The following is a 144179-nucleotide window of genomic DNA, read 5'->3' on the forward strand; positions in this document are numbered from 1 at the left end:
AAGGAATTTAGGAGAACTCCTTTGTTTCTATGTTTTTTTTTTAATAATTTAAGGAGGATTGTATATAGCTCTTTTAAAGTCTGGCAGAATTCTGTTCTGAATACTTGTCAGCCTAGATATTTTTTCACTTAATATTTTTTAAGATTTTGAAATTATAATACAAATACAACATTTCTCCCTCCCCTTTCTTCTCTCTAAATCCCCCATATGCCCCTCCTGGCTCGCATTCAAATTCATGCCTCCTTTTCATTGTTATTTCATACATATATGCACATTGCATATGTATATATATATTCTTAAATATAATTTATTCTGTCCATTTAGTGTTACTTGTATGCATGTTTTCAGGACTGACCATTTGGTATTGGATAATCAATTGGTGTGCTCTTCCCAGGGGAAGACTGTTTCTCCCACTTCCAGCATTTCTTAATTGCCTGCAGTGCTTTGTATAGAGTTGTGACCACAACCCACGTTGACATTTCCTTTGGTGTTGGCTTTGGTCAGCTTAGATTTGAGCAGTCATGCTGCTGAGACTTCATGGCTATAGCTTCTGGCATTGCTAGGAGATGCAGTCTCACAGAAAACCCCATGATCTTCTGGGTCTTACAATCTTTCTGCCCTCTCCTACAATGTTCCCTGAACCTTGGGGGTAGGAGTGTTTTGAAGATGTAATCATTTGGACTGTGTTCCACAACTCTATATTTTGATTGGTTGTGGCTTTCTGTGGTTTTCCATCTATTGTACATAGAAATTGCCTTCATGAGGAATGAAGACTCTATATATCTATAGGCACAAGAATAAATGTTTATAGGTTGTTCACTAGGAATTATGCTGGTTTAGTAAATTAGTAGTTGTAGATTACCCTCTCATAACCATGATTTACATCACTGGTACTAAGTAGTTAACTAGGTTTCTTCCTTCCTTCCCTTTTTGCTTTTGTTTTGACTTTGTGAGACAGGGTTTCTCTGTAGTTCTGGCTGTCCTGGAATTTGCTGTATAGATCAAGCTGGCCTCGAAATCACAGAGATCTGCCTGTCTCTGCCTCCTGAGTGCTGGGATTAAAGGTGTGTGCAACTACCACCCGACAAGACAAGCTAGGTTTCTAATACCAAGCATGTTTTTCCTCTTGTTGAGCAGGTCATGAATCCAAATAGAGATCTATGAATGCATGCCACTATTGGACCCTTAGGGCTCTCATGGCATGTGTGTCATTCTTTTGATCTCCTTTGTTCTGAATCTATTTAGGTTACTGATCTCATCTTGGTTTAATGTCGGTGGTTTTGGTAAACCTAGAAACTTGTCCATTTGTTTTAGATTTTTTTCATCTCAATGGAGTACAGGTTTTGAAAGTACTTCTTTACAATATTCTCAATTTCTTTGCTGTCTGTTGCATTTCCCTGCTCATTTCTGGTCTTATAATTTTGGTCATACCTCTCCTTATTTTGGTTATCTAGATCAAAGGTCTGCTGATCTTCTTTATCTTCTCCAAGAATCCACTCTTAGATTATATGCTCTTTTGTATTGTTTTGTTTCTATCTCATTAATTTCTGCTCTGATGTTGTTATTTCTTGTTATCTACTGAATTAGGGTTTGACTTGTTCTCATCTCTCAAAGTTCTTATGTAGTAGCATTGTCATTTATTTGTGTTTTTTCCTGATTATTTATGATAGAATTGAAAATTTCCCTATTAATAATACTAATAATGTATTCCACATGTTTTCTTTCTTTTTTCGAGACAGGGTTTCTCTGCAGCTTTTGGTTCCTGTCCTGGAACTAGCTCTTGTAGACCAGGCTGGCCTCGAACTCATAGAGATCTGCCTGCCTCTGCCTCCCGAGTACTGGGATTAAAGGTGTGTGCCACCACCACCCCTAATAATGTATTCCAGATATATGGTAGTGTATCGTTTTTCTTTTTCACTTAATTCCAGAATTTTTCTTTCTTGATTTCTTCAATAACTAACTCATTTCTCATTCATTAATGTGCTGTTTAATCTCCTTGAACTTACCATGGATCCCTTTGCTGTTAGTTTGAAGCTTTATAGGATTGTGATCAGACAGAATCCATAGAAGGTTTCTTTTAAGTTTTATGACTTTATTAAGATTTGTTTTATTCTGGGTAGTGGTGGCACACACCTTTAATCCCAGTACTCAGAAGACAGAGCCAGGTGAATCTATGTGAGTTCGAGGCCAGCTTGATCTACAGAGCAAATTCCAGGACAGGCTCCAAAGCTACAGAGAAACCCTGTCTTGAAAAAAAAAAGATTTGCTTTATGTCCCCTATGTGTTTTATATTTTAGGGACACTTCCATGGGCTGCTAAGCAGGATGTAAATTTGGGATGTTTGGGTGGAATATTCTGCGAATATTTGTGAGGTATATAAGATGCATAAAATTATTTAAACTTGATGTTTCTCTGTTTATTTTCATCCCGATTGCCTCTCTATTGAAGAGCACACAACATCAAAATCACTAACTATTTTGTGGTTGATGTTAATCTGTGTCTTTATTTCAATGGTACACTTTTTGTGGAATTGAGTGCACCTGAGTTTGTTGTATATATGCTTAAGATTATAATACCTTGCTGATTAATTTTTCCTTTGCTCAGAATGAAGTGCCATTCTTTATGTATTCTGAATAATTTTAGTTTGAAGTGGATAATTACAACACACGCTTGTTTCCTGGTCTGCTTGGAACTATTTTTTTTCCATCTTTTCATTCTAAGATGCTTGTTCATTATTGAAGGCAAGATGATTGCTTTTCTATATAACAAAAAGATGAATATTGTTTTTAATCCACACATCTTAACTTTTCTCTTTTGATTAGAAATTTGGGGCCATTAGTATTTGAACTTACTGATGAAAGGTGTGTTTTAGTGGTTGCCTTTTTGGTTTTGTATGTTTTGTTTTCTTTTGTGGGGTTATTTGGATTTATTTTTTGTTCTCAGTAATACGTTATGTTTCAGAAAGTAAAGCTTCATTTGTCTTTTATCATTTCTTCATTTTGCTTAATCCTCTATTTGAGTTGAAATATTGTTTCCACTACAATCTGTAGAACCACAGGAAGTAGTTATAGAGTAAGGGACTAGGAGGTATAGGAAGATCTCCCTAGAAAAAGAGAATAGAATAAATACTTAGGGAGGGTGGAATGGCAAGATCAAGTGGCAAAGCAGATGGGAGAGGAGGACAAAAGATAGAATATGGGGAGAAACAGCTGAAATTCAGGGTCATTGGAGGACCTGATGGAACCCTAATACACTAGACGCTTCCTAAAATATATACATACATGAAAGCAATCTAAATGAAATCACCAAATAACGGAGGGGACAGAGACCCAACTGGACATCTCTTCCCATCAAATGAAGCTTTTAGTACTGGGTTTGGGTTACATTTAATTGAATTGTTGGCCAAAGGGGTTCCCATGTGTTGATGGAGGGAGGGCCTGCTTTTTGTCCCGGCTGCCTGGCTATCTTGTTTGCTTCCAATTTCCAGGAGGATCTATATATGTTTTTCTTTGGTTTCACCTTGTTATTTGGCTTCTCTAGGCTTGTGAACTATAGGCTTAATGTCCTTGGTGTATGGCTAGAGTCCACTAATGGGAGCATGTGATCAAACGGGACTCTGATTGTGGCTGACAATGGGAGCTGATTGAGAAGCCATTGATAAAGGCACTGAGACTTCTTTTTACGGCTTGTTCTGGCTTTTTGGGACCCTAGTCTATGCGGATGCACAGCTTCCTAGACCTGGATGTAGGGGGAGGGCTTCGGACTTCCCACAGGGCAGGGTTACCTGCCCTCTCTCAAGCAGGGAGGGGGAGGGAGGAGGGGGAGTGGGGGAGCACAAGGGTATTGGGAGGAGAGGAAGTGTAAATTTTTGAATGGAAAAATAAAAAATAAATAAAAAAGAATAAATACTTAGTATTTTCTATTTCCATCCATTTGCATGCAAAATTCAAGATGTCATTGTTTTTTTTAGCACTGAGTAGTACTTTAATGTGTATATGTTTCACACTTTATCCATTTTTCCATTGAGGGGCATCTAGGTTGTTTCCAGGTTCGAGCCATTACAAATAATGCTGCTAAGAACATAGTTGAACAAATGCTTTTGTAGTATGATTGGGCATCTCTTGGGTATATTCCCAAAAGTGGTATTGCTGGATCTTGAGGTAGGATGATTCCCAATTTCCTGAGAAACAGCCATACTGATTGGCAAAGTGGTTGCACAATTTTGCATTCCCACCAGCAATAGATGAGTGTTTTCCTTACTTCACATCCTCTCCAGCATACGTTATCATTGGTGTTTTTGATTTTAGCCATTCTGACAGGTGTAAGATGGTATCTCAAAGATGTTTTGATATGCATTTCCCTGATCGCTAAGGCTGTTGAGCATGACCTTAAATATCTTTTGGCCATTTGAACTTCTTCTCTTGAGAATTCTCTTTTCAGTTCAGTACCCCATTTTTAATTGGGTTATTTAGAATTTTAAAGTCTAGTTTCTTGAGTTCTTTATATATTTTGGAGATCAGACCTTTGTCTGATGTGGGGTTGGTGAAGACCTTCTCCCATTCAGTAGGTTGCCTTTTTGTCTTAATGACAGTGTCCCTTGCTTTACAGAAGCTTCTCAGTTTCAGGAGGTTCCATTTATTCATTGCTGCTCTTATTGTCTGTGCTATTGGGGTTGTACATAGGAAGTGGTCTCCTGTGCCCATGTGTTGCAGTCTACTTCCCACTTTCTCTTCTATCAGGTTCAGTGTGGAGGGAGGAGGGTTAATGGAGGAGCAGGGGGGGAACGGGAGGAGGAAAGGAAGTGGAAATATTTGAATGGAAAAATAAATTAGAAAAATTTAAAAAAGAATAAATACTTTGAATGCAATTAGTAATTATACTGGTTTAGTAAAGTGCCAACATTAAGCTTTCCTCCAAGAGTCGTGGCATCATTTCAGAAGCCTTCTTTACTTGACAAATATAGCTCTCACTCCTCATCAAAGAAGCTTCTTTTTTATATCAGATAAAGACCATCACAGAAAACCACCACTGGCCAAAATACACAGAATAACTGAGCATGAAGTGCCCAGCTCCAATGGATGCATCTGCAGCTCAAGTCCTGCAACTAAGACCCAGGGTACATTGCAGAGGAAGGGGCAGAAAGATTGTGATATACAGAGGACCTGGAAATATGCTATGAGATCTCGGAAAGGAACACACATGATAATGTAATAATAGGGCAGCCTACTCAAAGAATGGCAATGTTATCAGACACGTTAAATGAGACAAATGAGAAATCTCAAGGAGCTCCACTAGACAAAGAACTACAGGCTACTCATGACTGTTGAGAGAGGGATAACATTCTTTCCTGTGGATGAACTTCCTAATTGGTTAAATAATACCAAGTGGTCGTCTCTAAAATTGAGTACAAACAAGCAACACTGATTTAGCAGGTTATAGTTACACATTTATGCAAATATTAAGGAAAATTATTACATAACTAGCTAGGTGTGGTTTTTAGGTTTTCAATACAAGGTATAACAATCTTTCTGGTGAACAAGTGTTAAGTCCAATTAGATAACTGTTGGTTGCCTCCACTCTCTGTGTCATATTTATATCCTTGGGGATATCCTACTCTTCTGGTTACTGCATTGTCTCATAGGCAGAAAAGGTAGGTAGTATAATTGATTGCTTCCCTCTCTTGTCAGTTTCTTTAAGTCTTTTTTTAATTGCTACATTCTGTAAGTATAGGAATGCCTCTAAGATGCTCTGGTGGTTTGAATGCGAGTGACCCTCTCACAGGCTCATAATGTTTGAATATTTGGTTCCAATTGGTAGAACTGTTTGAGAAGAATTAGTAGGTATGAACTTGTTTTAATAAGTATATCACTGGGGGAAGGCTTTGGGGTTTCAAAACACCCATGCCATTTTCAGTGTAGCTCTCTCTGCCTCTTCCTAACAGATAAAGGTAACAGATAAGCTCTCAGCTGCTGTTCCAGATGTTCCCATTGTCAAGCCTTTTCTCCACCATAGTGGCAAGGTATTATGATAAAAAAAAAACTCTTACAGGCTAAGTGACTGGAACTTTTGCTGTACCTCACAGACATTGTTAATAATACATCTTAAGATTGTTTAAAACAGCTATACAGCAGCTTAAGATCCTTCAAGGAAATTCTATTTAATTCTTCCTTAATCAAATATATGATGGTATTCAGTAAGGTCTCCCGACACCTCTTCCAGTGACATATCTCTTCTCTATTTTATACTATAGTCAAAAAAATCCCTCTCAGGGAGTCACAGAAAAGAATCATAAATGACTGAAGAACACAAAGAGATATTCACTCTTACCCATTACAACTTGCATTCATTTTGTTCACATATATTATGCACTAAAAGTAATGAGAAATTTCTACGTGTACTGAGGTAGAATAGTCTACTTACTTCATCAAGTGTAAAGAACTCGAGGGCATAGCACAGTTTTTACTGTGAGCATGCTGTCGTTTAAGTTAAGAAAACAAAATACAAAGTAAAGACATATAGATCATATGCTTGTTTGCTTGTATATTTATAATTTTAGAAATAAACATAAGAAATTAGACATATAAGTTCTTACTATGAGGAGAACTACATGGTTGGGGGAAGAGAGATAAAGAGAAATATCTGTTTACATTCTGGTTTTCAGAACTTTGAATTGTGAATTTCTCACTTATAATTTAAGCTAAGTAATAAACATCGAATGACATGCAACGCATCTATGAAATGTCATCTCATCCTTGCAGAGTTCATAATTCCTCTGTGGTTGTAGTATTTCTCTACATCTTCACAGAAGTCCCATGAATTTCACCAGTCTTTGAAGATAAAACAACAGCATTCTGAACATCTTGCTCTTTGCCGAATTCTTGACCACTTCTCTTTTTTGTTCTGCATATAATATGTTCACAGTTGTTAAACTGTTCTTGTTTCCTGAGATTCAAAGGCATTGCAAGCAGGTGAGTCAGAGTTCCGCCCACCCCCCCTTGGAAGGGAGGTATTACCTAATCATACAGGAGCAAGAGAAAGGCAAAGGCTGTCATTGTAGCAGAATGCATTTGAATCATGGTCATAATTGGAAGTGTTTAGCAGAAAACTAATTGCTAATTGTTTAAAAAGAATGAGAGATTATGTGTGCCCACATACACTTCCATTTAGTGCTAGGAACCAGGAAGTTTTTGACAAAAATAATTGGCTTAGCATTTCATAAAACGAGCAAGTGTATATAGACAGGAAAGGAATATATTTAACAGCAAACACGTCATGTAAATTAACTCAAATGATTGACAAAATTAGTTCAAGCCTTAGTGTCTAAGGTCTCAGATCTCACTGATAAGAACATTAGATAGAAAGATTATCTCCGTTCTCTTTCACTCAGAGTACTATTGTGAAATGCTGAATGTTTGCTAAGGAAAGATGCTGTAGGGTTTACAGACTATAAAATGAGGAAAGAGATTGGTAGTGAAAGAGGAGGAATGCGGAACTGGTGTGATTTGTAGGTGGCTTTCAGACAGTGAGAGCAACTGAAAATTATATCTGTGAGTCACCATGCTTTTACACGTTGCAAATCTTGAACTGAGCTCCAAAGCCATATGATTCAGAAAGTTCTTTCATGTGTGAAACCTCAAAGTTACAACTTTTATGCTTGATGACAAATAACAATTCCAGATAGCAACATGAAACAAACTTTCCTTTTCTTACTCTATAGTAGGAGATACACGGTATATAGCTGGAAGCCACCATCCTAGCTGTAGATTCCAATAGATTTCTGAATTTCATGCATGCTATGCAATGTCCCCAGAAAATGTAAATGCACTGCATATCCCAATTCAAGCATTTTATTTTTTTAAGCATGTTGTGATTTGAATGAGAATTACTCCCCTAATATCATATATGAATGCTCAGTCACCAGGGAGTGGCACTACTTAGGATTATATGGTATGGCCTTATTGGAGTAGATACAGCATTGTTGGAGGAAGTGTGTCACTGGAGTTGGCCTTGATATTTCAGGAGCTCCAACCAAGCCAAAATGGCCCTTTCTTCCTGCTGCTTTCTGGTCCAGATGTAGTACTCTCAGCACCATGTCTGCCTATGTGCCACCATGCTCCCTCCCTTGATAATAAAGTCCTAAACCTTGAAACTGTAGGTAAGCCCCAATTAAAAGCTTTTTTTATAACAGTTGTCATGGTCATGGTTTGTCTTCACAGCAGCAGAACACTAACTAAGCCGAAGCATGAATGTGTGTATGTGCTATGCTTATGTACACATGTGGAGGTCAAAAGTCAATGTCAATAGAACCCATGTCCTCTTGTTTGTGTGGCAACCTGAGATAATTATCTAACCCCTTTCAGGGCATTTTTATACTGTACCTTTTTCCATATCTGATAATGAAGGTTTCTTCCATCTCCTTCCAGCTTACCTAAATTTTGTTCATTCTTTGAAGATGAAGTGAAACCTCCTCCATTCTAGGAACTCTTTCTATCCATCTATAATCTTTTTTCCTCTGGTCATGTCCAGTTTCTTTGTCTATATTAAGTACTTGTGATTTCTTTCCTGGGGGGCGGTGTATACAGAATTCTGGATTGGCTGACATAGTACAGTCCCCAAAATACAAAAGATGAAGTCAGTAGTCTATACCAACTAGAGGATATTCTTTGAAGTTAAGAAAAAGACTGGTATAAGCCAGGCAGTGGTGGCATATGCCTCTAATCCCAGCACTCTCGGGAGGCAGAGAGGCAGGCGGATCTCTGTGAGTTCCAGGCCAGCCTGGTCTACAAGACCTAGTTCCAGGACAGGCTCCAAAGCAACACAGAAACCCTGTCTCAAAAAACAAAAAAATAAGCAATAAAGGCTGGGATAAGTCCCCATCCAGCCTGGGAAAATGAGTACTTCAGATCAGCGGAAGCTGGTGACATGTTTGTAGGCCAGCAGGGCAGACTAACTTAAAGCTACTTCACTACAAAGGAGACTGGATGTAACTCCATACGAAGGCAGCATTAGGTACTGCATGGAAATAGGTCACTAATTTTAAATTCTTACCAAAATATAATTATCAGTTCCCAGGATTTCCAATACAAGACCACCTGAAGAGAAGCCATTGTTCAATTCCAGTTCAATGTGGGTGACAAAGTGAAATTTAGAAGTAAAATTGTCTTTGAAATTTCAGTCTTTATTAACTGTTCCCTTAAATTTTGCCTGTCAGGCTATATTGCTGTTTTTATTATACACCAGATTCTTTGTACAACTTGTGAGTTTTAGGTGTTTTGTTTCTATTATGTAAATAACATTATGAATAAGCTTAGTTATAAATGAGAGGTTTGTTAATTATTGGAGCTCACACTTTTCAAGACGTCCTGACTGCTAAGGTGCTAGGTGAGCTATTAGAAGGTTGATATGCTCTTACAGCTCCAGTCTCAGTAGTATAATTTTGCTGCTAAATGAATATATTAGATAGATAGCAACACTGCAGAGCTACCAGGACAATCTGCAGGGGACAATGCTACCTCCTCCTGATCACAGTACCCAGGTCACTTAGCAAGTTGTTGGGAAGCGTACTTCTTAAAGCCAGTGAATTTCTCTTAACTTTTCTGTATGAATATATCTCTCACATAAGGCATTTTTGTTGTGTTGGTAATGTTTCTTCTAATGAAATGTAGTTGGATTCTCCCTGTAATATTCTGTCTCAGGTTTAATAAAATTATTTGTGATCATTAAAGATGATAATAATGTAAGAGTAACTTTATAATGTATATTATACATACAGTATTGTTATAACAGTAATGCTATAGGAAGAAATCCATATGGACACACTGTTAATGAATTGCTCTGAGTTAACCTTCTATTTATTGTCTCTCCCTCTTTCTCTATTACACAGCAAGATGTCCCCATTCTCTCTCTGCGATGGGAGAAGAGGCTCCGGAGCAATGGAATGCCTGTAGCCTTGGAATATACCCGCTTCTCCCACGTCAGAGTGGTATCTTGCTTTGCTACAGAGAAAGAGGGGGGAGACAATAAGTAGAAAAACAAAAACACCATCAATGTCAAAAACAAGACTGGACACCTGACTAGAGAATCAATACTAAATTTTAAAATGATTGCCTGCCTTTGTTTTCCCTCTTTATATAATATACTGGCTAAAGATGACATGGAAGACAGATGTTTTCGACACTGATTCACTGATTGCATGGTCTCTATACAGATTACAGTTTAAGGACTCAATTATTGTTCTTTTCCTGTATGGAAAGTAGTTTAGACCTATTACAATATAAAAATATCCTGGCCAATTAGTGGCACTCTCTAGAAGTTTCAAGGAGATTCATGAAATGGGCCCAAAAATTCCAAATCCCCACCTTACAAAGTAGTCAGCTCTCTTTTCTGAGGTTATTGTGATCAGTCCAAAGTAATATACACTAAGATGAAACTTAGAACCAACTAATAAACTAATTGATTAAACAACTATTAAGCCATTGCCATGTTCCTAGTACTGTTCTCAGCACTGGGTATATATTAGTGACCAGAAAAAAAGGAACTTTGTCCCTACTCTATAGTCCTCACATTATAGAGTAGATAAATAGACAACAAGCAAACAAATGAGCAATAATGACAGAAGTGACAAAAACTATTACAAGTTACAAAATTTGGTAATGTGATAAAAATGGTTTGTGGTTCAGGAGTGCTATCAACTGAATGCTTGTATTCTTTTCAAAATTCCTTTATTGAGTCAATAAATTCTAATTTCATTGTGTTTAGAAATGAGGTATGTGTGCAGTAATTAGGGTTAGATGAAGGAACTCTGTTATGACAGGATTACTGTCCTTGGTAAAAAGAATATTAAAAGAGAATATTACATCTGTCCTTTCTCATAGATGAAGAAGAGTGAAGTCAAGGCCATCTACAAGTCACTGGAGAAATTGTCCTTAATCAAACAAACAGGTGTCCTGACCTTTATTTCCCAGCTCTAGAATTATAACAAAGATTCTTAGTGGTAAATTTGACTACACCTGGAATTTAACTATAACTCAAGCGGCTCAATTTACCTGTTAGGGATTTTTCTTAATTAAAGCACTCGAAATGGGAAGGTGCACCCTAAAAGCAGACCTTTTAAGGTGGAAAGATGCACTTTAAATCCTGCCACACCTTCTGAGGACAACCTATATAAAAGACAGGGAGAAAGAAAGCTTTTGCTTTTTGCCTGATTGCCTTCACTCTCTGTGGCACGTTCATTCCTTTGCTGGCATTAAAGCTTACTTCTTTGGCATTCTGGCATACACTGAAGACCAGCTGAGCCATTCAGCCCTGTAGACTGAGGAATTTCTGGGTTCTTGGGCCTTCCATTTGTCATCAGCTGCTGCTGTACTAAAGGAACCACAATCAGTAAGTCACTCTAATAAACTGTACATTCGTTCTTTCAGTTCTGTTCCTCTGGCAAACACTCATTAATAAAGTTTATATTTTCTCATTGCAGATTAAGCAGACTAATACAGATAAAATAGTCAAAGAAGGCATCTTCATGAAAGTGATGTTTGAGCTAGAGCCAAGTGTTTCTGAAGAAGAGTCATATGTATGTTATGGTAAGGAACATTCCAGGCATGGAAAACGAAAATATAGAGCTCGAGAAAAAGGGTCAAGACCATGATGGGGTTACTCCTACAAGCAGCTGGCCTGAGCCAGTGGGAGCTCACTGACTGTGGATTGATAACAGGGGAACCTGCATAGGACCAAACTAGGCCCTCTGAATAAGGATAGTAGTTCTATGGCTGGGGTAGTCTGTGGGACCACTGACAGTGGGACCAGGATTTATCCCTAGTGCTTAAAATGGATTTTGGAGCCCATTCTCTTCTAAGGGATACCTTGTTAAGCCTAGATATAGGAAGAGAGGAACTTGGCCCTGCCTCAAAATGATGTATTAGACTTTGTTGAGTCCCCATGACAACCCAAGGAGGAGTGGATGGGAGGTGGTGAGGAGAAAGGTGAGGGGAGTGGGAGGAGGAGAAGGAGTGGGAACGGGGATTGGTATGCCAAATGAGAAAAGATTGTTTTAAAAAAATAAATTAGTTAAATAAAAACATAGAACTCAATAGCAGTAATGTACTTGGTATATTAAAGAAAAAGCAAAGGCAATGTGAGCAAAGAGCAAGTAAGGAAATAAGTAGAACAAGAAGTTGGAGAGACAGGCACAGGTAAGATCAAACATGGTCTTGTAAGCAGTAGAATACATTTAGTAGAAAACAGTTGGGGCTAGGCTTGGTAGTACACACCATTAATCCTAGCACTCAGGAGTCAGAAGCAGGTAGATCTCTGTGCATCTGAGGCCAGCTCGTCTGTTCAGGCCAGACAAAGTAACACAGTGAGACACTGTCTCAGAAAACATATAAAAAGAAAGTAATTGGAAATGTTAAAGCAGAAAGCTAATATGGCATCATCCAAAATTTAATAAAATGACTTTGGTTTCTGTACGAAAGTGACATAAAACAGAAAGAAAAGACTAAGTACAGGATTATTTCAATAGCTCAAGTGATGATTAATAGCAGCAATAGAAGAGATTAATAAACTGACTGAGTTGTTTATGAAATGGCTGGTTTTAAATAAAGGTGGCTTATTAAATACCTAGATACAATCTAGCTTTATAATGTAAGAAACTGATAAAATGATGACAACTTCAATTGAGATTAATAAGATTGATGGAAGTACCATATTTTGGTTTCACTGAGTTTGAAATGTGTATTAAAACTCTAATCAACATTATCAAGTAGAAAATTGCATATGCAAATCTTAGAGTTCCATGGAGAGATAGTGTCTATTACCTGCCCTCTTTCTCCTTGTTCACATTGCTACCTATACCATCTACAGTTTCAAAGGAAAATTCTACGGTGTGGTCATCAGCTGTTCTCAGAGTTCAAAAAGGGTTTTAGCCTCAATTGAAGCTATAAGCAAATTGCCCTACCATCACTGTAAGAAATGACTTAGACAAAAAAAAAGAGGTTTGTTTTCCATGCTTGCTAGAACTAAAATTAAGTTCCTAAAGATATAATAACACTGAGTAGAATGTAGTGGCACATGTCTTTAATCTCTGTACTCAGGAGGCAGAGACAGGTGAATCTCTGAGTTCAAGGTCAACTCGGTCTACAGAGTATATTTCAGGACAGGCAAGGCTATGTAGAGAGAATCTGTCTCAAAAAAAAAAGGGAGAAGAGACATAGTACTGAGATTTCATGTACTTAGCAACATGAAAGCCTTTATTTCCCTTTTAGTTGAAGGGTAGACAATAATAGCAGTGTACTATAAACTCCAGTATGCAATTTTTAATATGCATGTAAAAAAGCAGGGGCTCATCCCAGTTATCACAAATAAGATGAGAGGTAAAAAATGGTGAGATGCGTACTACAGGCTCCTCACTTTGGAAAGGTAATGCCAGCTCATTTTCTGTGTAGCTCTGGAATATGGAGATATGTACAAACACAGGCAGAAGTTGGGGTAGAGAATGGTCAAATATGGTGAAGAAGAATACACTCATTTCTTTCTGTACAGAGGCTAGAACATTAGATTTGTTTTCTAAGGCTTACTGCAATCAGTGTTACTATATGACACAGTTCTTGTCAATTTGAAAGAAGGCTATAGATGCTGGAGATTCTGGAAAATCTGAAATGCATGCTTATTAAAAATGGACATATAGTTAAATTATATTTGTATTTTAATAAATAAAGCTTGCCTCAAGATCAGAGTGCAAAGCTAAGCTACGAGAGGCCAGGGAGTGATGACAAACACCTTTAATCCCAGGACTCAGGAAAGAGAGGCAGACAGATCTCTGTGAGGTCAAGGCTACCCTGGGCTACACAAGATCAATGCAGAAACAAATCCAGCTGGTGGTGAATCACACTTTTAACCCCAGTGTTTAGAAGTCACACACCTTTAATCCCAGCACTAGGGAGGTAGAGACAGGAATGATATGGCTGGGCAGAGAGAGGAATATAAAGGGGAAGAGACAGGAACTCACCAGAGTGCGGTGTCTGAGATTTTGTGGAGACACAGTGCAGTCTAGGCAGTCTGCGGATCGTCCCTTTGGTCTGAGCACTGGTAGAGGTAAAAGGTAGAGCTTACTGCTCTGCCTCTCTGATCTTCAGTTTTAACCCCTTTATCTAACTCTGGGTTTTGATTAATTAAGACCAGCTAGAATTCATGCTGCATGAACATGATGAATAAATAATTTTAAAAAGATAAATGAGTGACTTACATAACAAGCTCTATGCCTGCAAGAGCTACATGATGAGACCCTGTCTCAAACAAAGAAAACAAAAATAAATCAAGCAAAACAGATCAATGAGAGCCATCTCTTCTTCCTTTCTGCCTTAGATAAAGCTATTTTGGCTAAAGCAACAGTTACAATTGTGTTTGTGAGGAAGATACCAAGAGTATGTTAATGATTCTGAAATTCTTGAGTTATTCACTAACTACTAACTATTTTGAATAGGGAAGGAACACTTATTTGTTTAAGACACTATTCAGTGGATCTTATTTATGGCCAAATGCAATTCTAACAGATTCTCTTAGTTTAGGGAAAGAGTTCAATACAGGTCTATCTGAATATAGGTTTCATATTCTTGACCAGCATCCTGTATCAGTTATCATACTAGACAATATTCATAGAAATAATATACTTCTATAGAACTACAACAAAATTCTGCGGTGCAGGCATTTTGTGGTATAGAAATGTGAAAACTCAGATTGTAGATAAGACACAGAAAAGAATGTACTTTGCTGTATAGACAAACTGACAACAAGAAGATATATAGGAGAAAATTGAGGGGGAAAGTGTGTGTTGCTTCTGCTTCAATAATCTCCCTTTTGTCCTCAGGCCAAAATTCTCTCCTATGTTCTATCCACTTCTCAAAGGACTGTTTTTACTTGGCTTTCTTGAATCCAACATCTGAAATATCTCTTGGTGAAATAAAAGCCTGGAATACTCTCTAGAGAAGATGACTTCAGAGATGCAGGTACCAACAGCAATAGCCAAGGTAAAAGTAGGTGCTTTGTTGAAATCTCCTAGTAGAAGCCAAAATCTGTCATGCAGAGAATCCCCAGAACAAATCATGGAGAGTTATGGATACAACTAGTACAGGGTCTCTCTAAACATCTTCAGATTCATCCTGGGGATAAAAGTTTTAAAAGACCCTGCCTTACTCAACCTACATCCCTGTCAAATCATTGAACCTGGCCTTCCTTCATTTTCTTTTCTGACTGAGCTCCACATGATAAACCTCAAAATTACATCCACTCTCACTCTAGAATGCTGCTAGACCCATACTCCACATCCATGAATCCTACTCTAAGGCTTACTAGCAATCAAAGGCATGCAAATTGCCAATATGTTGAGATTCCACATTACTCTATTCAGAAGGATACTCATAAAGCAAACAAATAGCAACACATGCTGGTGAGAATGCAGACAAAGGGAACCTGTATACACGTCGGATGGAATGTATCCTAGTTCAGCTCTTATGAAAAGCAATATGGGGTTGAAAGGAAAGAATAAAGGGGAAAGAGGGGAAAAGGACTAATCATTTTTGGACACCATTTGCCTCTCATTTTTAGGGTTCTATTCCTTCAGGTTGTAACATCATCACGCCAAGCTTCATTTTTCAAAATGAGAATTATTTCTGAGTCAGATCATGACTTCAGCTGCAAAAAGTCATTAATTCTAAACTGTGAATTAGTAATTGAAAAGCAGAAATCCATGTCCTGAAGGAATATGAATTCTAATAAGAAAAAGGAAGAATACATTTGAAACGCAGGACATCACTTTAAAAGTGCGTCATCTGAAAAAAGAAGAATGCAAACCCTTGAGAGACAGGAAGAAAAGACCAAGAGAAGGGAGAGCGAAAGGGAGGTATAAGAGGAAGTGGGGAAGGGAGGGAGGGCATCAGGAGGTCTGTAGATATTTGTTTTTATTTGACATTTTAAAAGAGCAATTCAGCTTTGAAACGTTTTTTTCAGGTTTAAGAAATTTTAATCACGGTCTAGGTCTCAGAGAGTGAAAGGACTTGATTAGTTATATGGATTACCGGCAATTTTAAAAATGAGATGATAGCAAGATAGGGAAGAATTCAGAAGTCATTCCACCAGTGATAACATATAACATTTAGCGCCCCAGGGTATGCTAAAGTGATCTTTGTAAAAATTCTTTGATATATTGCATGCCTGGTTAATAAATTATCATTTTTATTATGTTAGAGAAAGTTGCAATTGTTTATAAGTCACAAACACTGACAAAAAAAGGTAGAATCAGACCAATGAAACTCTTTGCTCTCACTGGGCAGTGATGATGCGCACCTTTAATCCCAGTACTCGGGAGGCAGAAGCAGGTGGATCTCTGTGAGTTCGAGGTCAGCCTGGTCTACAAGAGCTAGTTCCAGGACAGGCGCCAAAGCTACAGAGAAACCCTGTCTTGAAAAACCAAAAAATAAAAAACAAACAAACAAACAAAAACCCTCTCCAAAGCCACAGAGAAACCCTGTCTCGAAAAACCAAAAAAAAACAAAAAACAAAAAACAAAAAAAAACAAAAACCCTTCTCTGCTCTCTGCCTCTAATCAATGGAGTATATATTCATTGTACATGGTACTTGATTCATAGGAATGTTTTCATAAAAGTATAGAATGCACTTTTGACATATTCCTTTCATATCCCCCATACCCTCCATTTTATCACCCCCAGTCAGCTTCACTTCTACTTTAATATAATGAGGCTATATGATTATGTACCTACTAATATAAGAGCTAATAACCACAAATGAGAGAAAACTATGTAATTGTCTTTATGAGTCTAACTTAATTCACTTAGCATGATTATCTCCAGTTGCACCATTTTCATGCAAGTGATAATCTTCATTTCTTTTTATGACTGACAATTCCATTGCTTATATATACATCACATTTTCAATATCCATTCCACAACTGAGGGACAACTAGGTTGGTCAAATGACTTGGCTACTATTAATAGTACTGCAAAAAAATATCAATGTGCGATTATCTCTGTGGTATGTTGCCTAGCAGTCTTCCTTCGAGAAAATACCCAGGAGTGAAATAGTTGGGTCATATGATAGATTTAGTTTTAGAGTTTTTTTCAGGAACCTCATATTGCTTTTCATAATGGCTGAGCTGTGTTACATTGCATCAGAAGTGTATACAGGTTTCTTTTGTCTGCATTCTCACCAGCATGCGTTGCTATTTGTTTTCTTTATGACTGTCATTCTGAATAGAGTGATACAGAATTTCAATATACTGGTAATTTGCACTTCTTTGATTTCTAGTAAGGTAGCACATGCTTTCATGTGTTTACTGTCAAATTGTACTTAACTCGACTTTATCTTTTGGGAACTATACATTTTATTAGCCAATTTACTGATTGGGTTGTTTTGTTTTTTTAGTCTCTTGTGTTATTTTTAATATTCTAAATGTCATTCCTCTGTCAATTGTAGAAATACCAAATATTTAACAATCTGTAATTTTTGTCTTTACATGATTATTTCTTTTTAATTTCATGAGAGCTCATATGACAAGTTTTAGCATTCTTTTTTGAGCAACTACAATTCTATTCAGAAAGAATTTACCTGTGCCTATATCTTGGAGTATATCCCCTAATTTTTCCTCTAACAGTTTCAGAGCCTTAATATAGTCTCTGATCAATTAGGAGTAATTTTTTGTTTAGAGTGAGACATAGAATTTGTCTTGAATCTTCTTGTGATTATATCCATGAGATATCTGTACCATTTGTTTAAGACTGTCTTTTTTCCAATGTATCTTTGGTGTCTTACAAAAACTCATATGGCTGTATCTCTGCTTGGCTTATATCTGGCTCCTGTTCTTTCTTACATTGACCTACATGTCTGTTGCTGTGCCAGTATTCTGTTTATAATGTCATTGGAATTGTGATAGGGATTGAATTGAATGTGTAGACTGTATTTGTCCTATATCCATTTTCATAATACTATTTCTTGCATTCTATAAATACAGATGATTTCTGTTTTCTAATTTCTTACTCTATTTCTTCACCTGGAAAATCTTTGACTAAGTTTATTATGGGATATTTTGTACAAAATTGTGTGTCAATTGTTTCCCTTATTTTTTCTTTAGCATGTTTGTTGTTGGTGTGTAGGAAAGCCACTGACCTTGCACATACATTTTTGAGCCTGCTACTTAGCTGGAAAAGTACTCATCAAATCTAAAAGTTTTCTAGTGAAGTCTTTACTGTTCCTTATGTATAGAAATGCCATCTTCTAATAAGCACACCTGAACATCTTTTCCTATTTGTATCTCTCTTATTTCCTCTATTGTCTTATTTTTCCAGCTAAGACTCCTAGTATTATCTTGAGTAAGAGTGGAGAACATGGACACCTTTTTCTTCTTCCTTATATCTAATACGTTTTGAATTTTTTTCTTTTCATTATATTCTAAAAACTTAAAAAATTAGAGTGCTTTGATAATCCATTTATTAATTAAAAATTTGTTGTTCAAACCTCGTAAAGCTTGTACATACTTTATTATTTCTCTCTCTCGTTTTATTCCATTTTGGTCATATCAGTATAAGAAATTGATGTAGGATTCCCCTCTATATGCTGTGAATATGTTTTATTACCATTGGTTAACAAAGAAGCTGATTTGGCATATGACAGGGCAGAATATAAAAAGGCAGGAAATCAAGCAGAGATAGAAGAAGAAAGAAGACATAGTCACAGATAAGCCATGTACCTGCCCAAGAAGCAGGAGGTAACAAACCACAAACCTCGTGGTAAAATATAAAATAACAGAAATGGATTACTTTAAGATGTAATATTTAATAAGAAGCCTGAGCTAATATGCCAAAGAGTATGTAAAGAATGTTAAGCTTCAGAATGGTTATTTCATAAGCAGATGCAGGAGCTAGTAAGCAGAACCTAGTGAGTAGAGAGAAACCAGTCCAGGGGGACCGGCTATAAGAAATTATCTAAATTTTCTTGTATTTGTTAAGAATTTCTTTGTTTCTCATTTTTCCTGTATTTGTCAAGAATATCCATGGGCTGCTGAGAAGAATGTACATTCTTCAGTACTTCAGTGGAGAGCTCTATAGCTCTCTTAGGTCCACTTGTTCCATGAGGTCATTCAACTCAGGCAATTCTGTTGGATTTGTTCAGGATAATATGTCTTTTGACGAGAGTAGGGTAAGAAAACCACCTACTATTATTGTTTGGGGTTATCTGTGCCCATACCCACCAGTAGTGTTAGTTTTATGAAATTGGATACACCATTGTTTGAATTATATGTTTAATATTGTATTATCCTCTTGATGGATTGAATCCTTAATTATCATTTCTTAGAGAATCAAGTATTTCCAAGTAATTAGGTTGTGCTGGTTAGTGTCATGCCAACTTAATACGAGTTAAAGTTATTTGAAAGACAAAAACCTCAATTTAAAAATTGACTCTATAAGATCAGGTTATAGGCAAGCCTGTAGGGCAGTGGTTCTCAACCTTTCTAATGCTATGATCTTTTGTTTATATTTTTGTTGTTGAAAAAAATTTATATCTCCTCCCTGCCTCCCATTTCCCTCCCCCTCCTCCCACTCTTCTCCCCCTCCCCCCACTCCTCTACCCCTCTCCCCACTCCTCTCCCCTCCCCCTACTCCATTCCCCCTCCCTCTCGAGTCTGAAGAGCAGTCCAGATTCCCTGCCCTGTGGGAAGTCCAAGGTCCTCCCCCCTCCACCCAGGTCTAGGAAGGTGAGCATCCAAACAGACTAGGCTCCCACAAAGCCAGTTCATGCAGTAGGATCGAAACCTAGTGCCATTGTCCTTGGCTTCTCATCAGCCTTCATTGTCCACCATGTTCAGAGAGTCCGGTTTTATCCCATGCTTATCCAGTCCCAGTTCAGCTGGCCTTGGTGAGCTCCCAATAGATCAGACCTCAATATCAGTCTGAACACACTGAACCTGATAGAAGAGAAAGTGGGAAGTACTCTACAATGTATGGGCACAGGAGATCACTTTCTACGTATATCCCCAGCAGCACAGACATTAAGGACAACATTGAATAAATGGGACCTCCTGAAACTGAGAAGCTTCTATAAAGCAAAGGACACTGTCACTAAGACAGAAAGGCAACCCACTGACTGGAAGAAGATCTTCACCAACCCTGCAACAGACAAAAGTCTGATCTCCAAAATATATAAAGAACTTAAGAAACTAGACTTTAAAATGCTAATTAACCCAATTAAAAAATGGGGCACTGAACTGAACAGAGAATTCTCAACAGAAGAAATTCAAATGGCCAAAAGACACTTAAGGTCATGCTCAACCTCCTTAGCAATCAGGGAAATGCAAATTAAAGCAACTTTGAGATACCATCTTACACCTGTCAGAATGGCTAAAATCAAAAACACCAATGCTGGAGAGGTTGTGGAGTAAGGGGTACACTCATCCATTGCTGGTGGGAATGCAAACTTGTGCAACCACTTTGGAAATCAGTGTGGCGATTTCTCAGGAAATTCGGGATCAATCTACCACTATGATCTTTTAATACAGTTTCTCATGTTGTGGGGACACCAAACAATAAAATTATATTATTTCTACTTTTTAACTGTTATTTTGTTACTCTTATGAATCATAATGTAAATGTCTGATATGCTGCCCCATAGAAGGGTCGTGAACCACTGGTTGAGAACCACAGCTGTAGGGCATTTCCTTAATTAGTGATTGATTGGGAGAGTCCAGTGCATTGGGGGCGGGGCCATGGATAGGTTGGTGGTCCAGGGGTATATAAGAAAGCATACTTAACAAGCCATGGGGAGCAAGTCAGTAAGCAGCACTCCTCCATAGCCTCTGCATCAGCTCCTGCCTCCAGGTTCATGGCCTGTATAGGTTCCTGTCATGACTTCCTTCAATGATGAACAGTGATATGGAAGTGTAAACCAAATAAACCCTTTCCTCCCCATGTTGCCTGGGTCATGGTATTTCATCACAGCCATAGTAACCCTAACTAGGACACAAATCTGTCGCAGTGGATGCTTAGATCAAGACAGGAACGTATTCAGGCCCCTGTCCCCGTAAGCAGTGTGGCAGCACACTAATCTATTACCCAAGATCATAGGCTCTGTGACTACTGTTATATCCTATGGGTTAGAAACTAGGTTTCACTTCTCTGGCATGTAGCATAAGGTACATGTGCTCTCATTCCCTATCTTGGTCACTTAGTACAGATCACGTCTTAAATAAGCCTGTTTCCTTATAGTGAAACATCTCTCTCTCCAAGAAACCTTTAAAGTAAATAACTCTTCTACCCCAGGTCTGAAACTCTTTAATTTAAACATTTACTCTAGATACTGGCATTTTTAAAGGATGGCTGAACTCAACAGCTCTCTCAAGCCCTACAACCTAACAATACCAAGTAATCTTGTTTATCACTGAAGATTAATATTTGTCTGAGGTGATTTTCTACGCATTAGAAGATGACCCTTACTGGCTTTCAGGATTCATTTGTTTAGAATTACTTTCCCCATCCTTTCACCATACTACGTTTATATCTAATGGTAAGGCATGTTTTTCAAAGGTAAGAAATGGATTCACCCTTTGGAAAAATCCAATCTGTACCTTTTTGTCTTGTTTTAATATTCATGTGCACATACACACACGCATGTAACACAAGGTTGATACAGGGACTGTCTCACCCTATTTATTTTTTAGCAAGATCTCTCAGAAAAACTCAGAGCTTGCTGATATAGCAAGTCCTACTAGTCTGCTTCCTCTAAGACTCCTCTGTTTGTTCCTTCTGCAGCTAGAAAAACAAATGGGTTCTCATACCAATGTAGTAACAATGTGGGTTCTGAGGATTTGAATTCGTGGTTGTTTATGCAGAAAGTACTATAATAGATGAGGCATCTTGACAGCCATATCTGTGTTAATTCACTGGGAGTTCAGCCCACTAATGTTAAAATTTGTTATTGTGTGGTATGTGATAATTCTCATTGTTTGGTTGATTTTGTAGTGTTTGGTGTTTTACTATTCTTCATTTGCTTAACTACTATTCTAGCATAGTTTATTCTTTCCTGTAACTATGTGCCAGTGTTTATCTTTTTCTTCTGTGTGTAGGATTCTTTCAGGTGGCTTCTGCAGTGCTGTCTTAGTAATCATGACTATCATGAATTCTTTTAACCTGCTTGTATCGTGGAGAATTTTACTTTCTCCCTCAGTCAGAACAGATACTTTTGCCTGAATGCAGTCTTCTGGGTTAGCATTGTTGCCGTTCAATGGGGTTGGTGAACATTATATCAAGATTTCTTGGCTGTTTGATTTTCTATGGAGAAACCAGTTATAATTTTGATATGTTTGCCTAGAAATGTGACTTGTTCCTTGTCTTTTGCAGCTTTAAACATAATCCTTTATTTTTCAGTAGTTTAACTATGATTATATAACTATTATTTAGTAGTTTCACTATGTCATGTGAAGATCCTTTTCTGGTCTTGTTTGTTTGGTGGTATAAATACTTTTTTTTTGTTTTGCTTGCATTTATTTATTTACTTATTTATTTATTGAGTCAGAGTCTCACTATGTATGTAGCTCAGCTATTTTGAAAGTTATTATGTAGACCACACTGGCCTTGAACTGCTTCTGCCTTCCAAGTGCTGGGTACTAAAGTCATAAATATTTCTCGAATATGGATGACCATCTCTTTCCTTATAGTAATTTTGAGAAATTTCATGTTATTATTTTATTGAGTGTACTATATATGCCTTTAGCCTAAAATTCTTCTTTTATCACCATTGCCTTTAGGAGTCTGGAAGTCCAGCCCCCTGACCACTATCCATGGTAATTCCGAGAATGCTTCTTGGGAGCAGGTATTGAAAGAGTTCTACAATAACTTCAAACAGTATCTGAGAGTCAATTTCTTTATTTCTTTAATTATAATTATCTTGTCCTAATTGTCTATAATTTCTTAGCTTTAATTTTCTTTCCCAATTTTAACATTCTTTATTATTTTCTTTACTATTCCTCTACATTCTTATTCTTCTATATTCTACATTTTTATTTTTTGTTATTATAAAATCTCAACCATACATACCTCCATTCATTAGCAACTTGTTAGTAATAAAAAAAGTTAAAAGTTACAAGGTCATATCTCAGGAATACAGGCATTCTTGGAAGATATGGAGCAAAACTTGTCAGCTAGTCTGCAGTCTCCTGCAGCTGGAGCTGTGAGGACGATCTGGCCATCTCGAAAAGGGGACACAACAGGTTACAAAGAAAGAAAACTAAACCACTGAGAGATCTAAGAAAAACGCAAAGAAGGTGCTTACTATTTACATTTCTTAAGTGTGAAGCCTTTTCTTATCACCTGGCTCACCGAACCTAAACAGAAACAGTCCACTGAATCTAAAATCTTTTATCGAAAACTGGTAAAAGTGTTAATTGCTATCTTGAGTCAGAGCAGGGAGGTGCTGATGAAGGAAGCTTAGGTCAACATAGATGCTTTGATCTCTTGAAGGACTGTGCTACAAGACAGACACCTTTAATATCATCCTAGTTCAAAATAAATCTTCTGTAGATCCTACAATATCATAAGTAAAATCTGTGAAAGTTCCATTTGTGATCTGTCCAGAAGGACACATATCTGTCCAAATTACTCTTGTCAGTAAGGAGAGAGAAGTAAGAGAGAACAGTATTCTAAGTTTCTCATCATAATGTGGAAAACAGACTGTAGAGAAAAGTCATCTTCCTGACTACCCAAAGATATATGTGTGCCCAGTAGATGGAATATTTTAACAAGACACACAAGCAGGGGGAAAACATCCAAAGTTATTTTTAGGGAAGAAATGAAGTGGCATATGAGAAGAAGTACAGATAGAGGCAACTGGTTTTCAGAGTCAGTGGTCCTATAAGTCTTTCTAGACAGGGTTTCTCCATCTGAGAATAATTTCTCTGGTGGGTTGACATCTGAATTATCAATCGCTATAAGTTTTAATTGCATCATGGCACACAATAGCTTGTGATAAATATTTCTGATATTTGCCTGTAAATTTTTTTATGATGCCTTGTAGATCTTTACTGTTGTGTTCCTATTTTATCATTACTTTCTCTTTTTCCATGTCCCAAAGTTCTGATTCATCAACCTTGTATCTCATCCCTGTTATTCTTTCTTTCACTTGATGATCAGTTCTATTGGTGATTCTTTTTACTGAGATGTTTTTTATTTAACTTCTGAACTTTTCATTTCTAGATTTGAAGTTTTCCAGTATTTCTGTCTTTACTGGGTTCTAATTGCATATCTTATAGAGAAATCTCATTCAGTTATTCATATGTATGCTCTTTGGATTTACATTGAACTTTATTTGCAACCCCTTTCACTTCATTCAATATTCTTATAATTACTATATTAAAGTATGGGGAATATCGTTGAATTAATTCCGATTGGAATCCATTACTTTGAAATGGATATTTTTCACAGGGGTCATATTGCCTTGTTTTTATGTTTTGTAATAAGATTCTTGTGTATCTGATGCTGTTTAATTGATGGGATTTTTTTTTTTACTGAAAGCTGTATGCTTTCAGTAAAAGTATTTGCAATGTTCAAGTGAGATCATAGGGTAAAAATTTTATCATCTAGACACATATCATCTCCTAAACCACAAGCATACATGCTCAGGACACAAACATATGACTCCTATTTGGATAAATTCCTGATACAAATTCTCTAAGATTACCAATAAAGTTCTCTGTTTTCTCTCTGCTTACAGGGTCTTCCACTCAATGTTCCATGCTGATTGCAATTTTTATTGTGCTCATCCAACTCTTCTCTGGTTACACAAAATTGCACCTAGGGAAATATGATGTTATTGTGTTTCCTGAGGACCTCAACAGGAGCTATGACAGAATGACTGCTTCAGGCTTACAGTAACATCAAAAACACTTTACATTATTCAGAACAAAGGGAAAGGAAGTGAGAATGTTGATTTCTCTTAATTACTTATCTCTTCAAATCATGAACAGGTATCTCTGTCACAAATCACCTAAGAATGTCATTTCTTTCTATATAATTGATCTTTAAGAGAAGTACCAGGTTCACAACAATATTCAGCAAAAAGTACACATAATCTTATAAATTTGGAGCTGATCTTTACATCTTAGAAATTAGTGACAATAGAATAGTTCCGAATTTTGGTTTTCTTTTGTCCCATACCAGGTGGATCTTCTGATATGAAACAGAGATTTTGAATTTCCCTTTAGCAAGTATGCTTGTGTTTAAAAAGGGAGAGAACCACACTCAAATTCCAAAGCCGGTTTTGATATTTAATTGAATTAGTACCACAAAAAGACCATTTGCTTTCTATGTTTGTAAAGAGCAAGAGAAACAACTATTTGGGAAGATTTAGGAAATTTTATCGGTTTGAAATGTGCTACATCATTAGGTCAATTTTTTTATTTTTTTTATTTTTTTAATTAATTAATTTACTTATTAAAGATTTCTGTCTCTTCCCCGCCACCACCTCCCATTTCTCCCCCTCTCCCCCAATCAAGTCCCCCTCCCTTGTCAGCCCAAAGAGCAATCAGGGTTCCCTACCCTGTGGGAAGTCCAAGGACCTCCCACCTCCATCCAAACTGCCTAGGCTGTTTTCCTTGAGACATATTTCTAGAGATATTTGTCTGTCTTCTCCAGATGTCTCATTTGTCCAGTAATCTTCACATTTCTTTCATCCTTTTAGAAGGACAAAACCAAAACCCTGTCTCAAACCTAACTTTGGGGAATTCCCTTACTGTCAGATTATACCTTTGTTAATATGGCAACAGCAAAAGCATTATCTTTTACTAATAAAGCTATTATTTTTTCATACCTGATCAAATGAAAGACATTTGTTAGCTTTAGAAGTTAGTTTAGATTTGAATGACCAATCTGTTTGATGAACTATCACCTCTCCTCATCAGGAAGGCTCTCCTGTTTGAATACAATCTTTATCGATCTTGATGGCATCCATAGCTTTTCTTATCTTGAGGAAATGAAAGCAAAACCTTTTCCTCGTTTCCATTCTGAGGTTAACACACCTATAAAATATATAGATTGATTTAAAATGGTGGTTTTGTTCTATTTTTCAATGTCTCTCCACAGCAGTTGTTCCTTTTTCATTAGCATTTATAAATTTGAAGTCAATAAAGCACTGTGTAATCTATCTCTAAGTATCTTTATTAACCCTTTCTGCTTGTCAAATATATCTTTTAAAGTGCAGTTAGATCTCTCTATAAATGTTTGTTCTGTAGGGTTGTGTGGTATACCTATAATATACTTTATGTTGTAATATGTGAAAAACAACATTTTACTAGAGACATATGCTGGAGCATTATCAACCTTAATTATAGAGGTATTCCTATAATAGTCCTGACTTCTAATAAATATACAATAACAGAATAAACTTTTTCAGAAATTAAAAAAGCAGACAATTGAAATCCTGAATATTTATCTATAGTATGGTTCAAATATTTTAATTTTCCAAACTCTGCAAAGTAAGACACATTCATTTGCCAAATTTCATTTCCTTAAGTACCTATTGAGTTACTTCCTGCAGGTAATGGAGTTTGATTATACAAAGAACAAGTAGGACATTTCCTTATAATTTCCTTGACTTGTATCCAAGTGATAAAAAAAAATCTTTCTTAAAGCTTTGGCTGTTAACATGGTGCTCTTTTGAAATCTGAGGCTTCTAGCATATTTACTACCAACAACAGATCAATTACATCATGGTCTTGTAATAGAGGGCCTGGTAGTCTTATATGGGATCTGATATGTGTTATATACAAGGGATGATTCCTTTTTCTGATTACTTGTTGTATTTACATAGTAACAAATTGAATTCTGAATCATCTGGAATTATTTCAGAAGTTTCAATATGTAAAACAACTCTTTCTGTTTTTTGGTTTTTTTTGGTTTTTCGAGACAGGGTTTCTCTGTGGTTTTGGAGCCTGTCCTGGAACTAGCTCTTGTAGACCAGGCTGGTCTCGAACTCACAAAGATCTGCCTGCCTCTGCCTCCCAAGTGCTGGGATTAAAGGCGTGCGCCACCACCGCCCAGCAAACAACTCTTTATGCATATTGAGTGTCAGTAATTATGTTAAGAGCTTCTGAAAACTCTAATAATACCATGAGAACAGAACATAATTCTAGTTTCTAAACTGCATCATAAGGATTTTGAGCCACTTTACTTATTTTTCCTGACTTATAAGCTGCCTTTCCTGATTTATTTGTATCAGTATAGAATGTTGGGGCTCCAGAAATTGGGATATTTTCATTATATGAGAAAGAATCCAACTAGCTCTTTTTATAAACTGATGTCACTTGTTTTGGGGATATTTGTTACTAATATTTCCCAGAAAATTACTGCAAGCTCTTTGTCTATTTTCACTTTCTTTTCGTAATAGGATAATTTCAGCATTAGTGAAAGGTACCACAATTTCTGCTTGGTCTGTTAAGTGGTGAAGTCTCAATTTTCCTTTCAGAATCAATCCAGAAACCTTTTCTACACAGGTATTTAATTTTTTACTGTTTGTATGGTAAAAAAAAATATTCTTCCCTCTTTATAAAACTCCCTATAGGAGAATGCATAGAAAGTAAAATAATCAAAATACAGTCAAGCTCTGGATCCAAATGATCCACATGTGCATCCTGTAATTTTTTGTCTACCAGAGCCAGTTCTCTCTCAGCCTCAGCTGATAATTTTCTTGGACTATTTAAGCCCTTATCACCTTGTAAGCTTTGAAATGAGTTACTTAGTTTTTGAGTTGTTAATCCAACTGTCAGCCATAGCCAGTTACTATCTTCCAGCAAATTTTGAAAATCATTGTGGTCATAATCGACTTTTCCTTATTTTCACTTTCTGTGGTTGAATGTTCTATAAACCTATCTTATATCCTAAATAATAGACTCTCCTCTTTGTGTTTTTTCAGCAGCAACTTACAATCCCCAAGGCAAAATCCTCTTTATTTCATCAAACATGTTTTGCCTAAAGTATCTATGTCTGAATCAGTCAATAAGATATCATCCATGTAATGGTAAATTATAGATTGAGGAAAATGTTTATTAATTAGTGCTAATATCTATTCTACAAACTATTGACATAAGGTGAGACTATTTAAAACTCCTTGTGGAAGAATTCTCCAATGGTATCTTTTAACATGCTGGAAATCATTGTAAAAAGGCACTGTGAAGGCAAATTTTTCTCTATCCTGTTCTTACAAAGGTATAGTAAAAGAACAGTCTTTTAATCAATCAGTATAACAAACCATCCTCTAGGTAATAAAGAAGACAAGGGAATTCCAGGTTGTAAAGAACCCATTGACTGAATGACGTTATTTATGGATCACACATCTGTTAACAATCTCTATTTTCCAGATTTTTTTTAGTGAAATATATAAGAGAATTCCAATGACTGGTTGATTTTTCAATATATTGAGCATTTAACTGATCCTGTACCAGAATTTTTAGTGCCTGCAGTTTTTCTGACATGCAAAGCCATTGTTTCACCCACAGATTTGTCAGTTTACCATCTTAAAGGTAGAGATGATGGTATCTTTGAAAGACCAATAGCTGCTGTGCCCTGCTTATGTACAACTTTAAAGTCTGTGACAATCCCTGATAATGCCCTTCAATATTTCTCTCAGGAGCATTCCTTATTTTATAATTTCTGAGATTTAAAGAATGTTAATCTGTGTTTTCCATTGCTGTGACAAATCACATCCCCATAAATTCATTGCTATGTTAGCAATATATAATTTTAATTTTCTTATCTATCTTTCTGGATCTATATACCTGTCCGATCCTGTACTTTGTCTCATATAAGATAAAATTCAAATTCCTAGAAGTTGAACATTTTCCTTCTGTAGAGGCCAACCTGGATGCCAAGATTTTTGACAAAATTATTGTCACATATCTTGTATCTTATCTACAAACTCTTAATTTCCATGGCATTTACGAATATTTTAACTTTAGTATTTGATGAGTTATAGAAATTTGCCAAAATAGTTGCTTTATGACTTCTCCTGAAAATCTTGTTTTATCTACTAATGCAGCTCGGGCATCCAGAGCAGTATGATTCTTAACAACAGGCATTAAATCTTTCCATTGCTCTATAGAGGGGCTTCCCCAATGTTAGCAGGGAATGTTTGAACCAAATTTGATACTGAAGCCTGCAAGATGCTCCACGGGGAGTTTCCTGATGGCAAAAGGTTTTCTTGCCTGTCCCTTGTTGATTTGCATTCATTAGTTCAAAAGCTAGCCTCTGCCACACCTTCTGCATACTCCAGATGGCCAGGGCTTTCTGATTGGATTATTTCTAGGATAAACATTGTTTCTAGGAATACCTTATCTACAATCCCTCTTCAGATGACTTTAACAATGAAATTTCAAGGATGACTTTTCAGATGACATTATGTCCTTCCCAGCTAGGTTATTTATCCCTTTATTTCCATTTTCTATCAAGCTAACCATAGTAGCACTATGCAGGGTCCTAGCACCCTGCATTGCTATGTTCCCCTATTCGTAACATGGGAAAGATCTCTCCTAAAGCATTTCCTGGGTATCTCATCAAATCTGCTGACTTCTCCATTTGTCAGTGGTGTCAGTGGCAAAGTCAAACCCCTCCTGCACTTTCCAAATGCAAGCATGCTCTTCAGTGTCCCAGCAAGTGGCAGCTGCCTACGGTGAATGCTCACACAGAGGCCCAGATGGCAACTGCAGCCGAGAAAGCTGGCGTGGCTCTTTCGTTCATTTGGTCATGTCACACACTGGAGCATCAAAATGCCGTTTTACCTTTGTCAGTCACAACAGCTGTGCTTTAAAATACTAGTCACCTGGCTGCTGGGGCTATAGCCTGAGGGGAAATTCTGTTCTCCCAGACAATGGCTCTGTTGTTGTCATTAAAGGTAGCTTTGACTAAATCTCTGTAGTTCTAATAAAACAGAAGATTCAAAGGCTAGGGTGAAAACCTCCAAGCTTGGAGAGTTAGAGTAGCAACTGGCTAACTTGTTCCCTTTGCTGACCTTCCCTGAAGCTTCTCCTCTTCCATACTACCCCAACTAAAAAACCTACACTATGTTCCTCCCACCTACTTCCTGTCAACTAGTTTCTAACCCTGCCTCTCTGAACCAGGGTTAATTTGATTTAATTAGGGCACATGCAACACATCTTTACATTGTTAGAAGCAGCAAAAATAAATGTAACATATATTTGCTGAGTTCAACAAATATTTCACACTTTCATATTTCTGTTTTGTTATCAAGTTTTAGATTTTTTTACATAATTTAGTGATTTTTTTTCTTATCTACCTTTAATCTCTACTACTCTGATTTTTCTTTATTTTGGGTGGGATGGTGCAATGAACTTTACCGATGGTATTCAAGAGACTAGTGCTCCCTAAGCCTCTCCCATTCTCCTGGGGGATCTGGAATGGGAACTGTGAGGGAGATGTTTAGTGTTGGGGGCTGAGTTGGGACAAGGACTCCTCAGCAGCCTAGACCCTCTTTCTTGCTATCATGTTCATGCTGGGGTGGGATGTCCAGGTCTTCTTACTCCTTGGATGTCATACACACCATAATGTGCACGCCCCAGTTGCTGTAGCCATATTCATTGTCATAGGAGGAAATTAGCTTTACAAAGTTTACAAAGTCGTCATTGAGAGCAATGCCAGGCTCAGCATCAAAGGTGTAAGAGTTTTGTGTCACCGTTAAAGTTACAAGGGACAACCTGGTCCTCAGTGTAACCCAGGATGTCCTTTAGTGGGTCTGTGGATGCCTGCTTCACCACCTTTGTAATGTCTTCATACTTAGCAGATTTCTTCAGATAGCAAGTCAGATGCTGGGCATACACATTGTGGGTAGGAACATGGAAGGCCATGCCAGTGAGCTGCCCATACAGCTTTGGGATGAACTTGCCCACAGCCTTGGCAGCACCAGTGGATGCAAGGGTGATATTCTGGGCATCCCCACAGCCGTCATGCCAGGGCATAGCAGAAGGACAATCCACAATCTTCAGGGTTGCAGTGATGAAATAGACTGTAGTCATATGTCCTTCCATAATGCCAAAGTTATCATGGATGACATTGACCGAGGTGGGGGCAGGGGCTAAGCAGTTGGTTGCTGACAATCTTGAGTGAGTTGTCTTACCTCTTATGATTTAAAATGTATCACAAACATGGGGCCATCAGAGGAAGAGGAAGGGGCAGAGATGATTACCTTTTTGGCCCCACCCTTCCAATGAGCCTGAGCCTTCTCCATGGTGAGAAAGAATAGTAACATCCATAACATATTTAGCATCAACATCACCCCCATTTGATCTTGGTAAGATATAGCTTCTGGAAGATAGTGATGGCCTTCCAATTGATGACATGTTTCCCATTCTCAGCCTTGACTATGCCGCTGAACTTGTAATGGGTAGATTCATACTGGGACATGAAGACCATGAAGTTGAGATCAACTAAAGGGTCATTGATAGCAGATTTAAAGGGAACCCCGGTAATCAGGCACCCAAAATGGTCCAATCTGTTCAGTCCGACCTTCACCATTATGTCTTGGTGAGGAATTTGGAAGTGCAAATTATATGCTGCTGTCTCCTGAATAGGGAGAAGCGAGAGTCAACTGTTGTTTTTTAACTGCTTGAGAGACAGTGAAAATTTCAATAGCAAATATAAAACTTCAGAAATATATTAAAGTTCTTTTTGCCAAAACATGGAAATTCTACTTTTCTAATTTCTTTTTACAATAATTTAAAAGAAAATATTTAGTATCTCATTTTCCAGTCACACTAAATCCATGGAGGGCTTGTACATTATGGCTTGAGATGTGTTTCAGTATCATGAACCTGAACGAATTGCTCAGGCAATTATTCAGAACTCCAAGGACTGACTTACAGATTGGATGCAGTTTCCCAAAGCGTAGCAATGATAACCTCTGAAGCTGACATATTTTTACAAATAATATTTGCAAGGATTGTTTTTCTGACCCATAATAACAACTCTATTATAAATTTAGAGGCAGAAAAATATTTTCTACTTATCTCGAAGAGGTTTCTCCTAACAACCAATTAAGAACCTGAACATTTCAAAAGTTAAATTATATAATTCTGCCAGCACTTGGTGTAAAAACAACTCACTAACATCAAAATATACAGCGTGGGAAAGAGAAGTCAAAGGTACATTACTTAGGCAGTGATTAGAAGCGTGCAGAACTTTCCTTCTTCAATCACCCGTACTTGACCCTTCACTTTAGCTTTGCATACTCTGCAGAGCCTTATTTCCGACTTTAACATCCCTTCTTTGCTTGCTTTGCTTCTAAGCAAAGGTTTGTTGTGTGTCATTTAAGGCTATAATTGGGCCTCATTCCTGTATATGAACTAGAATGCCACACATCCATGCAACTCCAATACAAATGATTTAACTCAGAAATGCATGGAAAGAGTCCAGATTCTTAATCAGAGTCGTGATGCCCACTTGTTCCTGACTGGATCTAAGAAATAATAGACAAATAAACAGTGGCTTTGGGAGATAAAGGTATTAGAACTTTTCAGTGAAATATCACTCATATTTTCTCATAGGCACCAAGGTGAAATTTAGAGTCATGTGGTCCTGAAGTTCAAAGTCTTAATCAATCCACAAATTGCAAACACAGTAGGGTTCATACTAACTTCTTCCAAGGGTAGACCTTAGATCTCCCAGGCCCCTGGGATGTCCGAGGTCTTTGTCCAAATCTGTATGTACTTGGTTTATTTGCAGGTGGTTGTGGAGTTTGAATTTTTCCTAAAGGAATGTTGAAAGAAGTAGCGTGTATAAGGGCAGAAAATGGAAAACCACCAAGACCGTAAATCAATGAGCATATCTTTGCCAATTAAATACTGAAATACTTCCCATTTGAGCAGTATATCAGCACTGCCTCAAGATCAACAAAATGAACTCCTTTGGATAGCCCATGACTCTGCTTAATTCCTGGCTTGATGGAGATTCTCATTGTCAAAAATTTTAATACCTTTCTTTGGATATGGTGTACAAAGACAAGAGCCAGTTGAACTTCACAGTGACTTCAAGTTATTTAATTCCTTCACAAGACTACAAATGTTACACAGAAGTATTCTTTAAGGGAGGGAGACTTTTTCCATGATGCTTAGGGGTCGCATTCTGAAAGCCCTGGTTCTTGCTCATGCACACATTTTTATAAATTTCAGGCAGGTATGATGTCACTTTTGGTCATAAGAGAGAAGTGTCTGGTACCTAGGCTAATCTAGGGACAAAAAAAGACATGGGGGCTTGTTGTTCTTCTCCTGTATGGACACCATATTTCTAAGAGTAGGCACAACAGGTAGAAAATCTTAGTAAGTTGTGTGTATCTCTAGAAGGCAGAAAAAGAAACACATAAATTACATCCTTGCACTTCCTCGAAGACTGGAAGAGCAGAGGCACAGTAGAAGTCTTCATTGTGACATGGCCTTATCTTCCTCAAACTCTGAAAGGGAATCCCTCCCTCTTTGAAAATTTGGTTTCTGTACTTTCAGATTACTTTAAACAACCAGGTAAAGAGCAAAAAGATTTGTATTTTCTTTCCTGATCTCTCTATTTTTCCTTTTCTTGTTTTATTACAGTGCCTAGGAAAACCAGTATCATGTAAAGGAGAGTAGTCAGGAGGGATATACTTTCCTTATTCCTAATCTTGCTGGAAAAACCTCTAGCTTTTCATCATGATTTTATTAGCTGCAAAAGTTTGTAGGTGTTCTTCATTTAATAAAGTAAGAAAGCTACCCTTTATTACTGTTTTTTTGTATTTATATGAGTGGGTGTGTAGACATTTCACATAACTCTTCTGCAACTATTGACATTATCAAATAACTGTGTTTTCTTAGGTCATTGATGGACTAAATTACATTAATTGATTTTTACATGTTGAGTCAGCCTTGTATACCTAGAATACAGCCCACGTGTACTTTATGTAACTTAATATTTCCTAAGGTACTTATTAGCAAAATTTCTATTGCACCATTTTTTTTCACCTCAAGTTTCTCCTGGGTAATTTTGTTGACTTAGTATAAAGTAGGAAGTAGTTTCTCTATTGGAAGAAACTACAATGAACTGACTCAACTACTTCCTTAAATCGTTGCTGGAATTCACCAGGACACCCATCTTCACCCATTGCTTTCTATTTAGAACAATTAAGGAATTTTAAATTTAAAAATTTAAGTAATTTGTATACTGATATAGGTTGGAAACACTATGGCTGTTGAGCTGTTCATATCACTCACTTATTATTATCCTTTTAATAGCTTTATGATCTATAATAATGATGTAGAAGTAATAGAATTGGTAATATAAAGAATTTACTGATAAATTTAGTTAGGAAACTTATACAGACCTGTTAGAGATAAGGGAAATTGAACACTTTATAATGGAAATGTTTATTCACCAGGACTGATTAGCCATAAGGCTCCATTCCTATGACAAATAAACAGGCCTCACTAACAACTAGCCATTAAGCCCTGATTCCCATTCCCAAGGACATACTTCTAATGGGCAACTCATAGGGGGAGGGGGCAGCATAGAGTCACAACTATTGTTAAATTCTGATATGCCATTGGGTTTCTTTTGCCCAAAGACCTCGATTTAAAATCATACTTAGATGGTCAGTGAGACTTTTATTTTATCCATGAAGCATTTTAAACTATATTTTAAAGTATTAAACGTTGTTTTTCTTTCACCTACTGATTTCTAGTTTGGGTCCACTGCAGTTAAAAAAAACAAACCATATAATATTAATTTGTCTATGTTTAATGATGTTTATTGTATGCTCCAGGATATCATATAATTTTTGTACATTAATGTTCAATGCACCTTTTTGTGATAAAAACAACTCAAATGTCCACAATAAATAAAATGAAAAAATCACATTATTCTCACACAATAGAATACAACTCAGAAATTATTTCAAAAATAAGATGCCAGTGGAAAGTCCAAGGTCCTCCCCCCTCCATTCAGGTCTAGGAAGGTGAACATCCAAACAGCCTAGGCTCCCACAAAGCCAGAACATACAGTAGGATCAAAAACCCAGTGCCATTGTCCTTGGCTTCTCATCAGCCCTCATTGTCTGCCATATTCTGAGAGTCCGGTTTTATCCCATGCTTTTTCAGTCACAGTCCAGCTGGCCTTGGAGCTCCCTTTAGATCAGCCCCACTGTCTCAGTGGGTGGGTGCGCCCCTCGCGGTCCTGACTTCCTTGCTCATGTTCTCCCTCCTTCTGCTCCTCATTGGGACCTTGGGAACTCATTCCGGTGCTCCAGTGCTCCAGTATGGGTTTCTGTTTCTATCTCCATCCATACCACAAGGCAGGGAACCCTGACTGCTCTTCGCACTGGAGAGGGAGGGGGAGAGGAGTGGGGAGAGGGGGAGAATAGTGGGAGGAGGGGGAGGGAAATGGGAGGCTGGGAGGAGGCAGAAATTTTTTTTTCAATCAAAAATAAAAAAGTAAAGGAGCAAATATTTAAAAATAAATAAATAAGATGCCAGTACATACAACAAGGAAGTTAGATCACATAGTACACACTATATGAATTGTATCTGTGCACAATTCATGCATAGACTCTTCACTAGATACAGAATTGAAATGATGGAGTGAGTCAGTTTCTCAATATGTAGTCCAAGCCAGCTTTCAACTTTCAATAAAGTCTAAGCTGGCCATGAACTTCAGTCTTCACTGATTTGCATTCCAAGCTTTAAAACTCTAGGTGTGTGTACCACTATGCGTGGCTCTTTTTCTTCCTTCATTAGAAAAAATACTACGACACTTTTTTCTAGTTTTCAGAGTTTCTAAAAGGTAGCCACTGTCACTCAATTTGCTGTTACTCGTTGGTTATTTCCATGATTATGTTTTTCTTAGTTAGAATTTCTATTTCTCTGAAAAGACACCATGACTATGACAACTCTTATAAAGGAAAACATTTAATTGGGGTGGCTTACAGTTTTCGAGGTTTAGTCCATTATCTTCAGGGTGGGAAGCAGAACAGTGTGCAGGCAGATGTGGTGCTAGAAAAAAAAAGCTGAGAGTTCTATATCATGATCTTCAGGGAGCAGAAGCAACTGTGTATCACACTGGACGTAGCTTGAGCATAGGAAACCTCAAAGCCCACCTCTACAGTGACATGCTTCCTCTAAGAAGGCCACACCTGCTTCAACAAGGTCATAATTCATAATAGTGCCACTCCCTTTGAGCATTCAAAAACCTAAGACTATGGGGACCATATTCATTCAAACTATCACAATTTTTTCTAAAATTTCCTACCTTGCTTGTTTTGAGTGTAAATATGCTGCGACTTGGCTGTTCCGGGTAGAGAGTCATATGATGCAAAGCTGACATTACATTTTCAGTCCCGCTGTCCCTATTTAGTGATTTTCTCTTTCTTCTTCTGTTGTTGCCTCTTTAATTATCCCCAGGGTCTAGTTATCTTCAGGGAGATCTAAACGTACAATATGTTGTTCAAAGTAGAGACTTAATTATATTTTTGAAGCTTCCCTTTTCTGTCTGAAAAATCAATTGTAAGTCCGGAGAGAATCTGAGAAAAACATCAGGAAAAGAATACAATAGTCTAGGAAACAAACGGCTTTGAATTTTTTGCCCTCTTCGTTTTGAGAAACAGTTTCATTCAGTGGCCCAGGCTGGTGTGGAACTCACTGCACAGTCTAGGCTGACCTTCATCTTGTGTCCTTTATGTCTCAATGCTGGGATGGTATGCATAACTCACCATGCCAAGTTAACAAATAGTTAAGCTTTGAAGTGAAGTGGGAACCAACAAAGACATAAACAAATAAAAATATTTGGGTTCAGCAGGATGGGTCACTGGGTAAAATTGCTTGTCATACACGCCTGATAATGTGAGTTCAATCACCCGAACCCACAGTCGGGGGAGAAAATCCATTTCTGAAAGTTGTTTTCTGACCTCCACATACAGGCTCTGGTATGCGCTCCACAATAGTAATAAGAAAAACAAAATTGTTAAAAAATAAAATATTTTAAAGATGTATTGGAGAGAAAGCAAATAAGACACATTATTGTATTGATGTTGATGGATGAGAGTATATTTAACTATTTTTTGCATAGTACCTCCTTAAATCCATATTTGTAACAACTTAAGTAAAAAATACATCCTTTTCTAAAATACGAAGGCTCTAAGATTCCATTTTTTGATTGGAGGCAGGATTATTCACAACAAATAAAAATGTATTTTGTTTGGCGACAGAGATGGCTCATTGGTTAAGAACAAGTACTGTTTGTGCAGAGGACCAGAGTTCGGTTCCCAAACCTACATTCAATATCTTGACACTATCGGTAATTCCAGCTCCAGGGTGTCTGATGCCTCTGGCCTTGCTCCATTTCCTCATACACATATACATAATTACAAAATAATTTTAAAAATTAGTCTTTTAAAATGCATCATGACATACCTATATCTCCCAGTCTCACATATGCAAACTAAGGACTTTCCAGTTATATGAAAATTACCAACATTAATTGACTGGGTTCCCTGGAATAGAGTCAGTTTTCATTAATCTCCACATAAACAACAGATCAAAGGATGGCTGTCGGCTGCTGCTACATCTATCAATTTGCAAAGGCTTAAATACTAACACTTTGTTGTGGTAAATTGTTGTAAAAGAAATTCAACGTGATAAAAAAAACTGATATTATAAAGGACTTATTAATAGATTTGCTTAGAAAAGATTAAGTCACACATGTAAAACTTAGCCTGAGTAGCCCTACTTACAAAACACCGCAAAGGTAAGTAGCATGTTCACCAGGCCTGAAAGAGATGAGTAAAACTTAAGATCCTAGAATGTGAATGTTTATTCACCAGGGCTCACCAGTCATTTGGCCCTAATTCCTATACCAAAGCTATACTTGTAAGGAGCAGCTAGAGTTGGAGCAGCATAGAGCGACAGTGATCACTGAGGTCCTGTCTGCCATTCAGTCTCTTATGTTCCTATCAGGAAAAACAAATGCTGTTACAGGGAGCCCACCAGAGAAGAAAACTCAGACACTGTTTATATCCAACTGAAAGTCTTTATTCCAGCCAGCTGGGACTACACACAGATATTCAGGACCCAAGTATAGCACTGCAATTTAGGGTAAGGGGGTTTTTAAAGGACAAACCATATCATGCTACCTGGCTCTGCAGTTGCGCTAGCAAGTAGTTTAACAAAAGGTAATTCGCTGGAAGGGGAGGTTTGCATAAGCGGGCAGTTTAACAGAAGCCAAGATAAATTAGCTGGAGCATCTTGAATTCAGGTTCCTAGAACAGAGTTAGGTAATTTTCCACATCAAGGAGATCAAATTCTAGTCAAACCTAAAACAGCTTTGACGGGAATGATGAAGGAACACGAAGATGAAAGAACCTCTGTACCATCCTGCTCCGGCACAATTTCGCCATGTAGAAAGGATGGCCCTCTGTAACAACTATTCATAAAGGAATAACACTGGTACACTTAAAAACAATGATGACAGTATCTTTGCTATGTAATTCTAGCTACCTAAGTGACAAGAATTGCAGTCTCCCGACTGTTTAAATTGTTATAAGTGTGAGCTTCGGCCAGGACAGAAAGAGATTTTAGCATGCCAGTGTTTGTGGGACACATAAGCCTAAGGTGTATGTAAGTCAATCAAACCTTCCATTCATTTCTGACTCTTATTTGAGCATCGTCACAGTCAGCCATGTACACTTTGGTTAAGAGTCTACAAAATATCTTCTAAGTGTGTAGAATCATTTCTCTCTAAGAAGGCATATTATTTCTAAAACAGGACAATAGGTAAATATGGTACCTAGATTTCCAGAAATTTTCCAGAAAGTCACTGAGCATGGACGAGTAAAACACATTATTCTGGTCTTTGTTTTCATCTCTGGCCTCTGACCTGCAGCATCCTGTGGCAACTGGAAACCAACTCTGTGGGTTGCTAACTAAGTAAACAAGTTGCTAGGCAACCTCACAATTTGAAATCAAGTGCAAAAGAACGACAAAGAATAATAAGAAGTTTCCAAGACAAAGGGAGAATAGGACATTTTTAAAGTCAAAGACATGAAAAATTGAGTCTCCCCTTAATTTGCAGCTGAGTCACCCTAAGTAAAATCATTTAATCTCCCCTTTAATGAACCGAGGCAAATCCAATCTAATCAGGAATTAGAATTATTTGCTACGTGTAGGAAGATCACTACACACCTCTGTTATTACCTTGTTTTCTGTTTTGTTTCCTTTCTGCTTTTTTTTTCAACCCAGGGACTCTCTTTTATTAGGCAATTACTTTGCCACTAGGCTATACTCCCATTCCATTGCTATTATCCTTACTCTCCATGATGCCCCTTCTCTTCTCCATTCGCCATGTGGAAACTCTAGTGAGAATGGGCTGTCTTACTCCATTCCGTTTCTCCTGCCTTTGTTTTCTGATCAAAGTTTCAGAGAGGATTGAACATGCTGGTCAGAAAGAGATAATGCTGTAAGGTACAGGGAGGAATGATTCTGTTCTATGAAGCTGTCTGCAAACTGCAAACCTGTCTCTCGTATCCCCATAGCCATCCCTACCAACCAAATCGCCATGCATGCACCTATCTCTTTTTGCCCAGTGGACAGGTGTGAGTCTTGTCTCGGTGCCTTCTCTAGCCACTTTTCTTGACATTCCAAAAATGTTTAGCACCCATAGAACTTCTCCTCTAGGATGTTACTACTCTGACATGGAGGCTTACGTTGAGAAAGCACCCAGATCTCTAGGATCCACAAAGGGTGTCTAGATTTATAATTTGCCTCCCCAGATCACTGAAATCCTTTTGTTTAAAACGCAGTTCCACCTCCCAGTTGCCATGAGAATCATCAAAATTACCAAATCCAGTGTTCCAATTTTGTAATAAGTACTTTAATGGATAGGATTCACTACCTCAAACATGCAGAGATCATCCCAAAGTCCCTTCAGTACCACTGTGAAGAAACCTGAAAACTGTTTTACAGGTGTTTCTGGTTCCAGAGTTTGTAGGTACTCATAACAACCACAGTTCTTTCATCTAAATAGTCCATTGCCAAAGAAAATTAAAGAGTAATTTTGATTCCTACTCCCCACGCTACCTCTCATTTTCCATAATGCTTATGTTCTTGGTCCTTTATTTAGTTGTGGGTTATCTTTGTGGCTCATCATTTGGCTTCAATTAAAAGTATACTTTTCTAGCTAGGTTCTAGAAATAAAAGCCAAATTAGATAACTTCTTGGTATCTATTCTGTGAGAATGATTACATTCTAGGAATTTCCGTACAATACTGAAGGGTGACATATCCTAGATACTAAAATTTGTTTACAAAGGTACTTACCTAATCCTAACTGCCTCAGGTTGCAAGGAAAATTAAGAAAAAGTAAGAGCATGATTTCCATGTAAATAAATAAAGAAATAGCCAAATAATTTTGATTCCATCCTCTGCCTTTCCACTCCCCTTACCCCTTGACAAAAGAGGTTCCTGCTAGTGCACAGCTTCCTGGGAGCATGGGAAACATTCCAGATGTGTTTTCTGAAGATATCTTCGGGATTCAGCTATTACTGCTTGAGAGACAAAAGCTTGAAGCTATCATCAAGAATAGACCTCCTGTTGCGCCGAAGCTTTCTTTGTCGATGCTGGTACCAGACTACGCCACCAAGAGCCAGAGCAACAACAAGAAGAATTACACTTATGGCGATCAAAACAGAAGACAGAATCTCAGCATCCTTTATGGGAATCTTCATGCCCAGCAGCTTCACATTGTCTTCTCCAATGTCTCTTAGGATCACTGCTGAAATGGAGGAAGAGGAAAGGGATACCTAGACATGAGATTACCTTTTACAGGCATCTTCTAGACAAACAAGTCCATGAAAATAGGACAGAAGACTTGCCCCCATTCCTCAAACCAGCTGATGAAGATAGATTTTAAATTTATAATCAGATAATTCATATAATTACAATATCACAGCTAGAAGCTCTTCTTGTCAATCAGTAATGAACAATGTTTTTTTGCCCATGGGGAGTCCTAAGAGTCACTGGAGAATACTTAAAATCTTATGCTATAGAAAAAAGAATTAGACTTGATCTGCATGGACCCAGAGAGTAGAACTAGAAGAAATAAGTGAAACTTCATGAGGACATTGAGTCAATCCAACTTATCAACATTCATTTTAGCCATTAGACTGTGACAGCTTGCCACGATGCTGTCTGGACTCCCACCTGTACAGATCATGTTAATAGCAATTTCAGCTAGATCTTTTCTGATGGTTGTTATAGTTACTGTTATATAAACATTTCACTGTCCTTAATTGATCTACATGACAAAGCTCAGAATTTCAAGTCACACATTCCAACCCTGTCATTCAGGCTTCAAACTACCTTTCTAGTCTTATCTGATATTTTTCAACCACAGTAACTCATCCTTTATTTCCTGTAAACATGGCGCCTCTATAGGTTCTGACTTTGTTCATGTATCTTACTTTGCCTGAATAATTTCCAACTTTTCTTTTTCTTTGTAACTCCAAGTCAAAAGTTACATATCTGCAATTCATTTGGACAATTAGGGGTTCACGTCTCTAGAACACAAACTGGCTGTGTTCTTCCGGAACCTATAGTTTATTTAGTCTGTGACCTAGGGCTAAATGACTGAATCCCTAGTGAATCTTTGTTTACTCTGAGAAAAATGTAGATAATGATGACCATTCCTAAGAAAGGGGATTATTATCAGATTTGAATGAGTTAATAATATGTATGAAATATTTAGCATGGCACCTGGTAAACAGCAAATATATAATAATTATAAGATAGCATTGCTATTTACCCCTTCTGTGCACAGCATCTAATATTACAATTATTGTTTCTGTGTCTCATTCCATTTTTAGGCACTGGAAAGTAGCGATTATGTCTTATTTGTTTTTGTGCCCCTGGTAAATGACACTTGTTTGATGAATGCATAATTGGAAGAATGAATGTTCTCAGAAAACTGAAAGAAGATGCAAAGTAATGAGTTCAAATAGAAACTGAAAAGCATTCTGGTTCTGAGTTTACATTCTGGCATTTAGTCTTCTTGTGACCCTGAACAAACTTTCAATTTAGAATATTAGTGAATTTTGTTAGACCTACAATTTTGACAGATTTTTCCTCAAGTGAGAGTTTATAAAAAATGCACATATAATATTTATGTATATGTATACAAACATGCACATATTATATACACATATGCACATGCATATGTATATATATGTAAAAATAATAAATGCATACACACATATATAAATCATATATAAATACATGTATGTGTATATACACACACTCACACACACTATATATATATATGTATGTATATATATATATATATATATATATATATATATATATATATATATTATAGGACTTTAGGTTACTTGAGTTGAAGGAAATGTGATCTGCACACTGCCCTTTCAACCTTACCTCACCTTCCTCTAACCTCTCCAGCACACATCCCAATCCATGGTTAACAGTTCATGAGACACTTAAGTAGATGACAGGGGCTTTACTAATGAGAAGCTGGTTTTCAGTAGAGCTGAAAAATCTCCAGAGTAAACTGATACTCTTTAGTGTCCCCTTTAGGTGGATTTTTTAGTCTTTTGTGACAGGATTTCACTATGAGTCTAGGTTTGTCTAGAACCAATGATTCTCCTGCTCCACTTCCCAAGTGTGGGCATATCAGGCATGATAGCACCCATGGGTCTAATAGTCTTTGTACCTCACACAACTTTCTGAATCTTTCCTGGTAAAAGGCACAAATGGAGTAAAGAATGAAAGAATAATTTTGACCTAGGCATCATAGGAAAAGAAGCTTTATTTTCTCAAAGGGAAGAAAACGAATGGTTCCCAAGCTACAATTCCTTGGTATTCTGTAGATGAAAAATAAAAGAATAAAAGTAGTTGTTAATGGGCATCTGGTATTTGTTCTCATCCCACATTGTCTGTGCAGGAATCCTTGTTTCGGCTACAACTCTTTCAGGTCCAACCTAGCAGGATTTGGAATTTTCTTCTCCCTCATAAAACATTTCGTGAGCTAAGGTTACAGCTTTCTATGTGACTATTTCTTCAATCCAGCTGTTATGGGGGAGACACGAGGTGAATAAACATGTCAAGGGTCACTAAATCCCAGTTCATTGGCTTCTGACATCTTACAGAAATCTTAAGTTGTTATATCATGGTGCCGAAGTTTAGTCATGCTAGAAGTCACACAAAGTTTAGTTTAGTAACACACACACACACACACACACACACACACACACACACGGCACGTAACTTCTCAGTATATATGCATCATCCTACATACCTTTTCCAATCTCTTTGGTAACGGTACTCATAGTACTTAAATGTTCTGTGGGAAAAGACAAGAGGTTAATCCTATTTTTCTTTGTGCCTATCGAGAGGATTTCTATGGCATATTCACATTACTTGAAACAATTTCTTTTTGGAATTTACTACTTTTTAAAGGTCTCCCTGATTGGATTTGATATCTGTTCTAAGAGTACAAGGGAATCCATGCCTGGTACTTAAAACCTAGTCAAAAACCCATAGCAGGGCAGATCATAGGTCCTGTGTGGTGGTGGTGGGGTTATGGACTACTGTTGTTTAGCAAATGAACATAGTATCAAGCCACCTCTTAAACAGTTCCATTTAGCCTTCTAGACATACGGTATTCTCAGCTTAAAGAAAAAAGACTTTTTCCTGTGAACAATAATGAAAGGAAAGGCCTATTGCTGTGCAGATGCTCAGCCCTGAAAAACACATTTGTACTATCCACGGAAAAGCTTGAGGAACACTGTGAAAGACATGTCATGAAGAATGGAAGCGCTGGAAGACATGGAGAGGGACTGCAAGAGATCATCTCCTGAGCAAGACAAAGTCTCTGCAAACACAAAGTCAAAGCAGGTGCGGCTCCCTGCAGCGGATCTGCACAAGAACGGCACTGTCAACAGTCAGGCACAGATGGAAAAGAAGCACAGGTCTCTAACCCTCATGGTTGGCCTTTGCTACAGATAAATTCAGGGAGAGTGAGGACCATTGCCTTCAGTTAAGTACCCACTGAGGATCTCACCAGGCTCCAACAAATAGTTCCAATTCAATGGTCATACAGATGGCTCTGATTAAACTGAATGTCAACAAACCAACCTAAAAGTCATGAATCTGAGAAAGGGACTGGTTGAGGGAGGATGGCAGGGAACGGGGTAGTTAAAGGGAGAGAGAGAGTAAGCCAAATACATTAACAGAATGTATGAAACTGTCAAATAAGGAATTTCATCAGTAAAAAAATCAATATTAAAATGTTAATTTAGTTTGGACTGGTCACAGGAAACAAGAGCAAGTGCACAGACCTAGGCAGCCAAAATATAACTTAGCCCTCTGCCTTTACGTCTGTGTTTCTTGTCCCTTTCTCTATTCCCATTGAATATTATGTTACTTCTCTTGCACCATTTCCCAGCCTCCCTGTAGAAAGCCCCTGCTCTTTGTCAAATGTGCTTCTCTACACATTCAATCCTGTCTCAAAATACTACTACTACTACTAATTCTCCCCTTCTTCAGTGAAGCAGAACTATTTTCTGAGGGCGTGCTATTCAAATATTGATTCTCCTGTTTTAGTAAAGACTGATTGCTTATGCGGATCACATTAACCAGAGAGAAAAAAAAAACATTTCTTGTTATTCTTAACCAGTAGTTCTCTTCCTCCATGGAAGTCTTTGATTATTAATATAGTCCTTCTTCATTTCTGTCCCAGGAATCAGACATTTTCATTCCAGTCACTTGTATCTACTCCAGTTTGAGCCCTCATGCTAAATCATGATCATATTGGATTGCTCATCCAGGCCGGCACCATTGCAGAAATCCCAGTGCTAACAAAAATCTCTTTTTAATGCTTATTGTTTTGCTAGCAAAAATCCTGCTGTTCTCCCATCAATAAACATTTTATTACTAAACCATTTGACTTCCGAGACCCACCAATTTCATTTATATCTTCTCTTCTACTAATGACAAGATTAAAATACACGGTCTATAACTTCAAACACTAACATAGGGAATCACAGTAACTTTCCTTGCCTTGTATTTTACCTAATATGCTGAATACCACCAGAAAAAAAATCATAAGAATACAGAGACTTGGATTCTCCCTGTCTAATTTTAACTAAGCCCTCAATGCTATAAAGCAATACTGACTTTATTTCTCACTCCAAAGAAGCTATCCTAACACTTCTCCCAATTTCCTCCAATAGCTCCCCCTCAGCAGATGACTATCAGCTGAGCCACAGAGAAATAAAGAGAACATGAGGCAGAAAATCTGCTTGTCAGGACCTTCTTTTAAACTTACATACTGATCCTCTTTTTTTTCTGTCTTCTCTCTTATCACAATAGAAAGATTATCTTCCTCCACTATTGTATTAATCCTTCATCTTAGATGTGGTTCATGTACCTCATAGCTTCATCAGAAACTTTATCCAAGAAACGGCCTTTTTAAAAATTGGAAATGACCTAGAGGTCCCTCAACAGAAGAATGGGTAAAGAAAATGTGGTACATTTATACAATGGAGTATTACTCATCTTTTTTAAAAAATGACATCATGAAATTTGAATGCAATCGAATGGAACTAGAAAAAAATCATCCTGAATAAGGTAACCTAGACCCAGGAAGACGAACACGTTAATATCCATTTATATGTGAATATTAGCTGATAAGTAAGTGATAACTAAGCAACAATGCACAGACCCACAGAGGGTAGGTATAAACAAAGAGATCTCATTAGGAAATGGAAGGTAGAATAGATTATTACAGATAGACAAGGATGGGGGGATCTAAAACAGAAGGATCAAGTAGATGGCAGTTATGGGAGGGGTAACAGCTAAAATTAAGTGACATTCGAGGGGCAATATAAAACTAATATAATAGGAACTTCCTAAAATACATATATTTAGGTGATCTAAACAGCCAAATAACAAGAAGGCAGAGTCCCAGCTGTCCATCTTTTGTCACCAAACAAAGCTTCCTGTAGCAGGATTGAGTACATCTAGTTAAGTTGTGGGCACAAGGGCCCCAATGGGAAAGCCTAAACAACTAAGGGTGTTGTCAAGACTATTGATTGTTCTCCACAAACATAGCAAGAACCCATTTCTGAAGACAACACCAACACAGCTCATTGCACATGGAGAAGTTAAGCTGGTGCCTACATAAAAGCCTCTACCTCTACGTTTTAGCATCTTTGGCACAGAAATGTACTCTGCATTCTCTCAAAAGAGAAACATAAACACCAAGTCCACCACAAACCTTCTGATCTACAATGGTGCCAAAACTTGAGGGAGTAACCAAACAACACGTGATTTGACTTAAGACCCCCTCCATGAGATGGAACCCATGCCCAGTACTCCCTGGGCGATCAAGAACCAAAGACTAGGTAGCCTAGTGACCTAGGGGAAAACTAAATAATACTGGTCTAAAAGAGGAAAATAAAACAACAAAAAGCAATAGTGATTAAATTACTCCTTATGATATTCTGCTATATTTATAGATCAGTGCCTTTTTCAACCACCACCAGAGAGGTTTCCTCCTATAGCATTTGGGAACAAATATAGAGAACCACAGCCAGAGAATGAAAGACCTTTGAAGACTAAGCCCTAAATGGGAAATCTCCATCAAATCCCTCCCTGCACGGAGCTCAGGGAACACTAAGTAAGCGGCAGCAGAAAGAGTCTAAGAGCCAAAAGGCATGGAGGACACCAACAGAACAAGACCTTCTAAATCAACATGAGCATAAGCTTATATGAATCTATAGCACCTTGATGGCGTGTGTCTTCTGGGCTGTGAAGGGACAGAAAAATGACAACTGGGTTCTGGGGGATTATACCAGAGTAATAAGTAAAAGCAACAGAAGCAATATTCTACTATTAAGATTTGGCAAAGAAAAACTTGTTAATGATATGAGAAATCATACATACTATCATTTTGTCTTTTTCCATTAAGAGCAAAGTTGTTTTCTGTACTCCAGTTGACTTAAGTTTGTTTGAATAGTCAAAGGCATCTTCACTCTCTATGTCTTTTGATAGAGTCAGTGACTGTTCATCTCAGAATACCTACTCTCATACCATTATTTTCCAAATCAGGATGATATATGAAAAAACTTTTAAAACATACATACTAGTAACATCACATGGACTGAGCTGGTTAAAATTAGGAAAATAAATGTATATATATATATATATATATATATATATATATATACATGCATGCAATAATAATTAATAGAAAAGGGGTTGTGACTTTGAAAAAGAGGAAAGAGGAATATATATAAGTGTTTGGAGGGAGAAAAGGGAAATACTATAATTATATTATAGGCTTAAAAATAAAAGCAAAGTAAAAATACGCATTGATCTAAGAAGGATTCTTGGAATGAAAATAGTGCTGGTCCCTGGACACAGTTCATGTAGAAGAAGAGTGAGACATTTACCATTTAACTTAGAGATAATTTTGAAGTGAGACATTTACCATTTAACTTAGACAGACAATTCTGAAGAACTGCCATTTACAGCCTTCAAAAAACCATGACTAGAGTATCCCATAGAATTATTTTCTTCTCTTTAGAAAAGGATTCACTACAATCCGGGGTTTGGATCTGTGAGCATGTCTGTGTGTGTGTGGGGGGGGGTGTCTGTTGTATATATGCTCACATGTGTTTGTGCAGGCATGCCAATGCCTTCAAAGGCTAGAGGCACTGGATGTCTTTCTTCCTACTTTCCACCTCTGTTTCATAGACAAGAATCTCCCGCTGAACCCAGAACTTGCTGTTTGGCTTAGCTGAGTAGCCAGTGAGATCCCAAGATTTTCCAGTCTTCATCCTGCCACACCCGGGTTCCAGGTATTTTGGTCATAGCCAGCTTCTTTTAAATAACTGCAAACAGATTCTCATGCTTGCTTGCAAACATTGTTGCCCACTCAGCTCTCTTCCAAGCCCCACAGATTTGTCTGTATCGACACTGACCACATCAAGAAAGCACTCACTAGTAATTTCCTTGAAATAGTACCTCTATTAGACTTTAAATGAATTTGTAAATAAATAAATATTTTTTTTTTTTTACCAAAGAGTGGTAAAGCTACACTAGCAAAGCACCCTCCCTTGCAAATGTAATAAACTCACATGGGAGGAAGAGAAATGCACCTTGGGAAAATACCTAATCAGGGGCCCTGCTCTATGATAAAACCTGGTTCTTCTGAGTCAGTAGGGGAAGTTCAAGTGGTTCCTTACTATTACCTGTTCTCTACCGACTAGACAAAAGATTAGAAAATAACACACTTGGGGGATTTTGGTCTTACCTCCATGAGACAAGACAGTAAAGATGGTCTCCATGCCAGCATGAACATGGTCAGTCACGTGGCAATGCATCAACCATGTCCCAGGGTTGCTGGCTACCATCTCCACAACCTCAAATGTCCCTGGGAAAAGATCTACAACATCTGCCCGGTAACTGTGTCCATTCTGTAATAAAGATGATGGCGAGAAGTGAAAATGAGGAACCAATTTACAGCTTATAGCAACTAAAAGTCTATGATGTCCTTTTTAGGTTCTTAAGACTCCAAAATGCCTGCGACAATGAGAAACATCAAAGGTCCATTTATTTATCTCTCCTAGAACTCAATCATGCAAACTAAAACAACACAGCACTGTTCTCCTACTTTTTCATAAAGTGCCACAGATGAAAGATGTTACCAGTCTTTTAGAGGGTTCAAATCTGGTTTCTCTGAAACTTTTAATAAGCTAAAATCTGGAGAGTCTGGATAAAGTTCTGATACCTTAGAAGGATCCACATGTTTTCTTTTGAGTGAATCCAGCTTCGTTTCTCCTTGCCAAGACCCCAATCAAAATACTTCTAAATCTCTAATCTACAACAATGTCTCCAATTCTGTGCTCTTTTCCTAAGATTAAAACTTTTCCACAACCATGTATTGTTCTATAGATCCTGAACTTAAAGTCTTGTTATGATGGATTCAAGACTTTCAGGGATTTTTAAGAATATTTGAAATTCCTTCTTCTTAAGATCCTTGCTCATCGAATCTAAACTCTTTGGCTCAGATACAGTAACACTGGTTCCTTCCATCTACTAACCTTTTAAGTGAGACATTCTCTTTCTTATCAGAAGGAAAAGCTAAATCCTACAAGAAGGGACTACCTTGGGGTATACAATTTATTAGAATCCCCTGCTAGATGCTCCATTCCATAAACCTTCATATTCCTTAACTATTACCTTATACCTTTTCATTGCCTTCTGCGAAGACTCTTAAGGCATCGTTTGAATCACCCCTGTGGGGTTCAATCATATTTCAGCTCACCTGATAAAGGAAACTCTCCGCATGGAAGTGTACCGTGTGAATGTCAGTATCTTGACCCATGGCTAGCATGTACCAGGCTACTTGTTCTCCTTGGTAGACGGTAAGACCCTTGAGATTAGCATAGAGTTTCCCATTGATGGCTGCAAAAGAAGAAAATGTCTCATATCTTTTCTTTTATTTACAGTTTGCCACTGTCTTCTGTGTATTTCCTGTCATTTCTGATGATAGTGATAGGCTACTAACTTGCTACATTACTCTATAGAATATATCTTCCACAACAATGATATCAGAGCTATCTCTAAGCAATTATTCTAATCATGTTATTTTGCAGTTAAAAAACTTAAGGGCTCCTCCTTTTCCCAAACAACAACAACTCCACGGCAATAAGTTCATTTAAAATATAGCTCCATATCAGCTTCCCAGGTCCACCTCCAACTACCCACACTATCGATTCCAGTTGGTGGATTTGTTCTCTTTCACTGCCATCCATTCGGTCTATACATGTCTGAATCCTTAGGCTTCTGAGTTTCCTTCTCATAAAAATTGCTTCCTTATTATTTCTCTTTAAAATTTCACCCCCTTAAGAAAACTTTTCTGATTTCCTAAGCTCCTCTATGTAACCTCAATTTCTTATATCACCTTCCCCCTTTGAACTCCTCCAATACTCCTCAGCATGATTCATTAGAACTCTCCAAAATCTGTCTTCTAGGTTTATTTATCTTTTAAGGTGTGAAAGCTTATGTTGCCAACTTGTCTCGGGTTACTAATAGCAGGAAATAAATTTATATACTCCAGTGCTATAGCTTCCTGGCACACTTGCAAAACCACAAACAGATAACTCGGACTACAATATACATTGTTTTATTTAACACGTTGTCTTCCAAAATCACATCCTATGCTACACTGAACGATTCATGGCTATAGTAACTCATATTGGTAGGATTTTACCCAAAACAATTTCCTCCCACATCTCATTTTCTCACAGATGAGAGGCAATTTCGACTCTACTCTTCAAGAGGGAAAATAATGGAAGAGAACAGCTACAGTATTTCTCTATGTCTACCAACACTAAATTGTGGATTTGGCTAAAAACAAGAACCAAATTGCTCAGCTCACCCACTTCTAGAGGTTTTATCTCTTTGATCATAGAAAAGGGTGCAAATTGGTTCACTAATTGGTTCTGGTAAGCTCCTGCTTCTCTTAATGCAGAGAAATTATGTTGTCCATTGATGTCAATGACAATTTAGAAAACCTATCCTTTGCAAGGAAAGCTATCAGCAATCATATTTATATGATGAAATTCAGTTTTCCAATTAGCATTTTCGGTAATAAGGCTCATATTTTATCTTAACCATTTATTTTTTTTCAGCTGGTTCAGAAATGTAGAAGAGAAGTTAGAATATTATTTACTTGTCCCTTGGATTACAACATTATTTTTCTCTGTATTTATAGCTCAGAACATGTTTAAAAATACCTGCTATTTAGCTAGCTAGGTAGAGTGACAGCTGAAGTTTGGAAAAATGGACACCTGCGTAGATAAAAGTGGGCATTAGCCAAATCCTGAATTGGGAGGACCTATCTTTGCCCTCATTTCCTCTTACTTCTAGTCCATTTTATTTCCGTGATTTGACAGAAACGAAAAAAGTTCACTTTGTAAAGTTGTGAATCATCCATTCTAGTGTGAATCACTCATCTTTCCATCAAGAGGAAATAGATAAAATCTGTAGGACAATGGGATACTACTTTTGAGTTCCATTAGAGTCATTACCAAAGCTGCACCTCACTCTCAGATCAAAGAAACCTTGGGCGAGAAGTGCTGGGGGAGATCACTTCAGACATTCCTCTGCACTTAAGCCCTCCCTCTCATTCGCGACTTTCTCTTTTGTGTGTGTGTGAAAAGCTACCAGATATCTAGAGCAAAGGAAGGCTTTGATGATACAATTCTCCCACCCCAAATCCATTCAAGAATCAAAAAGTTCTTGATGGTATGTAACAGCTCCATGTGCTATTCTCCGTGGCTAGCTTCTCCAACTACTCAATGCAAATTTAAATTTTATATTAAATTTAAATATTAAAGCATAGTAGTAAAACTGACAAGTTGTCCTTCATTTGTCTATATTGACAAAACCAATCCAGAATATAAAGTGATGATTAGATATCAAGCTTTTGAGAGAAAAACAAACTCAGAATTTGGAACAGAGGGCCACTTACGAAGATAATCTGTCTAGATAGACTAATTAATTATATAGGGGACCATAAATGTCCATCTTCACTTATCTAGTATTTTAAATTTGCTTGTATTATAATGATAACTTTACTGAGTTAGCTTCCTTCTTTCAGGGCACCTCATCTAACCTGGACCATGTATTTTTTTTTTTTACAAATATATGTATAGAAAAATAAGAAAAGTTTTTTCAAAGTCATTTCCATTCCACTGTCCAGCTTTCTCATCCTTTCCAGAATTATGCAGCCACAGATAGAGATGAGCCTAGCAAATCATCTCCTGAAAACAATGCAGACTACTTTGAAATAAGAGTAGCTTCGTTTCTACAGACCATGCATTTTATTGCTCTCCACAAAAGTCTCATCCTGTAGGTCAACACGCTTTGTCTCTTGTGATCCATAAATTGCGATATTCTCCTCCAGATACCAAGATTGGTTCTCATCAAAGATCAAAAACAACAAGGCAAATTCCCGGTCCATATCATTCCGGCCTCCATGGGGTCCCAAGATGCCCTTTCGGCAGATGACTAAGGGTCCCACCAGGCCACTATACATGTCCTGATGAAGGGAGAAAGGCATGAGGTTATTCCTGGATGGCAGTACTTTGTCGAGAGTGGAGTCACAAATAAGCTTACTCTAAGCCCGTTATCACCTTATCATAAACGCTTTGTATTCATTTCAGACAGAGTTGAGATGCGATGTGGAACTTGTGCTTTAGCTAGATTGAATTATTCATTAATTTTTAAATGTACCAACCTAACACCTTTTTAGACAGTTTCTTATGCCTGCAATACCCTTCTTCCAACACCCCCTGATCTATGGCACACTCTCATTTAGATTTCAAAGTCCAGATTACAGTTGGCTTCCTTTCAGACACCTTCTCTGTTTCCTTTTGCGCAACTGGACTTTGCAAGTAGGGACGATACCTTACATTTGCATCATCCAAAACTCCAAGAAAAATACCCATAGTAGAGTAGACATAACATATTGCTGAAGACTTGCAGGATTATCTGTCTAGATAAACTAAATTCATTCCCCAGGCAGAGGCAGCATGACTTTATTATAGTTATTCCAAGGCCATTTGAGCTAAATTTGCAACAGGCCCCTAATTTCCTGACAACTATCCGCATTTTAAAAAAAATATGAGAACATACTGCTTATAGGATCCACAAATCTGAGACAAAAAAGAAAATCCTCATGACAAGTATCTGGTGTCACAGACTACCTTCATCCCTCTTCCTATGAAAATAAGGCATGCATGTGAGTAAATTTCCTCAAACCCAGCTGTTTTTTGTTTGTTGGCTGGTTGATTGGTTGGCTGGTTGTTTTTTGTTTGTTTCTTTTAACCACACCTTTTGTTGTCATTTTGCCAGGTAGTTTGCCCATTTCTGGGATCCTTCTTCCAATATTCAATTTTTTTGTCTTTACCTTGATGGGCTCCACTGCAGAATAATAAATCCAGGAAACACAAGCAGAGTCACCGGGTCCAGGACCAGATCTTTCTGGGATGTTCCACTGGTAAGTAAGTACTTCACCTAAGAAGGGTAGTAAGAAACGTCTCATTGGTGCCAGTATGGCAGTTTCCTCTATTTCTAAAAGCTACAGTGGGTGAGCCTCAGCACCCTCCAGAGCCTCATCCATCATTCTCATGCCAAGCTCCATTTTATTTTGTTAGATTCTTTTTTCTCTCTGCTTGGGAAAAAAAAAACTTGTAGCCCTCCATGCACAGACATTCAGGCTTAATTCTATGATGATGCAGTCCTGCCGCTGTGGTCAGAGGCTATGATGTTGTATCATTTGGCTTCTTTGTTCATCTTGATTCTCTGCTTGCTGCCTCCTGAATGAAACTGTTTCCATAAGCTCTGCGCTCATCTCACCCCTTTCCTCAAGACTCTATGGAAGATTTCAGTTACATATTATGATTTTCGCCTAGGAAAATCTTAACAACTTCAAGTCAGACCTACCTTGTTACTAAACTCTCACCTCAAAATTGCAATTGAAATTGAATAGTAGATATCATTTTCATACTGTCCTAATAGCAGATAAAAATGGAAATTTTCCGTTGGGGGTTTACAGTTCAGTGGCAGAGCATCTTACTAGGCAGGAAGTCCTAGCTTCAATCTTCAGGACCAAAGACAACCTAAAATTGCTATAAATTTAATTCTCTCCTTGAAAAAGGTAAAACTTTTCTCCGAAGTGTGCCTTTGATGTTGTGAAATAGCATAGCTATTCTCCTAGTTGCCAAGACTCAAAACTTTAGTTTTCCTTGCCACTTTAAGACTCAACATCCAATGATTACCAAGTCTTATGATTCTATCTCTGCAATATACTTTAGATTTTTAAGAATTAGTTTATTTTAAATTCATATGTACAGGGACTATGCCCACATAGTGCTGATGGCCATTTAGACAGGAAAGCATCATGCCATCCTTTGGATCCATAGATGGTAGTAAGCTTTCTGGTGTGCATTTTGGGAACTGAATTCACATTGCTCTGGAAAAGGACCACTTGCTTTTAACCATTGACTCATATCTTTACTCCAGATGCTATCAAGATGCACAAATACCTGCCATCAGAGATTACATAGACAGTAACAACGGCTAAAAATGAGCAGACTATACAGGAAGCTCCAAGAAAGCAAATTTGATGAGTTATCACCTATGATAAGATGAGGTTTTCAATGTTTTTTTTAATTATCCATGTTTCTGTGAGTTACCCCTGAGTCATTACTGCTGCTTTAAGTACCCCAATAACTCACTAGTTTGTGAAGGTAGATTTGGGTACAGTGGTTTGATTGACCAGTTGTCATTGCTCTGTCTGTGATAAATAAACCTCTGTTCATATCTCTCCAGGAAAAGTGACCTCACTTCCAAGAAGTACCTCGGCCTCTAGCCTTGTCTTTTCCAACCAACTTCCTATTACTCTCATATAGACCTTCTATAACAATTTTATAGAGATATGATTTACACACCATACAATTAATTCATCTCTAACTACCCGAGTTTGATCATTGTGTGTATAGTATTATTGCATATAACCCATAGATATATTTAATTAAAATAGACAACAAATTACTGCACCCTAAAATAATACACTTTCACGTAGTTTTGTAACTGCTACCATGATCTATTGTAGAACAATTCATTACAGCCCAGAAATCACTATACCCTTGTCACCCCCTAAACTACTCACCACTCCAATGCAAACACAAACTTGTTTTCTCGTTCTGAACATTTCACATAAATTCAATCATACGATTTATTGTCTTTCTATTACTAGACTATTTCATTTTTATAATATTTTCATGGTCTACACATGCTGCCAAATACACTGTTGCTTTTTATTGCCAAAGTATATGACATTGTATGGCTATATTGCACTATGCATCCCCTCATCAGTTGATAGATATTTGAGTGTAATATGAATGACACTGACATTAAGGACTACGGTTGTAGCTCAGGGGCAAAACACTTTCCTAGCATGCTCGAGACCCTTGATTTCGTTCACAAAATCAGAAAATTGTCCCTATTAACTTTCATACAGTTTTTTTGTATGAAGCTATGTTTTCATTTCCCTTGGGTATATCACTTGAAATAGAATTATTAAATTATACAGTAATGCCAATCCTTAACAATTGGAAGAATTGGCAAACTGATTTGCAAAGCCGTGGAATCATCAAACATCACTATGTAGATTCTCCTTTCTCAATATTCTCAAAAATTACTTATCTTTATTCTTAATTTTGCTTTAGTGAAGGAGATAGGCTATCCTAATGAAATTCTGATATGTTGTTCTCTCATGGCTAATGATGTTGAGAATCTTCTCTGGCCTGTAGTGGTATTTTCAAGTACTTTTTGGGAGAAATGTTTGTTTAATTCATCTGCTCACTTTTTTCAATGAAATAGTAAAGAACTCTTACAATGTAACAAAACAAAAACAATCTGCCCAATTAAAATGAGCAAACCTTTGAACAGACACTTCACTAAATATGATATAAAAATATAAATAAGAACATAAAAGATTGTCAGCAGCAGCAGCTATCAGGAAAACAAAAACCAAAATCAAATATTGTAATGATCCTTTTTGTAGCTTAGTGGTAGAATTTTCCCGAACATGCACAAGGACCTGAGTTTGACTCCAACATCACTAAGTAAGCACAATATAATATCACTGGTCACATATAATTTAATAACTTTAAGTAATAGTCATGTTCACTAAAGCTGAAAAATACTAAGCCATATATCATCCTGGAATCCATCTCCTCTGGTATCAGACCAGTACATACTAAACAGCACTGATGAAAGCTGCTTGGCCCTAAGTATTGCAGTTTTTAAACATATATTCACAATCTCAGTGGTGCCCCAAGCGCTATTGAATTTTGTAGCTCCATATCTTGTAATTTTTGGTGACTCCAAATTTTTACCACATTCTTCTAGGCTCACCTGTTTTGTACCTCACTCCCCGTTACTCATTTTCTCTCAGACTTTCCATAATAATGGCATTGCCAAATGCTTGTCTAGCACATTGAAATTCTGAATTCTCAAAAAGAAACCTTTGTACATAGGAAGTGAAGGTCACAGACAGATGTTAATAACTTTCCAAATGCCACACATAGGACTGAAATGTGACCTTATACACCCTAACTCTAGAATTATGCTCTTACCATTTAGATTAGTAACTTTTCTTAACCCTGTGACAAAATATCTAATATAAACAACTTAAAGAAAGAAATATTTGTCTTGAGTCATGATTTCAGCACCTCCTGATCAGCAGGGAATAGTAGAGCAAGCAGCTCCCAATCTAGGGGTCAGGAAGTAGAGTAGAACACTAGTACATAGGATGCTGCTGCCTACATACAGAATAGGTGTTCCTGCCTAATTTTTCTGGAAATGCTATCACAAACATGCCCAGAAGGAAATTTCACAAATCACAACCAACACATCGGTTTAATTAAAGTGAAAATCAAAATTAACCTTCACATACCACTCTGAAGGCTTTTATCTCTTCTATTGCCATTACCAGTTCTAGTACCATACTGATATATATATATACCAGTCACTCCAGTCTCAGATGAGGAAGTTCTCTTTTTCTGATTTAAGATTACAACTTTCAAGAGAGTTCCCAATACCACTTCTTGTATATTGCCAGATTTAGGTTCATTGTCCTACCTGTATCTTTAACTTCTCCTCTACTCATCCCTCTTTCCAAATACACCATGCTCAGTTCTCTCCTTGCTTCTGTGATTTCCCCCCACACTGCGTCTTCTCCAATTTATGAATCTGGCTTCCTTTACAATTAAGTATTTTACAGTGCTGCCAACATTTACATCTAAATTTCCTCATTTCCTTTTCATTACTTAATCCTCTATCTGTTGTTGATCCAAACGTGTCCCTTCCAAAATATTATATATTGAAGTCTTAACCCCCATTAGCTCAGAATCTGACCTCATTTAGAAACATGGCCAAATTAGAAACAAGAGGAAATCGGTTTTAAATGAGGTTAGTAGGGCAGGCCTCGAATATTACCCAGTATCCAGCAGTTGAGAAACTGCTTCAATCAAATATAGGCAAGTCTATAGGGCATGTTCTTAATGATGATTGAAGGAGGCCCCAGATCTCTGTGGGTTGTACCACCCCTGGGCGAGTGGTCCTGGGTTCTATAAGAAAGCAAGCTGAGCAAGCCGTGACAAGCAAGTCAGTGAGCAACACCCCTCCACAGGCTCTACTTCAGTTTCTGCCTCCAGGTTCGTACCTTGAGTTTCTGCCCTAACTTCTTTTGCTGATATGATGTGATGTGGAACTGTAAGCTGAAATAAACCCTTTACTCCTCAAGTTTATCTGGTCATTGCCTTTATTAAAGCCATAGAAACCTAAAACAGAAACTGGTATCAGGTTCATGAGGCATTGCCGTGACAGAACTGATTATACTGCTTCGGAGAGGATTGTGGAAGGACATTGGAACTTTAATATAGGAAAGCCATTGAGAGCTCAAAGCTTAATGGGCATTTTGGAGTTTGAATGATAAAAATGCTGAAAGAGATGCAGATGATGAAAGACTGACTTGTGAAATGTCAGAAGGAAACAAAGACTCTGACCAGGGCAATTTGTGTGATGTTTTGTGTTAAGAATCCTTGGTTCCGGTCAGCTAGACCTGAAGACTCATAAATGATTAACAAGATACTAGCACTGCTGAAGTAAAACCTTTGCTTTACTGAGACAAGTGACGCTGGTTCCCTGGGGCTGAGAAATAAGCTGTGCTTAAGAAGAGACCAGCATCATTTAGGAGAAATCTTCTGGGAGTATTTCCTCAGGATCCAAACATAGCATCTGTGGTCCTGGGTGGTCAAGGCTGTATCTCCTGCTGGCAGCTAAAATGGGTAATGTGTAAGAGTCAGGTGGTACTGGCTTTGAAGACCTGAAGAGGTAATGGGAAGCAGCGAGGGCTGGCACTGTGTAACAGGGATGGGGGTCCCTGAAGAGAAAGCAGGAGAGGCCACTGGTAAAGATTCATCCTCAGTTGCAGTGGAGACTCCAAACTTTTGGAGATACCAGTACTATGGGATCATCACCAAGGACAATAGCAACTCTGGAGTGGAGCTAGCCCAAGGTTATCTATCAGACAAGCTGATTATGCTGCAAAAAGCAGATATGGATAAGGGGAACTGCACAGGCTTTGAAACCCAAAAGATTGTGATCCTGTCACAGACATCAAGGACCGAACTATTTACAGTGTTGTATTTTGGGTTAGTTTTGGTTTTATTGTGACTATGTCCTTGTTCTTCCCCATCGGAGTAAGAAAATATGTAACTTATATTTTATTTTATAAGAGTAATTTTATATTTTATAGTTGAGCAACTTTAGACTTTTACCCCTAGGTAGGCAGGTAGTCCTGGATGATATAACAAATCAAGCTGAACAAGCGATGATGAGCAAACCAGTAAGCAGTGTTACTCCATGGTTTCTGCATAAGCTCCTGCCTCCATATTCCTGCCCTGATTTTCCTCAGTGAGGGATTGTGACTTGAGAGATCTAAGATGAAATACACCTCTTTATTTCCAGGTTGCTCTTGGCCATGGTGTTTAAAGCAGCAATAGAAAACACAGAATGATGTGGGATTTCCTTCTGTATGCTTAAATACCATTAATGAATAAAGAAACTGCTTTGAACCTATAACAGGGCAGAGCTTAGGTAGACAGGGAAGACAGCACTGAATGCTGGGAGAAAGAAGGGCAAAGTATAGAGACTCCATGTAGCCCCACCTGAGACCAGACGCTGGAACTTTAGCTGTTAAGCCACAGTCATGTGGCAATACACAGATTAATGGAGATGGGTTAAATTAATATGTAAGAGTTAGCCAATAAAAAGCTAGCGCTAATAGTCTAAGCAGTGATTTAAATAATACAGTTTCTGTGTGATTATTTTGGGGCTAAGTGGCCAAAAACCAATAAACGAGCTGCCCCCTCCTCCAAAACAAAAAGCAAGGAAAAGATGCCTACCTACAATCCAAAAAAGACTGAGGTCTGAAAAAAATTCCTTCCCTCATAGCCATTAAAAAAAAAGCAATCTTTCCAGTACTTTAGTGTAGACCTCTAGTCTCTAGCAACTTGAGACAATAAATTGTCTGTTGTTCATATAATTCAGCTTGTGATATTTCCTTGGGCCACCCCTAAAAAATTAGTTCAACTTCTGTACTACAAATATTTATAAATAATTTGAATTCAGGTATGTCCAACTCATGGCCCACAGACTGGAAAGGTTAGCAAGAAGTAGAATCCTCCCCAAATATCTTTTGCCCAGAAAAAATTTAGGGTAGCTCAAAAGGAACGGTTTATCAGTGCTCAGGAACAGGATGTTTGATGTGGCAGTCTGCAAATGAGAATGGGTCCCATAGGCTCATATATTGAATACTTAGTCTCCTCTTGGTGGAACTACTGTTTAAGAAGATTAGGAGGTGTGGCCTTGTTGGAGGAGGTGATTCACTAGGAACTGACTTTGACGTTTTAAAAGTCTATGCTGTTCCCAGTTAGTGCTCTCTCTCTCTCTTAATATCTATCTATATATATATATATATATATATATATATATATATATATATATATATATGAGATAGCTGCCTCCTCTTGCAGATAAAGATACAAGCTCTTAACTACTGGTACCTCAGAACTGTGCCCGCCTCCCAGCACTGGAAAAGCAGAAGTAAGTAGCTCTCTGAGAGTTTGAAGACAAGTTGGTTTATATGCTGAGTTCCAGGCCAGCCATGGCTACATAGTGAGACTCTGTCTCTCTCATAGAAAATCAGAAAGAATACCTTGGAATACATCAAACTAAAGAAAAAAAAAACCTCTACATTAAAAACTTCGTAACACTAAAGGAAGAATTAAAGCAAGATGCTAGAAGATGAAAATGTCTCCCACAGTTACGGACTGAAAAAATATTATTGTGAAAAGGATTACAGTACTCAAGGCAACCTACAGATACAATGCTGTTCTTCACAAAACTAAAAAATATTCTTAAAATTCATGTGGAAGCACACACACAAAATACCAACAATAAATGCCATGTATAGCCAAAGCAATTTTGAGCAAAACGAATAATCCTTGGTTCTATGTCAAACTGCACAGGCTGAGTTAGAAAATAGAATAGATCTGACACAAAGCAGAAACACAAATCAGCAGAATAGAGAGCCCAGATACAAGCCCAAGTCATAATAGTTATCAGATACCAGACAATAATTTCAAAAACATACATTTTAGAAAAGTCTCTTCAAAAATATTGTAAGTTAAAACTGGATAACCATATGTAGAATGAAATTCTATCCCTATCATCTCACATACAATGAAATAAAACCTAACCCCAAATTAACCTAATACCTAAACCTAAACTGTTGACATTGTTAGTCAGAATAGTATGGGAAACATCTAAAGGCATAAGAATATTAAAGGGCTTTCTAGAAGTGGTTACAGCTGTTCAGTAAATAATACCAACTATTGACATTAAGATCTCATGAAATTCCAATGTGCAGCACAGAAAAGAAACAGTTAAATGAGTAAATGACAGGGTATAGAATGGAAGAATATCTCTACTAGTTTGATATCTGACAAGATTAATGTCTAGAATATAAAAAGTACTAAAAAAGGAATTAAACTGTAATAAATCAAACAATTCAATTATATAAATGAACTAATGAACAGTTCTCAACAAATGAAATATAAATAGCTAATAAACAAATATAAACTTCTCAAACTCACTAGTTATCTAAGAATTCCAAATTAAAACTACATTGAGATTCCATCTCATTCCAGTCCCCAAAGCAATCATTAAGTAAACAGAAAAAGAACCAAAGAACCAGGCAGTGGTGGCACACACTTTTAATCCCAGCACTAATCAGGCAAAGACAGGAGGATCTCTGTGATATCTAGGCCATCCTTGTGTATAGAGCGTGTTCTGGAACAGCTAGGGCCATTACACAGAGAAATCCAGTATTGAATAACAAAACAAAAAGAGAAGAAAAAGAAAGAAAACAGAAAAAGAAAGAATTCTTACATACTTCTGGTTAAAAAGTAAACTAGTCAAGCCCACTATGGAAATCAGTATGTGATGGAGGTGGGTCTTGTATTTATCTGTTGCTTTCATTAGTTAATTAATAAAGAAAACTGTTTGGCCCTAATAGGACAGAAAATTAGGTAGGAGGAGTAGACAGAACAGAATTCTGGGAGAAAGAAGCCAAGTCAGTGAGTCACCATGATTCTTCCACTCCAGAGAGCCGCAGGTTAAGATCTTCCCTGGTAAGCCACCTCGTGGGCTACACAGATTATTAGAAACAGGTTAGATCAATATGTAAGAGCTAGCCAATAAGAGGCTGGAACTAATGGGCCAGGCAGTGTTCAAAAGAATACAGTTTCTGTGTAATTATTTCAGGGCATAAGCTAGCCATGTGGGCGGTCGGGTGCCGGGGATGCAGCCCACTGCTCCTCAACACAACAAGTATGGGAGTTCTTCAAGAAAAATTCTTCTTGATATGTACTGAAACAATTCCAAGTCAACATATCACAAACATCCTAGCATATCAATCACATCTTTATTCTCAGTAGCTAAGTTATGAAACTAAATGTGTTCAACAGAGGATAAGATAATTTTATTTATAATTATAAACAAGGAATTCCTTTCCACCATAAAGAAGAATGAGCTTGTGCCATTTGCAAGAAAATGCATAAAACTGGAGACAATCATATTAATCAGTCCAAAAATGCAAATATATATTTTCATCCATTTTTCATTCTTAGATTTTTATGGAAATTCATAAAAATCATGTATATATGTATGACCTGAATGTGTAAATAAAACTGTTCTGGAGAACAAATGAGAAGGGTAGGACAAGAAAGAGGAGAGTAGGGGGATATGGGGGTCAAATAAGATCAATGTACAGTATATTCTTACTTGAAATTGTCTTTACAAAATATTGTGCTGTGCTGTATATAATATATACATACAACAAGAATTAGAAAAAAAACAATGAAAAACAAATTTAAAAAAAAGTTATAAAGACAACTAAAGGGCATCCTAAAATAAATGAAACAAATACCAAACTGATAAGATGCTATAGATACATTTATTGCTAGAGATACCAACATTAATCTGGAAGAAAGTTATTAAGAGAAAGTTCATGTATGGTTTGATTATCATCTAACACTTCATGTACTGATATTACTTCACATTGTATAGTAGTAAAATAGTACAGATTTGATTCAGTTACATTTAGAGATGTGGTTTGAGGGGAGCCTTTAGAGTTGAACACTGGAAAAAGAAACCTCTGGTTTCATGAGGAGACTCAACAAGAACATACACATACATTTTCTGTCTCATCCTGTGATGGCTTGTACAGTCTCAAAGTTCAAGGTCATTTCTGAATAAAGTTCCCAGACCTTATACTTGTAGAACTGTGAGCCAAACAAACTCCTTTTTTTTATAAAGTAGACTGTCTCTGATATTTCCTTATAGTAATCAAAATTTTATTATTTATTAGTTAGTACCCATAAACAACCTAACTAAAAACTGTAAGGAATTGGAAAAGTTACAATGTAAAACCATGTAGTTCACAAGGTATTTTTAACTGAAATACAGGAACTACTGTAAATGCAAAAGAAAAATAAACCTGCCTAGAAGTCCAATTCACCAGTTAATTCCCTCTATCTTTCATTGAGCTACACTCCCAGACCAAGAATGTAAGGTGTTCAAAGCAATAAAACCAGAAGACTAAAATAGAAGGACTGCAAAGCCTTTGTCCTTTCACTCACCAGGCTCGGCAGCCTGTGGCCAGCCAGTATTAGACTCTAGAACTCCATGGGCATGCACAGAATATGGTCGACTGGCATTATTCTTGAACACCACAGTTAAGATATCACCAACCTCTCCTCTGATAAGTGGACCTGATACATACAAAAAAAGTACAAGTTTCATTAGCAGGGAAGTAAAAAGGGAGACATCAAAGAACAAGGCATAACTGCAAGATCCATGTAACTGGGAATTAATCTTCCTAAGACTAAAAGACATGCTTGGGTTCATTTCAGATTCAGAAGTCCTAAAATTGGTATTGCTATGAACAGCATGAGGGTACCACAAAAGTACAAATGTGCTTCATATTATCCCCATTTTCCTCATCCTATTTTTCTCTATATAATAACCAAAAGCTCTAGAGAGTCTCTGAGTTTTGCGGGATCATTGACAGTAAGGACTGAAGTCTTGCCATGTATAGCCCATAGAATAACTGTACTCTGGTGTAGGAGTTCCTTCTGTTTGTGTGTTGCTTTCATTAGATAGTGAATAAAGAAACTGCCTTGGCCTAGTTGATAGGGAAGAACTTAGGTAGGCGGAGAAAACAGAACTGAATTCTGGGAGGAAGAAAGGCAGAGTGGGAGGGCTGCCATGGAGCCGCCAGGTCAGACATGCTAAATCTTTCCGGGTAAGCCACAACCTAGTGGTGATACATAGGTTAATAGAAATGGACTAAATCAAAATGTGAGAATTAGCCAGTAAGAGGCTAGAGCTAATGGGCCAAGCAGTAATTTAATTAATACAGTTTCTGTGTGGTTATTTGGGGTGTAAGTTAGCCAGGCGGCTGGGACAAACAAAGGGACCTTCTCTCCATCAACAGTACTCTCCTCAGAGGGCAGTGGGTCCTGTCTGGTCTAGGATGAAAATAAATAAACCCATTGTACAAAAGCAACATACAACCTTGATTAAATTGAGGTATGGGGGCAATTGTGGCTCTGTGTATTATTCTTGGTTTTACATGCTGGAGCTCCTAAATTCTCCTGCCTCTGGAGTGTTTTAAAATCTACTACCTTCAGAGGATCCATGTCTCAAAGGTACAGAAAATCAAAACATTCTGGTTCATGTTACAGCAGAATTCATGTTTCTACCACTCCCTTCCATGCTTATATTCATGGCCACTTTATATAATAGGGCCATGCTTTTACTATTCCACATGGAAAAGATGAGAATGAAGGATGAAAAAACCTCCCTGATATGATATAGATGTAATAGAAGCAACCCAGCCTCCTAGATGCCAGGATGTAAGTAGAATTCTCTTACCCAGGATTCCCAAGTGCTCCTCTGGTCCAGACCTCGGCTGAGGAATCCTGAAAGTACCATCAGTGTATTCCCTGAATACAGCTTTCTTATATTTGGAACCCAGGAGCCCATCCTTGTTGCTCAGGAAAACATGACCATAACTAGAAGAATTTAGAGACTGTTATTAGTACCTGACCTTCAACCTTTATTTTCAGTTATGGAGAAATTAATTTAGAACTATACTCATGTCAAATATGAAAAACGTAGATCTATCCATTATAATGTCAAATTGCATTACCATGATTGAAAATAGTACATTTCTGAAGCTACGTTTGTTATTTTTCATCAACCAGATAGATATTTGCAGTTTGATTCACTGAGCTAAGAATCAAAAAATTGTGACTTTGGTTCCAGCTGTAAGTGAATCTTAGATTGGGAATTATTTAACAGAAGGACAAGGCACAAAGTGTCAGTTGAGTATCCATAGTTGCTGTTGGAGATCAAAAGTTGGAAGACATGGGATCTTACAGTTTTCTGATTATAGGATTCTTAGCAGTTGACAGTGTTTATCATTTATTTTAACAGTGAAATTTCCAAATAGGTGAGTCTTGAGGTGTAATCACTAGGTCAGAATTGACAGATATGTAAAGACACTGTCACCCAAAAGAGGAGGCAGGACTTAGAGTTCAGTCCACTGTTTCTGCCCTTCCTTCTTTTCTAGCAATGACTTATAAGCTATGCATGATGGATGAAATCAAGGCTGACAGAAAAAAAAAATTCCTATTTCCTAACTCCCATAGAATTTTAGCATGAAGACTTCAACCTAAACTTATAGAGGTCAAGAATTGACAAAAGACAGGGAAGGCACCACAAACTAGAGGAAACTATTATTAGTAATTCTTTGTACCACAGTTTGTATTCTCATCTCCCTCTTTTTAGTAACAGAGTCACCTAGGCTTTAGTGGAACACATGGCTGTTTTCACAGATGTTACATTGTAGCCATGTGAATAAGTTTAAGAAATAGAACATGAGAAAAACTGATATATACAGCTTACAGGTCTATCCTCCCAAGCAATGCTGTTTTCTGGAACTTGAAAGCTGGGGATAGCCACCACTAAAATAACCATCTTGGTCCCAGAGATGGAAGGAGGAGATGCGGGCAGCACAGTTGCTCATAGGTAAATAACAGCTAAAATTGTAGCCTATTTAAACTACTCCGTTTTGGACTTTTTCTGTTTCCCAGTTTGGTCTGTACCTTAATAAATGACCTTGAGACATTCCATTGCTTGAGTAAATCCCTATGAACTTTAAATCCCATTGTAGGTAAGTTTTATCTAATTAGAAGGGAAGCAAGGCTAAGAGGGCAAGATGTAGCAAGGTCTTTTCTTCAGTTCATTGGCTAATGAACTGAAGCAAAGAGCTGGAATTCAAGATCCTTCAATTCTAGGCTAACTTCTTTTGTCAGAATATTTGGGTGGTTATAAAAATGCTTCCTACTTTCAGTTTCTGTTGTGATCTGGCTGCCCTCACTCCCCCTGACCAATAGCTAAACTTCCTTGTAATTGACAAGGATGTTTGTGTCCTTTCTGGCTGGTGGTTTTCCGCAGATGCTTCCCAGTCTGTTTAAAGGTATAAAAGGCTTTAGCTTGGGAAAAAAATAAAGGTTGATGTTCTTCCAACTGAAAATAAGTCTCCTGAAGTCTCAATCCCAGCACCCCCGCCAGTCTCGGCATCCAGGCTGTGCTGGTGCAGCAAGTTTTGGTATCTAAAGTTATGGTCTCTCCTTTTCTGAAGCCTTACCTGTCCTCCTCAGATGTGTTGTGCCATTCCAGTTCCCAGGTTCTGTCAGGGCAATAATCCCACTCCACCTCTTCTGCCATGATGTAATAGACTCTTGAAGCTTGGTAGTGTTGGCGTGGGCTATCTTGACGACTAGAACACTGGGAGACATTATAAACTGCCCTCATCCCTGCTTCTCTGTGGCTGCCTGCTTGGCAATAGATTTCAAATGTCCCTAAAAGATAATCAGAGAGTGAAATCTGAGTGAGAATACTCATCAGAAGCATGTGGGGAATGGGTTCCCTTTTCTTAGCTATACTTCAGAAGAAAGGTGGTCTATGAAAAAGCCCTTACATGAATTCAAGTGCATTACAAGTTTGTTGAGACTTATATTATGCACAGAAGAGGTCCAGTTCTGAAGCCACTGGGTTAAAAATTAAAGATTTCCAGGAGAATAAGGAACTCCTCCAGGGATGCCATATCCTTGGAAACCCCTCTTTTTTTAGATAAATTATAATCCTACTTGCTACTTATTAGCTATCTAAGCTTGTATGGGTTTCCAATTTCAGTTCTCTCTTCAGTAGATTGAGAATCATTTTGCATCCTTCATTTGGCTGTTTTACAAATAAAGATTGTCTGGCTGGCCAGACCACTTAGCAGGTCAAGGTATTTGCCCCAGGAGTCTGGAAATCTGAGCCCAATCCTTGAACCCACAGTGGAAGTAGAAAATCCACTTCCAAAAATTGTACTCTTATGTCCGTATGTGTGTCATACCATACATGCAATCACACTCATCATATATATCACATACAAATACATGGCCAACAGTAATTAATCCAGAAAGAAACATAGCATGTATCACTATGTTTGATAAATGTGCAGTAAGTGAAATAATAAGTAAACAGTAATCAATACAGATTAATAATTATTATTTAATATAAACATTGACTTTTTTCCTACGAAATGCCCCCAAAACTTAAAGACCTACTAACAAAAAGAAACAAACAAACCCTATGGATTTAAACATATATTTAAAACAAATTGTCTGATTACATGGAAGCTTACATGACAGATCTTTTTTCTTTCTTCTTTTTTTGAGACAGGATTTCCCTATGTAACCCCGCATAACCCAAGCTGTCCTGAAACTTGCTCTGTAGATCAAGCTGGCCTCAAACGCAGAGATCCACCTGCCTCTGCCTCCCACATGCTAAGATCAAAGGTGTGTGCCACCACTTCTGGTATTCGTAATAGATCTTTTAAAGGTGACATCTTAGGCTTTATACCATCTTTAGATATTTATCTTGGATAAGTGTGATATATGAACTATATCTAAATAGCTAAATGAACCTGTCTGTAGCCACAGGTTTCTGTGTGGAAGACTCTAACTCAGATTATGCTAATCAAATGGAGCTAACTATTTTAGTTTTGTTATTTTCATTGTTCCTACATTGCTGCCTACAAACTACCCTGCCACTATAAATATTTCATCAACTAGTAAGTCTCTTATGAATGGTCCCTAAACTATTGATCCAGGCCCATTTTCCACCCTCAATTATTTTGCCAACTAAATCTGTTTCTGACTGCTTCCTTGCATATTCCTACCTTGTATTTTTTTCACTCCTGCTGTTATTCCTTTCTGAAATATATGTTCTTCCAACTCTGAAACTCTACGAGTGCCTACTCCTTTGCAAGATCCAATTCATAGTTTATCTCCTTTAGAAACTTCTCCCTGATTGGTTGGGCCTAATTGCCACCATACTCTTGACCTTTCCATTACTATGTGTTCCATCATTAAGTGACACCATAAAACACTTAGATGTTCTGTATTTAAAATTAGTGCCTTACATTATTTTATAGACACCTTGAAAGCAGGAGTATTTTCATTTCTTTCTGTATCTTCTTGCCAAGGCTTTTATTTTTATCATCCTATGCACCCATTTGATCAATAAATCTTATCACCTCTTCCTTAAAAATCACTCTTTCACTCCATTCCTATGGGCTCGCTCTTGGTTCAAAACCCACTTAGCCCTTTCATTCAGCCCTCTCAGCCTTCCCTCCTAATCTATCTATATTCATTTGTGTCACCCGCTGACCCACAGAAGCACTCTTTTACAGTGACCCCATAGCCCACTTGTCTAGGACACAGACAGGGAAAGAGCAACCAAAGAATAAGACAGCCATCCAACAAAGACAGGACCAGATATTGACTCCAAGAAACAACTTGAACATCATAATTCTAGGTATTTCAATCCCAGTGCAAAACTGCAACATGAGGCTGGGTAGTGATGACGCACGCCTCTAATCCCAGTACTCGGGAGGCAGAGGCAGGCGGATCTCTGTGAGTTCGAGGCCAGCCTGGTCTACAGAGCGAGTGCCAGGACAGCTAGGGCTGCACAGACAAACCCTGTCTCAGAAAAAAAATTGTAACAGGAACAGCCAGGAAAATATGCCTTTACTAGAATCCAGTAACCTTACTGCAGAAGGCCCTGTAGAATGCAATATAGCTGAAGCACAAGACAAGGACTTCAAAATAGCAATTATGAAGATATTCAAGGACCTTAAAGAGAATATAAATGAATCATTTAATGAAGCCCATGGGGGGGCAGTTGAAGGAAATAATGAAAGGACTACAAGAAATGGTAGTGGAATTTAACAATATAGAATCCTTAAAGGAAACTCAAACTGAAATAAAACTGGAAATGGAAAATTTAGGATGAGAGTCAAAAACCTCAGAAGACTCATCAATAGATTATATGGCATGAAAGAGAGAATCTGTAACCTTCTATCATGTAAAATATCCCTTAGCCTACCACTCTGCAACACTTGCTTTCTTTCTCTAGCTCTCTCTTTTTAGACAGAGTCACCTCACATAGCCAAGGCTGGCCTTGAACTCAGTATGCAGCAGCAGCTGGGCTCAAATTTGGCATCTTTCTGTCTGCATCTCCACAGTTCTGGAAAGCCATGCATGCATCACCATGCTTGGCCTTACCGACCTTGCACTGACCTTGAACAAGCTATGTTGGCTCTTACTTTACATTGGTCCTTTTCATCACCATTTAGGCTTCAGCTTATGTGTCACATCTTTGAGAGTATTTCTTTTGGACACACTGCTCTAAAATAACATCATCATCATCATTTCATCATATTACTCCCTGCCTTTTCTTTTCTAACCTGTGTCAGTATCTGAATTTATTCATGTATATTAATAATATTCTAAGAGAAAACCTCCTATCTAGGACAGGGATGATGGTGCATGTCTTGAATCCCAGCACTTGTAAAGCAGAGACAATATAACCTGTCATATTTCAAAGCCAGCCTCGGATACACAACAAGTTTCAACACAGCTGTATATCAAGATCGTGTCTCAAAACACAAAAGTTCACATACAAAAAGATTGTTATATAACTCATTTGCTCTAGTATTACAATCTTACCAGTAAAAGGTTTTCAATTAATAGGGGTTAATGACTAAATGTACCAGCAAATGCAATGATTTATGCATGCTGCCCAAAAGCCAGGCCAGTAAGTTGGCTTAAAAGGTCTTGGCACTCGCCAGCAAAGCTGACAGCCTGAGTTTGTTTGTGGAGCTCACATGATAGAAGGAGAAAACCAACTCCATAAAGTTGTCATCTTACCTCCATGCAAGTGCTGTGCCATGAAAACCCCCCATAAATTAATTCATTAGATTAAAAAAATTGAAAAACAAAAGTTATGTGATGAGTCAGGACATAGTATTTTAAAAATAAAGCATGAGAGCTACTTGATGCTATGGAAACAAGTTATAAACCTTCTGGTCTGGGAGAGTCATATGCCGTTGCAAAAAATTTTCTCATAACAATCCTGTTTTTTTAACTCACTTCTTTTTCAACATTCTTCTGTTCCAGGTTCTTAACATCGAGCATCACAATCTTAACACTCCTAGTTATTGCTACAACTAAAATATCACCGCATTTATGAATATGTTTTACCATGCAATATCAAGTAAGGAAACAAACCACTGGAATCAACCTTCTCGAGTCAAGGTTTTACTTCTTGATGTCTACAGTGATCTTTATATCTCTGTCTCATTTCATTGCATGACAATAGCTACTCATCCTTGAAAGACCAGTCTGAAACTACAGCTATAAAACCTCCATCAGAATGTCTGCTTTCCTAGGAAACCTTCACTCTGTAAGTCAGGAAAACTTTGTTACGGTTACCTTCGTGCCATAGTACTTTGCAGAGAGTGTCATCATGAGCTTAGTAATGTCTACATACTTACCCCCTTTCCCACTATCTTTAAACTACCTGATTCATCCTCATAGCCCCAGTACATAAGGCAGGAAGTGCAAGAAAATAGATATTAAGTGAAAAAGTTTAATAGAAAATAGAAACTAAGGAGTGGGGACTTAAAAGAGGAAAAAGAGGGAAGAAGACGGAAAGAAAGTAGGACAAAAGCAAATGGAACAGAAATAAAGATAAACAGTAAATAAAAATAGACTGGTGAGACAGCTCAGTGTGCAGAATCACTTGTTGCCAAGTCCCTGATCTGAGCTGGATCTCTGGGATACACATGGTGGAAGAAAAGAATCAACTCCCACAAATTGTCTTCTGACCTCCACAGGCACATATGAGTGTAAACACACACACACACACAGAAAGAGAGAGAGAGAGAGAGAGAGAGAGAGAGAGAGAGAGAGAGAGAGAGAGAGAGAGAGAGAGGGAGACAGAGAGATAGAGAGACAGACAGACACACATATACACAGAGAGATACAGAGACATAGAGACACTGAAAGAGAAAGACAGAGAGTCAGAATCAATAGGTATATTTTTAAAATCACTAAAGAAAAAAGAATTGGAAAAAAAAGAAGAAAACCTCAAGAAATAGAAAGAAGCAAGGAAAATGAATAGGAAGAATGCAAAGAAAAACTAGAGCAAGACTCCAGCCAGGAAAGCAGGCAGGGTAACTGCAGATCTTCACCTCTGTCCTCTCCTCCAAATCTAACATGCCAGTCTCACGGCCAGCTCTGAGACAGACCACCTGTTATAGTCGCTCCTCACTCTCTGTCCTCATTCCCGGGAGATTAAACCGATCCTTGTGGAAAATCTTGCTTTCCTTCCATTTGTAGACCCTCCCTCAGGCCCCCACCCTTCTAGCTCATTTCTAAGTGTAAGATCCCAATACCTAGAAGCATTTTACCCAGAACCCCCAGGAGCCACAGCTAGCATAATCCCAAATAATTCCCTACCAGGCAATACACAGCCACTAGACCCTCCTAAGAACCAGAGGGGGCAAGAGAAACTAAGGAACAAACACCCACCCAACAAAGACAGGACCAGATAACGGCACCTAGAATTAGAATCACCCCAAACCAAGATGCTTAGAAGCCAGCATGAAGACATAATTACAGCCAGGACAAGATGTGCCCACTAGAGCACAGCAGCCCTACCACAGTAGGTCCTGAGAATTGCAACATATCTGAAGCGCAAGACAAGGACCTTCAAATAGCTTTTTTCAATATGATAGAGTTCCTTAAAGAGGAGATGAATAAATGCCTTAAGTAAATCTATGAAAACACATGCAAATATTGGAAAGAAATGGATAAAACAGTTCAAAATCTGGAAGGCAAAATAAAAATAATAAACAAAATCCAAATTGAGGAAATGAAAAATTTAGGAACTCATTCAGGAACCTCAGAGAAAAACCTCACCAACAGAATATAAGAGACGGAACAAAGAATTTTAGGCGTAAAGAAGATAAAAGAAATGCTTACTTTGTTCAAAGAAAATGTTAGATCTAAAAAAAAATTTAGACACAACATATTCTGGAAATCCATGGTACTATGAATGAACAAATCTAATAATAATAGGGATAGAGGAAGGAGAGAAAGCCCAGGTCAAAGACACAGAAAATATTTTCAACATTTCATAGAATTTCCTTAATGACAGAATCATAAGGACATACTTTAAAAATTTGTACTCTACCAAACTGGAAAATCAAAAAGAAGTGGAGAATTTTCTCAATATATTCCACTTATCAAAGTTAATTTAAGATCAGATAAGCAACTTTATTTTTTCTGGTTTTTCGAGACAGGGTTTCTCTGTTCCTTTGAAGCCTATCCTGGAACTAGCTCTAGCTCTTGCAGACTAGGCTGGTCTCAAACTCCACAGAAATTTGCCTGCCTCTGCCTCCCAAGTGCTGGGATTCAAGGCATGCACCACCACTGCCCAGCTCAGATAACCAATTTAAACAGGGCCAAATGGTTTTAGCACAGAATTCTACCAGACTTTCAAAGAAGAGTTAAGGCCAATACTTCCCAAATTATTCCAAAAATAACAATGGAAGGAAGATTTCCCTATTCGTTTTAGTAGACCACCATTACCCTAAAACCCAAATTACATAAAGAACCAACAAAGAAAGTTACAAATTAATTTCCCTTATGAACATCAGACTCAAATATCCACAATAAAAAACTTTAAAAACAAATCCAAGAACACATAAACACACACACACACACACACACACACACACACACACACACCTTGATCAAGTAAGTCTCATCCCCAAGATACAGGGATGGTTCAGCATACATAAACTGATAAATGTAATCCACCATATAAACAAGCTGAAAGAAAAAAAAGATCATCTCACTAGATTCATAAAAGGTCTTTAGCAAAATCCAACACTCTTTCATGATGAAAATTTCTGAAAGATTAGGGAAACAATACAGACACACCTCCCATAATAGAGGCAGTTTACTTCAAGTCCAGAGTGAACATCTACTTAAGTGGAGAGAAACTCAAAGCAATTCCACTAAAATCAGGAACAAGACCATGTTGTCTACTCTCTCCATACCGACTGAATATAGTACTTGAAGTCTTAGCTAGAGCAGTAAGACAACTGAAGGGAATCAAGAATACAAAAATTAAAATGGAAAAAGTCAAAGTATCTTTACCTGCAGACAATATAATAGTATACACAAGTGACCTGAAACTTCTACAGCTGATAATTCTTTTTTCAGATAAGTAGTGGGATACAAGATTAGGTCACAAAAAATGAGTAGCATCCCTATAAACAAATTACAAATTGAGAAAGAAAAAGAAAAATGCCTTTCACAAAACCTCAAAAAATATATAATATCTTAGAGTAAATCTAACAAAGAAAGTAAATGACTTGTATGATAAAAACTTAAAGACTTTGAAAGAAATTGAAGATGTCAGAAAATGGAAAGATCTCTCATGTTCATGGATAGGTAAGATTAGTATAGTAAAAACAGCATTGAACCAAAAGCAATCTACAGAGTGAATATAATCCCTATCAACATGCCAACACAATTCTTCACAGATCTTTGAAAAGACAATTTTCAGCTTCATATGGGAACACACACACACACACACACACACACACGAGTCAGAACAGCTAAAACAATACTAAAAAAAAAACTGATGGAGGTATCACCATTCCCAATTCGAAGTTGTACTACAGAGCTGTAGTCATAAAAACAGCATGGTGACTCACAAAAGCAGACATGTTAATTAATGGAATTGAATTGGTGGCCCTGACATAAATCCACACACCTATGAATACCTGATTTTGACTAAAAAGCCAGGAATATACAATAAAAAAAAGATAACATCTTCAAAAAATGCTACTGGTTAAAGTGGATTCCTGCATATAGAAGAGTAAAATAGATCCATATTTATCATTCTGCACAAAACTCAACTCCAAATGAATCAAAGAATCCAGTGTTAAACCAGATACTGTAAACCTGATAGAAGAGAGAGCAGAGAACAGCATTGAACTCATTGGCACAGGAAAAGACTTTCTGAAAAGAACACTATTAATGCAGGCACTATGATCAACAATAAATAAATGGGACCTCACTGTAAAGTTTCTGCAGGGTAAAGGACACCATCATTGGACAAAACGACAGCCTAGAGATGGAAAGAGATTTTTAACCAGATCCACATCTGATAGAGCTAATATCTAAAATACATGAATAACTCAAAAAAAACCACCTGTGTATCAAGCTATAACCCCTTTCAAGGATGGGGTACAGATCTAAACTGAGAATTCTAAATAGGGATAACTCAAATAACTGAGAAATACTTAAAGAATTGTGCAATATCCTTAGTCATCAGGGAAATGCACATTGAAATCACTTTTGAGATTTTTATCTTACACCCCTCAGAATGGCCAAGGTCAGTAAAAACAAATGAAGGCTCCCTCTGGCAATGATGTGGTGGAAGGGAAGCACTCACATACCGCTGAAGGGAAGGCAAACTTGCGTAGAAACTATGGAAATCAGTGTGGTGGGCTCTAGGAAGATAGAAATTGATCTCCCTCAAAACCCTGCTATGCCATTCTTGGGCATATGCCCAAAGATGCTTCATTGTACCACAAGATACTTGCTCAGCCATATCCATAGCTGTTCTCTTCATAAGAGCGAGAAACTGCAAGGAACCTAGATGTCACTCAATAAATGAATGGAAAAAGAAAATGTGGCAACATACTTGTGGAATATTACTCAGCCATTAATAAAATGAAGTCATGAAATTTGCAGCTAAATGGATGGAACTAGAAAAAAATCATCCTGAATAAGGTAACCCAGACCTAGAAAGACAAATATGGTATGTATTCACTTAAATGTAGATATTAGATATTAAGCCAATGACAACCAAGCCATAATGTGTAGAACCACAAAGACAGGTATAGAGTAAGTAACATACTAGTGGGCACAGATAAATCTCCCTAGAAAAAAAATAGAATAGATAATTATGGAAGGATGGGGAGGACTGGAACAGGGGGATCAAGAGAGGAAGTGTAGGAATGAGGGAGGGAATACAGGGAGAGACAGCTAAAATTAAGGGCATTGAGGGGCAATAAGGAAACCTAATACACTAAAAGCTTCCTAAAATATATGCATATATGAAAGTGATCTAAATAAAATTTCCAAGTAATAGGAGAAACGGAGACCCAATTGGACATCTCCTATCATTGAATGAAGCTTCCAGTACTGGTAATGAGTTACATCTAATTGAGTTGTTGGCTAACAGATCTTATGCAAACCCCAAACAACCCAGGCTGTTCCCAAGACTGCAGGTTGCTCTCCACAAACTGACAGCACATTTTGGTGCTCTGAATAAGGAATCATGAATGTGTTTAATCCACACATTTTGGTGTTCTGGGTGAGATATCTTTAATGTGTCAGTGAATCATTTCAGAGGGCTCAGTATGAGAGCTGGATAGCCTGAATTGATATGAGCGTGTGGGGGAAGATCCCTTGTTGGCGACGCATGGCATGTTGGGGATTTGAATTTTGAATGTCTCAGGTGCCAAAAGCAATATTAATCTATGAGTCTCCCAAAAGCTCCCAGCTCGTGTGTTTGCAGTGGGGCGTAGGGTCCCAAGGCAAAGGGAAATCTGGCCATCTCAGGTTGGAAGAACCTATCTGTCACTCTTGGCAGCAGTGGTCCATGACCAGAAGGCTTTTCTCCAACACTACATCTTTTATCTCCTTCTTCTCGTTCGTCAAGTCCTATTAAATGCTACTTCAACTTGCACTACCAGAGGTGGCTTTCTCTTAAGCAGACCAACGCCCAGCCTGCCTGTTCACTTTGTCTTCTGTTCTCACTCTGGAGAATCTCTTGGTTCCTCTATCTCATATCCAAGAACAATAGCTAGCAAATTTATTCTTTAAAAACTAGATTAAGATATTAAAACTGGCTTGTAAAGTTTTGTCGAGCAAACCAGACATAATACAATTCCTCTGGGGCCTCTTTGTTCCAGGCCCTATCTTAATCAGACAACTTAGCAGCCCGGCCACCTGCTGCTAGAACAGCAAGCAAGTCTCTGCCAGTTCTTCCCCTGAGGCTGCCTGGCCAGTCCATTCATAGCTAAAATGTCTGCTTTCACCTTGAAAACATTTTGGTTTTGTACTGTCTTTGCAGACAAAGGACGGTCATGGTCTTTGCTGATGATACCTATTTGAGAGCTTGAAAGGAAAGTTCCATTACCCGAGTGTCTAAAGTAAAACTTCCACACTGAGGCACAGTTGCCCTCCAGTACTCAGTGGGTTAATAAAGAAATCAGTAGAGACTCTTGAGGCCTCACAGACTCTGATACAAGGGCCTACAGTAAGTACATAAGTAAACAAATAAAATCCCTAACCTTAAGACACACTCAGAGTATTGTTGCACTATCAGACAAAAAAGGCACAGAGAACTTGCTGGTTTTGCTGGAAATAATAAAGAGATTGCTAGCAACGTATTTCTTTCATTGATTTCTGAACATACAAATTCTAACTAGACCTCTTTAAGTGTTTCAAATGTGAGAAGCAGGCTTTGCCTTTTCCTAGAGCCAACAGGCTTCCTACTGAAAGAAGTAAGCTCATAAGCAGGTTTCAATGGGAAAACGCGCTCAAAACTAGCATGCTGTTGTTATTGACTTAAAGATTGCTTTTTGCTACCTCTTTGCAGCCTGATAATGAAAACGATTTGCCTTTCCAATGACTCCTCTCAATATTCAGGCACCCATATCTCCTAGTATTAAAAAGGATAAATGTGTGTAAAGACAGAAGGCGTTTCAGTTTTGAAAATGGCTAAAAGAGTTGCATATCTCCATATGAAAAGGTAGACAGTTGACGCAAGTGGCAAGGGTCCGAGTAGGTGATTCAAAGTATGTGAAATACGAGACATAGAGGGTACATATTATATTAAAACGTCTGTGTTTAATTCATTGATATTAAACCTCTACTTAAATAAATGGGGTTTTCATAAGTTGTTACTGGCTACTAAAGCTTTATAAAAACATCATAAAATTTTCATAGACATGGTCTCAAAAATTTAAATTTCTTTCAGATATTTAATTAATATCATGTTTGTGTTAATACCTTTTCTGGTTTCTTTGTTGCTACAGCTCAGATACTGATCAGCTGCAGAAATTTGCAGCCTGTTTTTCTGGTATGGGGATCTCAAAAGAGATCAAAATAGACAATGGTCCTTCTGACAATTGAAAACTTTATCTCTTTTTGCCAATTTTGAAATGTTTATGTCCCTCTCAAGGTCATAAAAATGCCCTATAATCCCAAAGACAAGTCATAATTGAAAAGCTTATTTCTCCCTCAACAATTAAATATTTAAACAAAAAAATAGAGGGGGAGGGAATAAAGGAACTGACTTCTCGGGATCAACTTACCAAAGCAATGTACACTTTCAATTTTAAAAATTGTTTCTCCCAGTCTTTCCCCTGACACCCATACAAATTAACATCATAAAAAGCAGGAAGTTTTATCCAAACCCATGATTTTATAGAAATTCTCTCAAGGACCTAACTAACCTATGTTTGGGTACTATTCCCTTTATAATGTAGGGCTGAGGGTTCACATCTGTGCTTTCTCCTACAGGCCCTCTCTAGCTACAACAGGATTGGCAAAGTGACACCATAACCTAAACCAGAAGACAACAACCTGGTAACAAAAGAGGGACTCTTGCCTAACTTTTAACCACATAGAAATTGCATGCCGCTGCTATTCTTTCCCAGAGTTACTCTCATAACAACGTTTTTTTTCTCTCTCTCTCTCTCTCTCTCTCTCCTGGTTTAAATTCTGAAGCAAGCCTATGCATGCCTGGATTCCGGTTAATCTGGCTTGCCCGTGACATGGAAGATCTGCTTCAGAACAACTTAATTATTCCCTTGAACATATATGTACAAAAGATTCACTGAAATGATTGCTAAGGGCTGACTTAGCTGCCACAGTTGGAGCTACAACTGCGAAATTATCCTTAACTCAGTCCGTCCAAACTAAAGCAACTGCAAATTCCTATCTTCAAAATGAACATCTGGAAATGATGTTTTATACTAACTGGCTCAAACCCTTTAATTGTTTTTTCAGGATTAAATATCAAGATGCGGTCTTTTATAGATAAATCACTCTGTCTGCCTCTTTCTCGAAGTCCTAGTGTGTCTTTGTCTACTCTTCAAAAGGACTACCCTTACCAAAGTGATGCTGATTTAGGCTGCCTGCCCAGTACATCATCCCTTGGCCAGCTCTTCACCAGTGACTCCCTCCAGCAATGTGTTACTTCTTTAATAGAAAAAAAATGGAGAGACTGTGGGGATGCAACCTGATAAAAATAACTCTTAGATTCTAAGAGCCTGAAACTTCTGCTGGACCACATAGCCAGAGTTAATAATAAACCTTGAGTTCATGTAAGACATAAGACTGCTAGCCTACTGTGTACTTATCCTGTTTACTTAGCATGCCTTTAAGAGAACAATGTAACAACCAACCTTACTGGCCTTGAATTTGCCATGTATTCAGCTTTTACAACCTCCATTAATCCATAGTTATAATCTTCAATTATATACTCATCCATGTCCCTGACCTACAGGAATGCATGTGTTCTCGTAATCATTTGTTGAAAGAGCAAAAATCGAGTTTGAGAGCATTCTTTTAAAATGAATCTCTACAGTAAATGTTGAGCACAGCATTCAGATATTGCTTGATAAACAATGATGTTTATCGCACTGCTTGCTAGCTGGGTCAGTTGGAATCAGCGACTGAATTCCTTGTAAAATTCTGTTAAAGATTTCTGGAAAGGATCCTCATTCCTTCCCCGTGTGATACTTTCTGTGCAATTCAGAGCAAAGCCCTATTTGTTAGGGACAGACAGACACAGATGCAGGGACAGATTCACAGGACAGCATTCAAGCGGCACAGATTCACCCACATACAACAGAGAGACAGGACAGAAGACACGGGGAAGGTAAAAAAGAGACTTCTAATCTGGGCTTGTTCGGAGTTAAACGACACCGAGAGGAAATGCTTTGATTTTTTCCCCCTTGATGCAACACCGACAAATTATTGGTGACTCAGAGTTTACTATTAATGTCTTCAAACCGACCACACAAAGGAAATGAGAAAGAGAAGGAAAAGATAGAAATAACGAACAAAGAAAGAGCTCCATGACAAAGATAAAAACAGAGGAAAGAAACCCTAATCAGAGTCTGGGTGGGTGGGAAAAATAATATTATCTATGCTACTGAATAACTAACATCATTTTAATGGAACATAATATAGTCAGGCTTTAACCTTTTATCTGACACCTTTCCTGGTATTAAAAATCTAGTCTCAGTGTTTCAGTTTGAATGTCTGAGGCACATTATTCACAGTGCTATTTTTAAATCAAGATGGTATTTTCAATTAAAGGTAATATAAGCCTATTAAAATAATAAATACCTAAATGAAAAATACTGCAGTAAAGAAAAAATGATAGTGACAGCTATCACCTATAGGCCCACATATAAATTCCTTAAATAGTTTATTTATTTTTTAATATCTGATTTTGTGGCTTGGCTTTTTTTTTTCAAACCTAAGTATCGAAGACATAACATGCTGAATCTCCAACATGGAATCTTATGAGGAAGTCCTGTTATACTGCTCAGGGTATTGTAAAATTCCCTGGCTCAGGTCATACATGTTGCTATCTTCGCCTTCCGAAGTGCTTGCACTAAAGAGAAGACACGTGCCACTGTGCCTGGTTACAGTGAGGTGCATGAATCCTCTGCAAAGCTGAGCAAGCACAACTGTATATTCATTACTGCCAGTGGACACTAGTCTCCACAGAATTCTAAAGCCAGATTCTGATCTAGATTGGCCATTATATTGCTTGGATTTGGGAGAACTATTGACAATGGTTCCTCTCCTTCTTAATGACAAAGCAAGTGCCCAGGGGACAAATCGAAAGTTCAAATTCAAAATATCATCCACGGGTGAGAATTAATAGAACTTGATGGAAGACGAACCAGAAGAAAAGCCAAAACTTCATAGTCAATACTTCTAACCTGTGCAAGTCATGTATCCCTTTCAGGAAAGTGTTCGTTGCATCTATTAGCAAAATAAGTGAACCTAGGTGAATTAAAAGGAGCCTTACAGATTCCAGTATTCAATGACTTGACATTTCTTTGGCAGAGAAATTTTAAAAATATGTATGTGTAAAGAATGAAGGAAAGATTTTTGTTTTTGCTAGTAAAAAAATTCAAGAATCTTAGTCAATAGTCACATTTATACTTTTACACTTGAACACCTACCATTGTATTTCCCTTTAGACTTCCACCAATTTTTGGAGTATTTAAATCATACTTTGAGATGGGATATTGTCCAAGCTGGTCTCCAAATCCTGAGCTTAAGTGACCCCCCTGTCTCAGCCACTGAAGTTACTAGGACTATAAAGACATATCACTGTGTATAGCCAGAATGTTTACAGCTACCTTTATGGCCCATAACATGATAGCAAAAAAAAACCATTCACTTAAAATTAGAGTGAACCCTAGGAAAGTATATAGATGTGCTGGAGATGCTGGCTGATTTTTCAGAAAAGACATTGAATTTGGACTTTGGCTTTGGGATTAAAGCTCAAGAATATGATCTTTCTTATCCATAGCTTTCCTACCCCCATGCACTAAAAGCGCACCTGCTGCTTTCAACACTATTAACTGATGGGTGTAATTTGCTAAAAACTCTCTCCGGTCAAGAAAATGCTCTGGGTAGATGGGAAATAAGACATCTGAAGAGAATACAATTGTATTGTGCTTGGAAAGTTCACATCCATGAAGAAATTATTTAAATTGTTATAAAAATCATCTCTTTAAGGAATTGTGTTCCAAATATAAACAATTTATCCAGCTAAAATAAAAGTTACAAAAACAAAAATCAAAGTTCAGTAGAGACTGCAGTGATACATAAACACTCTTACAAATGCTCTTGCCACCTACTGGCTAGGAGAACACTCTGGACTGAAAATAACATGGTGCGTTCTAAAAAGCTTAAGCTTAATGGGATCTGAGAAAAACTGATATTTCAGTCAAACTTCTTCACACAAAAGTAGACAGGAATTACTGTTGAGAAGAAGGGAGAAAAAAGAGAGGAAGTACAGAGAAGAAAAGAAATGAGGAAGAAGGAAGCAAGGAAGAAAGGATGGAAGGGAGGGAGGGAGGGAGGGAGGGAGGGAGGGAGGGAGGGAGGGAGGAAGGAAAGAAGGAAGGAAGGAGGGAGGGAGGGAGGGAGGGAGGGAGGGAGGGAGGGAGGGAGGGAGAAAGGAAAGAAGGAAGGAAGGAGGGAGGGAGGAAGGAAGGAAGGAAGGAAGGAAGGAAGGAAGGAAGGAAGGAAGGAAGGAAGGAAGGAAGGAAGGAAGCAAAGTTGATTCTGTACAGATAAGGGACAAAGTGATTAACAAGTCGGTAAAAGATCCTTCCAAAGTTTTGATTTCTGATCTAAAATGAAGACAAGTGAAGTAGATTGCTCATGCCATGTTGTAGGTAGTAACAAAAAGCAGAGACTCGATTCCAGAACTTGAGATTTCCTGTCCCTCCTCTTCATACCCAAACAATGACTTCGTTTCACATTGTTTACACTTCTGTTTCTTATTAGAGCCCGAAAGAGTTCCTCAAATCTTAGTTATAGCTAAGGCATGTAGCTGAACAAACAAAGCTTTCTCTAGTCATTTGTCTTTATTACAAATACATTTGACTTAACACAGACAGACATACAGAGAGATAGACACACACACACAAACACATACACACACACAAATAGGAGAGCTCGCAGAAACTTTCACAGAATAGCAGAGTTGAAAACACACGAACATTCCATTGACTTCCTGAACATAAGTACTCTATTATAATCTGTCTCTATATAGCCAAAGAGCTGTGTGCCAAGAGCTGTCACATCAACGCTGCCCTGCAGCTGAGCAATGCCTGAACTGCCCTCCTCTTAGAACAGAGCTTTCTCAGCCTGCTAGTCACTCTGCAAATGAAGAAAACATCAAATAATCAGAACATGGACCATACATTGAAGAGATAAAAGTGTTTTGAAAATCTCCCAAGCCTCCTGAACACATCACCCTTTTCTTCCTACTACCCCTTCCTCTTTCCATGTCACCCCTTGTCACTCTTGACCCCCTACTTAACAATGCCCGTGCGTCTTGTGCCTGCTGCCGAAGCACTTACCAGGATTATCAGGCTGCATGAGAGCCATCACAAAGGCGTGGGGAAAGAGCATGGCTGCACTTTTCCTCATGCCCTGAAGCTGGATAGTGTTGCCCTCGAACATGACCCCATGTACATCAGTCTCTGTGCCCAGGCCAAGCAGGTGCCAGGCCACCGTATCACCCTTGCACATGTCCAGTCTGGGCAGGTTAGAGAAGAGAAACCCATTGATAGCTGGAAAACAAAAACACAGACAAAATAAAGAGATATGATCAGACTACTCAAATCATGGTCAGCAGCATAGCAGCCCTGTATTATGATTTCTCATAGCTTGAAATCCCTCAGTCTAGCTTTTCCCTTGTATAAAGATTATCAATGAAATGAGTATTTTTAGGAATTGGTTATGAGTATGGTTCGAGCTGCGTGTTTCCTTGGGACCCCAAAGTTATAGTCAAAGGCAACACCATTCCCCTTACCATGCATTCGATTGGAATCTTGGAAGCCCTCAACATCCTCTGAGAGCAGTCGGGTATCCAACATACCAGCTGCTTGATTGGCATCGCTGTACCAACTGTTGTTCTCATCAAACACGGTAAAGAGGAGAAAAAATTCTTTATCCATTCCTTTCTGTGGTCCCATTGGAAAGAAATAGAGGGAGGAATGACAATGGATTCAGCAGCTGAGTACTGCGTAGTTGTAGACCCAAGGCTTCCTGATTCTTTCTCATTTCTTTTTTGCAGATTCAGAGCCAGGCCCATATCTCATGCTCAGAGCTGCAGCTGTTGCTAGGCAGGTTTTCCTCGGGAAGACTTCAAATTGTCGAGGAGATAAGGTCAGAGTAAGGGAAGAAGACTAGAGGCAAACCATGTAGGAAAGGAAGCAGGGAAGAAACACAGGCTGTGGATTAAGGAATCATAGCACAGGATGTGACCAAAGATAGCTTGAAGTCACCTGCGGAGAGGATTGAGGAGACAGTTGCTAGGAAAGCACAGAAGGTCTATGAAGGGAAATTAGAAAACAGTTTAAAAAATTAGAAGTGCATTAACACCATTTATTATTGTTAAAGCTGATAATTACTGGGTGCATACTATATGCCAGACACTGCAGTAAGCATTTGATGTGTATTAATTGTATGACTTTTCCAAGAAATCAAAGATAGCTTCAGCTGTTAACCCTTTCTTTACAGATGAAGTTAAATTAAAGAGACTTTAAGTAACTAGCCCAACGTTACACAGAAATGATGGGATAGGCCAAAAATGCCAAACAAATATGAAAGCAAGTATATGGGTTACAAACAATTTTATGGGTCACTGAGGTAGGAGGGGGGAATAATAATTGGGATATATAGAAAAAGTAAGAATCAAAAGCTAAGAAAGATGTGCGTTTGCATATAAAATAGTAATATACTTAAGAACCGGTGTCACCACCTATTAATTTTTGATACAATTGCTTGGTTTATCTTTTCTCTATTCTTTTACCTCCAGGATCCAACCCCATTCTTGATACACACCCGGAAACACAGTTTTAGTTCTTTCCAGCCAATCTTCCTACCCCAGACCCCCCAGAAATACCTGCTTGCCATCTGCACCCAAGGCGCCAGCCTTGCAAACCAGCAAAGGGCCCACCAGGCCAGAATTTGTATCTCTTATGGGATCTGCAGCAGAGAAGTACATCCAGGTAAGGCAGGCAGGATCCTGAGCAGCTGGCCCAGCATGGGGAGGAACTGTCCACTTGTATGTAACTTTCTCAAAGGGCTTGGCTACCAAGCCAGGATGAGCTGTACCTGCAGGGAAACATGACTAGAGTAAGGACCAACAGCTCCAAAATTATAAACTACAATGACATTTTAAGGCAACAATGATGGCAGAACCATGCAATAAGGGAGACTGCAGTGCATGAGTGCAAACCCATGGCCTTTTTCATGTTAGACAAGAGAGCTCTACCACTGAACCACAGCCCGCCTTAAGGCTGTATTCTCTTAAATGGACACACAATACGTTCAAGCAATGCACAGAACTGCAGTTTTTTTATTTTTAGCATATTAGTAATCAAAGACATATAAATGGATGCATTTAAATTATTTTGACCTATCAAATTGGCAAATATTTTATAAATTTCAATCAGTGTAATGAAAATGGTCCAAATGGTATCTAGCTCTTTCTCTCACCTATAGAGTTTAAATGTAGACATAAATAACCCTTTTTGAAAATAATACTGGCAAAATGCAAAAACTTTAATATCCTTCATGAATAAAAATATTCGCAGTAATTACTGTAAAAATGTTAACAGAAAGCAATCAAATAAATGCAAATGAAAACAACGAGTTGCATTGATGTTACTTGTTAGACTCTTATTTCGAAAAAAAGTAAAAAGACGGTTCTGATGGAGGTGAGGCTGTAAAGAAAGCGACCTCTCAGTACTGTTGATGCAACTACAAGTTAATCAGACTGCAAATCTGTCCAGAGAACAATATGGAAGCAATTGACAAAAGTTTCAACACGCATGTCCTCTGACAAACTAATTTTACATCTTACAAGCAAGGAACTCAGGACCGCGAGGGGTGCACCCACACACTGAGACAATGGGAATCATCTATCAGGAACTCACCAAGGCCAGCTGGCCTGGGTCTGAAAAAGCCTGGGATAAAACCGAACTTGCTGAACATAGTGGACAATGAGGACTACTGAGAACTCAAGAACAATGGCACTGGGTTTTTGATCCTACTGCACGTACTGGCTTTGGGGGAGCCTAGGCAGTTAGGATGTTCACCTTACTAGACCTGGATGGAGGTGGGCGGTCCTTGGACTTCCCACAGGTCAGGGAACCCTGATTGCTCTTCGAGCTGATGAGGGAGGGGGACTTGATCGGGGGAGGGGAACAGAAATGGGAGGCAGTGGCGGGGAGGAGGCAGAAATCCTTAATAAATAAATAAATTAAAAAAAATACATCCTGAAGGAATAATCATTAAAATCGTACAAAATCCACTGGGATCAGGGCTTGTAGTAAAGGGATAAAATCTGATGTGCTGTGAATTTATCTGTTCTTATTCCCTTGTCATTTCTAATTCCTTAAATTTCAGAAACAGGAAAGTTTAAAGAATGGCATAATTGATGTGAAATAAAAGGAGGGTTGAGAAAAGAAAGAGAGGGGTTGTAGAAGAAGTGTCATATGGGTAAGTATGATAAGAACATATTGTATACATGTGATACTACCCTTATGAAAGTCAGTGTTTACAATAAAAACAAGAGTTTAAAAACGACACAATTATGAGCTTAGCATCTAGACTCAATGTCTATCAAATTTTGCCATCTTTAATTTGTCTACGTCTACTGAGGAGTATAGCTCAGTGGCAGAACATTTGCTTAGCATGTGTGTAGTCCTAAGTTTTATCCTCAGTGACCATAAGGGGGTAAAAGTCCTCTATTTGTGCATATTGTACATCTACATACATACATGCGGGCTTATATACTTAAAATAGATCAGTAAGAATCCCCTATGAAAGGGCTGGACAGATGACTCAACAGTTAAGAGCATATACTGCTCTTGCAGCAAACCTGAGTTTGGTTCCCAGGACTCATTCTGCTAGCTCACAACTCACACCAGCTTCAGGGGGAATGAACATCTCCAGCCTCCAAGGGCATCTGAATTTATGTGCATATACACAAACATACATATTCATAATTAAAAATAATAAAAATTGAACTTACTACCAGGGCCCCTGTAGCTACATCATGTACTATGTACCTAAATGGCTAACACTGCTCTTCCTAAATGCCTCCTCCAATTGCATCACCAATCCTAAGGCTGATTGCCAGGTCCAGCTACCTTCCCTCAGCCTGAATGTATCCCTTCCTCTGGTACTCACCAGATCCCAGCTCAATTCCCAGGAAAGATCCTCCAGTTATCAAAACTGACCTGGAGTCCCAAAGCCATGCCAACTCTCTAATTAGAACCTCTACTTTTGCTTTGAGGTCTTTAAACCCAGGACAAATCTACACTGCCAAAGGAAACTTCCTCAAGACTTCTTAACCAAGCACTGATTGAGGATGTAGTCCCAAATACCAGTTAAACAGAAGAAATCAATATTCCAATGCTAATATGACTTAACCTTCTCTAGAACATTGTAAAACCCTCTGCTGGAAAAAGAAAAGTATGTTGAACAAAAACAAAAGAAAAAATAAATTAACAAAGTAACGCCAGATGTGCAAATCCTAATGCAGAAATAATAACAAGCCACAAAAGAGCAAAATAAAGTGCTATCTCCAAAACACAAATCCCACAGCAATATCCCCTATTGAAAATAAATGGAGACACTTTCGGACAACAAAATCCAAAAGAATGATTGTCACATTGGCAAACAATCCAAAGAAGACAAAGGCAAAGAAGTACTTGAAATAATTAAGTCAATCCAGGACATGAAAATAAAGTTTACATTTGTAAGAAAAGACAAACTTAAAAGATTCTGAAAATGAAAAATTCAAAAAGTTAATTAAGAGTGTAGGTGGAAAGCCTCATGAACAAATTGTATCATTCCACAAACAGAATAAGGGATAGCAGACAAAGCAGAAGAACTGTATCATTTAGTAAAGGTCAATGGAAAAAAATTAATATATATAAATGGGACATGAAACAGCTTTGGGACACCATGACCTAGCCTTCAAATATGAGCACAGAAGGAGAAAAATACCACAGTGAAGGCATAGAAAGCATCTTTAGTAAAATCATAGAATAAAACTCCCAACCAAGAGAAAAAAATGTTCATACAGGCATAAAAGGTCCTAAGTGCAATGGCGAGACACATTATATCTAAAACATTAAAAATAGAGGATAAAGGAAAGTTATGGAAAGATACAAGAGAGGAAAGTCAAGTCACATTCAAAGGTAGGTTTATAAGAACAACAATTAATATTTAAAGAAAAACCTCTAAAGTCAGAAAGGCCTAGAAAGATGACTCCAAGACGTGAGAGGTCACAATTATCAATACAGACTATTATACCCCCAAAAAACTATTAAAATTATAAACCCTGCCTCTAAAAAGAAACCAAAAAAATTAAAGAAACTAAATTTCCATAATAAAAAACAAACTAAATGTGAACTATCCCTTTACACTGCTTGAATATATGTCACTGTGATTGGTTTAATAATAATAAAAAAGCTGGTTGGCCAATAGCTGGACAGGATAAGATTAGGCAGTAGAACCAGACTAAGGACACTGGGAAGAACAGTAGAGTCAAGGCAGTTGCCAGCTAGATATGGAGAAGGAACCGGAGGTGCAAGATGAAAGAGCAGCAATGCCACATGGCAGAGCATAAATGAATATAAATGTGCTAACTTACGTTTTAAGAGCTAGTTAGTAATAAGGTGGAGCTACCGATTAAGCATTTACAATTAATATTAAGTCTCTGCATTTACTTTGGAGCTGGAGGTCCTGACAAAAACTCTGCCTTCAACTACAGGAATTTATGACTAGAAAGCCAGCTCTTCAGAGGATACTAGAAGAATTATTTCAACTTGGAGAGAAGAATAAACACAACCAAGAGGTCACAAGAAACAAATAAGCAATGTCAGGACAAGCAACCAAAAGAGACTTAAGAAAATACTACCAAATTGACAAAATGACAGGAATTAACACACACATTCAATCATTCAATAATAACTGAAGGTTATTGCTATTGATTCTATAATAAAGATACAGACTAAAAAAAAAACGTTATTAGAATAGAGGATCCACATTTTTATTGCCTTCATAAAATGCACCTCACCTCAAAAGACAGACACCTCCTTAAGTAAAAGGGGTTAAAAAATCATGTTAAAAAATACATTCCAAGCAAATGAATGAAAAACAGGTAGATGTAGCTTTTTTTTTTTTTGGATTTTCGAGACAGGGTTTCTCTGTAGCTTTTGGTTCCTGTCCTAGAACTAGCTCTTGTAGACCAGGCTGGCCTCGAACTCACAGAGATCTGCCTGCCTCTGCCTCCCGAGTGCTGGGATTAAAGGCGTGTGCTACCACCGCCCAGCTAGATGTAACTATTCTTATATCTGAAAAAAAAATTAGTCAGAGACTTAAGGAGGATATTTTATGACCCTTAAAAAAACACGCTACCAACAGGTAATTACAATCATGGACATAAACACATCAAACATACTGGTACCTGATTTCATAAAGGAATCACTACCAGAACTAAAACCATGCATTCATCACAGTAGAGTGACAATGGTTGACATCAGCACCAGACTCTTACCAATGCACAGATCATCCAGAAATAAACTAAACAGAGATAAGTTGGAACTAAATTACATAAAAAACAAAAAAATCAAATGGATCTGACAGAAATCCACAAAAACATTCCACCTAGACATCAAAGAATAAGTGTTCTCAGCAGCCTATGGAATTTTCTCCATAATAGATGGCATACTAGGACTCAAAGCAAGACTCAACAAATATTAGAAAACTGAAACCACATCCTTCATTCTACCTAACCACAATAAAATAGAACTTGATATCAGCAGCCAAAGAAATGACAGGAAGTATAAAAATTCATAGAAACCAAACCACACACAACTGAATAATAATAACTGAGTCAAGGATGAAGTCAATTCATTACGAAAATTTTTTAGATTCCTGTAAAGTTTAGAGATATGGGCCAGAGGTTATGTGTACTTGCTGTTCTTCCAGAGGACCTGGGTTGGCTTCCTAAAACCCACATGGCAGCTCACAACTGCCCACAGCCATATATACATACATACACACCAGGCATGCACACGGTTTACACGCATATATACAGGTAAAACACTCAGACACACAAAATTAAAAATAGATGAATCTTTAAAAATAAACTTTAAAAAACTTCTTAAAATTGAATAAAAATAAAAAGACAAGATTTCAAATCTATGGGACACAATGAAGGCAATGCTAAGAGGAAAGTTTATATCTACCATGTAGGAAAACACTAATAAATGCATAAATTTATATATGCATATGACCTGGAATATTTAAATATTCTGCCAGAAATCTTCTGTACCTGATGAACACATTCAACAAATTAGTAGACTAGAAAACTAGTAACAGACAAAAACCACTATGTTATAGGAGGCTGTTAGTTCGTTCCTGGATGCTCAGCCCCAGATAATCACACAGAAATTACATTATTTGCAATACTGTTTGGCCAATAGCTTAAATGTATTGCTAGCTAGTTTGTACATCTAGAAATAACCCATTTCCATTATTTTAAATTTTACCATGAGGCTCATGGCCTACAGGCAAGGTTCCAGCTGTCAGCTGGCATCTTTCCCCTCCGGCAGCTACATGGCATCTCCCTGGCTCTGCCTACTCTCTCTCTCTCTCTCTCTCTCTCTCTCTCTATATATATATATATATATATATATATATATATATATATATATATATATATATATACATATATATATACATACATATATATATATCTTCCAGCCTGGCTATATTCTGTTAAGCCATTGGCCAAAAGCAGCTTCTTTATTAACCAATAAAAGCAATGCATATACAGAAGGACTTCCCACACCACCAGTAGACATCATATAAATAAAGAGAAATCATACCAAGAAAGAAATCAGGGAAATAATTTTTTCACAAATGCCTCAAAAAATAAGCAAAATATTTTGTAATAAATCTAACAAAGGATTTGAAAGACTTGTGCAATGAAACTTTAAGACACAGAAATAGAACATTGAATAAGATACCAGAAGATAGAAAGACCCCCCCATTATATATGGACTGACAGTATTAATACTGTGAAAATGGTCATCTTACCAAAAGCAGTATACAGATTCAATGAAACTGCCATCAGAATTCCAATACAATTCTTCACAGTAATTGAAAAACAATCTTAAATTTCATATGGAATCACAAATGACCTAGGTTACACAGTCCAGATTCACAAACACAATCGAAGACAATGAAAGGACAGCTAAAAGTATTACTAGCCCAGATTCCAAGTTGTGTTAGAGAGCTATAATAATTAAACAGCATAATAATGACAATAAAAGAGACATTTTTCAATGGAGTAGAACTGAGGAGCTCCAGATAAGCCCACACTCTGGCATCCATCTGACTTTTGAAAAAGTGCTAATTGATAAACATTGGAGAAAAGATAGCATCTTCAGCAGGTGGTGCTGGTCAAACTGGATAGTTACATGTAGAATGAAATGAGATCCTTATTTCTCACCCTATATAAAACTCAACTCCAAATGGATCTAGGACCTGAACAGAAGACCAGATAACCTGAATCTGACAGAAGTGAATGTGGCAAATAGCCTCGAACCCCTTGGCACAAGAAAGGACATTCTGAACAGGACACTGACGGCACAGACACTAAGACCAAAAATTCACGAACCTGAAAAGTTTCTGTACAGCAAATAATACCATCATTCAGGCAAAGTTTCAGCCTACAGAATTGGAAAAGATCTTTACCAGGTATTTATCTCATGGAAGACTATATATATATATATATATATATATATATATATATTCTGATCTGTTCATCAATCGAAACAGTCTAGTTAAAAATGAGGTACAGAACTAGGCTGTTCTCAAACAATGAAACCCAAATGGCTGAGAGACACTTAAAAATGTTCAACATCCTTAGCCATCAGGAAAATTAAAATTACCTGAGACTTTTTCTTACCCCAATCAGAATGACAAAAAATAAGAAAACAAATGACAACACATGCTGGTAAGGATGTAGAGAAGGGGAAACATTTATTTATTGTTGGTGGGAGTGTAAACTGGTACAGCTACTATGGAAATCAGTATAGAGATTCTTCAAAAACTATACAGAGAGCCTCCACATGATCCAGTTACACCACTCTTGGGGATATCCCTAAAGGATTCTATGTCCTACCACAGAGAAACCTGCACATCCATTTTCATAGCTAGAAAATAGAGACATATTAGATGTCCATCAACTGATGAATGGATAATGAAAAACAGTACATTCATATCATGTAATATTCAAACTGTTTAGAAAAAAATGAAATTTTCATGTAAACAGAGTGATAAATAATCCTTCTGAGTTAGGTAACCCAGGCCCAGAAAGACAATGTTTTCTGCCATTTGTGAATGTTAGCTTTGACTCTTTAGACATGTATGTTTCATTTGGAATACCCATAGAAGTGAGGAACTCAGCACGGTACCTTGGGATTGAGCAGGTTTCAAGAGAGGGGAAATAGAATACAGTAATATTAAAGGGGAATACTGATACAAGAAGTGTTAAATAGGAAAGAAAAGGACATGGCAGCACAGAGGATGGAGTAGAAACACAAACTAACACTAGAGACATTTTGAAAAAGTCATATGGGAAACCTATCTAAAATATATTCATGCACCATCAATAAAGAATTTAAATGGAGTTATCCCATAGCAGCAAAGCATGTCCACAGGTCAACAAATAAGTTCAATGACAGGAATGGGTTATCTATTTTGGAGATGTTGATAAGTAAAGTCCCACTGATCCCTAAATACTGAAGGCTCTTGCCAATGCTTTTTGTTACTCTCCAGAACTAGATAACAAAGCTCTGTTGCTGAATTCACCATACACTTGAGTCATAGATCATGGAGAAATCAAGCTGATATGCCTGGAAATTTCCCACCTACTGGTTAGCTGTCATAATGTTAGATGGTGATAAGAATGTCAGAGGAAGAGAAAAGGAACCAACCTCACCTAGCTGTGAACCCTAAGAACTACACCAATGGTCACCCTGGAAAGACATACCACTTGCACATTAGTGTTGTGGGAGTAATCAGCCATTTTGTGATTAGATTAGATTTAAGGCCTGCCCCACAAGTTGAAAGCTGTACCTAGAACTATTACTGGGGCCAGGATCCTGTAGATAGACAAGTTATAAGCCCTAAGGGAGAACCTATTACTATCTTTCTACAAAATTATCATAATATGAAACTCACTATTAATGATTGGTATATTTTTCTGTGAAGAGATTAGTGTATCTCTCAGCCTTCATCAGACAAACTTCTTTCTGCAGTAGATAGTGACTAACACAGTAACTCACAACTGCACAACTGATCAAAGTATAAAGAAAAAGAGACTGGATATTCCTCAGCCCGAAACAGAACATTGATATTTAAGGCTCAGAATTAATTATAGAAAAGGAGCAGAAATATTCTAAGAGGCAGAGGAGGAGCCTACAAGAAAACTCTTTTCTGAACACAGCAGCGTAGAGAGAGCATGTGATGTGAGAGTCCCCTCTGTGTGCTGTGATTACCATTAATGAATAAAGAAACTGCCTTGGCCTGTTGATAGGGCAGAACTTAAGAATTCTTAGAACTTAGGAGAAAGGACTGGATTGAATGCTGGGAGAAAGAAGGGCGGAGTCAGAGGAATGCCTTGGAGCCAGCAGAGACAGATGCTGGGAATTTTACCTGGTAAGCCACTGCCATATGGTGATACACAAATTAGTAGAAATAAGATAAATTAATATAAGAGTTAGCCAATAAGAAGCTAGAGCTAATGGGCCAAGCAGTGATTTAATTAATATGGTTTCCATGTGATTATTTCAGGTGTAAGCTAGCCTGGTGGCCAGGAAGAACAAGCAGCCCTTCCCCCAACAAGCATGTACGAAACCTTTATATTCTCAAGCCAAACAAAATTCCATCTTGGAGAATGGAGTTGAATACAAAGTTCTCCACCTAGCTAAGGAGCTATTGGCTTCGTGGGGAAGGAGATGCTATTTTCTTAAAGTATGCAGCCCTTGATGGGTTGAAGATCTTCCATTGAAGGCCCACATCCAAGAATATATGTGCAGCACAAACTGGAATTTTTTTTTCAGATACTAAGTTGAGTTGGTAAGGAAGTGGGGATAGATCTGGGAGTAATGGGTAGAGGGTGCATATTATCAAAATACATTTTATGACCCTCAAAGAGCTAATAAAAATGAGGACAAAAGAAATCTTAAAAATTTCCTAGCCGCGCAGTGGTGGCACACGCCTTTAATCCCAGCACTCAGGAGGCAGAGGCAGGCGGATCTCTGTGAGTTCGAGGCCAGCCTGGTCTACAAGAGCTAGTTCCAGGACAGGAACCAAAAAGCTACGGAGAAACCCTGTCTCGAAAATCCAAAAAAAAAATTCCTTTTGTGTTAACAGAACAGTATTATCACAGCTAAGAAATTTCCTAATATCATTCAAGGACAACTCTGTGTCCAAACTTCTTAAGTTTTCCCCAAAGTTTCCGTTTTGTTTCATTTTTACAAATTTTCTTGTGACAGAATTTTTGCTAGGTAGCACAGGTTAGCGTAGAACTAAGTAGTAGCCCAGGTTGGCTTCACCCTTCTTGGCAATCCTCTTCTGCTTCCCAACTGCTGTGATGATAACCATGAGCCACCACATCAAGCTTGCTGTGCTTTTCTGAGAGAGGGTCTTGTTTCATAGCTGGAAACATCCTGACAGCCTCTGAAGTACTGGTACTACGTGTTCATCCTCATAGCTGAATTTTGAATGTTTCTTCAAACTGTTCTTATATCAAGGATCAGTAGAAGTTTGCATTTGGTTTTTACCTATATAACTCTGTCCCCTTCTTCACAATATTGGCTTCGTAAAAGAACAAGTCCTGAATGCCTTATGGAGAGTTCTTTTACATTTGTTTACAACTTTGACATTTATGTGTCCAGTGCTTTTGACATGTTCATCTCAGAATGAGCACATGAAAATATCATCAGAGTAAATAGGAAGTTAGTTTCAGAGTAGTAATCTCAGTTGTAGGACTCTGTCATGAGATGTAACACCCTCCAAACAATAAAGCTAGGATATACACATTTATATGTTACTATTTAAATAACCACAATATTTACAACTACTAAAAAAGTTATATGCCTAAGCAATAGAAGATAAACAAACTATCAAAGAGTGTTACACGGTCATTAATATGTTATATTATGATTGTAGACAGATACAGTGTAGACAATAGTAGAATGAAAAACTGTTCAAATCATATCATCCCATTTCTTAAGTATACATTATAATTATAGAAAATATTAAAAGGCCTATAAAATGTTCGTGACAGTTTGCATATGAATGATGATTGCTTTTTAATTTTTTATACTTATGCTTTCCAAAAGTTCATGATGTGTACATTTTGTAACAAGAATATATTTAAGTATATTTTTACTTTGTTCCTGAGACTACAACTCTGACTTTGCCCATGTGGGACATAAATTCTATCTCTAAGCTATACATGTGCCTGAAAATACAAGACTGTATTGTCAGGAATCATTTCTAAAAATAACTTTTAAAAAGTTTTTTTTATTATTAATGGGGTGGTCTCTGCTTCACTGTTCCATCATTCATGCGTTCATATGACCACAGACTTTGCTCTTTCTCCTAATTCTTTGTTTATTTTTATATCTAGAGCCACATGCAGCCTACATTGTCAGAAACCCTTCTAGCTCACCATCATTGTACACGGTCCCCTCATAGTCTTTCTCATAAAAGACACCGTGGGGCTGCATGCTGAATGGCTTGGATGCACGGTTGTAGAAGACTACCTGGATGGTATCACCTACTTCAGCCCTTATCACTGGTCCTGGAAAAATAAGAAAATAGAGACCATGAGAATGAAAACAAAGATGAAGGGTGGAAACAAAAGAGTAGGACGAAAAAAACAATGTAATGGAATAAACACAAGATAGAGAATGTTTCCCTTTTAAAATAATCTATTTTAAGCATTATGGTATTTATAATAATAAAAGCACTATTAAATCTATTATCTCTGGTGATTCTCACATATTACTCTAAAGTATAATAGGAGGGCTTATTACCTCCATTTTACAGATGAAATCATTGCAGGGAAGAAGCGTTAGCCTATAAAAATTCAAATAGCAATTACAGAGCCAGAACTTAAGGTCATGGCTTTGTTCTACACTACAGTCAAATCCAATTTGATTAGTCCTGAATTTATTCTCTGTTCTCCCATATTTCCTAGGAGGTTCCATCTAAGGTCTGAGCTCACCAATATCTTAACCAAATTCTAAGCAAAGAGAATACAGACCTGAAAGTAGGTAGTGTAGGCCAAACTTCTGGACTTCTGTGTGCTTTGCTATTCATTATCGCTTCCAACCTGCCTGGGGTCACTTTCAAGAATATCAAACAATAGCCTGACTGTTTAAACTATTCCAAGGTTAAACCTTCTAGCTTGGTTTTCTAGCTCAATTTCCACACAGTTTTCATAACCGAACAGCTGGGTATATATACAGAAAACTGGCCAATAAAACTCCTTCACACACTCACCAATACCTCTCTTCTCTAGGGACGACATTTTCTCCTTACAGTTTCCAGTCCAACAAATGTAGCGCCCACTTTTCCTTTTCAATCCAGAATCAACTGCACACAAATGTCCCTGGAATATTATATTATTTCCAATTTTTTCCCCACCCAATCTCTTTGATTTCTTGGTTCCATGAAGTGATTAAATCACATCTGACCTTCATATACTGTATTAATTCTGTGCTTTGGACCATCTAGATAGACTCTCAATGATCATACAGCAAGTCTAGTTCTTTATTGATAATAATAACGAATATGTCTCTATGTAGTGATAGTATTCTTCTGGCTCTAGACTCTCAGGATTCTGGATAGTCCTACTACCTTTATATAGTTCCTCAAGAATACCTCTACAGAGGCAATTCACAGAGTATAATCTGTACCACAGTGGTAATAGAGGATGTTACCAAAATATTTTATTGCTGAAAGTTTGAGAAATGATATATAATTTTCATTTCCATCTTGAACATCTGTCATAATCAAAAATAATGTAATGTTGCAGAAGTCTCACGGAAAAAATTCTATTTGACTATGATTAAAACATATTGTTTTTTAAATGTACTCAAATATGGGACACATTTTACAAACATCTATTTCTTGGGACTCAACTTGGGAGATATTTTCCCACAGTCTTCACTTGTGTCACCACCAGGGTCATGCTCTAAGTTCTCCTCACTTCTTCTTGCCTCGGTTCATGAAGTCTTAGAGTTAAAGATTCCTCACCCAATATTCCAAGATGTGTTTCTTCCTCTTGATGTACCCTTTCCTGGAATGTCTCATCTTGGAAGGCTTCATATCGAACTTTCCAGTAAGTACCTCCGATTCGGCTAGAGCTCTTCTGGAAGTACTTATCTGGGCCACTGACATGTAAGAGGAGAAATGTTATATTATGAACTCAGTGAGTATCAAATAGACCCCCACCTCATCTTCCAGCACACAAACTTCTAGATCCTCTTGAACCACCTAGATAAATTCTGAGCCGTAAAGGCACCTTCTCTGGTGACAGCACCATTAAGTGGTATACAACTTCTGCTTGAACGTTTTCAAAGACAAAGACCTTATTTTCAGAGAAATTACTATAGTATATAATAATCGGACTTGTTATTTATAAGAAAGGTGAACTGTGACTGCTTCTAAGTTCCATATCCTGAGACTCGTTCAGTTCTCCAGAGTTACACAGACTGTATCTGTTCTTTTACTTTCCTTCATCTTTTTTTTTATGTTCACTTTTTCCCCTTTGGAGTCCACTGATTATCAAGAAAACCTAAGAAATGCAACAAAAGAGAAAGTCAATGTCCAAAGTCTAAGAGCCCAGGGCTGCTGAGAGCATAGGACATTTTACTGCCAGCTTTACACGGACTGCAGAAATTATGATCTTCACAGGGCATAGCTGCTGGCCTGTTGGGAACCCAGCCGAAAGGTGATAGTGGGGCAAAGAGGTGGCGCTAACTGCTGCAGCGCTGCATGATGACCGTATCACACAGGTTGGCTTCCTTCAGAGTCACTTTTTTCAGAGAGGGTAGTCATGAGAACAAAGCTGAAGGCAGCATGGCTGACCAAGAATCTACAAAGAAGACTTGGGTATTACTATTCATATGTTGTTAAACTTCCGCCACCACCTCCCACAATCAGCTAGCCAAACTTGGATATTCGTGGTCAACTCTGACTCTCTGACTAGTTTAGAAGAGTTCACTACGCCCTGTTTTTTTTTCTGTTTGCGTCACTGGAAGGCTGATATTCAGCACTGAGGCATATGAGAGGATATTCTGCTCCCCAGTTTCTGAGGATTCAGTAGAGTGTCTGAGGATTATCTCGGGCTTCCCAAAGTCCTGTACCAATAGTCTTCTACATCCAATTTTACTTGGCACCTCCTCTCCAGACAGTCTCCAGAAAGTGGGCACTGGATGGTTCCTGATAACTTTTATTCCTTTGGTAACTTCTGAGGTCACTATTTTTACATGATAAGTGGATTTTGTTTCAGAGCCGCAGCAGATGATCTAGGCTGGAACGCTGGTACCTTTCTCCTCAACACAGGTGGACTCTCTGGTGCTGCCCCAGGGGAATAGCCACGCACAGCAATATTGGCCATTTACTGCTCTCTTTAGGGAGCATGACCACTTGCTCCACAATTCCATGTCTGTATTTCTTGACATTTTTAAAGAGATCATCCACTAGCTCATTGGATCTTTTCTTCCTAGGAGGTCCAAAAGCTTGTTATCTGCTTCTGCCTGAACATCTAGCAAAGAACCCCTGTGGTCCTTATCTTGTCATGAATGAAGTCTCTGAAAATGTCACCCTATTATCACCTATTATCACCGGAACTTGTGCCTCTGGATGCCTAACCTTGGTTTGCCAGAAATATAGTCAAAATGTCCTTAGATCCTAAATGCTTTAAAAAAAAAAAAACCTCACTAACATAATCTCCAAGTCCTAGGCAGGCAGACAGGGGGAAGGAGCAGCAGAATCTAGCCTTCTCAGCACGAGAGACCCTCAAGAACTTCCCTATGCCCCCATGGATCCTGCCCTCATAAAGCCATCTTTACCCCACACATACTCCAAATTTCTCTAGACAAATGAAGGAACCGTCTCTTTATGGGATACATATTATTAGGAAATTGCCACATGTTCTTTAAGCTCATTGAAAAACTTGGCTCCGGAGGTGGGGTTTGCCCCTCCCGTTTCTGACCCAAGCAGGTTTTTCTTAAAAGTATCTTCCAAGACCACTTATCCAGGGACAAGTTGGTCTCCCAGCTTGTGAGAAAGTTCAATGAGAACAGCAAAACATGACAGGATTGAAAATACCATGCCCTTGAGAACAGAAGGAGAGCAAATTGTTAGAGTCAAAACGTCGTGTCCTTGAATGTAGCTAGGAGACAAATTATTCCCAAGTACCTTCCTAAAGCAAAAGATTCAGCTACTGCTTATCCTATGATATTAAAATATAACATGATATAAAAACTGGGAGCAACTAATTCAAGGTCTCGCTAAAGAGTCCTTGACCTGGGACCCTCTTTACTGGTCAGAGGCTCCATCTGACTGTTTTGGTTGCTAGGGTTTACCCAGTCAGTTTCTGTTGGATGGTATATATGTCTGATCTGATGCTCCACCATCTTTCTTCTGCTTATGGTTTGTTACTCTTTTATTCTTAGTTGTTGTGTGCTGAACAAGAGCCATTCATTCAAAACCAAATGCACAACTACCACGGACCATTCTCCAAATAGAGCACTCTCACTAGGCACATGTGAAACAATCTGGAAATCTGGTTGTTTGTTTGTTTGTTTGTTTGTTTTTAAAAAAGCAACTGCTACTTAAAGAAAGGAACGCTATCAAACTCTGTAGACAAAATCAGTATTTCTCTAATAGCCAAACCAGATAAAAGCACGAACACACACACACAAATATATATATATATATACATACATACATATACATATAGTATATAGTAATCTCATTGATAAGCATAGATGCCATATTTCTTAAAACATACAAATGAAATTCATGAATATACCAAATATGTCATTACCATGATCAACTTGACTTTATTCCAAGGATGCAGTGATGCTTCAATATATGCAAATTAACACATAAAAATCCCTAGTTTACCTATACACCAACAGTAAATATGCCAAAAAAGAAATCAGGAAAGCAATCCTATCCAAAATTGCCTCCAAAATTACTTTGAAATAAATGTAACCAAGAAAGAAAAACAACTTCTACAATGGAAACTTTTAAACACTCAACGAAGAAATTGAACAGGACGTTAGAAGATGGAAAGAAATCACATGTTCATGAACAGGAGGAATGAGTCCTAGGAAAATGGTTATGCTACCAAGGACAACTTAAAGATTCAATGGAGTGGTCATCAAAATTTTGTCACCTGCACAGATACAGAAAAAAAATCTTAAAATTCCTTTGAAAGTATGAATGATCCTAGATCCATCAAAGCAATGCTCAACACATACACACTCACACAATAATACTAGAGGTATTCACCATAACTGATTGCAAGTTACAATACAAGCCTATAGTAATAACAATAATTTCAAAACATGAATTTGAAAGCACAGGGACAGGTATGAGGGAGGATTTACAGGGAGGAAAAGGAAGGGAAATGATGTGATTATATTATAATTTCAAAAGGTAAAAACAAATTGAAAATAACCATCCAGTCATAAAAATAAACTGCAACAAATACTGGCATGTAGATAAATGGAGCAGAGTCAAAGACACTCATAGAAGCCCACCCACTCAGTTACAGCACCCTGAATTTTAACAAAGTTGTCACAACTACATGCTGTAGAAAAGACAGACTTTTCAACAAATAGTGCTAGCAAAATTGGAGGTTCACATGTAGAGGTTTGAAATTAGATTTCTATTTCTCACCCTGCACAAAAATCAACTCCAAACGGATCAAAGATCTTAATGGAAGACCTGAATTGCTGAACTGCTAGAGGGTAAAGAAAGGAAAATAATAAAGCTGGGTAGCCACAGATAATGGCTTTCTGAGGACCGGAGTAATTCAGAAAATAAGGCTGACACTGAGAAATGAAAACACATGAAATTAAACAGAAAAATTTGGTGCAGCAATAGAAACAGATAACCAAGTGAAGATAAACCCTGCATGATGGGAGAGAGTCTTTGCTAGCGGATGTTTGACAGAGAGTAATATCTATAATAAACTCCAAACTCCCATAAAACACTGAAATGTCAGGCAGCCCCATCAATAAGTGAGGTAATACGATGAAGAGACAAGTTCTTTTTTTAAAAAAATTATTTTGTATGTGTTGTGTTGTATGTGCATACAAGGCTTGCATATAAGTATATAAGCGCATTGCCCATATGTGTACATAAAAAGTCCAGAGGAGAAGAGTGTCTTCCTCTCTTGTTCTCTCACCTTACTGCCTTGAGATAGTATCTCGCTTGCCCCTTTACTAGGCTTGATGGCTTTTGGGATCCACTGTCTCTACTCCCCATTGTTGGGTTTTATAAGCATGGGTAGCTATGCCCAGCTTTTCATGAAGGTGACAGGGATTCAAACTCAAGTCCTCATGTTTTCAGAGCAAACCCTATTCCCAGTTGAGCCAACTACCCAAAACCTGAACAAACAATCCTTAAAAGACGAATACAAATGGCCAATATACACATATAAAAGATACGCTTGTCAATCATCTCAGAAATATAATTCAAAACTACACTGAGTTTCCATCTTACCTCTGGTAGTATATCAGTCACCAAGACAAGAAATAACAATAAATGTTGACTCGGGTGTGGACACAAGGAAATTTTTAAACACTGTAGGTTGGAATGTAAACCAGTCAAGTCAATATGGAAATCAGTATGGAGGATTCTCACAAAAAAAAAAAAAAGAAAAAGCAAGGAAGGAAGGAAGGAAGGAAGGAAGGAAGGAAGGAAGGAAGGAAGGAAGGAAGAAAACATCATCACATAGAAACAGATCTATCGTATAGCCCAGGCGCACCATGGCTGGGTATTTACACAAAGGACTATAAATCAGCATATCACAGAGATACTTGCTCATCAGTGTGTACTGAAGCATTATACACAATAGCTAAGCTATGGAACCTACTTAGGTGCCCAACAACACAGAAATTGATAAGAAAAATATGCTTTGTATAGAATTTTTACAGCCACAATACAGAATAAAATTATACTAATTGCAGAAAAATTTATTCAACCAGAGATAATGATATTAATCAAATTAAGCTACTTAAACAAAAACACATATATATTTTCTATCATCTGTGGTTCCTAGATTTTATAGTCACTTAAAATTACATGCATATATGTCAGAAAAGTAGATTCAGGAATAAATGGAATTAATTGTTCACAGAAATAAATGATAATAACAGGAAGAGGAAGTTTGAGAAGAGGGAGGTTGGGGAAGAACAAGGTTGGAGTCATGTACCTAACATTTTTCCTGTAAGGAAAAATCAAAACGCAAAATATAAAAGAAAGGCCACTGCTATTACTGACAATATGTTCTATAAATTTATACTGTGATTCCTTCTGATATTTATTTTCCAATAAACAAGCCAAAACATTCGGAATGACTTTCTAATTAGCAACTATTCAACGCCTTACTGCCTGAGGTGCCACAGGAAAAGGGAGTATCAGTCTAACAGGCAGCCAGATTCTACTTGTAGCGGCACCAACTACGGCTGCCTTGAGAAACAAAGATTACAACTGCTTGATTGTCTTGGCTCCTGGCGGTACCGTTCTAGCCAAGACTGTCTGAAGTAGTTCGTGCCAGACTTTTTGCAATCAGATGTCTTGATAAAACATTTCCACCTTATTCAAATGGGTAACCCTTTCTGTGGGGTGGGGCAGTACTATGACTGATCTAAACTACAGCCTAACTGACTGGGATTGTTGTAAAAATGAATAGTTGAGATTGACAAATCAAATTACTATGATTTGATCCAAATAACCCTTCTCAAACTAGAGAATCAGGCAGCCTAGGCTTACTCAGAAAGGCAGCTAGAAGACACTATACTGTGCTTTCTCGTCTATATTGTAGCATTGGCTCCAGTAAACCTTGCTCTCAAGTTGTCTTTTTACCTATTCTTTTCTTGTATGGTCTGAACTAACGTGAAGAGCTGGTAGCGGCAGTAGTCTAAACAAACAAGTTTCTATTCCTTGAGATAAACATTGATACCATAGGCCCCATGCTAACCCATGTACTGTCTGGTTGTTTGGTAGTTGAACAAGTTCTTGCCTTCAACAGTAACTTGATCTCAGATTAATGATTGACAGCTGAAGAATCTACACTGTACAGCTTGAATGCAATACCATCCAGTGCCGCCTGTGAGCACTGTACAGACACAGCATTGCCCAGGACCACCTTTACTTCCAATATTGCTTCTGATCTGTTACTGAGTCCCTGTAGACCATCTCAGCATGCGTTTCCTAGCCCCAGGCTTCCAAATACAAACTGTTGCTGCTTTCATTGCTGCTTGATAGCTGAAGAACTGGCAGGCTTGAAGGCAGTGCAGAAGTTGGTGCCGTATTTCTAGGCAGAGTTCCAAATAGAACTGCTTGCAAACAGTACCTAGTTTAGGAGCCCAGGGCCAGAATTCCCAATACAGAGCACTAGGAAATGCCATTTGAGAGCTGAAGAAATGGCATTTGTGGAGGCCTCACATCTGCACAGCGGCAGTACTCAAAGGCCTGAACCCACACAGCAGTGGCAATATAACAGCTGCAGAATATCTGCCAATTCCCATAGGTTCCTATAAATCAGCAAGGATTCTGCTTTCAGTGAGGAGATCCCCTATCCCTAAATGATCCAAACCATGCCCCATGTCCAGTTTCTGAACAACACTGACTCCGAAGCATCAGCAGGTGCCCCAGGCGCATCATGACTCCAGCATACATAGATTGACAGCCCAAGCTTTTGCAGAGAACAATGACAGCTGAAGAACTTAATGAATGGCTTGAAAGGAGCCAGTTTGGAAAGAAGACGGGGAGTGAAAGCAGAAAGACTGCAAGAGCAGGCTGAAAAGAGCCAGAAGAAAAACTCTTTAGTCCCTGGTTACCAATAGAGCTCCAACGAGCTCCTAAATCTTCAGGGTCAAGAGCTTCAGATTCCAGAGTAAGAAACATAAATTTCGCTGTTGCCAAAATCCAAGAATCCATATACTCTTGTGCAACTAAGTACCCCATTGTTAAATCCAGCATAAAGACTACAATATAAGAGGGCGATGCTTCTGTTGCTTCCCTCTGCCTGCTGCCATCACTTGCTGCTGTCAAACACTGGAGAAAAAAAAACACCAAAAGATGCTAGAGCCTAGCATTTGAAATTTTCTTGCCTGTCTGTGATTTCTACGCAAGTAGAGTAAAAGAATTCCAAGCCAGCTGCTGCAATTTACACTCCAGTCAACCCAGTCTAATCTCTACAATACTCCCTTATTTCTATTCTAAATTATCCTCAGGTATTCTGATGTGGGATTCCTCTCTGTATGCTATGAATATCTTATATGACCATTGGTTAATAAAGAAGCTGGGTTGGCCTATGTCAGGGCAGAATATAGGTAGGCGAAAAAACTAAACTGGATACAGAAAGAAAGGAGGCAGAGTCAAGCAGAAGTCATCTAGCTGCCCGAAGAAGAAGGATGCCGGTAAGCTACAGCCTTGTGGCGATACACAGATTAATAGAAATGGGTTCATTTAAGATGGAAGAGTTAGCTAGGCATACAACTGAGCCATACACCAAACAGTGTTGTAATTAGTATAGCTTTGTGTGATTATTTGGGTCTGGGTGGCCAGGAAATGAAAAGTAGTCTCCTATTATAATATCCTATCTTTTATTCTCATTTATCAAGAATATCTTTAGATGGATACACAAGTGCATGTTTTCAGGCCCCAGATGCATGTAGTCCTAGCTAGTACAGAACCTGAGATGGGATGATCACTCCAGCCCAGGAGTTAAAGGCTAGCCAGAGAAACATAATTAGAACCATCATTATTAAAATAAAATAAAAATCCTTCACTCTAACATGAAAAACCATGAAGTAGGTAAACCTAAATGGAGCTTTTAGATGGTGCTCCAGAAGGCCAGTGTCAGCTTTTAAGGTTTCCCTATATTCAATCCATTTCTTACCGAAAGAATGGTATCCAAGTATCTTCCCATGTCTTGCCCTAGTCATCTACCAAGTCCCACCTCTGGGAAAGAACCTGCCTTGCTGAATGACCCGATAAATTGGAAACTTAAGGTCTGGCAACTGAGTTGAGACCTAACCGTCTGCTCTAACAGTTGTAAATGTGGCTCAAAGGAAAGGAAACTGGATTAGTTCCTACAAAAGGATGGACGCGGATTCTCCACAAACAGTCTCTTTTTGTTCTGATATTTCTCAGGGTGTTTGTTTTTAAATATCCATGCTCAATTGTTTTCTTCAGAACAGAATAACAAAGAGAGGAGCGAGGGGTCAAATGATTGATAAAAATAAATAAAAGTCACATCATTTAAGGAGGAACTGGTCCCACTGGTCCCTGCTAAACATGGCCACATACTCAGCAGTAACAACCTCAAATCCTATTGAAATATTAATTGAGTATATGATGCAGCCTTGCAAAAGGCTTGCTACGTATTGCAAGCAAGAGAACCACAAGAAATTAAATGATAATGGCAATTCTATCTAGGCAATTGTGACCTTCCAAGTAAAGAGAGATTTCAAGAAGGCATATAACAAGTGTTTGGGCAGGAGTGCATATGGGATCCCTCTGTCTCTTACCTTCCTGGCTCTCGCAAACTCTTCCCAGTTCTACCATCACGCCCTCGTGGGCCATAGTCCCATTGAATCTCATGGGCCTCAATGAAGTATTGACGAACTTTGCCTGTGAGTTGCTCCACAGGTGAGTCCATGGAGCAAGAGTCGACCTTATAGAGAGCTTGCATGCCACCTGAAAAAAAGAAAAAAAAAACACATCTTTTCATTTCTACTGCTAAGGTTCACACTCAGAATGGACTTTTCCTTGTTTTATCTCCTCCAATCCTCTTCTAATTTCTTAACCTCTATCTCCAAATAAGGTACTTTTCCTGACACAAGAGCTTGGCAAAAGATCCATGGTGCAGCAACATCATAAAGACTCAAATCAGGAGACCCAAGTTTAAGCCAACTATGCATTGCTATCTATAAGGCTTTAGGCTTGCACACAACTTTTATAAATGAAGAGAAGAAGAAAGTCTGCCTCGGAGTGTTTCGAGTGATGTGGACATTGGGACTTTGGATTAGAAAAGCAGTTGAACTCATTAAGTGGAACTTAAGGGGTCATCCTAATAGGAACACGGAGGGCTGAGGTACTGAGAGTGATTTGAACTGTGGGGGCCTGGCTCAAGAGGTATCAGAGGAGAAGAATATTAGTATATGGTTGAGAGACTATTCCTGTGATATTCTGGCAAAACCGAAAATTGGTGAAGATGTAATTGAAAAAGGGGTTCATGTTCTAGCCCCAGAGAGCAACAGAACTTGGCAGCTTTGGACACATGGTTGTGGCTTTAGAGTCAAGGACAGAAGAAAGGGACTATGGAATCTTTCTCCATGACTAAGGAAAGTCACTGAGGTCAGGTGTGATTCAAGGATATCCTTGCATGGAGGCCTAGAGAGGCCATTGTGTGAAGCTGTGAAGATGAAGCCTGAATTGCCTTGGGAACTTCAAGATGCTGAAGATGCCAGAGTTGCGGGATACTTGCCAAGAAGAGCTGCTAACAGGGAGTGGTAAGAGCCTAAGAGAGACAAGTGTGTGGCAGTCATCAAAGCTGAAAGGAGCTGGAAATCTGAAGAACACTCGATATCGAACATGGAGATGCAGAATTTAAAGTTTGCCCAGCTAGATTTCAGTCTTGCTCTGGTCCAGTATTTCCTCACTATGCTCCCTTCCCCCGTTTTGGAATGGTAATATATATCCTGTGCCATTGTATGTTAGAAGCATGTGATCTGCTTTTTTTTCTTTTTATTTTCTAGGCAATTAAAGTTAAGAGATTACCAGAAGTCTCAGAAGAGTCTGCACATTGAACTTTCTCAGGGATAAAACTGTTACAGAATACAGGAACTTTTGAAGTTGTAATAAATGCATTTTGCATTATGATATAGTTATATGCCTATGGGGGGGGCAGGGAGTGGAGTGTGGTAGTCTGAATAAAAATGGACCCCACAGTCCTGTAGGAAAGTAGCACTATTAGGAAGTGTAGCCTTGTTGGAGCAGGTGTGACTTTGTTGGAGGGAGTGTGGGGCTCACTAATATTCAATCCGGGCTTTGTGTGACTGTCACTTCATGCTGCCTGCGGATAGAAATGTAGAACTCTTAGCTACCTCTACAGCACCATGTCTGCCTGCATGCCAACATGTTTCCTACCATGATGATAATGGACTAAACCAAACCTCTGAATTTATGCCAGGCCCCAATTAAATGTTTTCTTTTGTAAAAAGTCTCTGTGGTCATGATGTTTCTTCACAGCAATAAAACCCTAACTGAGACAGGAAGATTAAACCCAAAAATTGTTTCTAAATTTACCCAGCACATTAATGGCAGAGTCAAGAAAACTGACTTCATTCCAGTTATTTACATCAAGAAGCCTGGAAGACAGATGGCTCCAAGCTAGAAGCCCCACTTCCTACTGACCATTAACTACACTACATGTATTCCAAGGGTGAGAAATACTAGACCTTACTTTTCAAGTGGCTGTTCACTTCACAGCTAATTAACCAGGTTCCAGATTTCTGGGGCACCATCTCAGCAGTCACAAAGGTGGCTGGAAAAATGTGAGCAACATCAGTGCGGTGTCCACGGACGGTCAGTAGCTGTCCGTGGAAGAAAGCTGTGTGGACATCTATTTCATTGCCCATGCCAAACAGGTGCCAGGCTACATGCTTCTGCGCACACATGTTCAATTCTGGTAAGTTCCCAAAGACAAAGCCATTGATTGCTGCAAAAAAAATTTCAGAAATTAGGAAAATACAGATAAATGGGAAAAGCCTTACCATCTGACAAAAAGAATAGATAACGTTCAAATGAAATTTTAAAGAGCACACTGCACTGAACATATGCCTTATTTCATTAAAATTTTACAAACAGTTAAAAATAATCATTAGTCTAAATCAAAAAATTGAGAAAACCAAGACATAAAGAATTGAAGATACTTCTATGTAAGAACTACAGATCTATTAGGTAAATAAAATCAATATTCTAAATCCAGTGATCTGACAAAGTTCTGTGAGATGTTTTTTCCAAGCCATTCTTTTTTTTTCTAGCCAGTTTCCTTCTGAAATTTCCACAGTACACTGTTACATTACCTGACTATCATGGCCGTTGTAATCTATTTTTGTCAAACTCAAGATACATTTTAACTACCTAATCCTTCCTTTACATCTCTCCACTAAGATTTCAGCTCCTTTAAGGCTTTGAGTGTATCCCCATAACCAAAGTAGCAAATCATTTCCTTCACTAACAAAAACAAAGTCAGGCTATTTCTATTCCTAAAATCAGTTCTCTGTACATTTATTTATCTTCAATCAGTATAACTAGTTCCTTTAGAGACATTAGCCAGTTATCTATTGAATTCCAGATGTGCTCATCTCTGTGATTTCCCCAAATATGGGAAACTCAATGGCATAATTTTTGGAGAACTGCATTCATGCTCTCCCCTAATTTAAAAAAAAATAGATATAAGCCAAAAGTAGAATATAAGGAAGATACTTTGAAGGTAGTAGCTTTTCTCCAGAAAATAGATAATTCTGCCATCTTGCATCCTTTTAAAATCAAGGCAATATTAATTACTATATCAGTGGGCAACTCATTTAGGTGACTAAGCATATCATGTATGATTCAGAATCAATAATCCTGTCTATTCTACATTATGAGAAAGATATTCTTAATGGCAAGGGTACAGCCTGCATAACTGGAGAGATCAGATATGAGATATGAATTTGCCATTTTTGATCCATAATAATAGGATCCTCAATATCTTAAAGACAAAAGAAAATCCACATACCCCTGGTCTTTCCACCTACTCTTGGTCTTGGTGAGTATTAAAAGGACAACATATATGAATGAGCCCAACAAATACTAGGCCTAGCAGACACGCTACGTAAGATTCTCCATTGTCACAATGCAGCTACTTCCTCCTAGCTCACCATGCATCCTATTGCTTTCTTGAAAGTCTTCATCTTCTTTGTCCACTGAGGTGGGATCAGAACAGTAAGCAGCAATGTTGTCGTCGAGGTACCAGCTAAGGTTCTCATCTATCACGCTGAAGAGGAGGAAGAAATTATGGTCCACATCCTTCCTCTGAGGTGGGGAGTTACCATCCAGGGTCCCTGGGCAAACATAAGAAATTATCCTTCATAATACGTTACGAGGGGTTCTCATAAGAAAAAAATAAGAAAGGAGGGGAGAGGACCCTAGAGGTCTGTCAACAATAGAAAAGGGTTCTGAGCTCCTTTTCATTTCAAAGCTTGCCAGACGAACCTGTGACACAAAGGAAGAAAATACAGGTCCCAGAATAATTCCCTCCCAGCACCCTTATTGCTTAGTGCTTAAACCTAACCCAGTTCTTTTGATCCCTTGGTCTTCAGACCTGACTACTCTTTGGGAATAAGCCATTTCAAATCAAGCAGCTGCATCCTGGCGGCTGCATTTTCCATCTGATTCAACCTAAGCTCTTCTTAGTTACCTTACTCAAATGTGAGGTGGCTGCCAGCAACACTAACTTGAATTTTAAAAGTGAAATAGAAAATAACAGAAAAGTAGTTTGGTGAGTGGTTTTTTTTTTTTTTTTTTTTTTTTTTTGCAGAGGGGATGGTAGGGTTTGGACAGGGTTTCTCTGTAGCTTTGGAGCCTGTCCTGGAACTAGCTCTTTTTGACTAGGCTGGCCTCGAACTCAGAGATCCTCCTGCCTCTGTCTCTCAAGTGCTGGAATTAAAGGTGTGTAACACCACCACTTGGGTTAGTCAGTGTTTTTTAAAAGTAATGAAATAGACACAGCAGAAGAAAGAGAGTTTGACAGACTAATAAATGGGAACCACTCAGGTTGCTTCTCAATATGATCTTGATTTAACTATCTCATTGCATCTTATGGCTGGTTGTTTGGGTAAGTACCACTTTTACAGGTGATAAGGGGTCCAATGAGACCAGTTGCAATGTCTCGTGGAGCATCTACATGAGAATGGTAAATCCAAGTGAGGCATGCTGGATCTGCATCAGTGGGTGCATGGCCTTCTGGAATAGTCCAGTTGTATACATGGTAGCCTCCAGGGGGAACAGAATCATCAGCTTTCAGAGACCCAGAAGAACCATCTGGATATAGTGAGCCTGCAAAACAAAAATGTGCATGTCTACTACCAGGGTGAGCAAGATTGTAGCAGTTATAGAATGAAAGAGAAGGCATTAATCAGTGAGATCACTCATCAGGTATAGGAACTTATAGAGCAAGCTTGGTGGCCTGAGTTCAATCCCAAGGATCCATGTAAAGCCATAAGGAATAAACAAATTCCACAAAGTTGTTCTCAACATGCATACTGCAGCATTCACATGCTCCCCCTGACACATATATCATATACACATACACAATGATAATAAATTTTGTTGGGAAATCCAAAATATGTGGGATACTTAGGTTAAGTCTAAGGTTCAGTACTATGGTTTTCCAAACCTCAGCACTCACATGGCAAAAGAGAGAAGCAACTATAAGTTATGCACTACTTCTGGTATTAAAAAAATCTTTCTACACGCTCTTCCCTACACATTCCTGAGCCCTGGGAGAAGAGACACAACATAGATATTCCAATTAGGACATTCCTCAGTTCTTAATACTCTACATATTGATCAGTAGTGGGTCTCTGTATTAATAGCCATCTACTACAAAAAGAAGCTGCTTTGATGATTCTAGAGATATTTCCTGGGTCTAAGAGGGAAGATGCATGCATAAACCCACAGTTTATGGCAGGAACTGCATGCACACGACCTGCAAAAGATTGAGCCAAGCAAAATCCAAGCACAAAGCGGGGAGTGAATCAAGAAGTTTTCCCTTATTTGCTGCTGGATGTGGCCCTTGCGAGCCTATCCATGCACACACTGGCAGCACTAAGGGAGGGCTGAAAAAGAGTGCATAAAGTTGTGAAGAGGGAATAGTGCTACAAGGACAGGGAAGATACAGGAGGAGAGGGTTTGGGGGAGGGGGATCTGAATTTGATAATTTACTTTTAAATATTAAAATTAAGTAAAACTAATTAAAAGAGTTTTGAGATACATAGAAATCACTTGGAAAGAACTATAGGCAGAAAAAGTCATGTTTAACTTAAATGATGTGAAGGCAAAGACAAAAGCAGACCTTCTTTCCAAGCTCCCCTGGCAGTACAGTTAGTTCTAGTAACACTCAGGAGTTGGAGGGTCTCTAGTTAAAACACTAGCCTGGGGTATATAAGGAGACCCCACCTGAGAGTAAGGGAAGTCCTTGATTTCATGCCCTCACTTTGAAATACAAAGAGAGCACAGTCACACTTTAACGTAACGCCATGACCAGTGGGCTTATTTTCTCATTTTAGAGAATATAAAACAGTGAGTAATTTGATTTATTTACATTAAAAAAAATCTATCTCTTCTAACAAACATTGGTTGTTTGATGCTGGGTTTCACCAGACATCCCAAAGTACCTTGGAAACCAATTTCCTCCTGCCTCTGCCTCCTAAGTGCTGAAATCCTTGGTATGTATAACCATATTACTATTTACTACCTTATGATTTACAAAGTGTATTGCTACATATATCTTAAGAACACCATAATTTATTCCTTTTATTTGTGACATTAAACTTCCAGTAATCTTTCCCCATTCTTATCTTTTCTTTGCCCCACCCTCTGGTAATGGCTATTTTCATGTCAACTTCTATGATAACAACTACTTTAGATTCCAAAAAATAATCAAATCCTATAGTATTTATCTTCCTGTAGCTGATGTAGTTCACTCAATGTAGTGCCCTTCCAGGTTATTCTATGTTGTAATAAAACAAAATATTTATTTCTCTCTAAGAGTGAATACCATTCAGATACATACACATACACACACACATATGTATATATATATATGTGTGTGTGTGTGTGTGTGTGTGTGTGTGTGTGTGTGATTTTCATATTCAAGTATAATATATAATATATAACATTCATATTTATTTTTGCAACTCTGGGGATGGGACCCAGGGCCTTGCAAATTATGCCTCATATCTTCAGTTCTATATACCATTTTCTTTGTTCATTCATCTGTATATGGACATTTGGGATAAGTATATAATCTCGCTGTTGTGCATAGTGCTACAATAATCACGGGAATATATGTCTCTTTAACATGGTGCTATCATTTTCCTTTTGGACATACACCTAGTAATGGGATTCCTGGGCGGTAACATAGTTCTAATTTTAGGAGTTGAAGATTGGTACATGATAGCTATATTAATTTACCTTCCTATATACAGTAAAAAAGAGTTCCTTCCCTGTGCATCCTCATCCCAAACCAGAGCTACTGACTTTCATTTTCTCACTAACTACAATATCTATTTTAAGCCATTGTGCTTTGACAGTTAGAAGATGCCAAAGAATAAACTGGACATACTCTTTAAAATAACTCTTTAAAAATAACAGATCTTCTGGAAGATTCTGGAATCAGAATAGCACTCCATTACTTTCACAGAACTTTTCTTTCAAAAGTGTACTCAAATATTTAGTAGAAATGGAATCCCAAGAGTTCCTTGCAATAAAACAGGGAGTGTGTCATCATACTCCTCATGTAGAATCTCAAGCCCAGAGAACTGCAATGTCTTGTCCAAGTTACCCAGCGTATGTATCGGTACACAGCCATGTTCGCTCTAAGTAAAGTTTTGCTGTGGCAAAACAGTAAGTAAGAAAAAAAAACTATATTGGACTGGGCATGATAGCATCGAAGCACTCAGGAAACTTAGGAAGGAGAATCATGAGTTCTAAACCATCCTCAGCCACAGACCAACATTCTGTTCCAAAGACCAAGAAAATGGAGAGAAAGGTAATTCTTGTTTTAAAGTCCTCTATCTCAGGTGGCAGTAAAGGAAAAGTGATACTTTGTAGAAAAGGAAGAGAGGAAAGGTAGACTGCTTTACCTTCTGAGTCCTTCTCATAGAAAACTCCATGAGGGTGAATAGTATAAGGCCGACTTGCAAAGTTCTTCAGGTGGATTCGCATGACATCCCCCACCTCAGCCTGTAACAGTGGTCCTAGGAAGCCCAACCAGGCAGGCTTGGCTACTTCAACAGTGTATGTGCCGTCACTGTATTCCTTATAGACAGTCTTCTTGTAACTACTCCCTATCCTGTCTTTGCCAGACTTTAGGAAGCTGGAAGCCACTCTGAGAAAATGCAAGACAGAATTACAACTTTTCTACCATCTTCAAGCAACTGGAAGCTTCTTTCCTAGAGAATGCTGACAAAAGAAAAGAGGAATTGGATTGCACTTGTGAAAAAGCCATGTGAAGTAGAAAGTTGAGTCATATGAAAATGCTGGAATCTGACCAAATTTCAACACACAAAGAGTCACTTTTACATGGTGCGAACAAGAGTACATTGACAAGGAGACAAATGACTGCAGGATGACTTTTTTTAAGTGACAACTCCTCATTCATGCAACCCTTAGTGTTGTGCAGCTATAGAGAGAGCAGAATATCATAGCGGTTATGACCATAGGCTTTGGATATTTTGTATTAAATATCAGCTGCTCCATTTTCATAGTATTGGAACATTCAACAGGCTACCTTAGCTTCTAGGTACATTATTTCACCATCTTCCAAAAGAATATTATTGAAGGATCTGACTTTCAAAGTTGTTATAGTGACAGAAAATTATATTTATATGTCTGCGGTCTTAAAATGTGTGGTTAGCATGTACAACACCTTGGATTTGAATCTCAGAAGTGGAGGGGGAAAAAGTAATTGAAAACTTTAGGAATTTTTAGAGAAGTACCTGGGAAATTGCAGAAGCTCAATGTTATTACTCCAAATTATTAAGATGAGTGGCTAACGGTTGCTCTTTTAAAAAGAATTTCAATACAAGAGTTATGACGCCAAAGTTGAATGAATGGTTTGAGTCAAACAACAGCTTATGCTAGCCATAGATCTCAGTTGTAAAACACTTGCCTACAATATATTAGGTCCTAGGATTGATGCCTGCACTACAAACCAGAAAGAGAAAAGCCGAGTTGTGAGTACCGCAAGATGAAAACTGCTGAGCTTCGGAGAGATAAGATGAACCACCATTGTAAAAGATGCTTCCATACGTTCATTTGCTGTCTTTAACTTTTGCTGAAGCATCAACCAATATGTAAGATCAACCTTCCCATTGTTTGGGAGCTTGAGGCTGGACAAATGCCGTGAGTTCAAACATGGCAAGAGTTATGTAGTGAGCTCCAGAACAGCTTGTGGCATAGTAAAAGTAAGATCTTGTCTCAGAAAAAAAAATGAGAAAGAGAGAGGAGGGAAGGGAGATGAGAGAAAGAGAGAAGATAGAGGATGCAGGGAGTGAAAAATAGAAGAGAAAAGAAAAGAGAAAAAGAAAGTTTAATCCTGTGAGGGGTACAGTGGTAAAAACAGAATCTACTTTATAGAGATTAGAATCCTAGCACCTCCATCTACTGGCTATAGGATTTGGATTGGTTACTTGACTTCCATGAGCCTGTTTTCTCATCTATAAAATCAAGATTGCCGATAGTTAAATGTTGCTCTGTGGTAGAGTTCAAGATCATGGGTTCTATCCTCATACCACAATATTGACAATATTCATTCTTCCTAGGGGTTTTTCAGAATTGAATGATGTATTTGTAGGTGTCTAGTATGTCATCTCTCCTAAAGCTCTTGTCTATGAACTATGTGTTACTATTGTCTCCTTGCTTATAAGATGTTTTCACACATCTAGAATTCGGGTAGCTCAACCAGACTACAGAGCATGGTTCCACTTCACGTGTCTCAGAAATACTCCATACATTTAATTTTAAAACGATAAACCAAACAACTGTTAAGAGATGAGCATTATGAATCCCATTTTAAACAAAAAGGAATATGGACACTTATCTTCAGAAATCTAAAAATGCTGTAGTGTTTCATTGCTGAAAAGCAAACTTGGGATGGGATGTTGGGTCCCAACCCAACTTTCTTTCCATGAAAGCTGTTGTTGCATGTATGGTCCAAAGATATTGGAAGCTGGCTGTTATCATACCCTGAGAAAGTACCCTCAAAAGACTACCTATTGGCCTCAAGAATATCCTCTTTTATCTCTACTTCTAATAATACATAAGATAAAACCTACATGTCATCGTTCAGAGGCTGGTTTGTGATGACATTTCTTCCTTTGGGAGCATAGTCCCACGTCACATTTTCAATGGCCAGGTAGTAATCTCGAATGGCCCCATCAGTTGGTAGAAGCCACAAGGAGTTCATGAACAGTAAAATCCAGAGGAAATGGCCTGGAGTCATGGCCCACACTACTCGGAGAAACCAGGAATGGAATCTGCTGGTATGAAAAAAAAAAGATAAAAGAGGACAAAGAAATTTTGCATGTATCTGGGAAACTGTAGAGGCAAGGAACATATGAAATGGCTGAAAACAACAAAACTCAATTAACCCAGGTGGTTTTTTTTAACCTCACTAGACTCTTTTCAGTCCAACAAATATTCAGTGGCCTCGATACATAGGTTGTTAGAGAACAAAGTTAAAAATTCACCTATACTACTAATCATGCATTGCTTCCTTCAGAAGAGAAACCTCAATTCTGTTCTTTCAGCAGTATGGACGCGAGAATGTACTTTGACCCTTGAATCAGGAAACAGTCATCGGAATCATGATTAGACTATACTGACTGACTTGGTACCTTAATCAAGTCAGTAATTCTTCCTTTGCCTGTTTTCCCTTAAGCAAAAAGTGACTCATAGTTGCTACTTCCCATAATCAATAAATTATATTTAGAAACACATGAGAAATCATCAAAAGACATTTGCTGGAATATTCATAGACCCAAAATGAGAACTGCCAAAATGCCAATCAATATTAAAATGGCTGAGTAAATTGCATTTTACTTACACAATGGAACTCAGAATGGCAGTCATAATGAACAAGCTATGACTATGCACGGAACGATGGGCAGAGGTGGTAAATGCAACTCTAAAGAAAGAAACAAATCAAAAGAAGCATACATGCTACATGATTTTACCAGGTAAAGGGCAAATTACAGCAAACAAATCCTTGCTACAAGACGTAAGGGTGGAGGTGAAAAAAGAGCTCAGATCTTTACTACTTGCACACTGTCCAATGGTCCCTGAGTTCCATCTCTAACACTATAAAAAGAAATGAAGATAACGTTCACCCTTGAAGCAAACATCAGTGACTATGAAGGGAAGAGTCATGTTCTGTTTCTTTATATTCAATTTATATAAATGTGTTCAGTTTCTGACAATATTCTGAGCAATACAGAATTTATAGACATTTTCATATGTTTCATTTTGGGTGTTAAAAAGGGTAAAAAAGATAGAACAAAACTAAATGAAAACATCAGAGGGAAGTAGTTAGAACATCTTAGAGTCTCAGCTGGTTTCCAATGCTGTATATAAATTCATTTCACAGGTTCCATCCTGAGTCACTGCCATACCCAGACTTCCAGCTTCTTATTTCAATGTTTTAAGCAAGAAGGTTAGAATTCTTTTGAACCAGGGAGGGAGGCTCTAAGTCATACCAAATATAGATCAAAACCAGAAACATAAGCACACATTTGCACGCATGGCTTTACTTAAAATCACAAATGCACGTATTTACATCCACGTACAGTCATACTGTCAACATAGAGACAGCATCACCATCAGAACAACAACAACAATAATAAGCAAGTGTCTATTGTGTCAGTTGTGTGCTCATTCTAAACATTTAACATAAATGAAATACTTTATGCCTGACAACCACCCTATGAAGTGATGTCATTATTCCCCATGGTATAGTGGAGGAATTAGAGAACAGAGACGTAATATGTCCAAGGCCACCTTAGTTAACAAATGTTAGAGTTGGGATTTAATTCCAGGAAATATGACTCCACCACCTAGGATGCTGGCACAAAACAAACTTGCACACTCACTTGCATGCACACTGAAAGTGTGCATATCCTCACAGCCACAGCTATGTCTAGAAAAACTGCACGCAGTCTACAATATGCAATTTCATGTGGCTATGTTTACTTTAGAAAAAGAGAGATAATCATAATAATGAAACTATGTTTCACCAAGATATGACTAAACACAAAACACCATGTTGAGTGCCTTAAACAAACTGTTTCACTAAATATTCAACTCAAGCAAAAGTAATAGAGATTATTACCCCAAACTAGAAACCCAGTCTCTACTGGGTGTGGTAGTGCATGACTAATTTCAGCACTCAGGAGATTGAGGCAGGAGGATTACATGTTCGAGCCCAGCCTGCGCTACATACAGAGAAGAAACTCTGTAAACTTAATGAACTGTTTAATTAATTAACTCAAGCCTTAGTACCACAAAAAAAAATTAAAAAGATGGCTAGATTCACACATGGATAGAAAGGAATCAGATATTTATCCTAAGTAGGCCCAGAACTTACTCTGATTAAAATCAAACTTAAAGATTTTTAAAAAATAAACTCTCAGGCTCTTCAGTACATAGCAACTGTGTAAGAATTAATCACCAATCTCCATATTATGTTTGGCAGAAAGCCCTAGATGGAAAGACAGGCCTGTTTGGGGCATACTTCTGGCAGAAACCTGGCTGCCCCACTGATTGATGATAATATAACCTGATCATTATTTAACAGCTATGATCTTGCTTCCTCGTGGGTAAAGTGAATTTATTATCAGCCTTGGAAGAATAAATCCGAAATTTCACCTAAAAGAACCTTAGTAATATCAGTGTTTCGAAGACAGGAGATAGTTCCTACTATAAGCTTTTCCTTCCCTCTCCTGGCTAGCTTGCTAATATATCCTTGCAATATATCCTTCCTAAGACATTGCCTTTATTTACCACATTGGACTATAAAATCCTTGAGAGTAGATGGAAAGTAATACAGGTGTCTGTGTATCTACTGTCAGGTGAGGTACAGAAGGCCCATTGGTCACGCAACTACTAAAGTGAAAGAAAGAGGAATAGGCATGGGTGTTCCCACCTGTTTGCTCCAGTCTAGTTTCTAGCACTAGCTTGAACAGTGACTTCAAGCAAGTTTCTTTATCTTAATGAGCCCCAGTTTCTCATCTATAAAACAGGGAAAGACACAGAGCTAAACTATACAGTACTTACATTGTAGAAGTTACGGAAATGTTATAATCTAATGGAAAACACATATGCATAACTATGACAATTGTGGCATTTAAAAACTTCTCAAAGACTCGTTTCTCTCACATGATGCCAATACTCACATTTCCTGATGAAACAAGGTACCGTCACATGTACCTACATACAATACTACGCATGGACATACAGTTAGCCATCCCTTAGGACCCTCACACTGGAAGGAGAAGCCTTTGTTCAATGGACGCCTGATTGTAACCTGGACCTCGTTCACACTTCCTCCTCAAGGGTTACCATCAAGGCAGCTGTGCCTTCAGCTTATTTACCTAGAGAGAAAACAGTTCCAGGTAAGGGCTCCATGATTGCAGTCTCACCTGATAGTCTTGGAAATGTCTGGAGAGGCTTAGTGCAGACCATTAGCACAGAATTAATAAGCAGTCAAGTTTGAAAATGGTGACTAAGATCCCATAGTCTAGATAATATAGAACCTAGCAGTACCTATGTGCTCTTTGTATCTGCAGCCTTATTTCTCCTAGTCCTGTAAGATATGGATTGCTTTCCATGTTTTCTATACAGCGCAGAGGCTTTGGCGTCATACCTCTTAAACAAAGCCTGGGGTCACCATAGTCTTCATCTTTAATACTATTTGTTGCCTCAGAGTCGTGAAGATTAAATACATAATAACAATCTATACCTGTATATAGTGCAAATAAGTGCTGCTAATTATGAAAAAATAGTGGCTATTATCATTAAAACCGAGGAAGTAGATTTGAACATATAACCAACCACTATCACAAAGCTTTATCTGTTTTGATTTTGTTGTTGGTTTGTCTCCTTATTTTTCTTTCAGGTTCTGGGAATCAAACCCAAGTCATTTCACAAGCAAGGAAAGTACTCCCAGTCCAAACCTTATAATTTTTTGGATAATGACAGATATATATATATATATATATATATATATATATATATATATATATATATACATACATTGTTCACATCAGTAATACATTCAATGTACAGAAGCATTCTTACAGTGGTATAAAATGCACGCATTCCAAGCTGACAGGTTCTTCTCAGAAGAAACTTGATTTAATGTGAACTAGACCTTGGGCCAGTTATGGTGACACACACCTATAATTCTAGTACTCGTGGAGGTGATGGGTGAGGCAGGAAGATCAAGAGTTCAAAAGCCAGTCTGGGCTGTATGGTAAGTTCTAAGTTAACCTGCTGTCTCTAGCTCTGTTTCTCAGTCTCTGTGTCTGTCTGTCTGTCTGTCTGTCTGTCTGTCTGTCTGTCTGTCTGTCTCTCTCTCTCTCTCTCTCTCTCTCTCTCTCTCTCTGTGTGTGTGTGTGTGTGTGTGTATGGAAGCAGAATTTAGCATCAGATAAATTTAGTTGTGAGTACTATGTGTTTTGTGTTTAAATAAGATAAGTGGATATAGAATCTGGAACTTATCAAGCATCTTGTAAGGACTAGTTTCTCTTCCTTTAAATTACTGACTTCCTATCTTTCTGCCTTGAGACTGAGCTTGGCATCGCCGTTGTCATTTATGTTGTTTACTTTGGTTTTTATCATACACTTTAAGGGCAGAGGAAAGGAAGAACCCATAAACTTACTTGGACATTTCATGATAAATGTGGAAAGTATCCAAGCACCAATAAAAAGAGAGAGAGGAAGAGAGACAGAAAGAGAGAGAGAATCACTTCCCTATTCACTGTTTATTCATTATGTGACACTGGAAAGCTATGCAGCGTCCTGAGCCTAAGATCCTCGTTTCTTAAATAGTGAAAATCTATACCTTGGGCCTCTCAGTGGTTTCCTATGAAGACCAAATGAGATGAAAGACATGAAATCTCCGTGGAAACTTTTCATCAGGTCTGTGACATGGGTCTTGCTGCTGGGCCTGCAGAGAACAGCCAAACCTGTGTAGGAAAAGGAAAAGAAGAAATGAGATGAATAAGGTGAGCATGAGAGCTGGGTAAAAGCAAAGAGGAAGTCTCTTTAAGAAGAAAGTAAGAGCCACTCAGAGGAAAAAAAGCTAAGGGCACTTTCTGGGCTACTTGGAATTCAGTATAATTTAATTGATGTACACTGACATCTCGCTTCAACCAGAGTAGAAAGTGAAGCCTCTCCTTCCTCTCAGTTACCATGGTCCCCTGGCCTAGCCCTTAGCAACCATGGCAATTTGCATCAAGGTTTTCCCTAGAATTTGCAAGTTGCTTTTTTACTGTGATAATGCTTTCTTCTCTCCCTGTAGTCTTGTCTCAGTTAACTAGACTGGGTTTAAAAGGTTCAGCCTAAATTTTAAGAAGTCACTAAACTGCCTCCAGTCTCTCTGAGCAGCCTTCCTAAGATCCGCCTGTCAAGATTCTCCTTTTGGCTCCCTGATTTCTTAACGTTTTATCACTCTGTTGATAGAAACAAAATAGTGGCATTAATGACCCTCAATCAAATTCCATCTCTTGCCTATATGAGTTATAATTCAGCAAATTATTTTCACTTCTATGAGCCTCTGCTTTCTCATCCTCAACATGGGGATTCTGATTATTTCAATTGTTTCACAGGACTGGTTTGGTTTGAGACTCAAACAAATGATAAATATCCGAGGCAGTATACAGATATTTTGTTTGTATAGTATATGCAAATAATAAAGCAGATACTCAGTACTGAGAAACTGAATAAACTATACTTACGTATCTACCAAGCCTTTAGAAACCGTTTTTATATGTGTGTGGCTCTGAGATACTTAGAAAACTGAGATCACAGTGGTAAGATGGTTGGTTCAAAATCATGCAGTCAGTTACCAGGAAGGTCAGAATTCGAATTCATGCCTAATAATTTTTTTCATTGAGCATTAAGTACTTTTTAAATGATTCTTAAAATAATTCACTTTCTTAGTGTGACTCAATTACTCAAATCACACTCACAGTGTGACTCTATATGCGCCTATCTTGTCTGAAAAATATGAAAGTTAGCATAGTTGTTTTTAAGGGTTGTAACCTTAAATTCATGGAATTTGCAGTCTATTTTCTCCATAAAACTTCCCAACCTGAGAAACAGAAGACGAAGAGGCTGTTTAGACAGCAAAATGAATTATTCTCAATGACTTCAAGATTGTCCCAGAAACAGTGGAATCAGTGAGATTCTGGACATTCTGGCTAGAGGAACAAAAGGAACGCAGTCTATTGTCTCCTGTTACTTCCCTGTGCACCTAACTAAACTTCCTCCAACTCTAGGTCCACCTACTTTCTTTCCCAGTGACCCTGGACTCTTCTAAAGCCAACTGAATAAGCATTTTGCAAAGGAAGGCAAGTGAGGTTGTTTCAAAAGAGAAAGAATCTTACCTTTGTTAGGGAAAACCCTTCCTTCCTTTCTTCCCTCCTTCCTTCCAAATTCATGTCAGCGGCCCATCAGTGCAGAACTGCAGACCCCAGCCTGAGTCTGCCAGCCCTGTTTACTGAGTAAACACGGCTACAAAGCTCTTCCCATGAATTAAATCTAGGACTGCTGTCTGGCGAGGATTACTGACTGGGGTGAGTGAAAGGGGGAGGGGACAGTGCTGGGTGCCCTCTTTTCCACAAACTAAACTACTGGAATGTCCTGTTCCCGCCGGTTTGGTACAAAACCCGGGGTGGTTCTTTGACAACATCCGGGTGTTTTCCAAATCCTGGTGAGGATCTCCGGAGGAATTACAAGGAGGTGTAGCTTGCTAGAAGGCTTTGCTGAACTGGGTTCAAAACGCATCTTCAGTGTGGCCAGCCAAAGCCTGCAGGCAGATTCCAACTGCCTGGGTTAAGAAACAGGAGGACAGGGGTAGAAACGCTGATAATGATAGTAACAATTGTAATGCCACAATGCTCTCTTAAAAATTAAACTGTCGTCTGGATTTTTTTTTTGAGCCAAACAGCATTTGTGCTCCTTCTGCAAAGAAAAGGCAGTGAAAAGTCACAGGACTCAACAGAACCTATGTCCTGGCTTTTCTGGCTTGGAAGCAAGAACTAGTTGAGAGAATTTGGCCTAGGCCCTTACTTCACTGGGCCTCTTTCCATTTGTGTGATTAGGGCCTTAAAGTAGACACGAAACCATTCATCTCTGTAAAATTACAAATCTAAGAATCTATGACGGTGTATTCTCAGTGTTAAGAGCAGTTGAGAAAGAACCATAAGGAAAGACTGAATGAAGAGAAGGTCACGAAGACAGAGCTGAATACTTTGTCATGTTAGGAGGGGCCATTTCTACCCACCAGACTCCCCAGCCCCAGGATGGTTGTTGGTAAGATGGCAGTCGACTATCTGGTGTCCTTACTTTGTGACGAGGAGATCTCCAAGGAGAGCAGACTGTCTTCTTCACGCCGGCTGTATATGCTCCCTTGCCCCGAACCTGGAACACCTGGAGTAGGGACCACGAAAGAGAACTTTCATAAGACCGAAAGTCCCACTGAGCTGGTAGGGCAAAGTCTGAGTCATAAACAACTAGAGGTTTTAAGTATTCTCAGCCACTGAGGAGCTGCCCTGCAAATTGCAGCGTAAGCCAAGGGAAGTGGAAGTACAAGCAAAGAGAAGGGAGGAGCCGCCAGACTCAGCTACCTCAGAGACACGCAGCAGTCAACAGCAGCTGGATTGGTTCAAAGTAGCACCTAGGATTACCTGCCTGACATACATGTGGACCTTGAAGCTAGAGGGGGAAGGTGGGGACCAAACCCATTAACCTGGGATCCAAGTCCAGGCTCTAAGGCATTTATGACAGGGAAGGGAGGGGAAGGAATAAGGTCTGCACTCTGACTCATGAAACACAACAAGAAGCAGGTCATTATAGATGCCCTTCAGTCAACACAGTAAAGACTACGGAAGGCAAGCAAGGCAAGATTTCCGGGCTTGTATTATTTTTTCACAGATTTCACTGAGAGTGTAAGAGGCTAACATGTCTTACCAAAATCTTGCATGTTTCAGGTGCTTTCTCCTGGGAGTCATTTAAAACATATTTTTAAGTGGTTGCCTATAGACCACAGGTTGGCAAGCTTTAATGTAAAGTGTCACTCGGCATATATTTTATTTTTCTAGAGTAGATAGTTTCTTTGTGGTACAACTTTTAAAACTATAGTTACAACTCATACATCTATCCATATTTGAACAGTAAATAAAAAAGCAACAGACAAGATTTGGGCTATGAGCTATGGAGCTTTATTCTTTTCTTTTCCTTTCTTTCTTTTTTTACATATATGAACATTAGCATGGAATTTGTGTCTAGTGTCCTTGATTGAGATTGCAATTTTGCCATTTCCAGATAATGCAAACTTGGAAAAGTGTTTTAATCTTCTCAAATGTAAGTTTTACCCTTTGTGAAATATGTTTTACCTTTGTTTTATAGGGCTATTATGAGGAGGGAAATAAAATTATATATGTGAACATGGTGACTGGCACATCGTCTAATGACAGAAATGATGGTTGGCTTAATTTTATTAAAGGTATAAAACTAGGGCTGGTGATGTAGCTTAGTGGGTAACAGCTTGAAAACTATGCACAAAGCCCTGTGACCAATCAGTAGTACCATAGGAAACCTGGGTTGGTGGAAAATGTAATACTAGCAGGACACAGAAGAAGGATGATCAGAATTTCAAGGTCATCTTCGATTTCATATTGAGTATATTGAGTTCTATGTCTGCCTAGGGTATATGAGACTAAATAATAAATTTCTTATTAACACAAATGGTATGAAATATGGTAAATTGTGGTGATTTGAATGAGAACTGTCCCCCTAGGCTCATATATTTAAATGCTAAGTCACCAGTTCGTAGACAGTTTAGGAAGGATTAGGAGACATGGCCTTGTTGAAGGAGGTGTGTCTCTGGGGTTGTGTTTTGAGGTTTCCAAAGCCCATAGCAGCCAGGCTCTCTCTCTCTCTCTCTCTCTCTCTCTCTCTCTCTCTCTCTCTCTCTCTCTCTCTCTCTCTCTGTATCTCTCTCTCTCTCTCTCTCTCTCTCTCTCTCTCTCTCTCTCTCTCTCTCTCTCTCTACCTGCTGCTTGTGATTCAGGATGTCAGGATGTAAAGCTCTCAACCACTGCTACAGAGCCATGTCTGTCTACTTCCTGCCATGATGATCATGGACTAACCTTCTGAAACTGTAAGTAAGACCCTAGTTAAATGCTTTCTTATGTATGTTTCCTTAGTCATGGTGTCTTTTCACAGCAATAGAACAGTAAGACACAAATAAAGAAAGCATGTTTCAACGATTCCTGCTTTATATTCTGGTTATGCTTCTGAAGAAACCACAATGATCCTTAACATATCGTTTTACCTCTGGGGAACCTTTACCAATAACATTTAGAAAATAACTAGACTTTCATATTTTTTAAGATCATCATATATACATTTATTTTACTTTTTCACTTCATCTGTTATTTGAGAATTTCATACAATGTATTTTAATCATATTCATTCCCTTTCTTTACTCCTCCCAGATCCATACACTCTTCCCAGCTTACTAAACTCTATCTTCTTGTTTTATTAAACTCACCAAGTCCAATTTATATGCCTGCATGTATGCCTTCCACTGAATGGTAATCAACACTAGGGACTGAACCTCTTCTATCAGCAATCAACTGGCAATAGCTTCTTAGGTATGGTGGAATGTCAAACCCACATCCTTTCCCCAATTGAACTTTTGCCTGCTTGATATTGTACAGTGGTGTCGGAGGTCCTTCTATCTATGTGTTGCTTTTATTGGTTAATGAATAAAGAAACTGCCTTGGCCTGTTGATAGGGCAGAACTTAGGTAGGTGGGGAAAGCTGTACTGAATGCTGGAAGAAGGATGGTGGAGCGGGAGATGCCATGGATCCTCTGCTGGAGATAGACATGCTGAAACTTTGCTGGTAGGCCAAGACCTCATGGTGATATACAGATTAATGGAGATGGGTTAAATTAAGATGTAGCCAATAAGAAGCTAGAGCTAATGGGCCAAGCAGTGATTTAATTAATATAGTTTCTGTGTGGTTATTTTGGGTCTAAGCTAGCTGGGATGTACAAGCAACCATTCCTTCTACAAATTGGTGCCCATGTGACCAACTAAATCCATGTGAAAACTGAGAGGGCTTAAAAAGGAATTCTAGACCAAAAAAAAAAACAGCTTCTTGCTGTTTGTTGATGGCATGCCACACCTCCTTTAAGACAGGTTTTCCTGATTCAGCCATAGCAGGAAAAAGCAGCACCATTTTAAAATGCCTGCTTTCTGGGTTGTGCTGCCAGCACAACCTCTGGTTCTTTCAGGCAGGAGGTCTGGCTACAGAGCATTTGAGTGGGGTTAGTGAGCAGTGTGTTGCAACTTGCTTGATGGTGATGTGGACAAGCTTTGTACCTGGAACTGGGGTGGTGTGCATGGCTCAGAGATGCAAGTGGCTCCACCTTGCTGGACTGTGCAGAGTGAGCAGGCAGTATAGTAAGTATATACCATAATAATAGCACAGATTAACTTTTATACTGTGTGGAGTGAGCAGGCAGTGCCATATATATCTAAGTAATGGTGCAGCTTGTTTTAAGAAGTGCTTAGCATTTTAAAAAGCACTCCTAGACAGTAAAGAATTACAGATATGAAATAAAGACAAATCCAGAGGAGTCATAGTGTTGGCTAAATGTACATAGGCTTAGAAGAGAGAAGAAAAAGAGTATAGAGAGTTATAAAATAAAGTTAATGCTTTAAAAAAAAGTAAAGTCTTTAAAGAGACAGAGTACAGACATTCATAGATTAAAAGGAGTAAACAAAGAATAAGCCACATAAAGATGGAAAATTTACAGAGAGTCTGGATTATGTATATTATTGGGTTTTCTTTGAATTTTTTGACTGTGGAGGAGCTAAGTAACAGAAAGACATTTCATTGTATGGACTGCTAAGTTAAACCAACATAAAGGTATCTTGATTTCAAAATTTGAGTCTAAGTATATATTGCTTTGGAAAAGAGGTTATTTTTTTGTTTTTACAGAATATGAGAACTTGTGGATTGCTTCCAGACCAATATGGTTTGATTGAATGCAACTCCCTGAAAGTGTGCTGTAAACACCACCACAAAGAAAATACTTCACCCAATAAACAGCAGGAAGCAGTTTGGACATAACTGTGCCAATATTTCTAAATATTGTTTGTAAATGTTTCTTTTCAATTAAAGGGAGATATTCCATAGAGACGGATACTTTGCATTGGTATGGATCTTGCTTTATTCATACAAATTTAAGGTCAATTTTGTTATAACTGTTTTGTTATATGAAATTTTACTATGTCAAAGTTAAACTCTTCCTTTCTGTTTAAACAGAAAAGGGGAAATGGTGTGGGAGGTCCTTCTGTCTATGTGTTGCTTTTATTGGTTAATTAATAAAGAAACTGTCTTGGTCGGTTGATAGGGCAGAACATAAGTAGGCAGAGAAAACTGGATTGAATACTGGGAGAAGGAAGGTGGAAAAGGAGATGCCATGGATCCACTACCAGAGATAGACGTGCTAAAACTTTGCTGGTAGGTCACAACTTCATGGTGATATACAGATTAATGGAGATGGTTTAAATTAAGATGTAAGAGTTAGCCAATAAGAAGCTAGAGGTAATGGGCCAAGCAGTGTTAATTAATATAGTATAATTTCTGTGTGATTATTTCAGGTCTCTGCTAGCCAGAATGAACAAGTAACCCTTCCCCCTAACAGTACAGGTCTTGTGCAAGCTGTCTAGGCTTCTGTAAATTCATTTGTGTAACTGTCTTGCACTGTCTAGAAAACACTGCTTTCTTATGGTTTTCTTCCACCTCTTCTTGCAATCTTTCTACCCCGCTTCCACAATGATCCCTGAAAATTTGGAATAGGGGTATCCTGTAAATGTTGTTTAGGAATAAGCATTCCACACTCTCCTATTTTCTGCACCATGACTAGTTGTGGGTCTCCATATTAATCACCATCTATTACAAATAGAAGCTTTACTGTTGAGGGTTGAGAAGATGTATTAATCCATAGGTATAAGGATGAGTCATTACAAGTCAGTTTGATAGTATGCTCATTTAACAGAATAATAGTTGTAGTCACTTCTCTTGGGCGTATGAACTGTCTAGCCATAGTACTTGGTCCTCAATGTTTTGCCAAATTTGTGCTCATGTTGTAGAATTGGATTTAAATAAAATCAGAAAATAACTGGTTACTCCCATAACATCTGTGTTACTTTTGTGCCAGTGGGTATGTCTTGTCATTATGGTCATTATTGTAACTGGTAGGGTTCACATCTGGGTAAGGTTGGTGATATCTTTCTTCCTCTACAGGTTTCCATATTTTAAGATTAATTTTGACCACCAAATACTTTCTACAAACAGAATCATAGTAAACACCCCCTATCTGTGGAAAATAAAAGTCAAGCTGTTCTAGGCAATTTGGGGACGAAAAGAGGTAATAACCATAGCAAAGGGTATGGCATGACAATACAAACTGAAAAGAAAACTATCTCAGGATTAACATAAAAGAAGCCATTTGAAGACTGGAAAACCTTCTCCACCTTCATACAACATATGAGACACGTTCAAGAATATCCTGTGATATACACAAGTATGAAAGAGGCAGTTGCTATGAAAGGAATTATGCTCCATGGAGTTTTGAACTTTTCACTCTGCTACCCTTACTGTTCAGAAAGCTTTTCTTTAATAAACTATCTCTCTTTCTATTTTTAGACATGTGTATCTGCTCTCATATCTTGCTGTGAGATATAAACCTGGATAATTTCATTGGTATCCTTAGACTCAGATCTGTGCCTGCAACAAGGAATCCAGTAATCTGCTCAGGTAATATGCCTACCCTCTCAAGCAATATGGCTAGCCTTGGTACACCAGTAAGAAACCTTTAAGACATTTAAAGAAGGTATGAAAAGCACAAAACCAAAATATCCTTAATGGGCTTCAAGCTTTAAGCTCTATCACTAACCCATCAATTCCTTATATTTATTCATCAACATGATCAATATTTCCAGATTTCTTGATTACAGACTTTCACCCTGAAGTAGTTCAAAGATGAGATGGATACAAAGGCACTAAAAATAGGCGTAGCATTGTACAGTAAGAAAAACAAGAAGTTCAGATTTAGAAAGACCAAGGATCATAAAAGAACAGAGTTCAGAACTAATCACTAGAAGCAAAGACATGCAAGTGGGGAATGGAACAGAAACAAGTTGTACTAACAGTACCATAACATGGATGCGAGAAATTAGCTATGGCTTTATTTTATTGCTCCCCCTCTCTTTGTGTGTGTGTGTGTGTGTGTGTGTGTTTGTGTGTGTTTATGTGTGTGTGCGTTCTTTCCGTCTACTATGTTGATCCCTAAGATTAAACTCAGGTCATCAAGATTGGGGCCATTTGTCTTTACCCCACTGAACCATAGCAAGGATTCTAGTTATGGCTTTCTGTAGCAACATTTGGTGTCTTAATTAGAGCAATCTATAATAAATTAAGAGATATATCAAATATACAAATTATTAACATTTGAAAAGATGGAAATGTTTATTGTCTTATTTTTATTGTTATGTGTATAAGACATGCATTGGATTACTGTCATGCAGCTGATAAAGATATAAAAATATTATGTCTAATAAAAGAAAATTTTAAAAAATCAGGTCTCAAACTCTAGTATTTATCAGAATCTCTTGAAGAATTATTAAGACACCAAACTTCTGGATCAGGACATCTTTGGTGGGACATGAAACCATCATATTTCCAATAACCTCCCAGGTGATGCTAATGTTACCATAAAGTACTATTGCTTAAAAGCTCCACCCTGCCGTTTCACCTCCATGTGCAGTGTGATGCTTAAGTTCCATACCTGCTTCTCTTGTGTGTGGGTATCCAGGCTTAAATGTATTTTCATCAGGTATCTTATTTATGTGCAATTCTCCCAAAACTCATCCAAACATCTATTCCCTTTGCTGCAGACCTTGCCTGCTTGTGTGAATATGGCCTTCCACCTTCTTGACCAGCTACACAGTCTTCCTTTCCAGATACCTACCTGACTCTAGTGCTCTCGAAATGGTACCAGCTGACCAACTCCACCCTCTGAACTTCCTCTGCTGTCTAGCATTTCTTCCTGATGGTGCTTTCTGGGCACAGGCAAACCTTGCTTGAATTTTAAGTCTGCTTCTCCCTGAAACGTGTGATTTAAGTGAGGTCACTGAATTTTCCGAGTATCTGTTTTGTCATCTACAACAACAGGCTTTGAAAATGAAATGGAAAAAATGTTTATACAAAGACAAACACGACATTTGTCACATAGAATGGGACAAAAGTGAAAAAGCAAGGTGAATACTTAAATAAACATGTCCATATATGTATGTGTATATATCCATGTACCATGTGGGAGTCTAAGAAAATTTTATTCTATAAATATTATAATCAAAATATTCTTAGCTGTGGTTTCCTATTGGCTCTCACTTTACATTTTGAACTATTCAGATTTTTCAGCTCTCATAAATTAGTTTCTTTATTTTTATTTTTAAAAAGAATATCTGGAAAATGAATGTGAACCCACTTTTGTTTCCTTCCCTTCATTTCTATGAGTAAGACAGAAACTATTGGAGTTAGGAAGATGGAAAAAGTGTGAGGCCATGAGCTTGGTTCCCCAGAACAATAGAAAATGTGATGTGGTGGCCCACATCTATAACCCTAGTGCTGCTATAAGGAGAAGAGATCATAATCAGAGTTGAGAGAATCTCCAGAGCTTGTAGGCCAGTTAAGCTGGTGTGTGCATCAGTGAAAAAAGACATGCCACCTCAAACAAGGTGAAAGTTGAGGACCCCACACCAGAAATTGTCCTCTGACCTCCACACATGTGCCCACATTTATGCACACAAACACTAACATGCTCACACGGACAATATTTAGAATAAATACAAGCTGCCTTCCAAGATACTAAACACAACAAAATCTGTGGGTGTAGTCTATGCAGTAGAAACTGGGTTTCTTTTCAGCTATGCGTTTCAAGTGAGTTGAATTTACCTCTATTAATTCTTTAACAAATGATTACTCTTTACATGGAAAGGAACATAAATGGAACGGTGCCTCCCCCAAAAGAATTTGCACTTCGTTCCCTGAAATTTATAAATAAGGATATTACATGACAAAGGTTAATTAAAATCAAAAATGAAATGAATCACCTAATCACCTGGTTTCTAATCACTTGGCCTTAAAACAGGGAAATGATTCTGAATTTATCTGGTGGGCCAAATGATATCTGACAGACCCATTAACATAGAAGAGAAAGCAGAAAAAAATCAAAATGAGGAATTGTTAGAAGCCAGACCACTGCTGCAAGCTTCAAAGATGGGGGAATTAGCCTCTAGCCCTCAGAAGACAGTCCTCCCTCTTACCCTTAGCCAAAGGTATAACCTGATTAAGTGGTAAGACTCTGGAGACAGACAACCGAAGGTTGAATGTTTCAATTCTCCTCCATTTTGTTCCATTTCCTAGGTGTGGACTTTAGGCTGGTACTTTAGAATTTATTTTAGTTCAGTTTCCTTCTCTATTAAAAGGGGATAATGCTAGTGACTGTTTCAGAAGGTTATTGTGATGATTATATAAGCAAATATTTGAAACACCTTTTCTTAAATAAATTTATGTATGTATGCTATTTATTTATTTTACAGCCAGGCTGCAGCTTCTTCCCTTCCTCAAGTCACCCTACCATACTCACTCTGTTCCCACGCTCAATCCACTACTTCTCCATTTCTGTTTAGGAAAGGGCAGGTCTCCCATGAGTATCTACAAAGCATGGCATATCAAGCTACAGCAAGACAAAGCACTGTGGATAGACTTTTCTTTCCGAGCCACTAGCTCACAAAATATGACACAGAGACTTATTTTTAACTATGAAAACTAGGCCTTTGCTTAGTTTCTAATGAGTTCTTATAACTTAAGCCATGTTTTTTAAATCTATGTTCTTCCACACACTCAGTACCTCCTCACCATTATGCCATTCTGGTTATTCTGAGTCTTGCTGGGATCTCTGCCTTTAATCTTCCCAGAGCTCTCACTATTCAGAAGTCCCTCCTATATTTCCTGCCTAGCTATTGGCTGTTTACCTTTATATTAAACCAATCACAGTGACACATCTTCACACAGTGTAAAGGAATATTCCATAACAAAGTACCTCGCCATGCATCAAAAATGGGCAACGAGCCCCTGCGTGAGGAGTGGGGGTCCCCCAAAGCTGCAAAAAAAATTCAGAGAAAGCCCTTGTTCCTACCACCAGAACTCCCTGAAGAGGACCAAGCCACACAATTGCGATATTTATGTAGAGAGCCTAGGTCAGTCCCATTCAGCATCCCTGGCCTTTGGCTCAGTCTCATGAGATGACATGAGCACAGGCTAGTTAACTCTGAGCTTCCATGTGGTATCTTTGCCTCCTCTTGCTCCCACAATCTCCTCCCTTTCACTTCTGCAGGATTCTCTAAACTCCACCTAATGTTTGGCTGTGGGTCTGCACCTGTCTCCATCAATCGCTGGATGATGCCTCTCTGATAACACCTAGGGTAGGTACCAATCTGGTCACAGGAGATAGCCAATACAGGCTACATATCTGCTACTGCTGAGAGTCTAAGCTGGGGTCCTCCTTGTATCCTCCTGGGAGATAGCCTTGTACCAGGTTTTTACCTGACCCCCAAAGTGCTCCCCCACCTCTCCAATAGTCCCTCATAGTGCTCTTCCCCTCCATCCCTTCTCGCAACCTGATTATTCATGTTCCTATCTCCACCAGCCTCAAATCCACCCGTGAAATCCCCACTTCCCTTTCCCAGGGAAATCTGGGTATCCCGCCCATGACTCTTTCTGTTACACAGTCTCTGTGGGTCTGTAGACTGTAACATAGTTATCCTTTATTTTACATCTAATATCCACTTATAAGTGAGTACAAACCATGTTTGTCTTCCTTGGTCTGGGTTACCTCACTCAGGATGAGGTTTTTTTTTTGAGTTCTTTTCATTTGCCTGCAAATTTCATGATGCCTTTGTTTTTAACAGCTGAGTAATAGTTCATTGTGTGAATCTACCACATTTTCTTTATCCATTCTTCAGTTTAGCTGCATCTAGGTTGTTTCCAGCTTCTGGCTACTATGAATAAAAACTTCTATGAACATAGCTGAGCAAGCATCCTTGTGGTATGATTGAGCGTCCTATGTGTACATGCCCAAGAGCAGTATAGCTGGATTTTAAGGTAGATTAAATCCCAGCTTTCTGAGAAGCTGCCCTACTGACATCTAAAGTGTCTGAACAAGTTTGCATTCCCAACAGGAATGGAGGAATATTTCCCTTACTCTACATCCTCTCCAGCATGAGCTGTCCCTTGTGTTTTTGATCTTATCTATTCTGACAGGTATAAGATAGAATCTCAGGGTCATTTTGCATTTTCTTGATATCTGAAGATGTTAAGTGTACCCCAGTCAGGTACTCCTGTTGAGAACTCTGTTTAAATCTGTACCCCATTTTTTCCATTGGATTATTTGGTATTCTGATATTTAGTTTCTTGAGTTCTTTATATATTTTGGAGGTCTGTCATTTTGTTCTATTGACAGTGTCCTTTGCTTTCCAGAAAGTTTTCAATTTCATGAAACGTTTATTAATTACTAATCTTAGTGCCTGTGCTATTGCTGTTCTGTTCAAGGAGTTGTGTCCTGGGAACATGTCTTAATACCTAGAAACTTTCTAATAAATACAAGGGAACATTAGAAGTAAAACTTGCATAACTTGACTAACAGTTCTTTTATATAATACTTGTAGAGCTATGGATCAAATCTATGATCTTCTATATGTTAACCTAATAATAACATGATAATGGCTACACCAGTTTTTCTCCATGCATCATGTGTAAGGGTCCTGCTTTTTCAAACAATATGTTCTGATCACTGTTTCCCTTCCCCTATGTCTTCTCAGATCCTCCCCACTTCTCTGCTCTTCCAACTTCAAGCTTTCTTTGTATCTTAAAAAAAAATCAGGCAAAATCCAAAACAATAATGAAGCAAAATAAATAACTGAAACCAAAAATAAAGCAAAGAAATAACCTGAGAAATATATACGCATGCACACATCAACACACACATACACTATGCCCAAACAAAGCAATATGAGACAAAAAGTCTCCAAAAATGATTTTGAAATCATTTCATGTTGGCCATCTACTGTTTGGAATGGGGATCGCCCTTAAGTATGGCTTGTATACCCAGTGAGACTCCCTTGGAGAAACTGTATTTTTCCTTTTTGAGCAGTTGTCAATTGAAGATAATGTCTTGGTTAAGACAGGAGACTTAAGTCTACTTTCATACCTCAGCACTTGAACTCTGTCTCGTTTGGACTGGTACAGTCCTATGTATGTTGACACAGTCTTTGTGAGTTCATATGTATGTCAGTCCTTTTGTGTCTAGAAGATACTGTTTCCTTGGTATTATGCATCCCCACTGGCTTTTACAATCTTTCCACCTTCTCTTCTGTAGAGTTCCTTAAGCCCTAAAGGGAGTTATTTAGTGGGGACATCTCATTTAGGACTTAGTATTCCAAGGCATCTCACACATTCTTTAGCTGAGTATTTCTGTATTTGCTCCCATCTATTGTAGGAGGAAGCTTCTCTGATGATGGCTAAGAGAGCGATTGATTTATAGGTATAGCAGTTCTACTATATTAGGAGTAATTTAGTTGCTATATTTCTTTAGAAGAACCATACTGGTTGATTTTCTCCTTGGTCCCTAACATATCTAGTCTAAGATTTTTGGCCACCCAGGCAGTGTCATTTCATAGAGTATGTCTTAAGTCTAATCAGATAGTGGGTGATTACTCCCACAAACTTTGTGCCATGATTGCACCAGCACATCTTACAGGGGAAGTCACCTTTGTAAATCAAAGAGTTTCTAGCTGGATCGGTGTTTACCTTTCTGCTTTGGTAGCCTGCACAGTACTTTCCAGGGCCAAGAACACAAGTCAGCAGAGATGAAGGCTCTAGTCCTGCATCAACTCAACTTCTCCATATTTAATGAGTTCTGTGGGTGTTGTCTTCAGTAAGGGGGTCTTACCATCAGTTTGTGGAGAAAAACAATAATTTGAATGCTGGCTGGGGTCAGTTGGAATCCAAGAGTTTTAATTCTCAGTTTTCCAATAGCTGGAGATGCTGAAAACGTTTTTCAACCATTTATTTGCCATTTGCACTTCTTTGAGAAATGTTTAGTTGGCTCATTACCAAATTTATTGATTGGATTTTTATCTTAAAATTAAGTAGTTCTTTATATGTATTCTAGGTACTAATCCCTTCTCTAATGTATGAGTAGCAAAGGCTTTTTCCTGTTTGGTAGGCTGCCTCCTCACTCTGGTGATTATTTCATTTTGTATTCATAAGCTTTTTTTTAAACTCATGTTTTTCTCTAGGTATTTCAATGTTTCAAGTGTTACATTAAATTCTTTAATACATTTTGAATTGATGTCAAGGATGATATATATATATATATATATATATATATATATATATATATATTCAAGGATCATCTGTACTTTTTATATTATCATCATAGTCTTTGAATCAAGGTACAAAATGATAGCATATTTCTTTTTAAACTTAGTATTAAATATTAAATATCTTCCCCATTTTAATTTTGTATTACTCTGGCAAGAAAAAAAGGGTTTTTAAATTCAAGTTACTAGAAACCTAGATACACTTCCATGATTAGTTGACCTATATCAAAGTAGATTTAGGCCCTAGGAAGATGGAACAAAGTTGTAATTGTTTTTGAAAAGTGTGCCAAAAACTGGATGGCCTGATATCAGTCAAGTTACAAAGTAAGGACATAAGGATGGGGTAAGGGACGGATATTTTCTTGAAGAAAAAAACAAAAAATAGTAATTTCTGAAGATTTCTAGTCCAAACATTTTTATTCAAATGGCTGAAGGAATGGGTGAGATCTCAACAAGAGCTTCAAAGTCCTATCATTGAAGAGCCAGCAGCCCGTGCCGAGATGACTGCTGAAGACGGCAGCTCCCCAGCCAGCAAATGGAAATGGATAGTTGATTGCTTTATTTTCATTTCCAGAGGTTGTGACAGTGAGGTGAAACCCCACTTGTATGGACTTCTCAAAACCGTTTCCTCTAGAAACGGACAACTCAAACTCTCCCTCTTGCTAAAGTAATTTTGTAATTTTTTAAAGTACTTAGGAAGTTCCTCCTCCCAGAAGGGAAGGCTCAGAAGGGAGTCTTAGAAGACTGCCCCCTTCTAGGCAGTGGCAGAATTCCTAAGTTTAGAGATTCCCATAGAAGTGTGGATGTGGACAATCTCATAAAACTGGAACCCTATGTCAAATTTTCCAGGAAAGAAACACTCAGGAATCTGAGTAGCATCATCTCTGGTGATGTTCATCACAGCCATGAGGAAGAAGTGGCCTATCTAGTCCACTCTTCTGGCCTTGACGTCAAGGAATTTTGATAGGTCTAGAATTGAAATTTTAGGTGATTGTTGCTGGTTTATGAAAACTGAACCCCTTAGACACCTGATTTTTATAAAGAAGTCAGATATATACAATGGTAAAAAGAAAGCACCTTCAACACACAGTGCTGAACTAACTGGATTCTGCATGTAGAAGAACGCACATAGATCCATATTATCACCATGCACAAAACTCAAGTCTAAGTGAATTAAAGACCTCTACATAAAACGAGATACACTGAACCTAATAGAAGAGAAAGTGGTAAATAACCTTGAAAACATTGGCACAGGAGAAGACTTTCTGAACAAAATGCCAATAGCACAGGCACTAAGATCAACATCTAATAAATGGGACCTCATAAAATTGAAAATTTTCTATCCCATCAAAGGGAGAAAATGACAGAATGGAAAAAGATTTTCACCAATTCCACATCTAATGGAGGGCTAATTTCCAAAATGTACAAATAACTCAAGAAACTAGACATCAAAAAAGCCCACAAATAATCCAACTTAAAAATGTTGGTACAGAGTTAAAAACAGAATTTTCAGCAGAGGTATCTCAAATTGGTGAGAAGCACATAAAGAATTGTTTGACATCCTTAGCCACCAAGGAAATTCAAATCAAAAGGACTTTGAGATTCCATCTCATACCTATCAGAATGGCTAAGATCACAACCGAAGTGACAGCACATTTTGGTGAGGTTGTGGAGCAAGGGGAAACACTCTTCCATTGCTGGTGGGAGTGCAAATTTACAACCACTTTGGAAGTCAATATGGTGCTTTCTCAGAAAACTGGGAATCAACCTACCTCAAGATGCAGCTGTACCACTCCTGGCACATACTCAAAGGATGTTCTAACATACGGTGAGAAAGCCTGCTCAACTATGTTCACAGCAGCTTTATTCATAATACCCAGAACCTCAAAACAATCTAGATTCCCCTCAATTGAAGAATTAAAAAATGTGGTAAATTTATACGACTGAACATTACTCAGCTATTAAAAATAATGGCATCATGAAATTTGCAGGCAAATGGATAGTACTAGAAAAGATCATCCGGAGTGAGGTAACCCAGACCCAGAAAGACAACCATAGTATGTACTGACTTATAAGTGAACATTAGCCATAAAGTAAAGAATAACAATGCTACAATCCACAGACCCAAGGACACTAAGTAACAAGGGGGTCTTAAAGGGACACAAATGAATCTCACTGAAGAGGAAATAGAATAGGCATCTCAGGTGGCAGGAGGAAGGGGTCTGGGTAGGGGATGGACACGGGAACAGGAGGGATCAGGAGAGGGGAGGATGAAGGGAGAGAGTACTGAAAAAAAAACTGGAATCAGGAGCATCTCTGGGATGAATTAGAGACCTAGTGCAATGGAAACTCCCAGGAATCTGTAAGAGTGACCCTAGATAAGACTCCTAGAAATAGGAGCTATGGAGCCTACATTAGCCATCCCCTGTAACCAGGATAGTGGAGGTATTGTGACCCCAATCCAGCCACATAACATTGTCAAGATATGCTGGGGTAAAGAGCAAGGCAGAGCTCATGGGAATGGCCAACTAACAACTGCTCCAGATTGAGACCCATATTATGAGAGGGAGCCCACCCCTGAAATTTTCTGGAGGGTTATGACCCAGAGACCCAGAATAAAACCAAACATGATAAACAAAAAAAAATAGTTAATGAAATATTTCCTAATAATATTCTGCTATACTCATAGATTGTTGCCTAGGCCAATTGCCATCAGAGAGGCTTCACTGAGAAATGGAAAGAGATGCAGAGACCCACAGTCAAACATTAGGCCGGGCTCGGAGAACCCTGCGGAAGGAGCAGGGAGGATTGTGAGAGGCAGAGGAGCCTAAGATACCACAAGAAAACCATAGAATCAAATAATTTGGGCTCATAAGGGCTCACAGAGACTGAACCACCAACCAGAGAGCTTGAATGGGACTGACCTCAGCCCTCTGCACATATTTTACAGTTGTATAAATTGGTCTTGTTGGAACTCCTAACAGTGGGAACAGGGGCTATCTCTGACACTTTATTTGGGACCTTTTCCTCATACTGGGTTTCCTTGTCCAGCCTTAATAGGAGGGGTGCCTAGTCTCACTGAAACTCGATATGCCATGGTTGACTGATATGCATGGGATATCTGTCCTTTTCTAAAGAGAAGTGAGGAGCGGTGGATGAGGGGAAGAGGGGAAATTGAGGGGATGGGCTTAGAGGCTAGGAGTGAGGGAGGGAAATTGTGATCAAGCTGGAAAATAAATAATTAATAAAAATAAATTGAAAAAAATAGCCATTTTTATATTTACATATACTTCTTTGATCCTACTTGTCCTGCTTCAACTACTTTTTGAAAAGCTAACAGCCTCAGCTTCAAGTATGAGTGAACTCTGCTGGCCTATTCGTCAATTCTATGTTGTTTTGCTAGCTTCTTTTCATCTCTCTCCAACTCTGATATCACATCGTTTTGGGGGAGGGATTCCCACCAGATAATTGTGTTCATTTAATTTTTATTTTTAAAAGATTTTAGCTTTGAATTATATGTATATCTGAGCTTGAATTTGTGCCAAGGGAGTACAGTGCCCACAGAGGTCAGAAGGTGCCAGAGCTGGAAGTGAAGGACGCTCCAGGTGGTATAAGCTGCCCGTTGTAAGTGCTGGGAATGAAACGTGGGTTCTCCTCAAAAGCAGTATGTTTCTTCTCAAGAGCAGTATGCTGTCCTCTTTCACCCCAGCCCTCCCCAGATGATGCTTTGATGAAGGGGTTCCATAACTATTCAAAACCCAAATAAGTACATTTAGAATCCAGTTGTTATGTATATCTGTCTTTGGACTGTTACAAGGACACGTAATAAAGTGTGCTAGAGGCAGTCTCTAGGGATGCTTAAGGAGCCAGTGCCAGATTAATTGCTATATTTGAACACTAATCCAGGAAATATGACACAGCCCAGTGATGTCTACGCAAGCTGAGGAACTCAGAAATTCAACGACTACTAAGTCAATACTATTCATTTTCTTTTTTCCGTTTCCTTTTAAACAAACAAGCAAGCAATTTGAATATAGTTTAGCTCCATTATAAAATAAATGATAAAAACAAACAATAAGACAACTTTGGCCTAAAATGAAGAAAAATATCCATCTGCAAGTATATCTCACACTCTGCTGTTTAACCTTAAATTTTTTTAAAGGTATTATCTTAACTCTGCATTGAAGCTTAAGCTTTTATCTTTTGCATCATGGAGCTTTACTTAAAACTCATTAAAATGAACATAAGGGTTTCCTACTTATTTATATTAGCAAAGATGCACTCTGGTTCAATGTTATTGTGTTATATGTTCTCAATAATGATTTTCATAATTATTTTGGGTACTGTGTTATATGTAGAACAAGACAAAAAATCATTCTGTCCCTAGAATTCTTAAAACTAGCTGACTATAAGAAATCTTTTGCCATGTAGTCTTTTCCCCATCCACTTTGGTGAGACTTTGTAAGGTAGCTTCTGACATTACTAGGAGACACAATCCCCTAGCAAACTCCCTGATCCTTCTGACCACTGCATTTGTATGCTTTTAGTCTAAATGGTATGCCAAAATTACAATTTTTCACATGCGTAATTTAGAGAGAGAGGAAGAATGCATTGTGCAAGTATATACAATATGTGAATGAGTGTTTCTATAGCTGAATGTGTCTGGAGGATAAGTTTTGTGATCTCTTACCTCTGTGTCATTTTTCTCTTTGAAAAAGTGGATAGCTAAGATGCAGGAATTTAATTTCAAACACTGTTATCAGCATGCATGACAGTCACTCCAGGGATGACAATGAGTAATAGGAATAAAATGTCGTTTGGGAAGAGAAAGCCAAAAAGAATGCCAACAAGAACCCACTAGATGAAATTTTGACTGTATACTGGCAGGACTGTCATGAGGAAGTGTATATTGGAAAGAAATCTATTTGCTCAAGTTTGATAATTCATATTTCTTGTGGAGGCTGAAGTCAGTCTACTAGAAAATCTTTTATATTAGATAAAACTGATGTTACAAGATGTATAGTTTAGGTTTGGACAGATGATGGCATTTAATTTATTTTGACTTTAGTGGAACATTGAAGGCAATGCTGCCTCTACTGATTTTGGTCTGGTAGTTTGTGACTCTTGCTAGAATCGGGGTTTCCATAAGACACCACAGCATTAATGGTTTGGGATTTAAATCAATTACTCAGACTGAATTACTCACAGTATTGACAGCAGAGTCATTAGTAGATGCTCAAGTTTCATATCTCAAAAAAAAAAAGTCCCAGCACCAACCCAAACATGGTCCATTGCTGCCTGCTCTGTGGGTTTAACCACAAGCCACAGTAATAGTACCCTCTAACTGGAAATGTTTGTGTCTATGATCTATATCTGATGCAGTTGGCTTTGGATTAAGGTTAACATTTCCATTTGAGCTTATTCTGAATGATCCAGATTGAATTCGTTTTGAGTGAAATGTCTAATTCAGTGTTACCGTGGCTTAGTTGTCTATTGCTGTGACGAGACACCGTTTCCAAAGTAACTCTCATAAGGAAAACATTCAATTGAGGCTGGCTTACTGTGCAGGCCTGTTTGATCCTGGAGAGGTAGCTGAGAATTCTACATCTTGATCCTCAGGCAACAGGAATTGAATTTTGACATTGGACCTAGCTTGAGCATAGGAAACCTCAAAGCCTGACTCCACAGTGGCATACTTCCTCCAGCAAGGTTGCATCTGCTCCAACAAGGACCCACCTCTTAATATTGCCACTCTCCTAGCGGGACCATTTTCTTTCAAACCACCACATATAGATAATTATTTTTCTGAGACAATCTGACTATTAAACACAATAGATAATTGAAATAGCAAAATGCACTGAATTTCCAAGTAATTAATCCTCCACTCATACAGATTTAAGAAATCTTTTTTTTTCATTTTATTTCATTTTTTTTTAATTTTTTTATTGATAAAAGGAGGATAGAGAAAAGAAAAAAAACAAATTTCCACCTCCTCCCAGCCTCCCATTTCCCTCCCCCTCCTCCCACTCTTCTCCCCCTCCTCCCACTCTTCTCCCCCTCCTCCCACCCCTCTCCCCTTCCCCCCACTCCTCTCCCCCTCCCTTTCCAGTCCAAAGAACTGTCAGGGTTCCCTGCCCTGTGGTAAGTCCTAGGTCCTCCCCCCTCCATCCATATCTAGGAAGGTGAACATCCAGACTGGCTAGGCTCCCACCAAGCCAGCACATTGCGTAGGATCAAAACCGCGTGCCAATGTCCTTGGCGTCTCATCAGCCTTCATTGTTCGCCATGTTCCGAGAGTCCAGTTTTATCCCATGCTTTTTCTGGTAACAGTCCAGCTGGCCTTGGTGAGCTCCCAGTAGATCATCTCCACTGCACTCCTCGTGGTCCCGACATCTTTGCTCATGTTCTCACTCTTTCTGTTCCTCCTTGGGACCTTGGGAGCTCAGTCCAGTGCTCCAGTGTGGGTCTCTGTCTCTATCTCCATCCATCGCCAGATGCAAGTTCTAGGATGATATGCAATATATTCGTCAGTATTGCTCTAGGGTAGGGTCATTTCAGGTTCCCTATCCTCAGCTGCCCAGGGAACTAACTGGGGACCTCAGCTTGGGCACCTGGGAGCCCCTCTAGGGTCAAGTCTCCTGCCCACCCTAAAGTGGGTCCCTTAACTAAGAATTGTGGTTCCGTGCTCCCCTATCCAACCTTCCTTTATCCCGATCCTCCTGTTTCCCCAAGTCCCCCCTCCTTCCCTTCTACCTTTCTCTCCCCATCTCACACACACACAGTGCATACATAAAATTAGAAGCAGGATTTGTTGAGGAGAAAATATTCAGCAGTTCAAAAGGAAAGGTAATGATAAAAAAACAAAATGGGGACATGTCAAATTTTCATTAAATACATATATGAAATAGTAAAAAGAAAAAGATGCATTGGACACCTTATACTTCTTATTAGTAAGTCTCTTCAAACTCTCAGGTCTTTTCATTTGACCTTCATACTAATAAATAAAAGTAGTCAGTTTTGGTTTTATGGAGCTTTAGAAACATCTCAAATTGAAACTACTATAAAATCATAGTTAGGAGATTTATAAATTAGAATTGCACCTACTTAATAAAAATATGCAAAATAATATAAATGTGATACAATATTTACAAAAAAATGGTGCACTAATAGGAAATCATGGCCAGAAACAATATTCTTTAGGGAGCAAATCCTATACAATCACCACTTTAGAATTACCCATTAGAAAAAGTTGAAAATACATATGACCATGAAGAAATGTTACAGTTTTAATCTGCTTACAGTTTTACTGATAGTCAAAGACATGTCTTTGGTTTTGTTACTAAAGCAAATACTGATTAACTGCTTCAAATACATGTTAATAGTAGCTCTAGAGCATTGGTTCTCACTGTGGGTAGTGATCACTTTGGGAGTCCGATATCAGATATCCTGCATTCAGATGTTTGCATTATGATTTATAACAGTAGCAAAATTACAAAGTAGCCAAAAATAATTTCATGGCTGGGGTTCACCACAGCATGAGGAATTGTATTAAAGGGTACAGTGTTAAAAAGGTTGAGAATCACTGGTCTAGATGCTTTTGTATTTAAAAGAGAGGGGGTATAGATAGAAAACGACAGAGCTGTAATATGTACTTAGTGTTGCTTTATGCTGCTACTGAAAAACTTGATTTAAAAGTTTTACAACACAAATCACATAAGAGGAATTATATTAATTAATTGAAAATACGTAGTTTCTTAAATAGAGGCAAGGAGGCCCTGAGAGGTCACTGTGCAATCCATGAAGGTGAAGGGGGAAACTTAGGATACATAGCAGACTCCAGAATGGTGCCTCTTCCAGGGTTATGTGCTAGCTATCTATGAAGGAGAGATGTGGGCAAGGAGTGGAACTGATTTAAGAAAGAAACATTGTACACTATAGTTAGAAGAGCTGGAAGAGTTGGGGCTACACAAGCCCTTTATAGCTCAACCAATTTCTTTATGCTTCAGATGTGAGACACAAAGCTATAGAATTTGATTGTTTTCACCTTGCTGATGTTGGGTCTGACTATGCTCTAAGTCTTCCATTTTGGAATTGCAATGTTTATTTTATGTCACTTTATTTTTCTTTTATGGACAAAAGAAACTTCGGACTTTTAAAGTATTTGAATTGTTAAGGACCATTGGAATTATTAAAGTTGTATTGAAAGTATTTTACATTATAACATGGCCATGAGCCTATAGGGGAAATGGAGTTATTAAAAGTGATGTGCTCAAGTGTCACGCTGACAGGGATGTAGTTATGAAGGCTAATGTTAATTGTCAGTTTGACAAAATCTTTTACTGGTGTGATATGACTGATCTCACTCTCTTTTTATGGATGTGATATGACCAGCTGCTCTTAAGTTCCAGCATTCATTGCTCCTTGATTACTGTCCCTTGAATGCAATGCGGTCCTCTACTTCAAATTTCCGTCACCATAACTTCCCCCGCATTGATGGGCTGTGCTCTTCAATTGTAAGCCAAAATAAACCTTCCCATCTTTCATTGACTTTGGTCAAGTATTTTATCACAACAAGAAAAGTAAATACTGCCGGGCGATGGTGGCGCACGCCTTTAATCCCAGCACTCGGGAGGCAGAGGTAGGCGGATCTCTGTGAGTTCGAGACCAGCCTGGTCTACAGAGCTAGTTCCAGGACAGGCTCCAAAGTCACAGAGAAACCCTGTCTCGAAAAACCAAAAAAAAAAACCAAAAAAAAAAGAAAAGTAAATACTATACTGCACATCTGTAACTTATTTGCAAATGACTCATATTAACCGTCCATAATTCTATACTGCGGCCAAACAGGACAATAAGAATCACACACCTGGAAACTACAACAAAAGTCATTTTAACTATGAATGGATTTCTTCAAAATCAAAGCCCCTATAGCTTCCCTACATTTCAGGCAATACTCTAGTTACTGCCAAGCTATTCGACTTCTTGTTGTGTAACTAATAAACTATTTTCTTATAGTAGTTTAGTGGGTGAATTCATCTTTTCCCCACAATCCCTTCCCTTCTACTATACTAACTAATCAACCAGTCCAATACAAAAGGTTCAAAGTTCTTCTGAGCTCTGACAACTCATCCAACTGAGAAAAGATTTAGGATACTTCCCTAAAAAGTTAAGGTTTGCTACTACTAAGATTGAATGAGAGGATCCCGAAATGGAATCGACAATGAATTTTGAGATCTGTGTATTTCAAGATTAAATCCATATCCAAGCTGGAAATCTGGAATTTCCCTAATAACTTTGATATATTACATAATGACTAGCAAATTGAAAATGGAAAAGGACACAGTGTTAGAGGGAAAGAAAAGGGAATCAATCAGTTAAGAGTTGGGGAAGTAAGGGGTAAGTAAGGTCAAGCATAGTGTACAGAATTTTCAAAGAACTAATAAAATTTTCTTTCAAAAAGAAATAATAAAAGCATCATTTCAAAAATACGTCTTTGCTTTTTTCTTCCGTTCTGTGGACTGTGCATCATTATTATCAAAAAGCAGCATAAAGCCTTGTACAAATGTAAGCATACTCTTATGTATTGAACATTTAACATTTGATATTTGAAAAATTATAGAAGAGAGACAATATATTAGTTTTAAAAAGCACTAAAAGTTCATATATTTCACTTCTAATCTCAATGCAAGCAACTTGGCAAGAACAAAGATACTTTTAGTATTCATTATTTTGATTATTAAACTACTGAGATAATAGATTGCCCAAGAAAAGATTTGAGATGAAGTAAGACTTGGAGAGACAGATTAAAGATTCTGAAAAGTTAAATAAAAGGGAGGATAGAGGGAGGATACAAAACTAAAATACAAAACTAAAAACTTTCTCTGGAATCACATTCTGGGAAAAGTAGTGAAGGCCTGTGCCAGTTCCCTCCCCACAAAAGAGATTTCACCCTATTCTGACAATCTGTGAGGCTATATTAAAGGACATATTATAGCTATGCATGCCTCCTCCCCTGTATTTAAACCTCAGCTTCATGTTAGGACACAAGTTGAACTAAAAATTCATGGGAGCTTTTTCTTTGTTCATTTCCACAATGTGGCTACATTAAAGAAATTTCTCTTCTTTTCACCATTACTTGACTGTTTAATTAGACATACTGGGGATGGGTGGCCAGCCATAAGTCATTAGAGATATCAGGGTATAGGCTCTGATCCTAACTCACTGGTAATATTAATACCATTTGTGATCAGCCACTTAATTGAGATCAATTCTGTTTTTAAAGTATTACTCTCTCTCTCTCTCTCTCTCTCTCTCTCTCTCTCTCTCTCTCTCTCTCTCTCTCTCTCTCTGTGTGTGTGTGTGTGTGTGTGTGTGTGTGTGTGTGTGTGTGTGTGAATGTTTTTCCTGAACATGCACCATGAATATTCACTGTCTGTTGAGATCAGAAGAGGGTATGAGAACCTTTAGAACTGGAGTTACAGCTGCCATGTAGACCATGGGAACTGTTAACTACTGAGCCAGTTTCCAGCCACAGATTAGTTTCTATGGGCTTTCTGAACACCGTTCTCTCCATTGTGAAAGAAAGACAATAGACTAGTTTCTATTAAGAGCTAATTTGATTTTAGAAGTGCTG

General features: G+C 38.1%; 1 protein-coding gene across 12 annotated transcripts; it reads right to left on the reverse strand.

The window, feature by feature from the left end:
- Positions 1-38011: 38011 nt before the first annotated feature.
- Positions 38012-118982, reverse strand: Heph (hephaestin). 12 transcript variants are annotated; one of them, XM_075958759.1, is made up of 23 exons: positions 118861-118982; positions 117191-117388; positions 114847-114927; positions 114077-114277; positions 111884-112128; positions 108861-109073; positions 107897-108079; positions 106435-106689; positions 104498-104666; positions 95973-96109; positions 94381-94512; positions 83515-83726; positions 82420-82570; positions 81965-82177; positions 65999-66212; positions 64219-64358; positions 62922-63053; positions 53057-53163; positions 51961-52186; positions 49406-49545; positions 48392-48554; positions 43370-43414; positions 38014-40831 (listed from the first exon to the last, which is right to left on the reverse strand). In XM_075958759.1, exons 3-23 carry the CDS (start codon positions 114870-114872, stop codon positions 40599-40601), a joined length of 3537 nt encoding a protein of 1178 aa, XP_075814874.1. In that variant the 5' UTR covers positions 114873-114927; positions 117191-117388; positions 118861-118982; the 3' UTR covers positions 38014-40598. The 12 variants fall into 12 exon arrangements, with proteins under 12 accessions (XP_075814869.1, XP_075814874.1, XP_075814875.1 ...); XM_075958760.1 differs by lacking the exon at positions 117191-117388 and adding an exon at positions 116941-117026 and having other exon boundaries at positions 118861-118981; XM_075958758.1 differs by lacking the exon at positions 117191-117388 and adding an exon at positions 116941-117026 and having other exon boundaries at positions 114077-114280; positions 118861-118981.
- Between the last annotated feature and the right edge of the window lie 25197 nt (positions 118983-144179).

The sequence above is a fragment of the Microtus pennsylvanicus genome, chromosome X, assembly GCF_037038515.1.
Source record: "Microtus pennsylvanicus isolate mMicPen1 chromosome X, mMicPen1.hap1, whole genome shotgun sequence".
NCBI lineage: Eukaryota > Metazoa > Chordata > Mammalia > Rodentia > Cricetidae > Microtus > Microtus pennsylvanicus.

Coding starts and splice junctions, on each gene's coding strand:
- Heph (XM_075958752.1), bottom strand. CDS start 118,934: ATGAAAAGTTTCCACGGAGATTTCATGTCTTTCATCTCATTTGGTCTT. Junction 96,110..104,497: donor AGTTTGCGAGAGCCAGGAAG/GTAAGAGACAGA, acceptor CTTACATGTCAG/TGGCCCAGATAAGTACTTCC. Junction 49,546..51,960: donor GGAGAGCAATAAAATGCATG/GTCTGTAGAAAC, acceptor CTTCTTTTGCAG/CCATCAATGGGAAACTCTAT.